Source organism: Octopus sinensis, linkage group LG8 (genome assembly GCF_006345805.1).
Source record: "Octopus sinensis linkage group LG8, ASM634580v1, whole genome shotgun sequence".
Classification (NCBI taxonomy): Eukaryota; Metazoa; Mollusca; class Cephalopoda; order Octopoda; family Octopodidae; genus Octopus; species Octopus sinensis.
The window spans coordinates 86,669,557-86,812,084 of record NC_043004.1 but is presented as its reverse complement, the minus strand read 5'-3'; the positions used below and the strand labels follow the sequence as shown (position 1 = coordinate 86,812,084).

General features: G+C 33.8%; 1 protein-coding gene across 5 annotated transcripts; it reads left to right on the top strand.

Annotated features, from left to right (window-relative positions):
- Positions 1 to 29,770: 29,770 nt before the first annotated feature.
- LOC115215089 (WW domain-containing adapter protein with coiled-coil) lies at positions 29,771 to 141,050 on the top strand. 5 transcript variants are annotated; one of them, XM_029784249.2, is made up of 13 exons: positions 29,771 to 29,912; positions 30,118 to 30,151; positions 69,333 to 69,492; positions 85,175 to 85,326; positions 101,009 to 101,136; positions 104,962 to 105,038; positions 110,446 to 110,784; positions 126,550 to 126,585; positions 130,106 to 130,174; positions 133,537 to 133,711; positions 133,859 to 134,036; positions 134,578 to 134,705; positions 137,946 to 141,050. In XM_029784249.2, exons 1-13 carry the CDS (start codon positions 29,872 to 29,874, stop codon positions 138,022 to 138,024), a joined length of 1,596 nt encoding a protein of 531 aa, XP_029640109.1. In that variant the 5' UTR covers positions 29,771 to 29,871; the 3' UTR covers positions 138,025 to 141,050. The 5 variants fall into 5 exon arrangements, with proteins under 5 accessions (XP_029640109.1, XP_029640110.1, XP_029640108.1 ...); XM_029784250.2 differs by having other exon boundaries at positions 133,534 to 133,711; positions 133,862 to 134,036; XM_029784248.2 differs by having other exon boundaries at positions 133,534 to 133,711.
- The last annotated feature ends 1,478 nt before the right edge of the window (positions 141,051 to 142,528 follow it).

The window sequence follows — 142,528 nt, the reverse complement described above, 5'->3', positions numbered from 1 at the left end:
AGTGAATACACACACTGATTCCATTTCACTTTTTATTATTATTTGTCAGTTGGTTGACCAATTAACCAATCAATCGTTTGATTAATCGTTCAGTCAATCAGCTATGCTCGTTGAAATGCTTTCGTCATCATTCCCAACCTCATCAATGACATGTCCTCTCTACTCCAGGTCTGTTTGACATTTACAAAAATTTTAATTATAATTTGCAATCAAAATTTAGCTTATTTTCAGCAACATGTAAAACTTACTGCATCAAATATCTCAATATTACATGTTCATATGTTTTTGTTTCTAATTATGCTTATTATAATGTTTTACATTTATCAAATGAGGGTGCATAACCTAGTGGTTTGGGTGTTACAATCACAAGATTGTGGGTTTGACTCCTGGACAGGGCAATGCATTGTGTTCTTGTGATAGAAACACTTCATCTTACATTGTTCAATGTCAGTTTGATTGAGTGAGTGAACTTATGTGCAACCAAAGATTTGATCACTATAAACAAATCACCTGTGCTGGTTATTTGGGAAGAACTTGCAGAACTGTCTTTCTTGGACTTAGAGAGACTCATCATCATCATCATCATTGTTTAATGTCCGCTTTCCATGCTAGCATAGGTTGGACGATTTGACTGAAGTCTGGAGAACCAGATGGCTGCACCAGTCTCCAATCTGTTCTGGCAGAGTTTCTTATTTCTTTATTGCTCACAAGGGGCAATTGAGGGGACAAACAAGGACAGACAAAGGGATTAAGTCGATTACATCAACCCAAGTGCATAACTGGTACTTAATTTATCGACCTCGAAAGGATGAAAGGCAAAGTCAACCTCGGCAGAATTTGAACTCAGAACATAACGGCAGACGAATACCGCTAAGCATTTCGCCTGGCATGCTAACGTTTCTACCAGCTCACCGCCTTTCTGGCAGAGTTTCTACAGCTGGATGCCCTTCCTAACACCAACCATTCCAAGAGTGTAGTGGGTCCTTATACGTGTCACTGACACGAGGGCCAGTCAGACAGTACTGGCAACAACCACACTCAAATGGTGCTTTTTATGAGCCACCTGCACAGGAGCCAGTCCAGCGGCACTGGCAACGACCCCACTTGAATGTTTTTTCACATGCCACCAGCACAAGTGCCAGTTAACGATTACGCTTGAATGGTGCTTTTTATGTGCCACCGGCACGGAGGCCAGTTTGTTGCTCTGGCAATGATCACGCTCGGATGGTGCTTTTAGCATTCCACTAGCACAGATACCAGTCATCTAACATGATTTTGATTTCGATTTCACTTACCTCAACAGACTACCATTAATATTTGTTACAGGCACAGACATGGCTGTGTGGTTAAGAAGTTCACTTTGCAATTCAATGGTTTTTAGTTCAGTACCACCTTTGGCAAGTTTCTTCAACTAAATATCTTACAAACTATAGAATTTTCTCTATAAAGCCAAGAGAAAAAGATGTTTTATAAACACATTCTACCAGTATACGAAGTTTTAAAATGTTTAGTTACCTAGAAATTATGTTAAAAACTGCCGTTCAAACCGAAAAGATCCCAGTTCTGCTATGTTTATTAGCCAATTCTCTGAAAGAACGAGCGATTCAATGATGTTTATTAAATTATTGTCTAAAAGGAAAATTCTACAACGTTTACAGGAAACAATATTATATATTCTGTTCTCGCTGATTTGTACAAATATCGTTTCGCAACCTAATTTAACTTAGAAGTGATTCTCTCCCCTTAATCGTAAACTCACTTGAAGCAAACAGCTTGCTCAAGCAACGATTTTGTTTGCCATAAAATTATATTGATTTTTGTTACGTGTAAAAGCTTGCGGGAGCTTCATTGCGTGTAAAAGCTTGCGTGAACTTTATTATGTGTAAAAGCTTGTGTGAACTTTATTATGTGTAAAAGCTTGTGTGAACTTTCATTATTAAGAAACTTAAGCCAATCAGATTTATTATGAATATTTTGCTTTGATTTCAATTTGAATTATATTGGGCACTCTACGCAATAATAAAGGAAAGAAAAGACTAGCAGGGCATGTCCCCTTTCTCTGTCTTAAATTGGTACCATCCAAAGTTGATATATGGGTGCCAATGAAGTAGTTAGTATTTTCTTCCCGCCAAATAATGTATAGCCATACCACCCACCCCAACTCCATGTTAGAATTTTTTAATTAGCTGGTGAAAATAAAAACTAATTAATAATTTATCTTCACTTGTAAATATCTCAAAATGATAAATTTTGGGCAAGAGTAGAGCTGATTAAATTATCCCCAATGCTTGAATGATTTTTTAAAAAAATAAATGCTGGAACAAAGAAAGGTGTATTTAATTCAGTGGAGTGGATTGGATTGCCTATGTTCAGTCCACTGCAGGACGAAGGCCTCGGTATGTTCTCTCCACCAACCATGGTCTAATGTGGAGACCATGAATTTGTGTTTCAGGTCATACTGGTTTGATGAGCCTACTGGCTTGGGTAAGGGGTGCAATTTTTTTCTACTCTTACCTAGCAGTAGTTAAGTCGATTACATCGACACCAGTGCTCAACTGGTACTTATTTTATCGATCTCGAAAGGATGAAAGGCAAAATCGATCCTGCCGGAACGTAGCGGCGGACGCAATACCTATTTCTTTACTACTCGCAAGGGTCTAAACACAGAGATGACAAACAAACGGATTAAGTAGACCCCAGTGCGTAAGTGGTACTTATTTAATAGACCCCGAAAGGATGAAAGGCAAAGTCGACCTCGGCGGAATTTGAACCCAGAACGTAGCGGCAGACGAAATACCTATTTCTTTACTACCCACAAGAGGCTAAACACAGAGAGGACAGACAAACGAATTAAGTCGATTATATCGACCCCAGTGCGTAACTGGTACTTATTTAATCGACCCCGAAAGGATGAAAGGCAAAGTCGACCTCGTCGGAATTTGAACTCAGAATGTAAAGACAGACGAAATACCGCTAAGCATTTCGCTAACAATTCTGCCAGCTCACCTCCTGTGAATTTTAGCAAATTTCTTAAATTACCCATAGCATGACTTAAATTGCAGAATATAACAGGATATAGCAATATATTTAGTTCCATATTCAATTTTTGCCACAAGGCCAACAATATTGGAAAAGAGAGGAAAATCGATTGTATTCGACCTTAGTACTAACTGGAATTTATTTTACTGACTTCTAAATGATGTAAGGCAAAGTCGACTCTGATGAAATTTGAACTCAAAACCTAAAGAAATACTGCTAAGCATTTTCTCTGACGCAATAACGTTTCTGCCAGCTTACTCTTTTACTTGTTTCAGTCATTTAACTGCGGCCATGCTGGAGCACCACCTTTAGTCGAGCAAATCGACCCCAGGACTTATTCTTTGGAAGCCTAGTACTTATTCTATCAGTCTCTTTTGTGCTGAACCGCTAAGTTACGGGGACGTAAGCACACCACCATCGGTTGTCAAGCGATGTTGTGGGGACAAACACAGACACACATACATATATACGGCAGGCTTCTGTCAGTTTCCGTCTACCAAATCCACTCACAAGGCTATAGTAGAAGACACTTGCCCAAGGTGCCACGTAGTGGGACTAAACCCGGAACCATGTGGTTGGTAAGCAAGCTACTTACCACACAGCCACTCCTACGCCTATGTTTACTCTGATATTTAATAGTGGTTTCAAATTTTGGTCGATTAGATCGACCCCGGTGTTCAACTGGTGCTTATTCCATCGATTCCGAAAGGATGGAAGGCAAAATCGACTCAGAACGTAAAGACGGACGAAATACCGCAATGATGATAATAATTAATTGATAATAGTTAAAATAAAGGCTAAGAGACTGATATGAAAAGTGTTGTGAACGAAACCAATAATTTATAATTTTCGCTTGAATGTTAAGATGAAAGAGTAGTTTCCCTTGAGTCGGTGACAGAATTTATGACTGCAACACCTCAAGATTGTGATTCATATAAAAATATAGTCTTGTTAATTTTGTTATATTTGCTTTCCTAATTGTATTGTTCCCGAGAAAAACAACAAGTATAAATTCAAGATATTGTATCACGAGTGAAATTTCTAATTTGGGGGCAACTCTCAAACTAACCCTTGAGAATAAAATTATAGACTCTTTGTACAAGAAACCAGTTTGGTGAACTTAAAAGTTTACGCGCGATTTAGATAAAATCATCTTTATGTGAATAATCTGCGCACTTCTACAAGTCAAAATTAATTAATTATACATTTAATTAAAAGAAAGTAGTAATTGTTCAGTAAGAACACCTTCTTTTTCTCCTGTTCATATATATTATGAATTCTATATAATATTCTAAATTATATTATAAATATATATTTCTGCCTTTCGGTTGTTAAATTGCGAATAAGCCACTCTTATTTTATTGTGTGTGTGTGTGTGTTAGTCTAAGAATAAACGTGTCAGAAAAAACGGGTAAGCACTTGTATATTTGTCAACAGAGTGTGTATATTAATATTTATACAATTATTGTATTATAGATCTATTTCAGCCAATTTTCCCATTCGGTTTTTTACATAAAATTTTGGGAAAAACCCAATCCTAGCTCTCGTCAGAAGGGTTGTTTCTTGTTATCTCTTCTGTGCATAGAAACAAATTAACTGATTAAATAATCTATTAGCAAAACTCAATTTATCAAAATCAGATGAATGGAAGGTGCTCAATATAGCAACTTCTAATAACGACGAACCCAACATAGTCCAAAACCAGATAAGTATATACAGATCACTCTTTTTGTAATGAAAATGTACTTGTAGACCACATACTCATAAGTATATATATCAACATGTGTGTATGTACGTGTGTGTGTGTGTATGTGTGTATATGTGCGCGTGTGTATGTGTATGGATATGAAGTAGTTAAGTTTGTGCATAGATGTATATTAGCTCAAATATATTACATACATGTGTGTATGTCAATGTGAGTGCACGTATGCATATATATGTGTATATATGCATATGTATATAGTCCCTAAGACTACTTCACAAAACTCTAAAATCAGAACAAATGATGCTTATATACATTGTTGCATATATATTTATATATACATACATAGAATATGTATGCATACATACATACATAAATATCTATGTAATATATACAAAGTATAATATATAATACATATATGTGTATCTCCCCCCCTCTCTCTCTCTCTATATATATATATATATATACATATATATATATATATATAATCACCCCATTTTGAATTATATGGATTATACTATACCAAATTCTGGTGCCTTTAACTTAAGTACCATATTCAACCGAATCTAAATTTTTATCGAACCTATATATATATATATATGAATAATATATAGTCTATTGACTAAATTTTTACACGCTAGGCCACTGGTAATGAAAATTTCAAATATTTCTGATTACCCTTTGACATTATTAATATATATATATATAATATATATATATATATATATATAGAGAGAGAGAGAGAGAGAGAGAGAGAGAGAGAGAGAGAGGGGGGGTAGATAGATAGATAGATAGATAGATAGATAGATAGATAGATAGATAGATAGATAGATGGATGGATAATTCTCAATATTATCAATACTAACATGTAAACAACGTAACGACACAATGAAAGAACATGGTCGCGCCCACATGGACAACACACTTATACATGTTGCACGTATTCAAACTGTAACCAGATCCTCTTTAACGGGGAATAATGTCGTCGTCACACCACAAACAATAAAATATGTCACCTAGCCCAACGTAGCTTTGACATCATGAATATAATAATACCATGACGAATAATACCAGGATAGAAACTAACTGAGGATCTTTCCATCATCAAACATAATAAGTCTAATGAAGTTGTCATAGTTTGTGTCCCGCGCGAAGAATATGCATTTATTTAGTTCGAATGGTTTAGCATTGTATATTTAAGCTATATATAGCTATGTAAGAAGATAAATATATAGGAGTATTATGTTCTGTCGTATTTTCTTTTTTGTAATACTAATACGCAGGCATGAGTTAAACGGACCGTATCTTTGGGTCGAATGTATGTGTGTAATGTGTTGTGTGTGTGTGACAGTGTGTGTGATTGTAGGGCATGTAACTGTGCTTGCGTGTTAGTGTTGTATGAGTTTGTGCGTGTGGGTACGTGTGGTATGTAACTGTAGAGGTGTGTGTGTGTGTGCCTATGTATTAAATATAACTTTATGTGCGTGTGTTATGTATGTGTACATGTATTAATGTAATTGTGTGCGTGTGCTAGTGTTGGGTGTGTGTGTGTATTAAATCTAACTGTTCGTGTGTTAGTATTGTGGGTGTAAACGGTGAAAGGGTGCTATGTGCATGTATGTACGTATGAAATGTAGCTGCTTTTATATGCATGTATGTATTAAATGTAACTGTGTGTGTGTATACATGTATTATGTTACTGTGTTTGTGTTGAATGTAACTGTGTGTGTGTGTGTATGTATAATATATATAGTTCTTTGTTTCAATATATATATATATATATATATATATATATATATATATATATATATATATATATATATATATATATTATATATATATATATATATATAGACCTCGGCGGAACTTGAACTCAGAACGTAACGGCTGACGAAATACTTATTTCTATTTCTTTACTACCCACAAGGAGCTAAACACAGAGAGGACAAACAAGAACAGACAAACGGATTAAGTCGATTATATCGACTCCAGTGCGTAACTGGTATTTAATTTATCGACCCGGAAAGGATGAAAGGCAAAGTCGACCTCGGCGGAATTTGAACTCAGAACGTAGCGGCTGACGAAATACTGCTAAGCATTTCGCCCGGTGCGTTAACGATTCTGCCAGCTCGCCGCCCTTATACCCATTCTATTGACAAATATACGAGTCCACCTTTTTCCTGACTTATGCACATATATATATATATACATATATATAAAGAGAAAGAGAGAGAGAGAGAGAGAAATGTGTATATATATATATATATATATATATATATATATATATCATCACAATCAAGGAACGGCCATAATAGGCCATTCACCCACTAGAAATAACAGCCAAAGCTTCAACCGCAAATAAACATCAATTCCGTAACCAAGAGAAAATTAAAAAACATTTACCCTGTAATTTTTAATTTTCTCCTGGTTTACGGAATTGATGTTTATTTGCGGTTGAAGCTTTGGCTGTTATTTCTAGTGGGTGAATGGCCTCTTATGGCCGTTCCTTGATTGTGATGTTGAACTTAAAAATGGTCTATGACTATTTAATTTTTTCCCACTAGGCCGCTGGTGGCAAAAAAATTCTACAAAATTTTTTGCCACCCTATATTGATTAATTATATATATATATATTATATATATATATATATAATATATATATATATATATATATATATTATAAATAATGTATATATGTACATGTGTGTGTGTGTATTTATATATATATAGCTGGCTGTGAGTATAAGCAGTGATTCAACCACTCCTTTGTCAATATAGTGTTTAAAACCAAGGTCAACTGAGCACGTTTCAACTTCGTAATGTACACCTCATCATCCCCTCTTCCTACCTCCTTCTCACCCTCTCTACTGCAATCATTAACCGACTCTACGGTTTTTCGATGACTGTCACAGCTCCGGGATTTCAGGGTAGCTAATATGCGTCCCTGTCATTCATACTGCCAGTTGTCCAGACTATCCAGAATTGAACAGTATTGCCATTATATTCTCACATTTTTAGACACAATGAAGATTCTCTCAATTTTTGATTGACATGTGTCAAATATCTGTCTATTTCTGTCTGTCTGCCAAGTTAGGCATCTCCCTCAACATATTTTTAAGAGGTTATGGGCCAGCAGGTTTTTGGGATCTGACGATACGCCATAAAGCTATAAACCCTTTATCGACGGGAAATCTAAGGCTTTCCCTATTTATACTGCTCTACATCTTCGAGTGTGGTTTTTCTTTCGGATTTGTTTTTTATACACACATATTAAAGCAATAAAGTTAATGACTGGTCATTGTGTGTGTGTGTGTGTATGTTACTTAATGTCGAACGAATGAAAAGAGTTCTCGATACATTATTTAAAATGACGCTGTCAGTTTGTCTCGCGGCTCGATTTGGAATTTTCAGCGAACTTCGGGCGAAAAGCTGAAAATCGCGGTAGCGTGAAACTTGATCCGCGAAACAAACTCCCAGAATCAGCTTTAATAATGCTTTTAGCTTTTAGCACATGGCCAGTAAGTTCGGAGGAGGGACTAGGTCAATTACATCGACCTCAGCCCTCATCCGGTACTTATTTTATCGACCCCGAAAGGAGATGAAAGCAAAGTCGACCTTGGTGGCATTTTAACTCAGAACGTAAAGACAGTCGAAACACCGCTAAGCATTATGCACGGCGTGCTAACGATTCTCCCAGCTCTCTGCCTTAATCAGCTTTGATAATTGAGTTCTATATATTCGTGACTCCAATAAAATATACTTTGTTTTGCCTGAAGACTTGTCAGACTTCTTGCTTTGAATTCTTAAGCAAAAATATTATTCATAGTGACTTCGAAGGTTTGTCCCGCTAAGCCATCATCAGACTGATAGCAGACGATAGTTTAGCAAGCCGAAACTTCGATGTTATTGTCAATAATATTCTTGCTTAAGAATGATAAATTTGTACTCTACAAAATTATTGAATAAGCAAACAGATTTAATGTAAAATTGTTTTTATTATAACTAAACATCGCTGGACGAAATGCTTAGCAGTATTTCACCCGTTGCTACGTTCCGAGTTCAAATTCCGCCGAGGTCGACAGCCTTCACCAGTAATAAATATTAACTACTCTACTTCTTCTCCGGATTTATGTTTTCCTAAAAAAAAAAAAAACGATACACACACACACACAGAGTAATCCCTCGCCATATCGCGGTTCGCCTATCGCAGTTTATTATTTAAGCCTACGTCGATTCGTCTGTGGTGTTGTTTTGCATTTATAATAAAATAGATATACACAAATTATAAAAATAATAATAAAAGGAAAGACTTCCGCCCGTCCCCCATCATTTCCTCCCAAATTTGTTTATTTAAGAATTTTTTTTTTGTTTTCGGATACAGAGGATCCGGAAAATTGCCAAAAACCGGCTTTGTTAAATTCCCCACCTTTCTCCCCATCCCCCCAAATTCTTCAATTTTGACTTTTTTCCCCAACACTAACCCTAACCGTAACTACAGAAATGTTTTGAAATTTTTGTCCGAATAATAATGTCCGTATTTTTCTGCATATTTAGAAACTTAAGTTCCGTATTTTTCCGCATATTTTGAAAAAAAAAAAAAAAAATTCTGAAAGAAGTAAAAATTGAAGGAAAAGGTTGGAGGGTAATTTTAAAATGCCGATTTTTGCCAATTTTTTTGCAAATTCGTATTCCCCGTAGCCAAAAAATTTTAAATGGGTGGTTTTTTTTGGTGGTGGGGGAGTCTTGCCCACCCGAGATAGTCGAGGGATTATTGTATATATATTATGTAGGAAGGGGTAAAAGATATTCACAGAAAAAGCAAATGTAGTATTTGAAATATGAAGTTTTAAAAATCAAATTGTAACTATATTTAAATGACAAAGAAACTTCACTTCTAATTCATCCTGTATGTTGCATGGATATATATATATATATATATATATATATATATATATATATATATATATATAGAGAGAGAGAGAGAGAGAGAGAGATAGATAGATAGATAGATAGATAGATAGATAGATAGATAGATAGATAGATAGATAGATAGACAGACACGTTGAAACACAGTAAACTCCGATGATAATCAGGTCGTGTATTTGTGTGCCAGTGTAGTATTTTTGTAGTTAAACCTATTTATAGGAAGTTAATAGGAAGTGTGAAAGTTGTGTGTGTGTGTGTATACCGGTCGCATTCACATATGGACGCATATATAGATATCGGTGTTGGTCTGAGTGCGTTAATATTAATATTACGTCCGTGTATGTAGATACATATGAGCGCATACATGTTGATATATGTTTATTCATGTCAGTAATATACATGGGAGTGAATTAGTCAATGAGAGAAAGAGAGAGGAATGCTATTTTTCTGGGCCTCCGATACTGGTGAGAGGAAATAAAATAGCCTCAAACTGGAGGTTTGATTTGTATGTCTGTGATAGAGTGGATTCTGCTTGAAGCATCCAGACTAGTTTTTGAAATGCCTTCTTTTCAGTTCTATACGAGGATATCATTAGTAGACAAGCTTAGAAATCTCTGTATGAAGAGATTTCGGTAACACAAGTAATACAAATTGAAGTTGTTCGACTATGTAATGAGAATACCATCCTTTAACTATAGAGCGTTGGCATTCCGCCAAGACGTCCGTCACCCCAGACTACGTGGGAGATCACCGAAGCAGTGGACCTCTCACATAGATCCTCGAAGACACAAATTTATCGCTTGCAACAGGGGAAAGGAGAACATCTGATCGTAAGGTCAAGGTGACGAAAGACGAGGCGTAGAGAATGGCTAAGAGGGTGGGCAGGAGGCTATCCACCCCGGGCGACATTTTTAAAGGGACAGAACAGTTGGGTCTGCTATAGAAGCCTGTAGAAGTAGTCGGGGACAAACTCAAGGATTGCTCCGGGCGGCACACACACAAACTACATCACTGATGAGGCGTGCTGCATTTCGGGTTGCCTCTGTGTATGTCTGTCTTGTAACGGGAAACTACAAATGAACACCCACAAAAACCATATATATTATTATTTGTTATCGCTTCACTTGATAACATTTAGTTCGATAACTAGCAACCAAATCTCCTTCAAGTCTTATACTTACTGTGAAATAAGAAAAACGTTAAATGTTACCAAAAGAATAGTAGAAACGCATAAAGTTGAGAAAGAGTGGTAGTATGAATTAACGAAGGATTCACAAATATGTTTATGTGATGTCATCCCCTATGTTTTCTCAGCCTTCAGTCTCTCTCTCTCTTTCTTTTTTTTTAATTTTTTATCTGGAATAGTGGAATGGGGAGAAAGACAAAGTTAGAAAGAGGGAGGCGAATGTTGGTTATTGTGCGCTGGTTTGAAAACTGAATAACACATTCAAATAGACAGATATTTGCAAGTTCTGTCTTGAGTGAACCCTGAAATCAAGCTAAATATCCAAGTATCAAAAGAAAAAAATCTTGTCCCCAAAAATAGAACCTCCTTCGATACAATAAAAATATATGTAAATAACAGCAACAAAGACAATTGCGTACACTGATAGCTTGAAAACATGAAAAACAGTGTCACTCTAATAATGTAACTCTAGGCTGTTCTTAGTATAGTTACGGACACCATCAGTCAGATAAAATAATCATTATATTAAACACAGACGTCACCTTAGAAAAAGTCAAAATTATCAAAATACTTGGTAACAGTGATTTCCCATTGTAATATGTATATATGTATGTGTGTATGTATGTATGTATGTATGTATGTATGTATGTATGTATGTATGTATGTATGTATGCATATGTATGTATGTACGTGTGCATATATAAATTGTAAAGACCCTCTTTGGTCATGAATGACCATGGGATTGCATCTAACTGGTAACCAGCCAAACAAAGATATTACAGTAAGTCTGGCTTCCCTCATCAAGACCGGATTGACAAATGCCGGATTTATTGTAATATCTTCATGTGACTGGTTAACGGTTACATACCCATACCTTTTTGTTCAATTCATCTGCAAATTATGATTACCACGTAATTCTAGACTTCTTGAAACAGCTGTTGAGAAATATGTTAAGAAACTGCATATTCAATTCTATATTTTTTGTGTCCCATGTAAATACATTTACATCAAGTCTATCTGTGTTTATCTCCATTACTATCTCAATACCTGCTCGATTTGGATTTTTCGTATAGCCATTCTTGACACTGCGGGCGTGGACAAATAATTCGGAGTTTAAGCTCATATCCTTTTGAGCACCACTATGTGTTTTCTAAACTGAGCAAACCCAGCTTTCAACTATTGTCTGCCTGTATATCTTTTATCTTTTACTTGTTTCAGTGATTAACGGAGGTCATGAAGAATTTTAGTTCAATGAATTGATCCCAATATTTACTTTTTTAAAGGCTGGTACTTATTCTATCGGTATCTTTTTACGAACTGCTAAGTTACAGAGACGTGAATAAACCAGCATTGGTTGACAAGCAGTGGTGGGGAAAAATAGACACACGCATTCCACACAGATACACACGAGCATACATACATGCACCCATACGCGTGCATGTGTGTGTGTATACGACGAGCTTCTTTTGGTCTCTGTCAACCAAATCCACTCACAAGGCTTTGGTCGGCACGAGGCTATGGTAGAAGACTGTTGCCGAAAGTGCCTCACGGTGTGACTGAATCCAGAACCGTGTGGGTGGGAAGCAAACTTTATATCTTTATATGTGTGTGTGTGTGTGTGGTATAATTTAGTTTTTTCGTTGTTGAATTGATAAAAGGTGTTTTTTTTTCTAATTAATATATATATATTATATTTTGTGAAATTTGATTTAGTATTTCTAAATTGAATTTTTCCCTGTAAGTTTGGAATAATATTCCCTAATATTATATATATGTGTATGTGTATGTGTGTATATATATCTCTATATATATATGACCAGTCGATCTGTATCAACATAATGTAGTAAAGTGTTCCCTTGAAGAACTGTTGGGGATCTGCATCCAACTACACTATGGACAGCCACTGCAGCGAATGCAAATAGCTAGAAGAGCGAAACGTACGTTAGTGATCGAATGGTATAAACTGCATCTTGTGCTTATCATACTTTTTCACGTACTCACATATTCTTCGTCTGAGCTATTTCATCTTCTTGGATTGTATCATTTTCCTGAGCTATAATATGATGTTATTTCGCTTGTGCACATGCGCTACAAAAAATGCACAGAAAGTTAATTATTTTGCACTCACCCATACTTACAAACACATATTTTTGCATCCTTATGCATTTGTGTCCCGTGTATAAACAAGGGCAGTATATGCAATAAAATTTCAATCATTTTTCTACATTCGTACAGTTGACCTTACAACCTAATGTGTTTACACTCCGGCTTGTAAATCACAGTCTTAATACACTACTCACACTTTTGTGTTAAAAAAAAAATGTGTGAACATAGCAATCGTTCGGAATGTAATAGAAGTTAACTGCATCTTATAAAGAAGTCACATAGCCAGTATGACACATTATATAACTAATGCCTGAACTTTCTCCCTCCCTCGTCTTCTGTATGTATCTCTCTCTCCCCCTCCCTTTCCACACATTCTCATACATGCACTAACGGATTAATCTCGTACATACACACTTATATGCATCATACATACCTGCTTACATACATAAATACATACATACATACATACATACATACATACATACATACATACATACATACATACATACATATGTACGTACGTACATACGTACATACATACATATGTGAATGTTGGCATGTATGTGCGTGCGCATGTTTCTATGTATCGTTTTCATTCTCAGCATTCTTATTCGCCCATTAGTCTACAAAAGTCACACACTCGCACATATGGAGAATATTATCCTGGCTTTAGGTTTCGGTTGTATATGTCAAAACAAGTAGAGTAGAAAGTCAAATGCAAAAGTTCATTTTACAGGTCATATCCAGCATAGCTGTACGATCGTGAATTCTTGTAATAACAGAAAAAGGGTCAACTGTATATTAAGGGAGATTACTCTGATTCGACACTAAACTTATTTCCAAACAATACTTTTTCAAATTGAAATGCAACTTGTAACTTTCTTTTGTTCAATACTTTTTCGATTTAGTTAAGTTTATGTTTAGTGCCATGTTGAATTATAGAAATAGGTTTTAATTTTATTCCTGTTTAGTTTAATCCTTGGATTAAAAGAGATTCAATATTTCTAGTTAGCATTTTAATGGTCTGAACATTACATATATTAACATTAACATAAGCATTGCTTTCTTTTTATGTGAATGGTATCTTCAGACTAGTAACTGCTTGAACAACTATCTTTTCTTTCACCAATTAAATGTACTATCGTGTACATTTAACAATTCTTTCAATACTTCTTCGGCATTCATGTTGAACGTCATGCTTCACTGAGGAGGTCGGAAATCCCTGAAACATGTCCGAAGATGTCTTCCTTACTTACAGGAAAAAATGAAAATAATACTCGTCACTGCTTAATTTTGTTTTCTTTGACTTTACTCTTCAGAAATTTATTTCTGGTTGACTCTTTTTTAAAAATAAATATGCATTAAATTATCTAAAACCTTCAATGAATAAAGAAGGGAAAATATTCACTAGAGATGTATTGAATAAATCATTATGGAAATATACGGGGAAGAAGTTGTTCTTTTCTTTCTTTCTTTTTTTTTTACAATTTGAATTATTAACTCGTGCTTAAATAATTAATATATTGTGAGAAAACATATGATCCGTGTAGTATTTATTGGTCGTCTGAAACAGTGTGATTTCGTTTCTGTACCTCTGCTGGATGCGCGCGCGCACTCACAGACGTGTCTGTTTATATGTATGTATGTGTGTGTGTGTGTTCTGTATTTAACCATTTAAATTCTTCCTCTGAAGAAGGAGCTGGTTTCTAATAAAGATACAAAGCTCAATCTTTGGAATGTGGACAACAAAAACAATGCTACGTATTAAACCTGAGAAACGTCTTGCATAGTTTTACTGTTCCGCTTACAGATTGTATTTGCAATGTGCGAATCAGTTGATCCCTTTTTTCTGGAAATCCAAGCTTATCCAGATTGACAGTAAAGCATTTACTTACAAAACCAAATGCACCAATTATTTATTGGCATAAATGTAAATTTGTAATCCGGATATAGAAGCTGTATGTATGTATGTATGTATGTGTGTGTGTGTGTGTGTGTGTATGATGTATGTATGTATGTATGTATGTATGTACGTATGTATGTACGTACGTATGTATGTATGTACGTACGTACGTATGTACGTATGTACGTACGTACGTGTGTGTGTGTATATGTATGAATGTATGTATATATATGTATATATATGTGTATATATATATATATATATATATATATATATATATATATATCGAAAGGGTTTTATAGTGACGTATTTTAATAAATGAATTATCAATTAAAAAAAAAGTGAACGAAATAACATTGGCAATGGACCAACTTCAACTGTTGCAATTTTATAATATGAGAAGCCATTCGGGTATCGAAATTTCTCTATGGGAGTTCAAAGAAGTAATGTAAACCATAAAATGAATGTAAAGGAGAATTTTTTTTAAATTGCCAAAGAAATTGTAAGACTATTATGAAAGAAAGATCATAACTTCTCGTGTGAATATGAACAAGAGCTTTTTAACAGAACTGGCAAGTTCGTCGGAGGAAAAAAAGCAACAGAATTCTTGTATCATTAACACACGACTGCATACGCACTTACACACACATACATACACACTTACACAGTCTCCCTCTCACTCTAATATATAATTCTATCTTTCTCTCTCATACACACACATACAGACACTTCCCCTCTGAAACTACCATACACACGCGTGCATGTACACTTACATTCACACTCACCCTCTCTTACGCTTTCTCTCTCTCTCTCACAAACACAGCTATCACTTATCCCCCCACTCTCTCACACACACTACTGCGCTCTCTCACACACTCCCTGTTCTCCCTTATTCTCATACCCTATCCTCATCTCTCTCTCTCTCCTTTCGCTGTCTGTCTCTCACCCTCTGTTTCCCACACTGACAAATGTCTACTAAAATGTGTGCTAAAAGTTAACTTCAGTGCGTTTATAAGAGATAAAAATGGACAAACTATTGTAATGAAACATAATTTCTGTTAGTTCTATGAATTGTGTGCCAGTTCAGTCTCTTAGTGAGTTGATATTAGTGTTTGCGTCTCTCATTTTTCTGGCCCAGTTCATTTGTCTCACACTCTATTTCTCCCTCACTTAGACTTGTTGTCGTTTTCTCTCTGTATCTCCCACCTCTCTCTCACTTTCCTTCTCTCTCTCTGTCTCATTCCCTTTCTCTCTTCCTCTTTACCATGTCACTTTGTCACTTTCTTGCCATTTTTTCATGCCTTCTCTTTCCCTCACTTTCTCTTTCTCTCTCTCTCTTACTTACTTTCACATCTGTTCCATTGTTTCATTCTCTTACTCTGATGTGATGACTCTTGTCACAAAATGGGAACATTTAGTTCTGTATGTGTTTACAGTCAATAAACAAAACAAAAATAACCGTCTGCAATCAGATTTGACAGAAAACATTCCGGGACAAATAGAAACTGAAAGGTGAAGAGAATGTTGGCATTGATGGTAATGATGATGATGATGATGATGAGGTGATGAGATGATGGTTATGCTGTTATTGGTGGTGTTCGTGGCGATGGTGACGAAGACGCTGACGACGATAATGATGATGATGACCACGACGACGGGGAGGCGATAGTGTTTGCTTTGCTCAGTTCGAATTTTTGAAAGGCTGTTGAAAGCGTAACTCTATAACATATTTCATTTAGTTATAGATTTCGATTGTGTCTCTAATTTCATTTTCTTGTTAAGGTTTTTTTAAATCTTAACACTTGAATGACTATCACAATAATAATAATTGAAACAGGCTTGCTATTAAATATTACACCCCCCCACGTCTGAGAGTAAAATATATACAGTCAAAATAGGTAATTGATGTATAACTTCAACCGGCATTTTATTTTCATCTGTAAGCCCAAAAATCTGATAGGAAAAATAATTGCAGCTTTAGACAATTTCTCAATTCAAATGTTGGGAACGCTGCTCCATTTGGTCGCACGAACTGTTAGAAATAATAACCAAATTGCTCTCAAATTATGTCCTAGAGAAAGGATACATTAGATAATGTGGAGCATGGTTTTAAAGAACTAGGTTATGGTTTGAACACCTTTGAACATAAGTGAGGAAATGAAGAATAGAAGAAAAATATATACCATCTTTTTATATATAATAATTAGCTTTGTGTATTCATCCACTGACATACTAAAGAGCTAGTGTGTAAGAAAGAGGCTGTCATAACAAATAGTCATAGAAGTAAAATGAATGTGAGTAGAAGGCGATCTTTTGGTACAAGTACCATAACAGCCAATTATAAACCCACGTAGGTTTATTTACATTTCTGAAGAAAAAAGAAACCCTTTTCCCCCCACCCCTAACCCTAACCTCACATATTAAAAAAAAAGAACTTTACGGAAACTTTACGATCTTCTTCAAATGTAAACAAACAGACTTGGCAGTTATGGTACTTGTACCGAAAGATTGCCCATCAATTTTCCTACAGCCTTCTTATCTGACTTGTTAACTGAAAGGAAAAGTTGCATTCCTGTATTTCAGAATTTAACTAAATACTACAAAGAAATTTATCAGTCACTACTTTGCTGCCACTCTTCAGAGAATATAAGTAGGAATAAACGTCAACCCCACGAGAAATTTATAATATATTGCAAAATACCAATAAATATGCGAGTAAATGTAGAAGAGGGTGAATAACTGCAAAAGCATCAAGCCATTAATCCACTTATATTTATTAGCTTTGTGTATTTTATCCACTGTTGAGCTAAAGAGATAATATGTGTAAGTAGGACACTGTTGGAGCACAAATAGAGAGTGAGCGATCAGAGAAGTAAAATGAGTATGAGTGGAAGGATGATGTGTTTATTATGCCAATACAGAAAGGCAAACAGGGAAACAATAAGTGAGAGAATTGAAATAAGAGTAAATTAGAATAAGATACGTAACAAGAAGGGGCAGCTAATTGACAACTGTACTTTCATTGCGAAAAAATTGCTGTCGTGTCATTTATAAGATTAAAATAGGATAGCAGGAGTTATCTCCCTTATATTTTGCATGTCATTCTTTGTTTCGTTTGTCCTTCTGAAAGTATACTAATAAAGAAATTTTGATTTTTCTATTGTAAAACACTTCCTATAATTAATCAGACTGCCATTCATATTTAATGATATAAGTACACTAGTAAATATATTTTCTATTCATTGAACTGTAAGCTAAACATAGTTTTTTTTATTAATACATCACTGAGGTTAGATATGGCCTTATGCTTGAAGACAACATGTTAACATATTTAATGCAGTGAGCATCAAAAATCTAGTTAGAATTACTGAAATACTTATGTATTGATAGAAGACAACAAAAGCCTTATATTCTTCAGTCTTTGAGCTAACGATTTTCCACACTGCTTATATAATTTTAATTAAGATATCTGTATATCTATGTATGTATACATACATATATATAAATGTATATAATATATATCAATTAAAGAAAAACCACTATTATGTAATTCAAACAATGCTAGACATAAACTATATCATATAGAAAAAATAAAATATATTATAAAACATATATCTAGATCACAAGAAAAGAACAAAAAAATTAATAAACATTATATAATATTATATGATATGATATGGTTTATGTCTATCAATGTTTGAATTACATAATAGTGGTTTTTCTCTAATTTATATATACATTATATATTTATATTGTGAAATTTGATTTAATACTAAATTGAATTTTTCCCTGTAAGTTTGGAGTTATACTCCCTATTATTATTATTATTATTATTATAAATGTATGTTTGTATATATGTATATTAGCACTAACCTAACTATTATCTTTAAAGACTAAAAAGTTTTAAGAAAAAGGTAAAGGGGAGAGGTAAGCAAAATTTCTTTCAAATCATGTTGTTACTATTTAGGGTTAGATCAGCACTGATAGAAAATATGGCAAAAACATTTCAGCCATTAGAACCCTTACTTGTATTGGATTTTGGGGAAACTCAACTGCTTTTCCAGGTCAAGTGAATATATAGAACATTTCTTGTTGGCTCATTTCAACTCAGTCTCTGGAATTTTTTTTTTTAACATAAATATAAGCAAAAATATAATTCATAAAGTGGAAAAAAACAAACAAATAAATGAAGTCATGAATACTGACTTCATTTCTTTCACCCCATTCACTGCTATATGTTTGACAGCACAAGGAAGAGCTTTGTTTCCAACCAGTCAACTGCAGGGAATATGGTTGTTAAAAGAATGTTCAGCACCTGTAACATGACAGCAGCTCATATTTATCAAGAGAAAATCTCCTTAAAACACATTTCCTTTTCTTTTTTGTTCTCTCTCTCTCCCCTCCTTCCTCTTGCTTTCACACACATGTGTTTGTGTGTGTGTGCACGCATGGACGTTAAATGATGATATATATATATACACACACACACACATATAAGATATACAGATATGCATAGTTACATATATTTATTGTTAGAGCATGAGGAATGGAAATTTGTACATGCATACAATTGTATGCATATGCTTATTTGTGTGCGCGTGTGCATGTGTATCTAAAATGGGGATGAACACCATTCCTCCATGTGATTGGTTTGAAAAATTGTTATGATATTAATATAGTTTTGTTTTTCTTGACATTGAAACCAATGGTAGCCTAAATTCACAAATAAAGGTATGTATGTATATACATGCCAGCATGAAAAACAACTATTAAATGCTGCTGATGATGATATATATACATATATATTATCACCAGTTTACCTCCGTTTCCCATGCTGGCATGCATTAGCTGGTTTGACAGGAGCTGGCCAGTTGAAGAGATATCTGGATTCCATCTGTTTTGGCATGATTTCTACAGCTGGATGTCCTTCCTAACACCAGCCGCTTCACAGAGTGTACTGGATGCCTTTATGCAACACCAGCATGGATGCTTTTTACATGGCACCAGCATCCATGAGTCCACAAGATTCGGATTGGTCAGCGGAAGAGGGATGCAGGGACCACGATTTTACTTAGCTTGACATGATATATGAATATATATACATGCCAGTGGCATGTAAAAAGCATCCAGTACACTGGCAGTTTGACATGGAGCGGGCATGGTTTCTACAGCTGGATGCCCTTCCTAGCACTAACCACTTAACAGTGTGCTGGATGCTTTTTACATGCCACTGCCTTGGATTGGACAGTTTAACAGGATCTGATGGTCTGAAAGACTGCATCATACTCCAAAGTCTGCTTTGGCCTGCTATCTACAGCTGGATACCCTTCCTAACATCCACTCCTTTACAAAGTGTACTGGGTGCTTTTATAGTGACACCAACATGTCAACCTGTAGCTTGCAAGATTAAGATCCCTTTCGACTTTAAATGAGTGGAGCTACAATAAAGTGGGAGGCAATTTTATGGCAGGTAATAATAGGTTAGAGGTAAAGGTAAGGGCTGGAGAGTAGCTGCATGGCTATTCACAAATTTACAAGAGTGGGTAGGAGCAATCGGGGGTGGGGGCGGGGCTGGAGAGATAAAGAGGGTAGTGAAAACATAGTTTTGGGTTTAGTGCCACTGTAACCACAACTGAATACACACGTTCATTTATATATATATATATATATATATTATATATATATATATATTATATATATATATATATATATATATATATATATATGTATATATATATATATACACATACATATATATAAATGTGACCGCGTATGTATAGTTGGCGATTTTTTTCTCCGTCTTCCCTTCCTTGGATCTTTCCTTTTCCTATGTTTCTGACAAAGAGCTCCGCTCGAAACGTTAAATTCTCCTTCTTTCTTTCCTTTCCTGAGCGTCCAATAACACTATACTTGTTCCACGTCCTCGCATTGTTGTGTTTTCTCTTTGTGTTTTCATGTTTGGATTAACTATTATATATATATATATATATATATATATATATATATATACATATGTGTGTGTGTATTTGCATACATACATATGTACATAGATATATGAATATACATATATGTAAAATATGTATACGTACATATCTACATGTATATATATGTATGTATGTGCGTGTTTATATAAAGACAGATAGATCTGCAGACTGGTGCCCTCACCTCACGGATCTTGTTTCCTTATAACTGTCTGTAAAATACATGATTTTTTAATATTTTGCAGTGATACGTTTTCCAGAGTGTGGATTACAATTATGCTGGTAAAATTTATTTAAAAAAAATTTCTTTGGAAGAATTTCTGTTCGTTCTTCCCTTCTCCTGCCCCAACTTTGTTACCCCTAATTTTCGTAACTCTAGTATTTTTATATATGGTTTAAATATCAATATGTAATCTACACTCACGAAAGCGTATTTCTGCAAAATGTAATTTGAAAATTGATTTTAAAGAAAGTTATTTTGAAACTAACTTGGGAGAGTGTCTCGAAACTCCTTCGAAGAATTTTTTTTGTCATTAGAACAATCGTAATCTACACCATCGAAAAAGTACCCCTGCTTAGTTTCGTTAAAAATATGCGTTTTTCAAAAAGTTATACAGAAACAAATTTGTGGGGCAGCAATCTGTAGTTATGCCTTATATACATGACAACTACATAACTGTATATATATATATATATATATATATATACAGTTATGTAGTTGTCATGTATATAAGGCAGATTGCTATATATATATATTATATATATGTACAAACACACACTCACACACATATATATATATATATATATTATATATATATATATATATATATATATAAAATCAAATTTGAAAGCCTGTCAGTGTACCATAAAAACACCTCGGGAGATAACTCTTCATTTTTTCTTCTTTTTTTTCTGAAAAGGAAGTGTTTTTTTTCACTTTTGTCTGTAATCTCAAATGAAATTACATTCGACCTATTCCCCGTAGTTTTAAAGGAAAGCAAATATAATAAATTGTATTTAAAATAAGCGTTAATTTTAAGGCATGGATTTACTTGTAAATATAATGATAGTTGACGATGCCTGTTTGTAAAACATGTAATTCATAGGAAGAAAATAATTGCCATAATTGTCATTAGAATTGTGTGTATATATACTTTTCTGTTGTTTAGTTACATTATAGTCAAACATACAGACACAGTACAACTATATACTAGGAAATTACTTAATTGTTTTAGCAAGCAAAGAAGTCGCCCAAGTTTTTTTTTTCTTTTAGTAACAAACGAGAAGTACACGTGAGTGTATATATGTAATTAAGAAAATAGAGGCGTATTACTTGTGTGAATATTAAGTGGTGTTTTTTTTTTGTATAATTGCTGTGGTGCGTACCTATGTGTTGAACTAATTTAAGTCGGCATGTCCGTCTTAATAATTGCTCATCCCGCTACTCTTTTTGGCGCTGACATTATAAGTGCTGCTCCTGAAGACTTTGTAAAGAACTAGCCAACAACACAGCCTCTATGTAGTCGCTGAAAATGCTAAACATAGCAGCTAAATCTAACTCAAATCACACCCTCCATGCCATCTTAAAAATAAAGGGACGCATAGAGTAATATAGTTGTTCCTGATATACAAAAACAGTACGGTCATGACTGGAATGTTTTTGAGTATAGATCTGCTCGATCCAGTTTGACCTGGAGCTAAATTCACGATGACTTTGTTAAGAAGTACTGAAATAAAAACGATCTTTGTTTTAAATCAGTACCTACAAGATGGAAGGTTTAATGAATGTTTGTATGATATACTAATAACACTGCTTTCTGCAATCATTGTTATCGCAATGTTTGTTTTTGCATATCATCACCCCACCCTCACTACGGCTACCGTCATCATGACGATTATCAAGAAATATATAACAAGAGTTGCTCCAAATGAACCCGGTTTGCAAATCGTTGTTAGACCTGTTTTACGTCAGTGCAAAGAAGTACAAGAAAAAAAAAAGAGAACATGGAAGGACTTGCAAAAGAAAGAGTTGATTAGTGAATATATATTGTGTATAACATTAAAACATGATCTTACTAAAAGAAATTAAAGAAAAATGCTTGTAATTCAAAGACACACACACACACACATATATATATATATATGCACACACGCGTGTGTGTGTGTGTGTGTATATATATACATCTGTTAAAGAGAAAGCGAGGAGAGATTGAGGTTGACGGATAGAAGCAGCGAAAGAACTGAGTGCAAGTAGACTTTCGGTGGTTCGCTTTTTGGTTCGTTTGACTTTATGGCCTTGACAAAGGCAAACGTCACAACTTTCCATTTCTTCCTCCACTCCTCTCCCCAGTAACTGAGTGATGGTTGTTTTATTAGTCCCAACCTAGGTCCGTTCTGATCTAACAGAAATATATGATCAAAGCACCCGGCCATGGTAATCCTATTTTATTTTCGGACAAAGTATCAAGGATTCCATTATCCAATGTATCCTTTCTCTTATAATATGGTTCAGTCTAGTTTCAGAATAACATGACTGTTATTTCTAGCAGGTCTTTTCTCACTTACTTTCTTTCTCTTTGTATGCATCCTTCATTTATAACATAAAGTGTAATTTCAGAGGAATGTGACTATTATTTCTAGCGGATCAGGCGACCACGTAGCGGCTCCTTTAGTGGGTTTTGAGGGTGTGGAGGAAAAACATATTTATTTTAGGTTACACATGTAATATTTTTCTGTAATTTTATTTTTAACTCTTTTGTCAAAAACTAACCAGATAACAGAGCAGTGGGAGAAAAAGAAAGATGTGGGGAAAGAGATGAGAGGGTATGAGTAACAGGAAGATAGGGTGAGAGAGGTTAGAAAGAAAGAGAGAGAATGAAGGGGAGAAAAAAAAAGCGTGTGAGTCGAAAATATTAAGAGAAAGAAAGGATGAGTGAATGAGAAAGAAAATGGGGAGGGAGTGAGAAAAGAGCATGTAAGTCAACACTATGGGAGAAAGAGTAAGAGGTAGACAGAGCAAGCGGTAAACGGAATAAGAGGTCAACCGTAAGACATACAAAGAGTGTGAGTGATAGTAAGAGTAACAATGCATGCACAGAGAAAAATATACGTATTAAAAAGTCAATAGAAAAAATTCATATCACACGTTCTACATAACACAGCGTAAAATAGTCACTAGCAAAAATATTGAGACACAATTATACATGAATAGAACAAATTCATTTGCAAACATGCTTGCCGCCTTCGTTGAGTGAAGAAAATATATAAAATAAGTTTATGACTGAATTAGGTACATGTTGCATAGTGTGATGAAAGTCAGGTCAAAAGACATTTTGTCCAGCAACCTTGTAATATACCATGGAACAGACAGGCATGTTTATATATATTTATATATATATATATGTATGTATATATGCGTGGCTCTTTGGGCAAGTGTCTTCAACTGTAGCCTTGGGCCGAACAAAGCTTTGTGAGTGGATTTAGTAGACGGAAACTGAAAGAAGTCCGTCGTGTGTGTGTGTGATGTGTTTGCGTCTTAGGATGTTCCCCACCACTGCTTGACAGCCGGTGTTGTATTTACATCCCAGTAACTTAGCTGTTCAGCACAAATGACTGATGCAATAAAAGTACCTTGCTTAAAAAAAATTAAGTACAGTGTTCGATTCATTCGACTAAAAATTCTGCAAGGCAGTGCCCCCAGCATGTCCTCAGTCTAATGACTGAAACAAATAATAGATTATATATATATATATATAATATATATATATATATATATATATATATATATATATATATATATATATACACACACATACGTATATATAAAAAGCAATGTGTGACTTGTTGGTCACGCTGGTGTAGGGAAACTAAAACAACAAACAATGGGAATGATTGTTTGTCAGAGACTCCTAATGCTAGCAAAGATTAGCAAGAAGTTTTGCTCTGAAGTAGTTGTGGAAATTTCTACCCTACATTATGTTTCCTTCAACAATTTAACGCACACACATACATTTAAATATATATGCAATGAAATATTACATGTTTTTTTTAATATTGCTCATGTAAATTTACATATATCATTATCATCATCGTTTAACGTCCGCTTTCCATGCTAGCATGGGTTGGACGATTTGACTGAGGACTGGCGAACCACATGGCTGCACCAGGCTCCGATCTGATCTGGCAGAGTTTCTACAGCTGGATGCCCTTCCTAACGCCAACCACTCCGAGAGTGAAGTGGATGCTTTTACGTGCCACCGGCACAAGGGCTAGTCAGTCGGTACTGACAATGGCCACGCTCAAGTGGTGTTTTATATATATATATATTATTTTATTTGTTTCAGTCATTGAACTGTGGCCATGCTGGAGCACTGCATTTTGTTGAATAAATCAACCCCAGGACTTATTCTTTGTAAGCTCAGTACTTACTCTATTGGTCTCTTTTGCCGAACCACTAAGTTATGGAGACGTATATACACCAAGATCGGTTGTCAAGCGATGGGGGGGGGGACAAACACACACAAGGCTATAGTAGAAGACACTTGCCCAAAATGCCACACAGTGAAACTGAACCTGGAACCATGTGGTTGGTAAGCAAGCTACTTACCACATAGCCACTCCTCGCCATGCTTAACGGCTAAATCTACAAGTTCTTTTTCATTCTCTCTCTCTTTATTTCATGTTATTCCTTTCTGTTGAAGAGCATAGGTTCGAAATGTAAAAGGCATTTTCATTTTCCTAAGCATCAAACTAATACACCTGTTTGTTGTTCATACACCTGTCTTCATTTGTTTTTCTATAAATTTCTACTATATATATATAGTAGAAATTTATTATTCACTCTATTCCCTAAATTTGGATTTTTATTTACTTTATACAGCAACCCCAGTTCCTAACTGTGAACTATAAAATAACTTTTTTCAGCTTATCAAACTTCGATATGAGAAAAATTTACAACCTTCTATGTCAATAAACCACTATTGTTCCTGAAAGTTGGTTTTTATACCTACTACGGACTGCTTGAAGCTTACTAACTTCCTACACCTTGATCCTAGGATCTTTCATATTATTATATATATATATATAAATGTGTATGTGTATGCATTATCATCTCATTTCTGAGGTTTAATAGCTTAAGGTCAGCTTTCCCTCCTTCTGCTCATATCTTCCTTAGTCTCCTTCTTCTACTTGTTCCTTCCAAATGGCTCTCCTTGCCAGCACATTCATCTCTCTTGCATCCTTTTATACCCAGTGTTTTCTCTCAGCCACTCTGTACCACATCATTCATACATACTCACAGTTCACATGCAACAGAGCATGCTTGGTTCTTTACTTTCCAACTTTTTATACATTCTCTACACACAGCCCCCATATCTCACTACCATGCAACATTGCACTTTATGCACAAACAATATAAAATTCATCCTTTGCTCAGAGAGAGAATCCTCTTGTTGTCAACAGTGGTAATAGTTCCCTGAACATTTTCCATCCTCTTTTTATTCAGTCTACCAGTATACTTTCAGAACACTTTTTATTGCTAAAGAGGTTTCCTAGGTTATAAAAGTTATCTACTACTTCCATACATTCTTGCAAATGTTATAGAGTTTTGTATTACAAACAACTCTTGTGCTTCTACAAAAATATTTTATTCACTGTCAACCTGTCATTGATTCCACTACAGCTCTTGTTCATCCACAGATCACATTCAGATCATTGTATGGAATTACTACCCAATCCTTTTTCTGCATCCTGAGCACAATAATTTCCCTGATGGCATCAGAGTTCTGCCTTCTTTCCCTATTTACAAAAATTTTAGTCTTTGCTATGTTTACATTGAGGCATCCTCTTTATTCAAGAGTTTGTCAAAAATTTCTCTCAATCTTTTAAATAATCTCTACTATGAGGACTGGGTTATCAGAATAAATGATTTCTGTTGCAGCAAGATTTGAAACTGAATCGACAAATAGCCAAGTAAAAATCATAGCCTTTTCATCTGATCAACCAAGTTATGGAACAATCAGCATTGAGACATGACGTGATGCATCTTTCTAGAAACTGCAAGAACGTCCTTTTGCAAAGCTTTTAAATGGGCATGTTTTGAGCACCAGAGTTCAGTTAGTGGCTGCCTGCAGCTAAGCTAACCACATGCTCATTTTGCTGCTTTTGACAGTCATTCTCATGAGTCTTTACTCAACCTAGACAGCAGCTTACCGTTTGTAGACATGAACACACATTGTGACACCATAAGCAACCAGTCTCAAATTCCTGTTACTGTTTGGTGATCTATAATAATTAAAGTAGGCTGAGATCTGAGTTTTGGGGTACACTTACACCCTAACTTTAATTTACCCATTGTCAATTTTTACTGTACGTGTCTTACACCACTCTCATAAGCTATTCATCTACTAGTTGCCTTAATGACCGAGCTGGCTGAATCGTTTGCCGCTACGTTCCGAGTTCAAATTCCGCCGAGGTCGACTTTGCCTTTCATCCTTTCGAGGTCGATTAATTAAGTACCAGTTACGCACTGGGGTCGATGTAATCGACTTAATCCCTTTGTCCTTGTTTGTCCCCTCTATGTTTAGCCTCTTCTGGGCAATAAAGAAATAAGTTTCCTTAATGACCAATAGACTACAGAATATTAAATGCTGGGATAGAAAGACTTAACTAAAAACTTGTCTAGTAGTTGTTTTACTATGAAGAGAGCATCGGTTGCACTCCAACCTGACACGAATCCAAACTGCATCTAGCTGGATTCTCTTGCAAATCAATTGTTTGAAGACAGTATTCCTTTAATTTCTTAGTCTATCAGTTTGATACTTCTTGTAGATGTTCTTTCTCAAGCATCTCTTTTGCATTTGTAATAGTTGATGATTAATCGGCCACGCTTGTCATTAATAACGACACCTCACTGTATTATTTGGTTCAGAACATGGAGATATATACACAGCAAACATACACAATAACGTATGTATTCGTATGTACACATAGATGTATTCGTATGTACACATGCGCACATATATACATATACACGCTTTTATTTATGCGCGCACAATATCTATCTGTCCATCCATATATATATACATGACTCGCATTTGTATAAAACCTTTACTGTCGATTAAACGCCAACGAAATTTAATATCGATTAAAACGCTTTTAGACGTGGTCTTTTATGTCAAAACTCCTCGCAACACAAAACGGAGAAGGACTCTATAATCAGTGTTGGGTCGTCTTATTTGGATTAATCGTAGAAAAAGAGAGAGAGAGAGAGAGGGGGAGGAGAATGAGAGAGAAAGTGAGAGGGAGGAGAGATATTGGTGTCAGTGAGAGATTAAGCCATATCAACTGTAATGTCCCACAGCACATTCCACAATATATATATATATATATATATATATACATATTTATGTGTGTGTGTGTTTGTTTATGTCAAGCTTATATATAAAAGCAGTTGAACATCAAAGCGAAGGATTGTTCAATACTTTTTAGTAGAGTATAATATAAATTTTTACTATAAAAATATTCCTAGGAAGCCGAAACTTCGAAATCACTTTCGACCTTTTTCCTTGAAAAAATTCACACACACACATACATGTACCATCACCATGTACGAACAGCAGATATGAAATGAGATGTCGAAATAATAATAACAATAATAATATGGGCATGTAATATATGTGTTACATGTAGACACATGAAAAGAATCTACACGTGTACACCTCACACACACACACTAGAGTGAGGGGGGAGTGTTAATAGCAAGATATTTAAAATATTCATGAAAAGAAGCAATGAAATTTATATATATATTTATTCAATGCATATGTAACTATACATGAATATTAAAGTAAGCACTCATGCATATGCATCAAAACGTGTGTATTTATATTTTTATAGTAATGCTAAACATGTATTTTAGCGTATCCATATCTATGTTCATTTATTTGTATGTATATTGAGTATTGTGGAAGTGTATTTGTAAGTAAAGCCCGTATATTTGTATCTTAACTAATATTAAATAATGATAAAGTGGAAACGTCTTGTGTACGTGTGTGCAAGATCACTGGCTGTTTTATAACATTATATATTCCCTTATTTAAATAATAAAATTACTACTTCCTGTTTTTGCCATTTCGAAATCAGCTGTACGTAGATTTCACTACTATGGCAATAGAGAGAGAGAGAGAGAGAGTGAGAGTGTGTGTGTGTGTGTTTAAGACTAAAATTTAAGAAACCGAGCGAAGTTCTGCAATATATTGTCTTAAACCAACTGTAAGAATACATGTAACATCAATACTAGCTCAATGTCTAACTTAGATAGGCATTGTTGTTGGAAATTACCTACTCTTATTAACAAGTTCAAATGTAGCTTATCTTGTTATGTTGTTGAGATTTAAAAAATCCTATTAAATTTAGAAATTATTCCTTAATGAATAAAAAAATTAATGAAATTATATAAGACTTGCACTGGGACACATCAGCTGCATAGCAATAATAATAGTAATAATGATATTATTGTTCTTGGTAAAATTGGAAAAAAATATTGTAATAAGCAAACTGTGTGTATATATATATATATACACATATATGTTGTATGTGTAAGTATTGAAGTATTAGGTTTGATATAAAAATTGGTTATAATAGGTTATAAAAATTGGTTATAAAAAAATTATCCGTCTATGGTAGCAAACCGATATTAGTGTGAATTAAATATACAGTAGCAGGAGAAGTCGGATTCTATGTCCGCCGACCATGTCGGCATCAACTCATTGCGTGATAGCGACCACGACGATGGTGCTTATGATGATGATGATAATGTTGATGATGAGAGAACGATATGGATCCGGAAGTGATCTGTCATATGATCCGTGACGTCATGACTAAACCATACACGAAATGCATTGTGGCCCGGATGTAAGATGGCGGCTGCTGTTTTCTATGTGAAATCTATGTAGATGACTGTGAATGAAGAAAGCGTCATAATTTAGCAACCTGTGCTGCCAGCTGCACTTACCTGACGCCAGTTTTAATGGTAATGCATGCAAGGAAACTTCCAAGACTCAATGATGGGTACAATATTGTTTATAATTTCCTCTCAATTCAATTGTTTCTTCTCTCCTAATCCGCCATCTTTGTTGTCAAAACGTTTTTTTCCCCCAAAAATGCGTCCATTTCCGCAGTCTGCTGTAAAAACAAAAAAAACAAAAACTTAGAAAAGACTTCTTTATAATAATTCTTTTAATAATATTTTTTCTTCTTATTTCTTTTCTTTTAGGTATGGTGATAAAAAGGAAACCCATCTGTATCAGGTAAATTAATGTCTGTCTCGTCTGTGTGTGTATATATATATATATTATATATATATATATATATATATGTATATATATAATATATATGTTATATATATGCTGTTACTGCCTTTATCCTTATTATACGCTTTTGTATTATAAGATATATATACTCGCACATTTATATGTACATATATGTGTGTGTGTATATATATACATACATACACGCACATATATATGTATCCTAAATTATACACGTATTTATGTGTATATATATATATGCATAAATATCTATCTATATACATGTATGTATATATATGCGTATATGTATGCATATCAGTATTTTACCTATGTGTACATACACGCACATATATATTTATTCATATATAAACATAACGTATAATATGTATATATATATTTATATATATATAGCTATACGCATTCATATCTATATATAATATGGACACAAACTGTCAAGCCTACACATGGGTTTGCTCCCTCGTCAGTTCCTGACAAAATACTTTGTGGTTTAGAACAGAGGGATCGACTATAATAATGTTCTGTAGATTACAGCTCACCGTCTTGCCTAGGTTTGGAGTTCATGAAATGATAACTCCAAGTTCGGTTTAGTTGTCAATGATATATATTTCAACTATTTAATAATATGAATAAGTAGTGGGGAAAAATGGCCGGTGCTGTGATCTTTTGTTGTCGTTTTTAGAAAGCTTTTTCTTAAAAGCTTTTTACTGAAGAATGCAGCAGACTGATCCCTCACTACGTGGCCGCTCTCTCATGATATATGTCTGTCTATAATAGTCATCATATCTCTTACTTTTTGCCAGCTTGCCTCGCCTCTTTTTTCTTTGCTCGCTTTTTTTTTTAAATCTCCCCTCCCATCAGTGTCCCGCTTTACTGTGTTCCCCCCCTTTTTTTTTTAGTTTGTTTAATCAGTCAATCTCTATTTTATTGCATTTGATTTTAATTTTTTAAAAAATGTAACAAATGTTCTTCCGTTTGATTGAATAAATCCTCCGTTTGTCTGTTTTAATTTATGATCATTTATATTTTGAGTAAAAATTGAAAAAAATATTTTATATATACCTAACTATAATGAAATTAGTAATAATTTGTTTTCTTTTCCTGAATTTTTAATTAATAAAATATGTATAATGATCAGACGGCATAAAAATCCATTTCGATTATTCTTAAAGTGTTTTAAATTTATACTATGCATGTTATTAAATAGTTTAAATAACGGCGAAAAAAATATCTGTATATACTTAATGCTTTATCCTGAAGTGAATCTATCAATATATATGTAATTTAAGTCCGGCTCCTGTTATCGCTGTATTACCGGTCTATGTAGACTACTGGGACATGCCGATATCTCATTTAAAAAAGCTATCAGAAGTAGTCGTCTTTATTGATGGAAGGTCTGGGACCCCTCCCCTTTATATCGTTACTACGTCTCTCTTTTATTCGATCGAGTATACTATATATAATATATATGTATAATCTCTGCATAGATTTTTTTAGTCATATTCTAATGCTATTCAAACCTTGTCTAATCTATTCAAATTATACACCATAATAATTCTGCAGATCCTATTCAGTAGGATGTATATATTCCCGGTTTTTGTCTCTATACAAACGCAATTAAAATCTAAGAATAACTTCGATACCCCAATTCTTATCATCCACTATGGATGGATGGGTACCATTTTAAACTGTATCTCTTTCTGTAGAAGCTCTCATAACAGCCATTTAAGCAGTTTTTTTTTACGTTCTTAAAATAAAAATTCATTTGGTTATATATAAAAAACCTGTTTGGAATGTATTTAAAAATAAATTTCTTAAATGTATCTTAATTTGAATTAACAAATATTCTACATACTTTGGTGTGGTGCCTTTGTGTTTTGACAGAAGAAAAATTTAAGCTTATTATATATGTAATTGCGTTAGTGTGTATGCATTCTGTATGTGTCAAATCATTTCATGCATGTATGTGCATTGATGTTTGAAATTTTGGTTTTTGTGGGGGAAGTAGTAAGGTGCAAAGCTTATATCTTTATTAAAGAGCTAACACCCGTTTATGTCACGTGTGTATTTATCGATGCTACCATCTATCTCAGGTGCATTTACATGCATACATGTCTGTCTGTGTTGCTAATATAGTCCCATGTGTGTATAAGCAAACACACACACCTCAGAAGCTATAGTGCAGAAATAGAGGTATTTACATGAAAATCATTCTCATATTCTAAATAACAGTGCATGTTTTTACTTGTGTTAGAATAAGTGTATGTTATGTACTCAAATAGCTGATGGATGATCTATACACATATATATAAAGATAAATATATGTGTATGTGTGTATGTATATATATATATATATACTCACATATCACTGCATAAGTTGGAAGAATAAGGATAAAACATACTAAATTTAGTATTTACTTAAAAAATACAAGGAATAACTAGATGGCATTTTAGTTACTGGGATAAGAATATGTAAATATCCTGTGAATTAATATAGGATTTATAGAGAACAGGCATGTGTGTGTATATTGTGATTTAATTGGTAAATATATTAATGTAGTTATGAAATAAACTTACATAGAATTTTATTGTAATGCAAATGATTATTATTACTGTTAGGTGTTATATTTATATGTGTATAATTGTAGTAATGCAACAGGATTAGAATTCATTTTAGTATTTTTCAAAAATTTATTTCAGTATATGTTAAAACAATATTTAAAAGTTGAATTTGTCAAACAGATTTTGCCTTATTTGAAAATTATAATGGGTGTGTCACATTTTCATGTTCTAGATTTAAATTGTCATGCCAATGAATTTGACATGTTGAATTTTTTGTAATTTATACATTGTATGTTGCTGACCATTTTAATTTAGAAGTACTTGGTAATATATAATACACCATAAATTTATATTTTTCTGAAGAATCATATGACGAAGTCAGTAATATCAGACCTCTGATAAAGGGGTGAATGGTTTGTATTGTCTTATTTTGTTGCCGCTTTTTGTCCTAAGAAATTTAACTCTCAAATGGCCCATGTCAACAAACTAGGTATCATGCCTCTATTTGTAAATAAGAGTCTTATTAATTGATGAATATTTGTTTAGTATACTGGTTTCACATCCTTGGAAAGTTATAAACATGGACTGAATTGTCACTCTGACTTATGTAGATTGATTCCATTATCATCATCGTTATACGTTGGTTTTCCAAACTAGTGTAGTCTAGATGGTCATCACAGTCCATTTTGGTCCTTATATGGATTTACTACCTTCATAAAGGGGGTCAGAGGGACAATGTCTTCCTTGTAAGTTTCAGTTTTTGGTTTTAGTTCTAGAACTAGATGTTCTTCTGTAACCGACTTCTTTACATTGTGTATTGGGTGTATTATATCAGAGAGGTTGTCATGTCCTTGACAAGCCAAAATGTCTTCTTGACCCTATGTTGTCTGCTCAGTTGCTAACATTGCCAAGTTTGCAATTTTTGGTGTTGAACCAATACTTTTTTTGACCACACCTGCTCATCTGTAGAATAGGATATAGTCGAGGGTGATAAATTACCACCCACCCATTAGTGCAGGACTATTTGGCCTATTAGCATGAAGAATACTACATTTAACTGTCTGGTGGGATGGTGGTGGTGGTGGGGGCAAAAGTGAGAGCTTTAACCACCGTTTATTCTGCAATCCTTTTGATTGCAGATGATATAAGGGATTGTATTTAAGAAATGCATTCAATTTTCTGTTTCCAGGAACAGATTATTGCTATGAAATATTCAAGGGTGATGCTTGCCATCAAAATATTTGGTTTACCATTTTCAGAAAAAATACTTGTAAGACATGTTTATTGTGAAACTCTTTCTATCAGGAACATGAGTAGCCTCTGGTAACTCTGAAAAAGAATACACTGTGATAAGCATTAATCTGATACCATTAACAAGAGAATAATACATAGGTATATGAGGTCAGGTTTCCATTATTTTGGGCCATAAATGAAACTTGTTCTTTAGAAAAGATTTTGTCTTTGTAAATTTTGGACATCTGTAGTCCTTGATATATGAAAGCCAAGCTACTATGCTCAGGTAATTGCATTTAATAGTGTTAACTGTGGACATTGTCATGAACACTTTGATTTGCTTCTTGGACCCTTGAGGCAGGACAAATTATTGTAAAGAATGCTATATTCTAGAGTTAATCTATGTTTGACATCTTATAAGGTCTTTCAGTATCAGAACAGTTACTTCTGATATTTTTAATTCTAAAAATGATTTTGCCTAATCAGATCATGCAGGCTATCACAGTGCAACACATTAATTCCTCTCCAGTGTCTGTAACTATTATTATCCAAGTTAGTATCCTACAATTGCACTCAAAAATGTAACTGAGAACATGTCGGTGTAGAGGAATTAAATTTTTCTCGCATGTAATATAAAAATCAAATGCTGTCAGCTGTATAGTACACCTCAGTATCTTTGAAAGTGTAACCTGTGAGTGGTCTTGCATTATTTAAGATAAGAGAGGTCCATGATTAATATGTAAGCAGAAATTTCCTACCAGTTAAAAATGAAGAGTAGTTTGTGGTCCACTCAATTGTTAAAGCCTTTTCTCTCAATATTTGAATAATTAGGTGCAGTAGTGATAACTTTGATAAAAAAAAAATATAACTGAGTAGTTATCCACAGACAAATTCCTGTTACAGACTACTCAGTAGCATTTGCTGTAAATGTGATGTCTTTATTAACATCAAACGTCCTCACATCAAGATCTCAGCAAGAGCCCTTTTTAAATTATTGAATAGCTTTTACTGAACATTTTGTCCAACCAAATTCAACTTGTTTGCACAATTTCACAAAAGGTTCGACCGTTTCAGAATATTTTATCGAATGTCATCCATAAAAAAATTAACTAATACAAAAACAGATTCAAATTCTTTCTTACTAGAAACTAGAGAAACCTAATAGCTTCTTGATCAACTGTCATTATGGAGAAACAGCTTCCTTTGAAATGTAATGTCCTACAAGTGATATCTTGTGAATGGCATATTCTTCTCATTTAATGATTGTGACTGTCTTTCATCCATCCACATCAGATTTCTTTCATGGTAGTTGTCTGAAAACTTTTCATAATAGAGTATTTATGTTGCCACTCAAGGTATTTTCTAGTATACATGGAAAAATAGACTTTGTATTTTTATGCATTAACATATTGCTGTCCATCTCTGGGTTGTATGCACCTTGGTGATGTAATTTTGCGAAAGATTCCATCCCAAGTAATGCCTGAGAGTTCATTGGATCTTGTGATTAACACTGCCTTGTAGTCACCACTAGAATAGGTAATACCTAGCTGCTATTTTCAAGTGAACCATCCTCTGATATACCTTGTTCAACCATTACAATTACTATTGGGAAAATATAAATTAGTTTACCAGTTACAAAATATAAAGGTTGTTCATTTTCTTTCAATTTAGTACTGGCTTCATAGCATGCAGCCATAAAACAGTCTTAGAAAACTTGTCCAACTTATGTCACCATATAAAAGTGGAGGGTGATGGTGATTAATATTGGCCCTTTTTTTTTTTTTCAGCATATCTGTATCTTTGTCAGGCTTGATGGTTAATTAATCTTCTGTCAATGTTTAGTATATTAGTTCTAACAAGACTAGTACTTTTATCACAGTCTCTGACTACTCGTTTAAATCGAATTTCTGTCTCTAGAGTACCTTAAAAAGGCTTCACTGTTCAGTTAAACTGGCAAAAGCATAAGTAACTTTTGACAAGTTAGAATTGTCCAATGAGTATCCAAAAGTTTTTGAAATTAGGGTAACCTCACTGCTGGGATTGATTTGCATACCCTAACTGACATTCAGTTTTAATTTTAGGTAAGGTAGTTCTTTTCTTGCCTTATAGTATACACTTATTTCTGTGTCAGGTCTTTCATCATTAATTTATGAAGTTCAGCATATTCTACATTTTTAAAAAAAGAATTAATAGTTGAAAGTGGTTCTTTTTGTCAAACAATTTCTCTAGCTTTCCAATTGTATGGCATTTATTTTTAATAAACATAACTGTAAAATTTTGAGAAAATATTTTCATCATATACATGCACATCAGCTATTTTAGGCTTTATTTCATGAGAAATGTCATTTCCTGCTCTGAAATTCATGTGTGCATCAAGTGATGTATTTACAAACTACATCTTTGATCTAAAGCAAGGAGTTTTCAAACCATGGTACACAAGAAAAAATATGGAGGTACATGAGATAGTACAATACTGGAATTCTCAAGTAATCACTACCAACTAAACACAAATTGTGTATCTAGAAAATGTGTAGTCTTTTGCTGTTCCCATCCACTTGTTATGAAAGGTTTTCAACATAGTTTATAACCAAAAACAAATTCCTTACAGGTTGTCAATTACAGAATATGTGAGGGTGTCTGCAATTTAATCATTAGAAAGTGTCAAGTGGATCCTTCTTAGTAAAAATATAAGATAAAATTAAATGAAATTGATTTCTTTCAGAAGTATAGGGTCAGAAATTTTGAGATTTTGATTATATTGATCTCAGTACTTGATTACTGCTTTTATTTATCCTGGAAGGAAGAAAGGCAAAGTTGACTATAGTGGAATTTGAACTTTTTATATCGTCTGTTCTGTGATATTGAACCATTTTACATTATATTTTTCGCATAGAGTACACCAACACTGCTGGACATGATGAAGGGGTATGTTGGAATAAAAATTCTGAGAACCACTGATCTAAAGAATATCAGATATATGCTTTCAATGAGTCGCATTTATATTAGTTAATCTTTGATACTCTAGTCACCTTGATCAACCTTATCAAGCTCACAATACTGAGACCCATTGCCAAGATGATGCAAGAATTTTGCTATAGGCTCAAACTACTTTTGATGTGATATAAAACAAAATTGGTTTGCCAATGACCAACATTTTATACTTTAAATTATCCATTATATATAGTCTCATTTACCTCATTGAAATATGTCTTCTAGTTGCTTTAAGTGAATCATTGTCATCTATAGTATAGTTTCACTGCTAGCCTTTTATAAAAATCATTCATGATCTCCTTTGGGCTATAACATTCATCATTATCTTTCAATATCTTTGTTCTTAATGTGGCAGCAAATTATGCTTCAACAATGTCAGTCTCAGTCAGCACTAATTTGGACCCTACTGGCAACACCATTTGTTAGGAAGAGAACAATTCACAAGGATATATCAATAGTTTTGACAAGGAATACCAAAAATCTCTCGACCGCTGCAGATTAAAGGGAACTTTGACAACTACCAACAGTCTTAATAGGGGAGAAGATTATTCATACCAGTTTCATGTTACTCAATGCTTTTTTTCTGCTAGAATTAATTTGTAATCATTTAGTTTGATGTACTTGCATAGCGAGTGACTTGATCTGAGATCGTGTCCTGGAACGAAAACAATTGCAGCGTGGAAGGTGTTTATAAGCCATTTAAGAAACACAAAACCGTTCGATTCACTTCAACATTTAAATTTAATTTGTTAAAATATTTTGTTGCTCTGAGACCGCGACCTGTTCACTGACAAAGCTTCGTGCTGCATCTCTTGTCTAAGCTTTGTCAGTGAACAGGTCGCGGTCTCAAAACGACGAAAATATTTTGACAAATTAAATTTAAATGTTGAAGTGAATCTAACGGTTTTGTGTGTTTCTTAAATGGCTTATAAACATCTTCCACGCTGCAATCATTTAGTTTGAGCAGTGAGGAATTAGATTGAAAGAAGTCATAAATTTAATGTATTAATTTGTTTGTACACATTGATTGGTTGAGATAGTTGACATTTCTCACTTGTAATTACCTTATTCTGATGTAACAAAGATGATGCTTAGCTCTTTAAAGCTTTGCACTTATTCTGACATTAAAAATAAATGCTCAATCCTTGAAAACTTTGCAGGGATTTTATTGATGTTACTTGTAGAAATGTGTGACTGAAAGAGAGTCAGAAAATTTGTCATCACCACCATCATTTAATATCCACTTTCCATGCTGGCATAGGTTGGGTGGTTTGACATGGAGTTGCCCACACTCCAATTGTTTGTTATGGCATGGTTTCTATAGCTGGATACCCTTCCTAATGCCAACCACTTAAATTTGTTGGGTGTCTTTTACATGCCACCAGCACATAAACTGTAATACAAGATAAGTTTTTGTTTAAATATAAATTTAAGACTTTATGTACCTCAAGATCAGTCAATACAGAGTCTATACATTTCCTCCTCAAACACAATGAGAATTAGCTGTAAATACAACTGTTTCTACAAATCAACTTTGTTTCCTTATTTAAAATGTAATTGTTATTCTATATCTCTGTGAACATGCTATATTCTGCACAATTTTCACCTTTCTCCTAGGTTCTTAATTTGTCGACCATGTGTCCAGCTTGGTTTTAATAATTTTTCTGTATATTTTGAGAATTTTTTTTAGAGAGATGCCTGTTAGGTAAGGTAATTTAGTCAGTTGGTGGTCTTAATTTTGTGTGGTTATTTATCAGTATTATTTCCAGATTTCCATGGTAAAATATAACTTAGATTTTATTTTTGTGTCTCTTATTAGAGTTTATTTTATGTGAATCCATTTATGCCAGTTTGATTATTATGTCTTGCAATAAAGTAATAATTGATATTAAAGTCTACACACACATATCAGTTGGTGTTAAAAAAATTATTTGGTTTGTGATTTTTAGACTAACTGATTGTATAGTTACTGTAATTTCATATTCTTCCATTATTTCATAATTTCATTTGTCAAATGAAGAATCCTTCACACAGTTCCATCTAATTTAACTTGAATTATTTATAAAATCATAACCAAAGTAGCTAGTGCTAAAATCTATATGAGATGCAATTAGTAACCCTACTGAAAAGTAATGGCTGTTACCACCTCAAAGTGGTTTTCCATAAAGAACAATATTACTATTTTTATTCCCTGGAGGACAGACACCTCCTGGGGTTAAAAAGAGTAGAAACATTGTTCTTTACGGAACAACCACATTGAGGTGGTAACAGCCATTACTTATAAAGTCATAGTTATTCATTAGTTGGAGTTATATTTAATGAGAAATTTATATTTTTAAAAACCTTGTTGGAAATGTACTTTAATAATGAGTGGTTATGGTATAATTACTTTTACTTTTGATTGAGAAATGGGTGCTACTATTTTGTAAATCTTTTATGGTATATCTGAATGAAAGTGCTTATTAGGTCAAGCAAAAAATAATTTTTTAATGAGTAGAGCTCTGATTTTTCTTATCGGTGTATCATTATGTAATTTCAAGGTTATTGGAAAAGAAATATATAATTTCAAGTCAGATTCTGATTGGAATTGTTTGTCTACAATTCCTTCAGTAAAAATTTCACTTGGTAATATTTAATTTTTCTTTTTATTTCATGTTGAAACTAAATTTAACTTTTTAATACCAACCTGGCCCAAACTGCCTGGCTCTGCAATATAATGTTCCTGTTTTAAAGTGATTTAAATTAAAATATTTAATGTTAATTTGTTCCAGGCTTCAGCTTAATAATGACAGTTATTTTACTAAATTCTTCATTATTTTCTATATTAATTGAAACAAAGACTATTTCCACAAAAATTTGGTAACAAAAGGGTTAAAATAAATACTTTATATTTAGTTTGCAACATTGTGATATTCTGAATCAGCACTTCAAAAAGTGGGTGGCACCATTCCCTGGAGGAAAGGCAGTGAAAAATTTTATAAAGTATCAAGTACAACGGGGACTGTAGAATAGTGAAGAGGAGGAGAATAGAGGCATCTGTAAAGTTTTTTATAGTCTTTGTCACCAATTTGAATATTGAAAGAAAATTTTAAATGTAATATCATAAACTGCTTATTAATCACAACAATAATAATACCATCATTAATGATGACAGACAAATAATTAGATAAACAAAATTGAATATATATATATATTTACCACTTCTACATGGAAATTATTAGTGATGAATTTAAAAGACATTGACAGAATTTACAGGTACTTCCATACCTGCATTAAAGATGGTCACTGTATCTGTAAGATTAGGTAACATTCTGATTGTGTGTGCTCGAGTATGCATAGATACCTGCTTGAGTGTATTTTAATCTTAATGTGCCTATGTATATATATATATATATATATATATATATATAATATACACACGCACACACAGATAGGTCTCTGCTCTCACATAAACAATCAACATGTGTGTATAAACAAAAAATATATAACTATAACTGGTAGCTTATATGGGTACATACTTGTGTATATACATAAATTAAGCACAAAGAATGCATACTTTAGCATGTGACCCCAGAGCCTTGTGCTAAAGGTTGTATCAATAACTAAGGTCGAAGAACTGATGCCTTAAAGCAAGAAGTATTTATAGTAAGGTGGTATTAAGTATTTAGCCATATCAAGATAGTACCTGGAACTCAACTACTAGTCTGATATAGTATGGTCATTAAAAAGGAGGATGGAGGACATTTAATTGTTGCAAGGGGACATTGAAAATGTGCTGGTAAAAGAAAATGATACAGATACAGAAAATACAATTGCACTGATACAGAAAATACAATTATAAATCTGAATGAACTGGTAGTTATGCATGGTATATAGGAGGCATAAAGAATAAGAGCCTGGGTTTGGCAAAAGTTACATGCTAAAGATTTGGTCAGTAACTAAGATTAAATGGTGATGCATCAAACATTTGTTTATAGATGAGAGGTGCTATGATAAGCAGTCACTTACATCAAGATACTACCTGGAAACATTTCTCTTGTATAAGGGGCAGTAGTTGAAAAGCTTGAGAAGTAGTTCTAAATGTATCTATATCTTACAATTTGATTGGAGTTTTGTTACTAAGATGTTAGAACATGGAAGATATAAAAATGAAGAAAAAATGCATATATTACTGGGGGAAGAGGAGACAGTTTAAGAAAGCTGAGATCCTCTATGCTCCAAGTGAGATGTCAGGGTTCATTTTCTTGGCCATAGTTGATATAAGATGCTGTTTCTCATAATCTTTTTGTAAGGGTTGGAGCAAGAGGGATAATTGGCTCATTGGGTAAAAGGGAGAAATACATGACTTGGTTCAATAAATATAATGTTCACTATTTTTTCGTTATTTAAAACAAGATGTTATCCTCAAGAGAAATATTTCATATTTGGAGAAATAAAAGTAGTTTTCTAGGGAGAATAACTAACCAGTGCAGCCAGGTAGGTATTTTAGAAAAAATACAACAAACAAAATTTTGTGAATGACATGTGCCTAAAAGCACTGATAATATTGTTTTGTAGTAATTATATTTGGAAAGTATAGGACTGAAATACAAAAAGAATTGAAAACAATTTAAAAAAAAATTTCTGTAATTAATTTTGGATAAGATTAGCACTGATTTGTAATCAGTTAGGTATTACTATAGATTTGTAAAATTCAATAATTAAAATTATCCTCACTTGAAGTTTAAAAACATGTACAGTTAAATTTATCTTAATGCACCTAAACTTATATTATCTTTTTTTTAACTTGAGAAATGTAGGTGAATGAAAACTAAATTTTGAAGTATCTGCAAATATGTTTGTGTATGTATCATCATCGTTTTAACATCTATTTATCAATGCATTGTATGGGTTTGATGAGAATATGTCAAGGTAGAGTTTTTTTATGGGTGGATGCCCTTTATGTTACCAACCTCCACTTGTTTCCAAGTGAGATAATCTGTTTTTTGAATAACAAACAACCTGGACATGTTTACAGGGAGATCATGCAATATGTCGAAAAGTCTGGACATGCTTTGGCAGTGGACTGCAAGTAAACAAGTGTAGTCAGTGGTGCCATTCTTTACAACTTTGTGTAAAGACACGAGAAATATGAACTCATGCACACACATATGCGTATCTATGTACATACATGTTGGGCTTTGAGTTTCCATCTGCCAAATCCATTCACAGGGCTTTGGCTGACCTGTGGTTACAGTTGAAGTTACATGCCAAAGATGCCATGCAGTAGGACTGAACTTGAAACCGCATGGTTAGGAAACAATCTTCACTACACAGCTATGTCCCTACCTGTGTGTGTGTAAAAAGAGTAAGTTTGAATTTATTTACATAACCTCCATCCATTGTAAAACTGGGTTATATTTCAAATCTGCTTTTTTTTTTAAGTGTTACATATATTTTATTAACACGTTTAATGTTTTAATAATTATGTCACCTTGCCTATGACCTTCATTATATTAAAAAAAAAATGTTCTCTGTGTTTAAAATATAAAAAATAATTTCTCTTCGGGTCAGTAGTTTTGTATGTATGTGTGTGTTTACTTTCATATAGAATAGCTTATGGTTGTAAGGTTATTACTGAATAATTTGATTTTGAAGGGAATTTTCCCCTTCTGTTATAGATAAATTTTAACTGAAATTTTGTAAGGTAATCAGGTTTAAAATTTCATAAAATATTTAGCATTTCATTACTTTCCTACACAAAAGCTTTGTAAATTTTATATTATAGCGACTATTTCATTGTATTTCTGATGCAAGATAAGGGAACATCTAGCTCAGTTGGAAAATAATACATTATGGGACCCTTTTCATAAATCATTATTTAAGTTTTCTTACTGATATATATGCTTTGCCAATATGTATTGGTGAAAAGACCGAGACCTCTGCAGATATACTGTGATTGAGAAGACCTGGCAAGTAAAGTGAGATCACAGCCGTAGCCTGCACCAGTGTCAACATAATCAGCCCATTTGGAAAGTACCTTTGAATTGTCAGACAACATTCCGTGTTTGAGGAGACCTATTGAGTCAAGTAAAATCAAATCATAATCAAATGGAAATTGTAGTTGTGGCCAATTACAGTGCCACCTGACTGACTCCCATGCTGGTGGCACGCAATAAGCACCATGCATATGTGGGTCGTTGCTAGTGTCACCTGACTGGCTCCTTGTATCAGTGGCACATAAAAAGCACCATCTGAATGTGGTAGATGCCAGCCTCCCCACCTCGACTGGCTCCTGTGCCAGTAGTATGTAAAAAACACCATCCAAAAGTGGCCGATGCCAGTGCCACCTGACTTGATCTCATGCCAGTGGCATGTAAAAAGCATCCACTACACTTTCGGTGTGGTTGGTGTTAGGAAGGGCATCTAACTGTAGAAACACAGCCAGATCAAATTGGAGCCTGGTGCAACCTCCTGGCTTGCCAGTCCCCAGTCAAACCATCCAACCCATGCCAGCATGGAAAACAGACGTTAAACAATGTTGGTTAAAGATATATGCATACATATGTGTGTGTGAATTATATAGGCATTAGCAAGGGCAACCAGCGAAGAAACTGTGCCAAAGCAGATGCTGCAGTGTGATGCAGTCCTTGGACCTATCAGATTATAAAAATGTTTAGCCCATGCTGACATGAAACATGGATGCTAGTTGATGATGATGATTATGTATGTATATACACATACAATTCAGACATGGTTGTATGGTTAAGAAGTTCACTTTGCAATCATGTGGTTTGAAGTTCAATCCCACTGCACAGCTCCTTGGGCAAGTGTTGCTACTCTAGCCCCTGGTGGACTAAAACCCTGTGAGTGGATTTGGTCAATGGAAGCTAAAAGGATCTTGTATGTATTTATATGTGTGTGGGCGTGAGTATATCTCCTTGTTTGGACAGTGTATGCTCACTAAACAAATGCCATCATCATACAAGTGGTAGTGTTTGTTTGCAGCCTTCCTTGAAAATCTATCTAGTTATTGAGCTGTTTATGTTTGAAGGATTAGAGGAATGGATAAGAGTTGGTGATAGGAAGAATATCTAGCTGTTGAAACTCTGCTTCAGTGAATTGCATCTAACTCATGCAAGTATGGAAAAGTGGACATTAGAATTATGATATATACACACAGGCACATACACATTTAAAAAAAAATTCTTTAGTTAGAGGACTCATTTTAGCTTTGTAGTGGTTGGTGACACTGTTTGGGTATGACACATTTACTATTAGGTTATTTGTATGAGTGATTAATGTATGTTCCAAATTGCTGACCATTTTCACTCCTAGTACCTATCCCTGATGATGCTTTAATTGCTATTACTACAATAGCTGGTCTCTCTGAGGCTAGCTATTGAATCCCTTTCTCTCATATGCAACTTCTCAACATTTCCAAGATTTTTTTGCATCAGTGAGGACAAGTGTGCCAGATTCATTCTTTATACACTGCTCTTGGATCTAACTTTCAACATGTTTCCATGCTCAACATACTTTATATTCAGCTTCTTCATTTGATGTGGTTCTTTTTTCTCTCCCCACTTATTAGGACTGTCTTTTTGTGTTTAGGATTAATCTACTCAACCATTCCATCACCATATCACCTGTCTGCATGATGCTTGTTCTATCCATTATCTGATCCGATGATTACAATTGGTTGTTTTGTAAAAACTTCCAATTATCTTGTATGTTCTAAGTCTTGCATATCAACCAGAACTTCTTTGGAGCAATATCTGGTTGAGGAATCTTTCAGCTTCCATATCTTGTCTACATCTGATCCTGAGTTTGTTGATCACTAGTTAATGTTGAGTTGTCTGTTTTTTGCAAGGGAAGTTTATAGTGTTCACTACTAGTTGCATATTCTGTTTCCTGGTTACTAAAGTTTATCTTGTGTGTTTGCCTAATTGGTAGGTAGGTGATCAGATGACTGACTTCTCTTTCCTGGTTAGGTCATTTACATTACAGAACTTATATATGATACATACTTGGAAAGATTAGAAGAAAGGATGTAATAGAGAGCGTTGACCAAGTAGCTAGAACAGAAGCTGGATACAAGGTATACTTAGAAGAGAAACAGAAAGTAAGGAATTAATTGTGAAGAGTGCAGGATTGAAAAATAGTGTCCTCGGGACATTGTAGGGAGAAATGTTTTTAAAATGATCGTAGCACATTTTTTCTCACTGATACTGAAAATAAAGAGGCCTAAAGGGGCCTAGAAGTTGGTGAATTTGTCACTCTTATATCACTTGTGATAAACCCACTTGCAGCATTTTCAAAACTAAACCAGATCTCTTTTTAGCACTAGAATATCAGCAGTGGACTGTTTAGCAATATTGTCAAAGGCCTTATATATATAAACATATGCTAGGTATAGGAGCATACTATAAGCTAAGTGCTTCAATCCTGAAATCCTCGTGTAGGGAACTCTTTACTTTCTTTTTTCTTTTAGCTAAGTATGTCTTGTATCTAGCTGTTTGGTAATGCTCTCTGCTATATTCTTTTGTCAAGTCTTTCTAAGTGTGTATCATACTTCTAATATAAGATACTGATAAATGAGGTAAAATTCACTGAGAGAGGGGCGTATTCTTAGTGGACCCAACAGAAGGATCAACTATCAGGTTGATTGCTGAATGGTAGATAGAATGATTAAGAATATGAGGTAGAGAAGGTAGCTGGACTTCCAGGTTTAGTTGCAGAAATGCAGAAAATATTGGGCAGGGTTAGTTCATGTACTCATCACATGCATAGTTAATCATCTTATAGTCACTAAGGTAACAGTGTCCTCATTAACTGTTACAAGAGTAAAAATGAATTAGGGAGAGGAAATTATGAAGGCATTAAGTTGATTGATCAGGTTATGAAAGTTTCTTTTAGTCATAGCACAACTGATTAGGAACAAAATTAGTTTAGAATAAATGCAGTTCAACTTTGTTCAGGAAAAGGTATTATTGGTACTGTCAGCAGGAGACAACTGTAGGTAAAGTACTTAACTTGTAGTATGCTCCAATACCCAGCATATGTTTACTTATGGAAGGCCTTTTGACAATCATCATCATCTAACGTCCAGTTTCCATACTGGCGTGGGTTGGATGATCTGATGGGAGCTGGCAAGCCAGAGGGCTGTATTAGGCTCCAGTTGTTTGTTTTGCTATGATTTCTACAGCTGTATGTACTTCCTAATGCCAGGGTTGTCACAAGTTGTAGAGGAGTTGTAAGTTGCTCCAACTTTGAGGTTTCAAGTATTTTGTTGTTTATGAAAGGGGAAGATGTACTTTCAGTGTTTGCATATGTATAGCAATTTGCTTGTTTTGAAATCAGTCAACTATTTGGCAATGTAACAATTTCATGGAACAATTTTTGACAATCATCATTTAATGTCCGTTGTCCATGCTGGCATGGGTTGGATGGCTGGAAGGCTGTGCCAGGCTCCACTCTGATTTGGCACAGTTTTCTACAGCTGGATGCCTTTCTTAACGCCAACCACTCTGAGAGTGTAATGGATGTTTCTACGTGCCACTGGCACGGGTGCAATTTGCATGACACCGATATCTGCGATTTTGCTTGGCTTGATGGGTCTTCTTCTCAAACACGATATAATGCCAAACGTCTTGGTCATTGTCTCCATAAGGCCCAAAACTCCACTTTGTCCCATGGGGCCAGATATTCTATAGAAATTATAGCCAGCACTGATTTTTATTATGTTTTGTATATGAAACGTCAGATATAAACAGTGAGATTGAAGTTAAAAAATGAGTTATGGGTGTACATACTATATTTCAGGGGTTTCCGCCCCTTCTTCAGCACCCATCTATCCCATTAATCATCCTCAAACACATTGCTTAAATAGCCTCAATATTATAGCCTTGTAAAGTCATTGAATAAGTGCACGTGTGGCAAGAAGCTTGCTTACTAGCCACATGATTCTGGGTTCAGTCTCACTGTGTGGAACCGTGGACAAGTGGATTTGGTAGATTGAAACTGGAAGAAGCCTGTTATATATATATATATATATATATATATATATATACACACACACATATACACACATATATATATACATATGACTATATATATATATATATATACATATGAAATATATATATGTGTGTGTGTGTGTGTTTATCCCCCCCGCCATCGCTTGACAACCGATGCTGTTGTGTTTATGTCCCCGTAACTTAGCTCAGCAAAAAACAGTGATAGAATAAGTATTAGGCTTACAAAGAATGTCCTGGGGTCAATTTCTTTGACTAACACTCTTTAAGGCAGTACTTCAGCATGGCCAATAGAATAAAAAGATACCAATTTACATATTAAACGCATTCCTAGGAGCTGGTATGTTTGATATACTTTATAGTATATTATGGTTGCATTATGATTACAGATCATGAGTATTTACATACCAGCTTCCAGGAATACATTTGATATGTAAGTTGGTATCGCCAATAAATTTACACTACTGTATACAGTGGCTATTTAAGCAATGTGTTTGAGGATGATTAATGGGTTAGATGGGTGCTGATGAAGGGCTGAAAACCCCCCGAAATATGACATATAAATGCATTAGCATTTTTCATCTTCGATCTCATTGCTTGTTTACATCTGATGTCTCGTATATGAAATGTAGTAGCAAAAATCAGTGCTAGCTATAATTTCTATAGCATTTCCATAGAAATAACCGTAACAAATAAAGTGCACTGCTAATGCAGTAGAATGTGTTATTATAAAAACATTTAATATACTTTATAGTATATCATAGTTCATAACGAAATACAATGTAACTACAAATCATTAATGTAAATAATAATTTGAGACAGAATGTAATTGTACTTCGATTAATTAGGGAAAAAAGAATTGGTTTTTGAAACTTGAAAATTAGAATCATCATCATCATTGTTTAACATCTGCTTTCCATGTTAGCATGGGTTGGATGGTTTGACTGAAGACTGGCTAACTGGGAGGCTGCACCAGGCTCCAATCTGATTTAGCAAGGTTTCTACTGCTGGATGCCCTTCCTAATGCCAACCATTCTGAGAGTGTAGTGTGTGCTTTTATGTGCCACCAGCACGAGAGCCAATAAGTATACGATATGGTCAAGAGATGTGTGATTTTAGGAAAACTTGGTTAAAAGTTTCAATATAGAAAAATAAAGAGTTCTTTAAATCTATGCATTAAAGGAAATATACATGTTGAAGCCTCAGAATGGTGTTCAGTATTATTGTCTAGATAATTTATTCAGATAAAGTCTTTATCAGAGAAATGAACTTGCAGACTATTATCACAGCAAAATAGGAGACAAAATTTTTATTATTTCTAGCAATTAGTAACATACTTTTGTTATTTTATGCCAAGTAATTTCAAATTAAAACAGTGATGAAAAGATTTTTTCTTTGTGTGTGTGTGTGTGTGTGTGTGTGTGTGTGTGTGTGTGTGTGTACACATACTAGAAAAAAAAATTCCCATATAAGGTTACTAACATTTTCATAAAAGATTTCATAACATTTTTTAATAAAATAATTTTTTTTAAAGATCACCTTTACGCTTCAAAAACTATTAAGTAATTCTCATATTTCAAATATATATATATATATATTTATTTATGTATTTGTCTCTCTAATTGTCTTTGCTTTTCATAACAACATTAAATCATCACAAATAAGATCTTGCTTTGTAAATGATATACAATAATCCCTCGCCATATCACAGTTCACCTATTGCAGTTTATTATTTAAGCTTACTTTGATTCCTCTGTGGTGTAGTTTTGCATTTATAATAAAATAAATGTATACAAATTATAAAAATAATAAAAAAATATACAGTACTGTTTCTATTTGGTGGATTTTCACCTATCATGGGGGGTGGTTTTGAGGGATTACTATAATTATTGATGATCAAAGGCACAAAATGTTCCAGATTACAAAGCTGTGTGCTAGTGCAGATGTCATGGGAAAAGTTTGTATGGAATGATAGTTGCACACTTGCCCTCACAGGTAGCTAAATGAAAGGGCCTGAAAATGTTATTACGAGAGGGTACTCTGAGGGGAATGCATGGAAGAGACTACCTCAAAGCAAACTGAATAGACATCAGCTATTGAAGTTGAGAACTATATGTTTGGTGGCATGATTAAAGATTTAAGGCAGGGAAAGTAGCTGAAGATACATAGTAAAATACAACACATGCTAGCAACATGCATAATTAATAATGTAGTATAACCAACAACTACAAAACAAAAGAATGAAGCCACCATAAAAGCATCAGATTGATGGACCAAGTTGTGAAAGTAAGAAAAATGGTTATTGTATAACTGATGAGGAATTAGCAAAGATGGGATGCAATTTAGGTTTGTACTGAGATGGATACTACTGGTATTCTTTCTCAATTTCTCTAAGAAGACTGCTCCATTGTCATTTGTGTTGTGGCCATACTTAGAATGCAGAAAAGAAGTAGGCATGCACTTCGTAACATAAACTATGGGTGCTTCAGCTGTGAAGTGGAATTACAAGCAGGCTGACAGAGAAGAAAGCTGTGTAGTTGCACGGGAATAGTTATCTGTGGGAGCATCTGTGAAATATATTCTTTGAAATGCTTGGAAGTTTCAGGAGGAATAATTTATAGCTTCTGTTACCCATGTGATCTAATTAGCAGTATTCCAAAATCATGGTAGCCAGAGTAAGAATGGAGTGGAAAAGGTTGAGAATTTATTGCATCTGCTAGTAACAAAGGAATTATCTCTCCGGGTGAAGGGCATATTGTATGATGCTTGTGTGATGTTGAATAGTAGCAAAACATGGACATTGAATGTGGAGGATGTATGAAGGCTGGAAAGAAATGATAAGAGCATACTCTACTGGACAATAGTATGTACAAATAAGTTGATAGAAAAGCTAAATATAAGAGGAATAAGATGCATTGTGCAAGAGAGAAGGCTGTGCTGTTATGCACATGAGGTATAAAGAAATGCCAAGTGATCCAAATGGAAAGAAGCTGCAGAAGAGAAGAAATGGTGAGTGCTGATCTCAAGAGGCTGGACTTCATGAAGGAAATGACAAAGGACAGCAACAAGTGACATAACACTACTGGAGAAAACCATTTGTCCCTTGCAAGCATGGAAAAATGGGTGTGATAATTGTAATTGTTTTTATAAGGGTGGTTGATTGGCAGAACTGTACTGAGTTCAAATCTCCATTGTGGTTGAAGTATTTTTTGACCATAAAAAGAAAATCCAACTTTTACAGTGTAATTTTGCTGAAGAGTAGCCACTATGAGGAGTTTGGATTACTAGTTCTTGCATTATGTGTAGAGATAAAGGGGTTGGGATCTTTTGTGTATTGCCTGTTATTTGGTGGTATTGAATAAACTATTTTCCACAATGTCTTTATTGCAACATATTTAGAAAGGGTTATTAATAGATGTTTATGTCCAATGATAGCTTTTGATGATTTGAAGGACTTTAGGGAGCATGTCAACATAAGAGTGTGTGGTTGTTGATTCAAGAGAACTCATTATGATGGCATGAGCTGTCTAATGGGCTTTTTGGAACCTATACTGTTGGTTATCAATCATGATCATTTTTGTAAGAGCAAAAGTAAATAGGGTTCAAAGAGCCATTCTCTTTGAAAATGAGGGTATGTGTGTATATTGTATAGAGAAGAGTATGAAAGAGCTTAGCAAGGATTGGCACTATTTTACGATGATGTTTGATGTATTCTGTATTAACTTGTGCTTAGTGTTGAACAAGGAACAATGAGACCTTTGTCTCCTTTGACATTTATAAACGTCTTGAAAAGAGCAGTTTGGCAATAGGATGCCCCATAAGATTTATAAGCATGAACATTAGAAACAAGTGTCTGAGTTAGCTTAGGAAATGATGGGGAAGCAGATGAAGCAAAGCTGGATGGAGGAACGGAGAAAATCTCCTTGATACAGCATGATATTTTGTACATTTTGCACTCTTGATAGTCCTTTCACTAGCTGGTAAGTGAAACTACTTTAATTATGTAATATTTATAAAAACTCAGTAATTCACTAACAGTAAACACTCCAGTACTTTAATCAATTGGTTTATGTGGCTTTCACTGTTAACATAAACAGATGTTTGACAATCTGCTTTAAGATAAATTTGGCGAAACTCCATTGACTTCATCATAACATATTTAGCAACAAATCAGTTTAGAGTTTTCATTTATTTAAAAATCTTAGTATTCATTTTGAGTATTAAAAATATTTTTTCGTTAAGGGAGAGTAGTATTAAAATATTGAAATTGTCAGCACTGACTTATTTGAAAATTAGTTGACAACCAATCAGGCTATAAATTTTTATCTTATCAACAAGGTTGAAGCCTCAGGACAGTCCCATTCGTATGAGAAGTCCTTAGACAAATTTCAAATTTTTTATTGGAAATTTTTGCTGCTACCCAGATTTAAATTTTTGAAAATTAGGTGTATTACCACTTAAATTTATTTCATGTGTAATAATTTTTGGCACTTCTATACAAAATAGTCCTTATTGATTTACTTGTATTGAATACTTGTTCTTTCAATATTTTCATTTCTCTTGTTTATAAATCATTGAAGAGAGTAGCATTCAAGTAAGACTGATATTGTGGTACTAGACATATCCCTGAGTTCCAGCTGGATGTGTTGCCAACTGTTCCATGTCTTTGCACTTGTTTGAGCCTTCTGTGCTGCAGCCAATTTAAAATGTTACATGCACATGTTCCTTGGTTATTTGCACTTTGTATCTTTTTATGTATTTTTTCTTAAGGCTATTTTAATCTAATATTGCTGTTGTATATAAAAGATTTTTTATTTGGCCAGGCAGCTAATTGTCACACCAGTGATTTTTCACTCATTGTTTTCCTATATCAGTGACAACAGATTTTGTCTATGCTGCTGGATAATTTTCATCTATTGATATATATGTTTTTAAATGCAGTATGTCCATAAGCGATATCATCTCTGGATGAATACCATAGTTAATTTGCCTTTTTGTGATGTAGTTGGTTTAAGTATGATATACAGATGTTTATTTTATTAGTCTAATACTGTTTCTGTTGTATATAATGAAACAATTTTGGGAATTCAAACCCATCCCGAGCACTTTCATTGTTTCATTTATAAGTAAATATAGAATTCATTCCAACAAATTAAAATAGGCTGCTCTGCTTTACATAAATCATATCACCCAGTTATAAAGGTGCTTTCTACACATTACTATTCCTTTAGCTGCGTTCAAGCTGTGACCAGTGTATTGTGGTTTGGTAAATGTTCTTATTTTGCTGCTGTAATTATAAATACCAATATTTTCTAAAGGATTTTTTCCAGCTTATTGCTTTCTTAGAAATATTACAGGTTTAAGATCATGGAGAGGGTCATAGCCCAACTAATTAGGGAGAGAGTCAGTTTGGATGAGATGCAGTTTGGTTTTGTGCAAGGGAAAAGCACCACTGATGCTATATTTCTGGTTAGACAGCTGCAGGAGAAATACCTAGCCAAAGATAAGCCCCTGTACCTGGCTTCTGTTGACATGGAGAAAGCCTTTGACAGAATCCTCCGATCCCTTATCTGGTGGTCAATGAGGAAACTAGGGATAGATGAATGGTTAGTGAGAGCCATGCAAGCCATGTACAGGGACGCTGTCAGGAAGGTGAGGGTTGGCAACGAGTACAGTGAAGAATTTCGGGTAGAGGTAGGGGTCCACCAAGGTTCAGTCCCTCATCCCCCTTCTATTTATCATAGTCCTCCAGGCAATAACAGAGGAATTCAAGACAGGATGCCCCTGGGAGCTCCTTTATGCTGATGACCTTGCTCTAATTGTTGAGTCACTAACAGAACTAGAGAAGTTTCAAGTGTGGAAACAAGGATTAGAGTCGAAGGGCCTTAGAATGAACTAGCTAAAACCAAAGTCCTAACGAGTAGGAAGGCAGGCAAACCACAAATCTCTTCAGGTAGATGGCCCTGCTCGATCTGTAGAAAAGGCGTAGGTAGAAACTCTATAAGATGTACCCAGTGTAAGTTATGGACACATAAGGTGCAGCAATATTGAAGGAAAGCTAACTGGGAGGATAGTTTTTGTATGTGGTAGATGCTTGGGAGCTATAAATAACACTGAAAATGTGCAGAGAACAACTTCCGCCACATTCCAGGGAGAAAAAGTAGTAGTAGCTGATAGCTTCCATTACCTAGGTGACCAAGTCAGTAGCGGGGGAGGGTGCGCTGAAAGTGTAGCTGCTAGAATAAGAATAGCCTGGGCTAAGTTCAGAGAGCTCTTACCTCTGCTGGTGACAAAGGGCCTCTCGCTCAGAGTAAAAGGTAGACTGTACGGTGCATGTGTACGAACAGCCATGCTACATGGCAGTGAAACATGGGCCATGACTGCTGAGGACATGCGTAAACTGGCAAGGAATGAAGCCAGCATGCTCTGATGGATGTATAATGTCAGTGTGTTAGTGCCCTGAGAGAATGGTTGGATCTAAGAAGCATCAGATGTGGTGTGCAAGAGAGACAACTGCGCTGGTATGGTCATGTGGCGAGAATGGATGTGGATAGCTGTGTGAAAAAGTGCCACACCCTAGCAGTTGAGGGAACCTGTTGAAGAGGTAGACCCATGAAGACCTGGGACGAGGTGGTGAAGCATGACCTTCAAACATTGGGCCTCACCGAGGCAATGACTAGTGACCGGGACCTCAGGAAATATGCTGTGCTTCAGAAGACTCGGCAAGTGTGACCATAACCTTGTGGCCTATGCTAGGGGTGTAACCAGTCCACTTATGCATGCTTTTTCTTCATTGGACACTAAACTCTGCTTGCAAAGACCAGTTGAGGCAAGTGAAATCAAAGTTGGTGACGGGCATCTGTTGCTAGTGGAGCACTAAGAGTACCATACGAATGAGATCGTTGCCAGAGCAACAAGCTGGCCTTCGTGCTGATGGTACGTTAAACACACCATTCGAGTGTGATCATTACCATGTCGCCTTACTAGCACTTGTGCTGGTGGCATGTGAAACATTCGATCGAGGTCGTCGCCAGTGCTGCTGGACTGGCTCCTGTGCAGGTGGCACATAAAAAGCACCATTTGGGCATGGTCGTTGCCAGTACCACCAAACTGGCCCTCGTGCCAGTGGCATGTAAAAGCACCCACTACACTCTCGGAGTGGTTGGCATTAGGAAGGGCATCCAGCTGTAGAAACTGCCAGATCAGATTGGAGTCTGGTTCGCCAGGCCTCAGTCAAATCATCCAACCCATGCTAGCATGGAAAGCAGACGTTAAATGATGATGATCTTCAAAAATTGTGAGTAGATGAATGAATCAGTAAGCTGTTGGACAAAACATCTTGTGGTAATTGGTTGTCTTGCCCAGGTCTGCATTGCTTTCCATCCTTCTAATGTCAATAAAATATGTACATCATTGTTTTAATGTTCACTTTTCTATGCTCGCATAGCTCAGATTGAATTTATTGAGTTAGATTTTCTTTAGCCAGATGCCCTTCTTGTCGCCAACCTTCACCTGTTTCCAAGCAAAAAATTTCCTTTCTATAGCCAGACATATTTACACAGAAGATTGGCAACAACACTGCTTATTTGATGATGGAACTTGTTTGCAACTATTGTGCTATGTCAAGATGTAGAAGCACACAATCGCACACACATACACATATGATGGGCTTCTTTCAGTTCCCATCTGCCAAATCCACTCAGGTCTTTGGTTGGTCCAAGGTAATTATAGAAGACACTTGCCCAAGGTACCATACAGTAGGGACTGAACTTGAAACCATATGGTCTGGAAGGAAACTTCTTAGCCACACAGCCATACTAGGCCAGTCCATAAAATATTTGATGGAGTCTTTAAAATTGACTATACCTTATTCCAGCATGAGCACTGTCCAGTGTCTGAAACTAGTATAGTTTTGTATTTTTCAATGTCATCATGAGTTAATAAGTGGTATATTTCTCGTGTCTAAGTTTGTGTTTAGTTGGCCTTGACAAGAAAAGCTGCCAGTTTTATTCTACATTCCCCTTAGCTGTGAATTGTTCAAATTATCTTCATTCTTGCACACAGGTTACCAAAATAATTGTCAGAATATAAGGATTTGATAATAGGTAGTACATGTTTACAAAAAGAATTTATTGATTATAGTTATATATTTTTTGAAGATTATAAAGTTCCTTATAAAATGTATTTTTGAAGGTGTTATTAATAGGGTTTTCTCAGTAATTTATTAAAGCCTCATCTACCTATAATTATCTTATACCATTTACTAATTCCACTCTTAGATCAAAGCAAGAGTAGTTTATCTAAATTTCTATAAATTTCATGTACGTTATCAATGATTTTCATTTTCTCCCTCTTTTTTCCTCAAAGTACATTAGTCTCAGTACTTACAAGAACTATTTCATATTTTTTAATCATTATCACAACAGCTGTTCTGAAAATTTTTCTGTTTGGCATTTGACTTGTCAGTCATACATTTCATATTTGTATCCATTTATCAGAAAAAAGAAATTTCATTAGATTAGTTTCATTTATCAGCTTCAAAATTTAAATATGTTGGTGTAGCTATATCTATTAAGATTTTAACTGTTCATTTTAACGGGTCTGATAACTAGTTCTTTTGATCTTTTAACACAAATTTAAAATGAACTATTTAACAAATACGCAAATTTGTTGGGTAACTTGTGATTGAAAGGACATATAAATATTGGTGTTTTTAAAAACAAAACCCAGGATAATACAAATAAAGAATATGTGATTAATTTGTGAGTCACCTCATTGATGCTTCAGCAGGAATAGATTATTTACATCATCATCCCTATACCAGTTATAGAATTTTGAGGCTAATTTAGATATTTGACCATAACATATTGTAAGTGGTTATTGTACTGTAGTTTTGGTAAAATGTCTTATGTTAGCATGTTTCACTTCAAATACATAAACACACAAATATTGTTGATTAGGACATTAGATCTTCATAAAAATTTTCCTTTCAATTATCAGAAATTTATACCTACTAATTGAGTAAAATCTAAATGTAAAAATGTGAATAATGGAGTAAATAATCTACAAAGCATTTCATAATTTAATTTGAAACGACAATTCTGATGAGTTAATTCACATTTAGATTATTATGAATGCCTTGAATAATAAAATACATAAGTATGTTATTGAAATGAAAAGAGGTTATTACTTTAGATCTGAGTACCATTCTCTGTTACGAATTTATGATTTAATATATGATCTATTAAATGAGAAAATGATATTTAATACAAGAGAATTGTTTTCTAATGCATTCCACCAAAGAAATAAATATTATATTGAATGGTAGGTAGGTTAACAAGTACTGATGAGAATGAAATGGTATGTTTGGTAAAGGTTGGCAACAATAGTAATTGTAAATTTGTGGTGTCAGCATGTCTGATGGTGATGAGTAGAGAAAAAAAGTGAAGCATCAAGCTAACAGACTCTTAACTACATTCCATCAAGCAGCCTATGAAATCCGAAATATCATTTTTTTTTGTTTACTTCTCATTTATTATTGTCAAATTTTTTTCTTACTCATTTGTTATTGTTAAAATATTTTTCCAACTTAATATGCATAGCAAATTATGTGGATTTACTATCAAAGACAAATTGTAAGGTTGCTTATTGTAAACATTTCTGATTTTGAAAATTATCTTGTATCAGTATTGCTCCCTAAATATGTTGTGTTTTATACTTAAACTATTGAAAATTGTCAGTTATGCTTGAATTTTTCATGTGTAACATTTGTTTATAACATAACAAATGGTTTTCATCATCATTATCTTTTTCCATATGGTTGTGGGTTGGACTGGTCTTCGCTACCTTATCATTTTGCCTCTTATTGCTTTTCTTTTTCTTTGTCAGGTTCAGCATCCTGAACTTTTTCTTCATTCACTACTTCTGCCCTTATCTTCCTTGACCTTTCTCTTCCACACCTTCCTTTCACTTGGATCACCTGGGACTCCTTTACTCAACTATGAAAAATCCATATGCATTACTAGACTGTACTAATACAATCTTCTCTTTTTTATCTTTTTATATTTTACTTGTTCATTGATTCTGGGGCACCATCTTGTAGAAGTTTAGTCAAACAAATGGACATCAGTATTTATTTTCAAGCTTGGTACTTATTCAATTGGTCTCTTTATGTTGCACTGCTAAGTTAAGGGGGCATAAACAAACCAACACCAATTGTCAAGTGGTGATGGAATGCAAACATGCACGCGCATACGGCAGGTTTCCGCACAGTTTCTATCTACCATATCCACTCTCATTACATAGCCAGTAGAGCATACTTCCTTTCTTTCCAGCCTTTGCTCATCTACACTCACTACTGCTGTCACAAAATTGCAACATTGCACTTATGTTCTTTGCTTGAAGAAACAATCCCTTTGGTAATAGCTCTCTGAATTTACCTCGCACCCTCTTAGTTTGGCTACTACTGTCTGTCAGCACATTTCTCTATGGCTGTTTAGGTCACAGAAACTATTAGTTACTTCTCTGGAGCCATTTTGAGGGCTGGAAAGTATTTATTTCATTGGTACTCTAACTGCTAGTAACTCCTATACATGTCACATGCAGAGCCTCTTTTATCTGGCAACCTGGTAGACCTGAATGTACACCCTTAGTAATATGTATGCAGTTCCTATCTGTTCTTTTTCTCCATATTTCTCAATTGGAGGTTTTGTTTCCACATCTGGGATTTCATCTAATTATTTCACAGATTCAGTTATAAGTACTGGATCATCTTTTATGGCCTGGAGAACTTTAGTAAACAAGAGCCTACTGAAAACTAATCCTTGGTGGACACCTAATCTCCCACTAAATTCTCAACTCATTGCCAACTCGCTTGATGTTGAAAGCATTTTTGTATATGACTTGCACTACTCTAACAAACTTTTTATATCAAGTTGTCTTAATGTCCACCAGATTATAGAGTATGGTCCTATGTCAAAGGTCTTCTTGAACTCAGTACATGCTAAGAAGAAAAGCTTATTCTTAAGAACTTCTCATCTTCATCAATAGTGCTCCAACCTGCATCTCATTAGTAGTTCTCTCCCTTATCATTTATTCTAAAACACTTTTTACTTTCATAACTTGATCTATCAGTTTGATATTTCTACAGTTGCTTCTTTCTTGAGATTGTAGATTCTAGAGATGCTAGAAGAAGGCAAGTAGATATATGCTGTGTACAAGAAGTAAGATGGAGGAGAACCTCAGCTAAACTCCTTGAGAGCAAATAACACCATTTGACTATGCAAGTGATCAACTTGAGTCCCTCACTGGAAATTTACTGCACCTTGGTGACTGTTCTTTGATGGACTAGCAGCCTTCCTCTCTTTCATGCCCTTTATAGCCATTTTGACCACCTAACTGTCAACTACAGGGAGTAGTCTCTCTTCCCCCCATGCAGTCTTCACATTATGTATAGCTCTTCATAATAACAATTTCCAAACCTCAGTGAAAGTAAGTTGGTGGTGTTATTTTGAACACACTTTTCCAATTTTGTTTTACACTGGCACATTGCTTTGCAATTTACAATACTTCATGCCTTTAACCCTCTTATTACAGAATATTAGCTTCTTTTATGCCATGCAAATATGACTTATAGCTTCTCTTCTAAATACTTAATATTGTTCTTTGCTATCCTCTTTCTTCTAGTTTTTCTATGGCTGTCTTGTAGTCTTTATAGTTCTAATAGCAGTATTATTCTAATACAATGGTACCTTTTGTCTGATTGGTACTTGCTCCAGTAACAGACCTTGTCCATAGCTGACATCAGGTTGTTTCATAGAACTCTCAGCAGTCTTCTTCTGTTACAGATCTATATCCTATACTGTCACACACACTCTCACACCCTCAATAATTTGCTCAGTTTCCTTACCTACCATATACCTACTCCACCTATCTCAGCATTGTTACTTACCCAGATGGATTTGTACTGGTATTCTTTGCTCACAAGGAGTTTAGCTGAGGTTCTCCATCTTCTTGTACACAGCATACATGTATTTGCCTTGTTCTGGCATCTCTAAAATCTACAATCTCTTCAGACTTGTCTTTCATGGAACCAACATCACTAATGACAGCCATGAAATTTTATTACTTATAATAGGAGGATACACAATGGTGGTGATGGTTAGGTTGTTGTTCAAAGTCTATTTTCTGCACCTTGAAATGTGTGATTACTTAATGATGATTATCAAGGATTCTTGCACTTTTCTACTGCTTTGCATGGTAGTAATGTGGAGTTAGTCCTGTCTATACAGATAAGATTTCTCATTGTATTGGTGCCTGTCATAATTTTGGCATGGTTTTACTGGTTCGATACCCTTCCTATCACCAACAATTTTACATCAGAGACTGGCTATATTTTATTAGGTCACAATACTAACTATAATCATTTTTATGGTTTTGTTGAAATTTTTCTTTTTGTTATGCTTTTTTTCTATGGAATTAAATTTCAAACTAATTACTGATTTGTAAGAACAGAAACATCAAATCATTAACCTGGTCAATCATATTTCAATTAAGCTTATGCAGCTATTAGATAGCCATGAAAAAGGATATGTCAATTGTAATTGGAACAGCTCCCTTCATTACCATTTTCAATTAACTACCACATTGAAAAATTAAATATGTTTAGAAACTGCAGTTTACTTAAATTTCAAGCTATTTCTTTTTAATGTGTAAACGTGAGCTACCAGTAAAGCTCTTGATGATTGATAGCATTGATGAGCTCAAATGAAATGAAGCAATCACATAAGCCCAATTAACTAAATGCATGGAAGTAATTAAAAACGAATGTGTTACTGATATTTATTGATTCTGGTGTATTTTAAAGGCTAAATTAATTCTAATTAGATTAAAACCCAGAACTAACCATGTATTAATTACACATTTCTTATTTCTTTATTGCCCACAAGGGGCTAAATGTAGAGGAGACAAACAAGGACTTCTGATGCCATTGAACCAAAGATTTTTCTTTTATATTTGGCAAATGTTTTGTTACCACCCTAGCTTTATGTACCATATTTTCTGGCAGTGTGGATGCTATTTTTTACCTCTGAAGTAAGTCTTCAAAATATACCATGAATTTTTAGAAGATGGTTATATTTTTCATAATATATTTTAACCCTAGAGGAAGATTTGTGTCAGTATGTGACCTCTGAGTGAAGTGTGTAAATTATACTAAAAAATAATCAATTTCACTTACATCTATGAACCCTGACTTTAAGTGGGGTAATATCAGGTGACAAAAAAGAATTGTACTGTGTTAAAGTTATTTAGTAAATCTTATTAAGGCCATAATAACCAAGCACTCATCTTAGTATTTTATTATTCTGTAATGAAACATGTCAGCAGTGCTTAGCAGATGGTTTGTAGAAGTTTTAAATATAGAACTTTATATTAAAGAAACAGCTTAGATCATGAAACAAAAACTTGTGATTTGTATTTTAAAAAGTTTCAACTTGAAAGGATACATGGAGTGCACTTGTGGAATACTGTAAAACTGTATTTAGTTGTTTAAAAATGCTTTGCATCTTTCTGGAAAAGTTTGATTTATTTCTTGTATCTCTGTATATGTAACAATACTATTGCACTATTTCATTGTGCATGTGGTGTTGCTGACTTGTCATACCATAACAGCCAGTCTCAGGGCAGACTCACTCAAGCTATGAGAATCTTGAATTTAGCAAACAACTGCAATTGTAGATTAATGTATGTTAAAAACTACTTGTAAATGTTTCTCAATCTATATATGTTCAGTTGTTAGCTGTGCATGCTGCACTAGGATTAATATGTAGATAATTCTTTTAAAAATTTATCAATATGGGCTTTCTCTCTTGAATGTCTAAAAAGTATTGCCTTTGATTAGTTTAAATTCAAATGTGTTCTGGTTAGGTTTGTTCTACAGCTTCAAAAACCTTTTGACTTGAAATTTTTAACACTTATATTATAGCATCTGGAATTAAAAGGCACTCATACACCATTGGCTATAAGCTGCAAAAAATTTAAATATGCCAAACAGCATGGCGACTGAGCTGAAAAGGTATTTTGGACCACCTCCAACTGAGAAAATGATATGCTACTGGAGGAAGTAAAAGAATCTGTTGAAGCCAGCATGAAGAAATATACATAACTTGCATAAGCCTGTAGCTAAATTGCAAGAATTGGAGGCAAAGATGGATTGGATAGTTTGGGAGAAAATTCAGCATCAACAAAAACTATTAATCTAAATTGAAACAGTAGCATGAGGACTGAATGATTTTCATGTCATGCCAAGTTAATGCTAGAGTTTTATGAAAAGACATGGTTAGTATTGAGAATAGTACAACAAATACCATAGTGTTATAAGAGCAAAGTAATTTAATTTCACAGCTTTATAATTAGTGCAAGAAAGAAGACTATGAACTGGGTCAGATCGAATCATGGCTGATGTGCCATTAATGTTTGATTTGATATCAAATTGGACATGGATCTTGAAGGGACCAAAACTGCTAAGACATCTGGATTTGGGGGAAACCCCATTATATACTGTGGTTCTGTCATGTGCCAATGGAACAAAATTGCTACCACTGCTGATATTTAAGAGAATGATAACTTTACCAAAGGACAAAATTCCATGTGGAATTTGTTTACATCCATCTAAAGGAGCGAATGGATAAAAAGGGGATTAAGCTCTGGATAAAATCTGACCTGCGTTTTCTAGTGTCCTCCTTAAAAAGTATCCTTTTGCCTCAGTTTTGTTTTTAATAAAACAAGAGTATCAAAGAAAGGGTGCACAGTTGAGATGAAAATGGCAACAGTCCATGGTGCAGTAACAAGTTAATTATGACTGATGTGGCCATTTACTAACTTTTTAAGACATTTAAGAAGAGTGGAATCACTAGATGAGCACCATAAATTGTAACTGATACTGATACCAACAGATTGCCTGAAAAGGCCAACAGTTAATCACTCAAGTGTGTGAGTAGGTCCTAAAATCATGGCATGCTGTAAAAACCAAGATAGTTGCAAAATTGCTTAAAAATTGTGGCTTTGGATGGTAGGCAGCATTGATAACCTTGATAGTATTAGTGATATAGATAACATCAGTGAATTTTTTTTTTTAAAGATATTTTTATTTAAGGATATTGATAACAAGAGACAATTTTCAGAATTTGAAGGTTAAAATCGTTCCTTATAATGTACAGGTAATATTTGTATTGTTTTTATTCTTTATTCTTTTGTAATTTAATTTTAATAGTTGCTTTTTATGTTCATGTATTTTTACTAAGTGTACAGTAAAATATTCCATATTTTTTGTTTCTCAGTGTAGTGTTTTGGTTTTCTTTATGTCAGGGGTAAAAATTACTGTACAAACCTATACTTAATCACGTGAAATTCCCAACATACTACATTTTATTCCTGTCTGTTTTCATGCACTGATTTGTTGTTGCTCAAGTAACTTAATGCTGAATCACAGACATTGTGTACCGTGTACATTACTTGGTGATGTGTTAGGGATTTTCTGTTCACTGACACATTGACTTCAAGAAATCTTAATAAATATTAAAATTCAGTGAACTTGAAAAGGATGAAAGTATTTTAAAGCCAGTGAATTGAAAAATAACAACAATAATCAATATGTTATATCAGCAGAAATTGCATAATGTCAATGCATTGAATCAGTGAATGTATGTTAAAATAAAGCCACCAGTTCATGGAATGGTATCACAACATGAAGAATTTGTGTAAATCCTCAAACATTGATAGCCTTATTAGTCATTATGCAGAGGCTAACACCTCCCTTGAGATACTTTTCCTTATCTCTCAGTGCAGGCAAGGCTGTATGGTTAGAAGTTTGCTTTCCAACCATATGGTAAAGTCCCACTGCATGGCACCTTAGGCAAGTGCCTTTTTCTATAGCCCTAGACTGACCAATGCCTTGTGAGTGAATTTGGTAGACAGAATCTGAAAGAAGCCAATTTTATGTGTGTGGGTAGTGGGGATGATTTGTTTGACTAGTCACAGTTCAATGATTGCAACTAGATAAACAAACAAGCAAAAAAAAAAAAGAAACTCTCTCTACTTGCTCTGAAGTCTAGCCAGCTAAGAATTTTTGTTGAGGTCTAATATGACTGAAGCATTTCTATTGCTTTCACTTTTTGGTTTTAGAGACAGGGTCCACACTCTCTTCATTGTCTTTCATTTACAAAACTTTTGGTTGGTCAGTTTTTGTTTTTTTTTAATCTCACTATCTACACAAAATACTCAAGGTCACCTACAGGGACAATCTCAAATTCTGAAGTCTTGAGAAGAGACAGTCTGCACAGTTAGCTTGAGATTGTGGTGGAAAGGGGGTTGAGACCTGCTGGTCATTTTTTCTGACTGCTGGAAGAACAAATACCCAAGACACTTTTATAGTGGGTACCACCAAAGGGATGAGGGAAGAGAGAAGGACACAAGAAGACATGCCGCACCATCTTCGATTTGAAGCAACTTAGTATCAACTGGGAAAATGCAGACAACTATGCTCAAAACAGATGATTGTGGATGTCTTGCTGCTTGATATACTGGCCAACTGTATGAGAGGAACCAAGACTAAGACCTAGATGTTAGATTTTGACCACTCCTAGAGGAAGCTTTTTCTGTTAATTACATGGATAATCTCAACTCATATTACATACTCAAAACTTTGCTGTTGGTATGTTTAGTATGCACCATGCTCCCCTGTGGTATTTTGCTTAGCTCTATTACTGTGTAAGTGAAAGAAACCAAATATAGACTATTTGATTAACAGGATCTGTTTGTCACTAAGCCATTAAAGTATGTGAAGAGGTGCTGAGACCTTCACCCCTCCACCCCCAATTAAAATTTTCAAGTCAGAATTTGGCTGCTGAGATCAGAACATCTTTTATGCTTGGAAATAGTATGTTGTTGGTAATTAGTACTTTTGACAGCAAAGATCCCCACCTCCAATATACTTGGTGGTTTCTTCATTGTTTTATGTCTGTTTTTTTCTATTCTTGCATGGACTGGACAACATGTCTCACTGCTTATTGTGATCCTTCATCATCTTCATGTGTGTTTATTATTAAGGAAGTCTAGTTTGTCTTCTACTTTTGCAGACTTATAAAGTAGCTGACTGAACATTTGAATGACCCACATAGATCAGACAGTGTTTATGCTGATTACTGCTGTGGGGCATGTTCCATCCAGTTTGGTATCCAGTACTTCAGAATGTCTGGAGGTTTCAGTGGTGGCAGATGAATTTCCTCCGTGTATAGCTGACTTTTGGTTTGTGTTTACAATAGCATACTGGAATTTTGGATGATGTTATATTGTCCCATGATCCATCTGTGACTACCTTGACCCCCACCCTCCACATCATGCATGTAGGGTCACTTTTATCTAATGTTTCCTTCCTATTTTAAGTTACTATGATGTGATCTGGGTGAGATACTGCTGCTATTTTTATAGGTCAAGTGGTCTTGTACATGCATCTTTGTTAGCTTATGTTCTAGTATCTAGATCTTTGAAAATAGTTTAGTTCCAAGTCAGCCCTGATCAGTCAGGTCTATGGGTCAGAAGTGTTCCAGTCATTGCTATCCCACCTTATTTTTACATATTGTGTATCTAGGACTACATCATACAATATGTCTTCAATATTTTAAGACGGTAGGGTATGATTTGAGGAACTTCTGGTCATTATTTTTAGTTGTTTGTGCTTCATATAGAGACTCTCTTCATTGATCTTGGACATATAGCTGCAAGTGTTCTTTGAGTCTGGGCAGGTTGCAAAGTTGACATGACCCTTTGTGTTTGAAGTGACCTTTTCATTTCTGGTATCCTGGCTTGTTATTGCAGGATTTTTATTATCAATTGTTTGAATACCTTATGAGTTGTTGATTAAGGATAATCTAGGCACTATCTATGAGGCTGTCTACCTTGATATGCAAATGTTAACTTTGTTATAGATGGAATCAATTTCAATAACTGACATTCTTTGTTATTGAAAACTCTTGAAGGATAGTGTCCCAGTATGGTAGCAGTCTGACAAATCATGAAAAAAGAAGAAATATTTCTTGCGTATAATTTGTGTAGTAGTTATTGTTTTAATATTCCCTCCCCCTTATAGTTGTATGGGTTTGATGTAAGGCATAATTAACAAGCATTTTGGGTTTTCATAATTTTTGTGAGGTCTGACCTTATTCTTACATCTTGCCTTTTCCATTGGTTCTTTCCATTGATAGCACATTTTTTCCCCTCTCTTTTACACTTTTTATGTTAGTTAACTGTTCACATCCAACAGATCATTTTTTTCAGTGCATGTGTTTCATTGTAGTACCCATATCTTACTATGCTGTATCACTTATGCATACTTTTTACAGTCTACATGAGGCGAGAAACCATTTTTTGCCAACATATGCATTAAAGCTCCAAATTTTGCTGCAACTACCACTAGATTATTGTAGCAACAAGTCTGTCAGCAATTTATGAAATTCAACTGTTGGATGCTTCTTATTCTTAGTACTGTTTGTATCACATGTAAAGTCTTGTATCTTGTTAATGTGCCAGAAATCCCGCGGCACCCCTTTTGTACCCATTACCTGCACTAAATATGCAATATCAAGTTCCTACCAACTTCCTTCCTGCATATCAATAGACTTCCCATTTGACAGCCGGATTTTATGTACACTATTTAATGTTAGTGTTTAATATCATGTTGACTTTTAAACTCGATGCCATGCTTCTAATTTTAGAACTTTTCCTGCAATTCTTTGAGATGGATTCCTCTGAGAACTTAATAAATGCTTGCAAGGACAGTTAGGCTGAAACTCTAATAGCTTCAGTGTCTATAATGAATATAAAGGGGTTTATGATAGTCTGGTCAACATTTACTTGTATACCAAGTTCTTATTGGGCTTATTGCTAATCCTGAACTTGTTAACAGTAGCATTTAGTACAGCTTTCACAAGCCATTTGTCTACATCTGTCTCTTTTTTTTTCTTTTATAATCTTCAAACTGCAAAGTGTGAATCCTGTCAAAGACATCAATAAATGCAAAGTAACTTGGTTTGTTTTTGACTAAAAAATTAAATTATGTCAATAGAAACAACTTTACACTCAAATTGTATCTTATGCATGATAATTCTATCATGGATCAGCTTTGCTAAAAATACTTTTGAATAACAAATGTAATGAAAATAATATGAAGGGGAATTTATATTAAGGAAATGTAGTTTTGAAACAGAGGAAGTCATAGCAAATATAGAAAGAAATTACTCCGGGAGTATTTTATATAGAGTATAACTAATTCAAAAGCAACTGAAAAGTTAGACTTGTCTGAACAACCCATGGTATCTATTTTGTAATAGAAATATAGAGTTCATATTTAAAAAAAATGGAGAAAATGTCAAAGAAAAAAAATTACAAGAATTTATGATTTCAAAGAACCACTTTAAGGCAGGAATAAATGGTTAACAATACAAACTGTGCTACTGATAGCACTGGAAAGTTGTAATTTTTTCCCTTAGTGTAAATAATTATTGAAATCTAATATTTTATAATTTCTTGCTTCTTGTTTGTACAAATTTTGTATACTTATTGGTAAAAGTGACCTCCAAAAAATCAGCATTATTTGTATAATTTTCAGATTAAAAGAGTTATATGCACTGTTATTATACTCAAATGCAGCAAAATTTTAAATTGCCATAATAAATTATTTTTGTGACTCTTAAAGTTTATGGAGCTTAGTTTACTAAAATAACACTCTGTATAAGCCACAACATATAATGTTATTTGTATTCAATTTCATATCACATCTAAATGGCAATTCTTTATTATTAAAATTATTTTTTGTTTTGACACGAATTTTATTTAATGTACATTGATTTAATTTGATTATTTTCATCTTTTTACTTCAGCTATTTCAATAAATCATTAATAATTAATTAAAATGCCACTTTTTATAATTTATGTTTGTATTTTTTTTTTTGTAAGAAATCTAAATTTACAATTTTTCATATATAACCATCAGTTTTTAAAGATTTCTTTATCATTTACAGATACCTATTAAGCTTTATTTTGGTACAGTGGGTGATCTATTTATAACTAATCAGTATTGTTTGAAGGACACTGTCAAAGAAATTGTAAAGAATTTGAATTCAAAAAAGATCCATACTAAATTCAGTCTTTGCAGGTGCAAAACGTGTCTGTAAGGAAAAAGGGCCTGAAATTTGTGGAGTACTAATAGTTAAATAAATAAAAAAATAAAAAATTAAAAGCAAAAATAAAACTGTATTATGCATAGAGATAAAAAGAAAAGAAAAAATATATCAAAGCTTAAAAATGATATTTACTTTTTAGTGTTGGAAAAATTAAAATTTTCTAATAAATGTTTGACTTCATTTGTGAGTATATTTGAAATTTAAATCAATCTTGGCAGAATAAATCTTTTGGAAAATAGTTCTTTTATTTACAGGTTTCATTGGGTTACTCGTGTTCAGAGTTTTAGTTGATAGTGTATGTTACAAATTTATCAACCTTGTAAGCTGGAACCAGGCAAATCAGCCTGAGTGTAACCCAAATATGATAAATATTTGAAGGTATTTTTGTGAAGCCCTGATTGTCATTTAGAACAAACACATCCACCTAATTGATTTTCATGCAGTTTCTGTCTACAATATTTCACTTAGTAGACTTCAGTTGATCTAAACATATGGGACAAGATACTTTGCTTCAGTGTTATGTAGCCAGGGGGTCCAAGGAGTCTGCTTGTTGACCTGGGGTGTTTGTAATGTGTTGGTGAATGAATCTTTGCAAATCAGCCTGACTTTATTTAATTTCATTTGAGTTTGAGTCCATGCTCAGGCCAAGTCGAAGACTCCACCCTCAGAGTCTGGTGTGGTTGCCAGGTTGTATTCTCTGTTTAATTTTGACTTGTGTAGGAGCGAGTTTGAGTCAGTTTGTGCTCGTTGTGTATATCCTGGGAGATGTGGTTCATCTCTAATGGTGCTTAAGTATTTATCCAGCTGCAATTTGAATGATTCCACACTGCATCCTGATAGATTTCTGACATGTACCGGAATGGAGTTGAATAGTTGTGCTCCTTGAACCAACAGACTTGACTCTCGCAGGGTTTTTGCTGCCTGGCCAGCCTTTTTGTTGATTGGTGGTAGCTGGCAGCGTCTTCCGTGGCGCAGTGAGTGGTAGGTTTTGATACCAAAGTTTGGCACCTTTTGCTCTATCATTTTCCAAATGTATATAATTCGGTATCGCTCAAATCTTCTTTCTATTGAGTACATCTTCAAGGTTTTGAGTCTTTTGCTAATAGTCCAGGTCCCTCGTTTCTGAGAAGTATGAGGTAAAATTTCTTTGGAGCGATTCCATCTTAGATAGTTGGCCCTTTGTTGTTGGTGACCACAACTGAGAACAGTAGTCAATCCTCGGAAGTATCATACTGTTCCAGAGGGTTTTCATTGTTGAGGTATCTCTTGATTTGAAGGTGCACAAGATCCACCCGCTGTACTTTCTTGCAGTAAGACAGACTGAGTCAAGGTGTTCTCTGAATTTTAGGCTGGTTCCCATGTGGATGCCTAAATCTTTCACATACTGTTTTTCCATTATTTGTTGTCCTGATGGGTTTCTGTAGTTTGTTGTATTTTTCAGATCTTGATCTGTTCCGTAGCGAATTAGTTCAAACTTCTTATCATTGAACAACATGTTGTTTGTTTCCTGCCATTTATATATGGTGGTCAGGTCCTTTTGTAAGGCCTCTGTATCCACCTCGTCTTTGATTTGTCTCATGACCCTGGTGTCATCAGCAAAGGATGAGACGTTGCTGGTTGTATCTTCATCTATGTCAGAGATGAGGATGAGAAACAGGATTGGGCCGAGTATTTAAAATTTTTTTATTCAGTTTGGGATGTGCATGTATATTGCTGCAATTGTTAGAGAAAGCTTCCGTTGTGGGCTTTGAACTTTGTGAAGAATCAATAGATCAGTTGAAATATTTTCTAACTTTTATAATAATAAATTTTTTATTATGTTAAGAATATGAGATTGCCACTGGCGTGATGTGGAAATCATCAGCATTTGTAGTGTATTTGACGGGTTCAGTTTTTTTTTTTTATTAAAATTAGAAAGGAACAAAATTTTCCATTTACCTTTTAATATACAATATTTAAAAAAACTAAATAATTAGATTCTGTTGTAAAATTGATCATTCTTATTTCAGTTTTGGTAATTAAGTACATGACATGTCAAATTTAATATATGCTTATATATCTTCTTTCCTTTAATATAATCCCATTTCTGGATTTTTGCTATTTTTTTTTTTTTTTAAATTTTAGGGCATGCAGTACCCATATACAATCACCAGTCGCTGTGAAAAGCTGCGAAGCTCCCCCGATGACGACAGGACAAGAGATGACAGCCCCAGAAGTCGTCATAGTCCCCGATATCAGAACAAGACCACTTATATTGAAAGAACTAAGGAAAAACTGGAAAGAGGTGCGCTATTTCATATTACTATTACTTGTGTGTGGCAGGTCAGAATTGGTCACCTATAGGATTGTTTATTGTATTCACTTTATATACATTGGATTAATACATGGATTATTATTATGTAGAAATTAGTACAGGCAGGTAAGTGTGATCTCTTTATTCTAATGACTGGGCCCCCCCTGGAGTACAATAGCCACTGATTACCAAAAACAAGTGAGAAATTTTAGTATTGCAAAGCTGCTGTTTACATTATTTTTGTTAAATTTTGTTTCTACATTTTTTAAATTAAAATTTTTTTTTTAGATTCTTCTGACTTCACATTTTCTTAAATCTTATTTCATTGTATAACTCCTGTTGAAAATATACAGCAGCTGTTTTGATTTACTTCTGGTTGCTTCATATATTAAATCAACATAATTATCTAACTCTTCTTTTATACTTTTACTGATTTTAGTCATCGAACTGTGGCCATGCTGGGGCACTGCCTTCAAGGGTTTAGTCAGTCATATTGATTCCAGTATTTATTTCAGTCCAGGGACATGACATAAACACCACCATCAGAACACATACATATACACATATGATGGACCATTTCTGCCAAATTCCATTCAAAGATACTATTGTAGGTGCTGTTCTGTGGGATTGAACCTAAAAAGCTATTACATTTGCAAAATCAACTTATAAAGCACACAACAAATCCTGTACCATAATGTTCCATCACAAATTGCTGAATAATTGTTCATGTTATGCTAGTTGATACAATAATTTTTTTAATGTTTATTATTCAAACTAGCCAATCTGTTTTGGTGAATTTTTAAAGCTTATTTATCATGTATAAAGAAGGCGATTTTAACCAAACTTATGTTTAGACTAAAGTTGCATATATTAACTGAAGTTGGCAAATAATGATATTAGTGAGTTAGAGGTGATATTGCCTTTGAATATATTAAAGGCTGGCTACATTATTAATTACCATGAAATTTGTGGTTAAGCTAATTGCTTATACAGTTTTTTGGCTTTGCATAATCATGGCATAAAGATTTGGCTCAGTAATTCATAGTTTGAAAACTAAATCTTTGAGACAAAATCATAGAATTAGTATTTTGAAATAAGTTACTTTTATTAATGAGTTATCATTTTTCGTATGGTATAGAAAAATGATTTTAATTCTTGACAAGTTTTTGTTGTTGAGGTTTATATTTTTCTATGGTTATTGCTGGAATAAAACTCAACATTCAAATTCAAGAAATGAGTTTATAAATTTGAGATCGAATTCAAAATCGAACCAAATTCGACGACTGGCACCCATGCCAACCTCCCTTCATTGGACACTAAACTCTGCTTGCAAAGACCTGTTGAGGCAAATGAAATCAAAATTGAGCCAAATTCGATGACTGGCACTCATGCCAGTGGAGCGCTAACAGCTCCATCTGAGTGGGATCACTGCCAGAGCAGCTGCTTGGCTTCTGTGCCGGTGGCACGTAAAAAGCACCATTTGAGCGTGATTGTTACCAGCGTCACCTTACTGGCAGGTGAACAAAACATTTGAGCGAGGTCGTTGCCAGTGCCGCTGGACTAACTCCTGTGCAGGTGGCATGTAAAAAAACACCATTTGAGTGTGGCTGTTGCCAGTACTACAAGACTGGCCCCTGTGCCGGTGGCACATAAAAGTACCCACTACACTCTTGGAGTGGTTGTCGTTAGGAAGAGCATCCAACTGTAGAAACTCTGCCAGATCAGATTGGAGCCTGTTGCAGCCATCTGGTTCGCAAGTCCTCAGTCAAATCGTCCAACCCATGCTTGTATGGAAAGCGGATGTTAAATGATGATGATGATCCATGCATAAATTTAAGAACTCGTAAGATATTTTATCTCCATTTATATTAGTTACATTGTCCATATATTTGAAGTAAGAATTGGGATTGTGGGAAATGAGTTCTGTTCTTCATCTTAAGTGTTGACTTAATATTGGATTCTTCTATTAATTCACTTGTGTTTATACATATTAATTACTTTTTGAACATGAATCATTTTAAAATTTCAAATATGTATAATATTCAGCTGTAGAAACACTGCCAGATCAGACTGGGCCTGGTGCAGCCTCCTGGCTTCCCAGACCCCGGTCGAACCGTCCAACCCATGCTAGCATGGAAAGTGGACGTTAAACGATGATGATGATGATGGTGAATTTTTACAATTCTTTGGGTTTATTCTTTCTCATCATTATAACAATTTTTTTCTTCAAATCTTTGCATTCTTGTGTATCCAACATTTTCAGATATAATTTGCATCTATGTATATTACTGAATATAAATTTGGTGGAATTAGAAATGGAGATCAAAGTGTCCTGTTAGATTATTATGAGTTTTCTGGCTGATACTATCATTTCTTTCACTTGAATAGTGCTCTTTTCTTAAAACAAAATTTTCATATTTTCTTAATTTTTCACAAATAAATTACAAAGTCTCTTTTTTCAATAGCAATGTCTTGTCAAGTTTTTAATATAAATTACTTTGTACAATTATCATTGCAGATTATTATATCCTATATTGTCCATGAAAAATTGTTTAAAAGATGAATTTTTAAATCATGAATATTGTTGCCTATATTCTGTGGTGCATGTATGTACATGTGTGTGTGTGTGTGTGTGTATATATATATATATATATATATATATATATATATATATATATGTATGTATGTAGGAGCGGGTTTCTTGCCCGGATTGGCCTCACCAGCCACCTCCGGTCTCATAGCAGCAATTCCACCAAATGATGTCAATGGTCATCTTCGAACCCGAAGGACGAACATTATTATTATACATTATGTATGTGTGTGTGCACCTCTCTCTCTCTATCTCTCTCTCTCTCTCTCTCTCTCTATATATATATATATATATATACACACACACACACACATCTTAATCATTTTATAATTTATTTATCAAATCTGCTATTTTAATTATTATTCTTAGGTTACTTAATTAGTATTGACTTGAATTTTATTTAATTTTTGGTTAATTTTATTCCACCACGATTTTTATAAGAATTTTGTTCATACATTTTATATACTCTCATTGTGATGACATTTAAATTCACTATTACAGGGTTTTTCCCCGCAAATTTTCCTTTTTTGACCTTAGTCTTGTCAATGTCAACATATCATCATTAGTATCATTTCATTATTAGTTTTGATTACATTGTCATTATCAACTTTAATGTTGTCATCATCTTAAATGTTTTCTCTGAGGGATGGACCATTTATTTTCATGTACAAACATTGATATCAGTGATTTCTTATCGCATAATTGTAATGTAAACATTAAAAAGTTTTATGATGGATTACAAGGTTTGTGTAATAAAAATTACCACACCTTATATTATCAAAAATATGCAATACAGTTAGTACATTAGATGTATGTAAAACTACATAGTATATACATATATGCAATACAACAAAGACAAAAATAAATAACTGTTTATGTGTTATTCCCATTTAACTCTCATAAATCCAGCACAATCATCTTTGGTAATCAAGGTCAGCCTTGTGCTAGTCAGTATAATTTATATACATAGATATATTGACTCTAAGCTGAGACCAAAGTTGTGGTTGATGTAATAGTTAAGAAATGGGAATAATGAATATAAGGTTAATTCATTTTGGTCTTTTGTGTTGTGTGTATGTATGTATATTACATATCATTATCATCATTTAACGTCTGCTTTCCATGCTGGCATGGTTTGGACAGTTTGACAGAAGCTGGCCAGGCAGGAGCCTGCACCAAACTTCTGTGTCTGTTTTGGGAGGGTTTTTTATGGCTTGTTGCCCTTCTTAACAGAGTGGACTAACTGCTTTTTATGTGGCACAAGCACAGGCAAGGTCAGTTTTGGCAAGGTTTTTACAGCTGGATGCCCTCCCAAACACCAACCATTTTACAATGTGGACTGGATGTTTTTTATGTAGCATCAGCTCATTTGTATTGAACATATGTATATTTACAGTAATGTAAGCTGTGGCAATTTTTATGATGCAAACCTTGTAATCCTTCAAAAAACATTTTTAATGTTTATATGTTTTTTGTAATTCTGTGACAATGTTGGTACATATAAAAAAAAAAAGAATACTTACCTCCCTCCTACCTAAAGTGATGACATTTAAGCTGATGATAAAATCAAAACAGACAATGTAATGAAAATTGAGGTTGATGATGATGATGAATTTGAGATTGACATTGTAGAGATTGAGGATGATGATGACAGATTTGAGTGAGGGAAATCCTGTAAAATTATGTTTAAAAATCCATACGTTTCTAATATTTTTCAGAAATTTAAAGCTGTTTTACTAACGAACTTCACTTTCCTATCTCAAATGAACCTATAACACATTGGTACTAAACTTAATGTTAATATTTTTTCTCACAAAGCATTTCTGACCTTCTGCCTATGTAAGGAACAGTTATAAAAACACAGCAGTTTTTATTAGTTTAAAGTGTAATCAGTTGTTTCTGTTTAAGACTGATTGGCTGTTCTTTTTATGAGTTAATGATTTATCAAGACTAGCATGGTAGTTCAAAAGCTGTCAAATATGTGTGTATAAGTGACTGAAATTTGTATTGAAATATGCCCAAGAAACTTATTTTTGTTTCTTATTTTCACCCCCCCCCCTCTATATTGTTATTTCTATATTGATAAAGTGATTTCTTGAAATATTGAATTTCATTGAATTTGCTGTGTAGCTCCAGGTTAGTTTTGAGAGTGTAAATCTATAGTGTGTAATTAGTCAGCCAAAAGACTAGGCCTAGAATTAGGTTTGACTGCTATGGCGAGCTGGTTGAAAGATTGCATAGAGGCTCCAGCATTGGCTTGATTTTATTGAAGTTGGTGTTAGGTGCATTCGTCATTATAAAGCTTGTTCAGAAAGTATATAAATTTCATCTTTGATAACAAGACAGCTCATTAACAAATCCACTGCTGATTGTTAGTTTATTTGTAAAATTTGAAATTATGATAGTTATAATGTCCCAAGAAAGGTTTCACCAGTATTTATGGAAAGCACAAACTTTAATATATTTGACAATAATAATTTCATGATATTCTGTTAAAAAGTACTGTTAGAGTGATTACATAAAATAATCTGCAAAACAATATTTTTCCTATGTCTGAATTGAATAAAATTCATTCTGCAGAGTTTTCTGATTGTTAGATTGTGTAAAAAAGAAGTTTGGATTCCTTTAGCAGTGTCTGCACTTTTGAGGGCATTTGGGTCAGATATTTGGTAATAGTTTGGTTAAAGATTGTGATAATTATCTCTAAGCTTTTTCTTATGTAGTATATTGTCTGTCTGCTATTTTCTGCTGACTTAAAGTATCAATTTCTACATTAAGAATTTTTAAATAATTAAAATCTTTTACAGTTTGTAATTTTGAATTCTTTTTAGATAGCCTATTTTGTAAACTTGGTTGTATTTGTAGATTTCATTCACTTCAATGTGTATAATTATTTTTGTGGTCACCAGATAATAAATTGCTTGTATTATCTTATCAAAGATTGGGCAGAGGCTAAAGTTTATACTTTAGGCATGGCTGTGAGATTAGGAATTTTACCTTGCAATTATGTGATTCTGTGATTGATTCCAGTATACAGCAATATTGGCAAATGACTTCTATAGCCTTGGGTCAAAGTTTTTTCAAGTGAAATTTGGCAGCTGGAAACTGGAAGAGTGTCAGAAAGACTGTTCTTATTTTTTGAGGTGAGAGACTCAATCTATTGATTGGTTTAACACTACCAAGTGATCTTCGGATGCTTTTAGCAGAGTCCACTCCTTTGCAAACATACGGGTCAGATATTTAGTCTAACTTAACTTAAGTCATCTTAGCCCTGAAAAATGTAATGAGTACGTATTATCTTCCTGCCTAAGCTTTTAAAAAATACATTTCTTATTGTTGTGGTTATATAATGTGTTAGATATGACAATAGCAAATTTTTTTTCAAACTTTATTATAAGAATTTAGTTTAAAGTATGAAAATATAATTACATATTCTAAGTAACATTCATATGTTGGTGAAATTTATTGATAAAGTTTTAAAAACTTATATCTTTGTGAAGGCTGAACGTGGTGGAGATTTAATAAAGGAATTTAAATTAAATGCAGTTTACAAAAGTAATTGGTACCAAGAATATCTGACTAAAATGCTTTGTTTTGACTGAACCCAAAACTCCCTTTAATTTAATATTAGCATATTGATGAACCAGTCCTTTCAGTCTTACCTTAGCTTGCTTTAAACACTAATGCTGTCCCATATAGTTTCTTTACATAGAATAATACATATTTTGTGTTAATGTTAGCACAAAATGATTGGTAGATATCTCTACATGTTATTTTAATTTTTTTGTTTTAATATATTTTTTTCAAACTTGTATCAATTTTATATGATTTGATAAAGTTTATTCTTGAAAATTTGTTAAACAGCTGATAAAGGTTAAATATAAATCCTTTTTTACTTTCTTTTTTTTGTTTTTGTATATAAACAGCTTCATTTACTTAGTGAAGTAGAAAATGTTGTTAATGTGTTGTAGCTTACAAACATAAAATCTAACCAAATTATTTTCTTAAAACATGCATGTGACTTCAGGTTTAATAATGTTAACAGATTAAATAGAATCTACAAATGTATTCTTTTGATTTTTTTTTTTTTTGTTTTTTGTTTTAGTGCATATTACCATTTGAAAAAAAGCTAATCCATTTTTAAAATTAGTCCAAAGGATACCAGTATACAAGACTTAAAACATTAAAAAAAAACCCCTGCTTAGTTAAAAAAACAAACAAACAGACAATGAAATGTAATTGTCATTTAATGTCCATGTTCTATGCTGGCATGAGTTGGATGTTTTGACAAGATCTGATCAGTCCAAGGACTGTATCATGCTTCACTGTCTCTTTTGGCAGTTCTTGTTGCTTGATGACCTTCCTAACTTTACATGTACATAATTGTTATATTTGATCAGTTCTTTAGTCTGCAAAATACACATTCGTCATTAAGTTCATTAACTGGAATTATCAAAGTTGCATATTAAATTGAACTCTAAACTTCATGCTATAATATTTTCAATAATAGGCAACTATAGAGAGGGGGAGAAAATAGTTTTAATTTATTGGTATATGTGTATCAATTTCTGTATTGGATAAGTGTTTCAGAATTGTGATAAAATGTGTATGCTAAACTATCCAAATTGAAAGTATGGGTTTGCTGTTTTGTAGTACTTTCCTGCTATTTCATCTTTGCAATAAGTTAATTACTTAATTAGTCCTTGTATCCATTGATTTGTTCTTCAAATACCAATCATTAAATAGACTCCTTTCAACATCTAAAACAAAATGTTAAGTGCTCATTAGAAAATAGACATATATGAACACTCAAACTTGAAAATGTGTTATTATTTTAAATTAAAATAATTTGACTAGTTATCTATTGTATCAAAATAGTTGAGTATTTACTCTAGAGTTTAACTTCATGTGTTAGTTACAAATCTCAGTTGTCAAATGAAATTTGGCCCTGTTAGTAAAAAGTTATATTAATACTGGTTAGTAACAATTTTTATTAACTAACACTAGTTTTTTTCTGTAGAGTTAATCATGTAAACCTTAGAAGCTTTTTTCAGTGTTACCACCGTGACATATATAAAAATCTGTTTTGAGAATTAAGCGATAATTGACACAAGCAACACATGTGAACAACATCCCACTACTTCCTTTAGCTGTGGGTCCTGATTCTGGTGTCAGAAATCTAAGATGGTTAATTGCAAAATAATGAGCTGAACACTTCAAACTAAATAGTGATAGTTGAAAAAATTCTACAGCAGTGGCAAGAAAATGAGTTTATTACATTCATGTATTAACCCAAATTATTGGTGAACTAAAGCAGTTGTTACCAATCAAAGCAAGTTTGTCACTTATATAATTGGAAGTTACTATTGTAGTATCATGTTTATATTTTGTATATGAGAATAAAATTCAAGATAATTTGGTATCAATCGAATGGTTGGATGATATGATGTAACTTTAGCTATGATGACAAAATATTATGAATAAGTATCAAAATTGAAGTCAGATTTGTCAATCAAACAGAAGTTAAACATTTAGAAATCTAAAAAAGAAAGAAAAAAAAGGTAGAAGCAAGAGTTCTATTCTGTGGCTAGCATAGGAATAAATCAAAATGCATGTGTAAGCATGAGTGATCTCACTCACACACACACACTGGAAGCTGTATATTATAATCATGGATAATGTTATCAAAATTAGTGGGCACCAAACATGTGCATATCCTCTGCTTAATGGTATTATTGATTTATTATCTAAGTGGCTCCATGCCAGAGTAGTCACAGGGTATGTGTGTGTGTGTGTGTGTGTGTGTGTGTGTATATATATATATATATACACGCACGCACGCACACGTCTGATATATCTACCTGACCTTCAGTATGATGATGATGAGCTTACACAGCTCATCAACTGAATGGTGCACAACAGGACTTCTTAACATCCATTGTAGATGCTGTTTCTAAGATTGGCCTGTTTCTCAATGTACATATCATCAAGGAGGACAAAAGTTCCTTGACAATTTATTGTAACAGTGGCACATAGCGCAAGAAGGTTAGTGACTTCAAGTACCTTGGGTCCTGTGTTGGTGGCTAGCAGAAAGACTTTCTGAAATGAAAGAGGCAAGCCAGGAGTGCTAGTAACAAGCTTCACATTTAGCAGTCTTGTTTCAAAGTAAACAAGGCTGGCTTCCTTTAGGATGTGTGTAGATAATATTCTGTATAGAGCTAAAACCTAGACTATGGAGAACCCTTGATGTCTCAAAATATCTCATGGTGTAAGTATAAAATGAAAGAGGAGATATTTAAGTTTATATTCCATCTCAATGCGGAGTATATCTTGTTAGCTACTGCTATTGTGCTGAATACCAGACCATATTGGATGTTACATCTTGGCAACTTCTTGCATACAAGTAGAGGTCAAGGTTTGCTCAACCACATTAATGATATCGGCAGAGAAACATATGAAATTGAGGCTTGTCAAAGTTGATGGGAAACAGATTTCTGGTCCAGCTTGGTGAAACCTGTTGTGGTTGTATCTGTTTGAAGATTATAGGCTTGTATATATGGCATTCATGTTTGTTTACATACTTGAGGACTATTTGAGTTTACAGGTTCATTAGGACAGTTTAACTTGGTTTTGTGCTATTTAAGTAACTGAGAATACAAGATTTCTCACTGGACAGTATGCTAGTCCATCACAGAGTTAACTCCTACTCAGCTGAAAGCTGAAAACATGCACCAGCAGAGTAGATTAGAGCTAAGTGAAATGAAGTTCCTTGCTCAATGAAGTTCCTTACTCAAGGCCACAATGTATCATCTGATCAGGGAATCAAAACCACAACCTAATCATCTTATGTCGAACACTTAATTCTAATCACAAATTATTAAGTCCCCACCCCCAGCCATGCATGCACTTGCGCAATTTTATGTTTGTTCACTTTACATCCATTTTTCCATACTGGTATAGGTTAGACAGACTTGTTTGAGGAAGTATTTTTGGACTGGCTGCCTCTCCTGCCACAAAATCTCAAGCTGTTTTTCAAGTAATATTTTTTTAGTCTACTGGCTTTTAAAAGTACAGACTAACAAAGTTATGGGATGTATTAGTTACAGGAACTAGACGTCCTTGTCCTTTTCTCAGCTAGTGTCATGTGAAGTTGGAGAATATCAACATCCGCACATGCACACACACATGATGAGCTTTCATACCGTTTTTGTCTACCATTTCAACAAATCATTGGTTGGCCAAAGCTGTAGGAAAGGACACTTGTCCAAGGTACTATGTGGTGAGATAGAATTCAAAGCCATGCAGTCACGAAGCAACCTCTGTATCCATACAATCATACCTGCATTGGTATATGGGTATATTTGTGTCCATCTTCCTCTGTGTGTGTGTGTGTATTGTATGATTATATTGATGTATGTTGGTGTGGTTAAGAATTTTGCTTCACATCATTTATAATTTCATGTTTTTTCACACTGTCTGGCACTGGGCAACTAGCTTCTATTATAGCTTTAGGGATCCCTTAGTGTATGTGTGTTCTGTAAGTAATGTCACTGTGTAGACAGTATCATTGTTTACACCTGCTGCAAAAATATCCCTAGCTGTGTATTCATTGTAGTAATTTTACCATTTAGGCAGTGTCTTTGTTGATATCTTCCTAGCTGTCAAATGGGTTGTTCAAAAGACTTAGGGGAAAAAGTACTTTTTGTGGAAACAGTTGACAAGAAGGGCCTCCTGATGTAGGAAATCTGTCTTAAGTTCCTATGCCAGCATGGGAAAAGTAGACATTAAAACGATACACACCTACCTGGGCAGTTTTAACTGAACATAGTATGTGCTATATTATTTATGCAAAGTTGATATTACTTTTCTTAATCAGGTGATGCGTTATAACAGTACAGTTGCTATGAAAGAATGTATTCACAAAGTTGTATGAGTATAAAGCATCACTGAGTTAATAAAATATTCATAATTTTATGTATACTTTCCTTGCTAAGTACAGGTTGGATGGATCATTCTGATCAGAATAATTATTTGGAGTTGCCTTTCTAAAAAACATTGGCTAATGATTCAATCAAAACCTTCCAGTTTTTGCATGGTTTCTACATTGTCCCTTTCATTTGTCCATCCCCTCTTCTGTCATCAAATTCTCTTTTATTCGTCTTTGTCTGGGCCATTGAGGACACGATCACACAGAATAGTGATAAATCTTCAGTTTTTAGACAGCCTTGTGAGCACTTAAGTCTTAATAAAATAATGCTCACTACACTCTGTAAAGTAGCAGGCAAATGAGCAGACAATGTGGAGTTGAGATGACTCTTCAGTCTTATCGAGGACATGGCAACAGTGTACTGAAATGCAGCCAGTACATTCTGTAAAGTGGTTGGTGATAGGAATGGTGTACAGCTATAGAAAACAAGCTAAATATGAAATGTTTGGCTGAGACATGGTCTTACAAACTATCTAAATGAGTAGTAACTTCTAAAAAGAATAAATATGATGACCCATCTAACTCATGCTAGCATGGAAAAAATGGTTAGAATTAATCATGCATTAGACTGGCATCCCAAAGAGAGATTTGGAGATATTCTTGTCCTCTGAGCTGCTTATACATCTCAGCTGGTGTAAGATCTGAGTCTGCATGATATTTTTTATGTATCAGCATGGAAAGCGGATGTTAAATGATGATATATACATACATGTCTGTGCATATGTGTGTGTGTACAGATGTATGTGCATTTATGTGTATACAGTCTTTTCATGTCAAGTACATAGCAACCTCTTTATTGCTTGTACCACAATAAATGCATCCTGTACATTCTGATTAGTGATACAATCAAAAGTGAAGCATATGACCTATGAAAGTACTTACTCTCTGTAGATACTGAGAGCAAGCAGAGAAAACAGATAAGATTGAGATGTGTATGCACATGTATGTATCTGGGGATGTTTGTGAATGTATATATGTATATACGTTTATATGTATATCAGCATATGTATGTGTATATACTTATATTGTATGTCAGCATATGTATGTGTGTATATAGAGAAGTAGGAGAGATCAGTCAGATGAATGGGATATGGAAAACCACAAACAAGGATACTAATATTCTCTCATCAACTGTTGAATGAACTAATGTGGTTTTAGCACATTAACAACAGGACCACACTAGCTTCAGAGAGAGAGAGAAATTGAGAGAAGGAAAGAAAGAAAAAGAAAATAAGAGCGGACAAAGAAAGCAAGAGAGTGCATATAAGCTACAATGTTAAGTAATGAAATCTGCATTGCATTAGAAAGAAATAAAGCATGGAGAATGTAAAATGAGTAGAACTTAGAAAAATCAAATGAGGATACAGCTTTCCCCTTATCAGCTGTTGAATGAAATTCTGTGGTTTCAACATATTAACAATGATACTGTTAACTACAGTGTGCCAATAGATTTAGAAAAGTTTAGTAAATGTACGTATGTGTATGTATGCATATGTGTATATGTATGTTTGTGTATTTGCAGAATATGTGATTCTGTTTTTCAGAGAAGGTATCCTGTGTGCCTGCATTCAACTTTAAAATGCTGTCTCAATAAGTTCAATCAAACCTATACCATGCTATGTAGACAACAGATGTACAAGTGATGGTGATGTGTATGAAAGAAATAAGCTGTAGTGTGAAAGAGGGGAAACTGTTGGAATAGATATATGATCTATATAAAATGTGACCGCTGTGTAAAGGGGTGTGAATTGATGCAAGAAGAGGGAACTTGCAGAATAGGAAGACATTTGAAATGGTAGAGGCTAATCTTGGGATTTTGAACCTCACAAAGTAGGTGACAAAGGATTGCATCATGTGACATTATCAAATTCCCATCTGACTTATGTATGGGAAAATGGATGTAAAACAATAGTGATTCTTTTGTGCATGCATGTGCACCCACATGCATATAGGGACCACAATAACAGTCTGTTCTGAATCATGTTAGTAAAATTAGTGTATACCCAGATATATCCATAATGCATAGTAACTGACAACCTACAGCAAAACCAAAGTAAGGAAGGGAAGCAAATGAACTTATGTCACTCAAATTGTTTGATTTTTGTGTTTTCTCCATTATTTTGATATTAAATCTTTAGTGACTGTTCTGTTACATTTTGAAATTGCTCCAACATTTGAAGTGACTTTAATTAGAATTGAGATGTGTCTCATAGTAATGGTATAATTGTCTTTGATGTATATTGAATAGTTCTGAAAAAGTGTGTAATGAATGAACCTAAAGACCCAGACCTTGGCTTTGGTTTAGATTTAGTCTATTTTTCAGTTTAATACTGTCATCCTGCCCTTGCGTGCCTTTAACAATCCACTCTGTTGCAAATATTCAGACCATAGATTTCCATTTTCAAGATAGCTTATGGATTCCGGTTTATTCTATGTCCTTCAATCACTTTTGAAAATGTAGTAATGCCACAGATACTGATAAAGCCTCAATAAAATATAAAATGTCAGTTAATTCTGAAAATTTTTTATTTCAAAATAACTTCTGAAGGAACATGTTCAAAACTTTTCATTAAAAAAAATAATGAAGGAACTCTTTTGAAATTTTCAAATAAATAAATATTAAAAGAAAATGCTCTGTAGAACTTTACTCCTAGTTCTTAAGAATAGATTTGGTTAGCTGTAATGAGGTTGCAAACATCAAAAGTTTTGTTTAGATTTGTACATAGATGAGCATTGTTGATCTTTATTCAATTCTTGGAAATAGTTTCCCACCACCTCCTTACTACATTACCCCTTATCTAAATGAAAATGCATGAGTATCTTTACACCTAAATGCTTTTTACATTAGTAAATTCCAAGTAATTGTAAATTTATAAATTAAATCAGTTTTCATATTAAATGTGCATTTTTATTGGGCACAGTTTGTTTCAGCATGTTATGTGTTTATTGTTTACTATTTTTTTTTTTTAGTTATTTCATTGCATTAATTCTGTAAGGTTATCAATAGGAACCTTTTAATTTAGCCCCTTATCATTATCGTCATCGTTTAACGTCCACCTTATTTGTGTAATGGATTACTGATAGTTTGGAATAAATTCAGTTCTTTATGTTAGATCTTATTGAGACAGTTTATTATTTAATTCACCGGTCAAAATTCTTGTCCAGATTTTTTAAAAGGTTATTTGATATTTTGAAATTGATAATGAATAGTTATTAAAGTGGTTTTGATGACTGGAGGGAAAAAATTTCTCAACATCTAAATTGTAGCCAATTAGAATATCTTTCTTTACTCAATGAAGAAGGGGAAAATAGATTTTATTCCTTTTCCCCTTTTTTTATCATACTTCAAATATTTACTGACATAAAAGTATTACTGATAAGTTTGATAAACATCTATAATAGAGGATATTAAATATGAGGTTTATTTTCTACTTTAGGATAAGTAATTTTAAATGCTTCAGTGAGTTGAGATTGTACAATTAATCCCTTGTCATACTTTATATGTAAAGTGTTTTCATTCTCATTAGTGGATTACTTCTGTACATGGTCCTTGACTGAGTTTGAATTTGGAACTTTTTTTTCCTGAACTAATTTTTTTTTTAATTAAAGAAATGTCTTTAGTTTAGAATTAAGTCACTAGTTCAAATCAAGTCTGGTACTATACTGGAGACCAAAACCGGATGAAATACTGTGTAGATTAATGTCCATAAAATTCTAAACTTAAATGATTTTTTTGTTTTTGTAATTATTTGAAATGAAATTGGATGATAATTTAAATCTCACTTTTAAAGTGAATATTATTGTAATTCATAAATTTTGAAATGTGTCTAGAGAATTGACTTCATCAACATTAATGCTAGTTGGTAAAATCCAAGTCATCCTCTTCATTATCATTAGTGTCATTTTATAATAATTTTTCTTTGTATGGATTAGATGAGTATCCTATCATCTTGCTCCTGGTTGTGGCCCTTCGTCATCTCATATCAGCCATCTATGTTATTGTTTGTCATGTTTTAAATAGTAATTAATGTTTTGGTGATAATTATGCTGTTTGTGTTAATGTCTTTAGCACAGCTGTGGGTGAAAAGTAAATTATTCAAAAACTTTACCAATATTTTGACTAGATTTTAAAATATTTATGTGAAGATGGCTACAAACACATTTTAAATTTTATATATCACTCATTAAAATGAGAAATATATAAATTTGAACTCAATAAGTTTATTGAAATCTGATTTTCTTATTTGATGTGAAATTAAAAACTTAAATTTGAATAAATAGCCAGTATTAAATACACACACAAACAAAATGTTACTAATCTTTTTGAGAATTTTCTTATATCATATTTCTAATAAATACTGTGTTGCATTTATTTACTAAACTAACTAGAATTTGGAAGGATTTAGTAAGATAAGCTGTTGGTTGAAGCATAACAAAAAATTCTTAAATAAAATTATGATGATTAGTTTAAAGTTGAATACTTAAAAGTGTTGGTATATAAAAAAAAAAGGTTAAATTGTATTTTATTTTATAATTGGGTGAACTTTTTTTCATTTGAATAAGAATTCATTATTCTATTTTATTTTAGAAACTCCAGCATGGCCTTAGGCACAGTGGCTAAAATGAATTGAAGAGCTATGTAAATTCAGTTATGTTTTATGTTTATCTTCAAGTTTGAAATGCATATGATATCTTGTTAATGTAAACATGAGATCTTGGGAAATGTTGGTTTCAATTAATGGGAAGATTTAATTTTTAATTTTCAGTTTTCATTTTTCATTTCTAAATTCTAAAATCCCATTTTCTTTTAAGCATTTAGTAATTTCACCTCCTTAATTAACATTTGATTTTCAGGTATTTAAACTTAATAATAATTAAAAAATGAATGTTAATGTTTCCATCTCTTTCTCACTTTTCGATTCATTCACTAATTTTTCATTATTTTTCTGTTTTTTAAATCTCTCCCACAAGAAACATTTATTGTCATTGAATATAAATATAACCTAATATGTCTAATCTTTCTTTGCAGTTATATCTTGAATTCTATTTAGTTTACACAATGTAATGTAATCTTCATGTATTTTCTCTTCTATTAGGCTCCACTGACTCACCTACATCAGATAGGAGACTCAACCATTATTCATATACCAGTAACAATAAAAATAGCAGTAATCACCAAAATCATGATAAAAATCATAAAAATGATAAGGATATTAAAGAACAGAAAGAAAAAGACCATAAAGCAGAGGTAAATATATGAATCTGTCTTCTGTCTGTGTTACTATTTCTGCTTTTAATGCTTTTGGTAATATATAAAAAAATAATCCCTCCTCAATTATTTTTGTTACATCTGAAATAGTATATTTAGCATATAACTTACCATATATAATAATAACTCTTCAGTTGCCTAAGTTTATCTTGTTTCAGTCATTTGAGAGCAACAATGCTAGGGTTCTACCTTGAAGGGTTTAGCCAAGTAAATTGACCCCAGTACTTATTTAATTTTTTTTTTAAAGTTCGGTACTATTGGTCTCCTTTGCCAGACTGCAAAGTCATGGGAATGTAAACAAGCCAACACTGGTTGTCAGAAAGTGAATAAACATGCTGGGCTTTCATGCAATTTTTGTCTATGAAATTCACTCCCAAGATATTGGTCAACTTGGTGGTTATAGTTGAAGATACTTGCCCAAGGCCTCACACAGTGACATGGTTGCAAAGCAAGTGTCTTAACCACACAGCCATACTTGTGCCTATAATGGATAGATAGATCACATGCTTAAATGACCCCGCCCCCAATTTACATTTGCTCAGTATATAATTTTTATTATCAAGAAAACCTGATGTTTCTGGTGTCTAGAATTATAGTAGTGTTTTTATGGACATTTTAAATTTATTTAAGAGTATTTGCTTGACATGCTTAATAGGAATTAGTAAACTCCACATACTGTTGTGTAGTAGTGTGGTTTTGCATGTCAGTACATGCATGTGAAGTTGTCTGTGTACTGTTTGACTGTGTGCATCCTGGTTTTAAAACAGGTCAGTGTCCCTGTATGTCATAGGAAATAACTAAAAGGTTTGGCTACAGGAAAGGCATCCAGCTGTAAAACACAGCCTCAGAAAATTTGTCCAATCTATTCCACATGGAAGGTGAATGTTAAACGATGATGATATGGATATATCGTTGTTGTTTTAACTTCCACTTATTCATGCTTACTTGGGTCAGATGGAATTTGTTGAGACAGCTTTTCAACAGCTGGATGCCTTTCCTATTGTCACTTGGTTCCAAGTAAGGTAATATTTCTCCATCGCTGGACATGTTTTTCACAGAAGACTGGAAACAAACAACCTGGCTTGTATGATTCTGCTTGTTTACAACCACCATGTTATATCAAAATAAGAGTACAGACATGAACGTAACAACCTCCCCGGTTTCTTCCAGTTTCAGTCTACCTAGTCCACACAGACTTTGACTGGCTTGGGGTTTTAGCAGAAGATATTTGCCTAAGTGCTGTGCAGTGGAACTGAACTGGAGACTGCATGGTTGGGAGGCATGATTCTCAACTACACAGCCATACCTGCACCTATTGGTCTAATTAAATTGCTTCATAAAATAGCTAAACATACAAACCATGACTCACTATAGCCCCTTATGTTTCTTTATATCTCTTTCTCCACTGCTTCTACCCCTTGCACAACATTCTACTACATTCTGTTTCCTATATCCCCCACCTTACCCTTTTACATACTGATATTTCCCATAATCTGCATCCCCACCCTGTTCATCACTTACATTATCCTCCACTTATGCTTGTATGAAGCATCCACTTGCTCATCTTCCTCACATGATCCACCGTCTGTGTCTTCTCTTATGCTCACCTTCTTGTTTCTTCCTCTTCTCTATTGCAAGATACCTGTATCTTTCTATAGTACTCTAGCCTTTCAACACCTGGCATACAGCCACCCACCTCCACCTACCTCTCCCAAATACTTTCTCTTAGTTGTAGGTGCCTTTTCTGTCTCCTTTTCTCTGTTCTTTTTTGTCATGCAAGTTACATAGCAACCTCACTATGTCAGTGGCACTCTGTAAACTGGTTGGCAGAAAAGGCATCCAGCCATAGAAACCTAGAAACTTTACCAAAGATGACATTGGAACTTAACACAGACCTGCAACTCACCAGTTCCCTGTCAAACAGTCCTACCTGTGCCAGCATAGAAACCATTCATTAAATAATGATGGTTATATTAATACATCCTTTAGTTTTAATTATTTTACTTCTAACACTTTAAAACCACTCAAATCAACATTTTATAGAATCTTCTGCTTCAAAATCCTTTCGTGCGTGTGTGTGTGTGTGGTGTGTGTGTGTGTGTGTGTGTTTGTATTCACTGATGTACTGACATATTCAGTTTAACAAACTAGGCATATTTCTGAAAATAATCCTTGGCTGTGTGATTAAGAAGTTTGCTTCAAAACTGTGTAGTTTTGGGTTCAATCGCAGTGTATGACACCTTAGGCAAGAGTTATCTTCTGGTGGATAACATTCTGGGTAGAATTTGATAGGCATAAACTACAAAGGCCTGTTTTGTGTGTGTCTGCGTTTATGTCTACCGGCTAAAAATTGTTGTTGTTTTATGTCCCTTAACTTAGTGTTTAGACAATTAGAAATCAATGAAAAAGAATTCTCGTGTTAATATGACAAACTAAACCTTCAATGATAGTATCCTAGCTTAGTCAAAAAAAAAAAAAAAAAGCAGGAGTATTAAATTTTCAAATATGTATGTGAGTAGGATTTTTAAAAGAAATCATTTGGTATGCAAAGAATTCTAATATATGTATTTGTGGATGTATTTTCACAATTGGGCAGTAGATGATGTGAAATTACATCATATATTCAGTGTAGGTGTGTTTGTACACATGTTATTTCTCTTGTTTTTCTCACCTGAAGTTGTCACATAGATAATGACTGCTTTCATCATTTTATTACAAATATCCTATCATTATCACCATTTAATGTTCTCTTTGCACGTTGGTGTGGATTGGACAGTTTGATATGAGTTGGCAAGCCAGAGGATTGTGCCATGCTCTATTATCTGATATGGCATGGTTTCTATGGCTGGATACCCTTCTTATCATCAACCACTTTACAGAGTGTATTTAGTTCTCTTTATATGGCACTAGCACTGGTGAGATCACCAAGTAACTTGCAAGACAAAAACCTCTTATCTGGGGGGGGGGGGGGTAATATAAGGGGAGGTGGTTTTGTGCAAGTTGATCAGAGGTTAAAAACTAATGGCTGTGTGGTTAAGACACTTGCTTTGCAACCATGTCACTCTGTGTGAGACCTTGGCCAAGTATCTTCAACTATAACCCCAAGTTAATATCTTGTGAGTGAATTTCGTAGACAAAAATTGTATGAAAGCCCAGCATGCTTATTCACTTTCTGACAACCAATGTTGGCTTGTTTACATCCCCATGACTTAGCAGTTTGGCAAAGGAGACCAATAGAGTAAGTACCAGACTTTAAAAAAAATGCAGTAGAGAAGAAAAATGGTTACCCCATCTGGGAGAGAGAAGATGGTGGTGAAAGTTTGTTAGGTTGTACCCTCATGGTACCCTTTCGATAATTTTCATGACCGGGTTCAGTAATTTGACACCTATTAAATTACTTCTGCCTAAGGCATTTCGTTTACTCTTATAACAGTTGACTATAATGCTGCCACTCTAGTCACTGGGTATGATATCTTCCTGTTCAACCTGATTAACTACACAGGTAACTAGGCACTATCCCATCTACCATATATTTTAAGCATCTCGCTTGTACTTCCTGATAGATCGGGAGCTTTCTCTGTCTTCATATTCTTAATCGTTTTATCTGTTATATTGCTGTTAAAGGATACCTGGTCCCTCTCTCTTTCTCTGTTGCATTCTCCTCTGTTAGCTTTTTGTAGTAGTCTATTTTCTTTCAAAATCATGAAGTGCAAGTGTTCCATCATCCATCCATATATACATCTTTCCCATATCACAATTTTTCTCTAATACACTTTCAAGCTATCCAGAAACCCTCATGCTTCTGATCTTTACACTGTAGAACATTGGCAAACTTCTTCCTTTCTGTTTCTCACCTTGCGAGATAAATCTGCTGTTTATCTTCTCTTGTAGCCACCTATTATATTTCTCTGCTATCCCCATTCTTCCAATCTTTCCATGCCTGTCTCTTTTATGGTTTTGTCAATTTCACAAAACCATTATTCCATCACTTACGCACGAAAATATTAATTTTTAAACACACACAGAGTACAGTATGTATATACATAAAATATTTGAAGAGAAATGCATTTGGGAATATCTCAGAATATGTTGTACAGTACATACTTGCCACAAATAACATTGACTGCTATTTGATAAACAGTAGTGTTTATCAAAGGGGGATTCTGGCAGGAAGAGAAGCACTATCTATTTCAGTCTAGTTCATCAGTATATGCTGCAGAAATGAAGAACTTGTCCAAAGTTATTTCATAATTACAGAACATCATCTTGTACAGTTCACAATAGGAAATTGTTTCATTATCAATACCTCTTGGGATTTTTATTTACATTCACAATTAAGATCATTAACAGCAGAGATCTATGGAACTTCTACTGTAAATGCCAGTGATTTAGCCATATTCTTTGCAATCAACTGAGGTGGAATAAGTGGTGCTTCTATATCCTCTTCTTACCATGCACCTTTCTTTTTTCTTATATGATTAGCTCCTCGTTACACCAATGTTTTTCAAGTAATCATCATCATCATCATCGTTTAACGTCCGCTTTCCGTGCTAGCATGGGTTGGACAGTTCGACCGGGGTCTGGGAAGCCAGGGGCTGCACCAGTCTCCAGTCTGATCTGGCAGAGTTTCTACAGCTTGATGCCCTTCCTAATGCCAACCACTCCGCGAGTGTAGTGGGTGCTTTTTACGTACCACCTGCACAGGTGCCAGGGGTGTCCGGCATTGGCCACGATCAGTTGGAGCTTTTAACGTGCCACCGGCACGGGAGCCAGCCAAGGCAGCGCTGGCAACTTTTAACCGCACCGTGTTCTATGAATTGTAGTATCTTGCTAAACTTTCAGATAGTCTGATCGTATGTTTGCCAAAAGCCATTTCATCTTATGGCTTGATTATTGTTGTTCACTACATTCACAATGTTGGGTTTTTTACCAAAAGTCTCTAATTGTAAGTTTCTCTTCTCTGTCATAGTTTTTATGAGTTCTTTCAAAGTTCTTTATGTTTGAAATTAGCTATCACACCTTGATCCATTGGCTGACACAAAGAAGATATATCTTGAAGATGTGTTTTTAGTCTTACATTATCAGAAATATTTACGCTTGCTAGTTCACTTTGTAAGTCATGCAAGCCTAATTTGAATACTAAATTGCAAGTAGATTAAATTTAGCATACCCTTGAAAGTTCTTGGAATTGGAGAATGATACATAACTAGGGGCTTTGATTTCATATTACTAGCAACATTTCATCCCACAAGAGGTATCAGATGATATTTGGAAGCTTTAAAGTGTTAGGTTGATCTTTTTTTTCTCTAGAAATAAAAGTTGTAATCAGCATGTACTTCCAGAAAAGTCCACTTTTGTCAACATTGTACATGTGTTCTGGTTTTTAACCTTCTTAGAGTAATAATTTCCTTCGGCTCCTCAGAATTAGTAGCAGCTTCTGTCTTAGCACTGGAAGTTTCACAGGTCATTTCAATGTTTTGCTAATTAAGACTCTTCTTAAACCTTTCTAACAACAGAAGGTATTATGCTAGAAAATGCACTTCCACTTTTAACACCTTGTTATACAAACTTATAGCTTTCACTTAAATGACCAACAGTCCCTTAGACTCTTTTGCACCACTGTCCTTCACTTCCATTTGTTAGTCTTTTTCCATTTTGAATGACTAATGTATTCATACTTACTCATTAGTAGCTAAATTCAATAGTTGTGGTGACAAACACGAAATTCTCTCCAAATTGTAAAACAGTAGAATCCAAGAAAAGTAGTGATGTTTTGCGTTGGCAAAAAGTAGTTGTCTCATTGCTTAGGATGTAAGGGGAATGTAATGGAGTGAGCTGATAGATGCTGGTAAAATATTGAGATCAAAACGAAACAAGGTCATTTGAATTGATACCCACAAAAATAAGGTAGAGGTGGAAGGGGGAAGACATGCTGATGAGATTTGAGGAAAAAAAATATTAAAATAATTTCAGTTTTGAAAATAAAAGTTTTCTCAAGTTTACATAAAGGCAGAATTACAGGAGTTCCCAAATTTGTGGTCATACTTTACAATATCTGTAAGCATGGAATTCCACAACCAGTGTTTTCTGTTATATGAAGGATACCTGTAATTAAAATTTCTCAGTTTACTACATCAAGTATAACATCTACTTTCTCTTTTATTCACTGTATTTATTTTGTTGAAAGTGCTGGTTTGATTTTTGTCCTCTAATATAGTGCCATTTTGATAGTGTTCTGAGTTGAGTATTTTGAGGTAATGTTATTGCTCTGCTAAATGCACTCAAGAGCCAGATGGTGGTAATGCACAAGGCAATGGCTCAAATGTGCCACCCAAATAAAAGGAACGGTCTCTCCAAAAGGTTTCTACAGTTTCTGTTTATGAGATATCATCCACAAGATTTTGGTCAACCTGACTATTGTAGAAAACACTTACCCAAGGTGTTGCGCAGTGGGATCCAATCTTGAACCATCTATCTGTGAAATAAACTTGTTAATTACCAAGCCATGCATACAATATTCTTGCTTTTTAGAACAGCATATTGTTCTATTCCATACAACTGTTTGCAGCTATTTAAATGAGTCAGGATTAGGTATTTTGGCAATAGATGGACTGCCATGGTGGAAAAGAACACTTTTACAACTTGTTCTCCTGTTTCTCTCAAAATTACTATTAATAAATTGCTTTTGATTTTTGACCACATGTTTGGACTGCTTTTATATAATTAATTAAAAAAAACAACTTTATTCTCTTTTGCTCTATTTGTATTCATTCAACTACTTGCCCTTGAAAATTAAACCAAGGATTGGCATGTAATTTGTATAGAGCACCTATTTATAGAAAGGAATCATTGTTAGATTTATAAATATCACAATCAAAATGGATTAGAAGTCTTTGCTTTTATTAGTTAATATAACTTTGATGGCAAATAGAAAGATAGTCTCATGTTTAAGTTTGATTTGTTTCAGCTAGCTCTCATTTATACTCAGTTCTTGTTATGGTTGGTTTTGACCCCTCTCCACACACATTACTCTCTCTCTCTCTCAGTTTATCTCAACTCAGAAGATTCTAAAATTAGATAAGCTAAATTCCTGGTCAGTAGTTAAACTACAGCAACTTAAGTAAATTTATTACATAAGTCACCTTCAATATCAAGAACATAAATAGAAAAAAAGGTCACTTCACTAAAATATATCAATACTAAATTAAACTTTTATATATATATATATGCTGATTAAAATCCAGTCAGAACTGGCTTTCTGTATATTTTGTTCTATTTAAAAAGTGTGTGTGTGTGTGTGTGTATATATTCTTTTAAGAACTTGAAATATATTTTAACTTGGTATATGTTTTGTGTGTTTGTGTATGTCTAATCTACTTGAAAGTAAATCATCATACTTCATTTTATTGCTATTATATGTCAACCAATGAATCTCTTCAGCTACTGTGTTCTGCATTTCGTGGGTTATTGTTAATACTTTGGCCTTCTGACCGACATTGTGTTGACCTTGACTAGCTTGGAATTCTACAGTTTTTAGTGATATATATATCTAGGAAATTTCAAGATGTATAAATTCTTCTCAGTTTCGTTCATATTTTTAGAAATCATTTTTGTGTCTTTTCCCTGCTGGCATGCATCGATGAATCTTCTCTGGCACAGCATCTTGTTACTTGTGAATCTTTATCATTTCCTTCATAGGTCCAGCCTCTTAACATTCATCTTTGCCACTTGTTTCCCTGTCTTTCTTGGTGTCTTCCTTTTTACAAGTTCCTGTATTTGGAATGTTTGGCACTCCTTTTTTTCAACTGCCCTTCATGTATAATGCTCATACCAGCATACTTTTTTTTTCTGCACACTGATTCCAAATTTTCTCTCTACTCATTTGTGCCTTGTCATTTATACACACTAGCATTACACATCCAGCAGAAAAATGTTCATTTATTTCCTGCCTTTACATACATCTTCTGCATTTCATGCCCTTGACCTTGTTTCACTACCATGCAACTTTACACTTCATACTCAAGCATCACACTATCTATTCTTCTCTATGTTACTTTCAAAATTAATAGCTTCCTGAACTTTTTCCAACCCATTCTTACTCTTATTATGCTTTGGAAATACCATCTCCACTGCTAATTAAGTCACCTAGATAACAGAATCTATTAACTACTAGGACAGCTTACTATCAGCTCAAGGGAGTCTTTTATGCATTCAGAGAATTTAACATGTGCTCTGACTGCTAACTACTCTTGTGCATCTGCATATATGAATTTCTCTGTCAGTTTCTTATGATCCCACTACATCTCTTCTGCACACATTATTTACATTAAGTACAATGTATGGAATTCTGTTTGCATTCTTCTAATTCAGCAACCTCTTGTAATATTTCTTTGCCTCTTTCTTCTTGGCATCAGTAAGTGCAAGTGCACTGCTATCATTACTTACATACTGTTTTTCAATATCATGATTTGCTGTGACAGTGCTTTGCAATCTGGAACTCTATATACTTCTGACCCTCTTATTGCAGAGCATTGCTAAATCCCTTTCAGATTTTCTCCTAGCTACATATATCTGATATTTAACTTCTTTTAGCAACATGATAGTGTCTCCACCTTCCCTCAACTCTACCTGTTTTTCCAAGCTTGTCTTTTTTGCTTTTATGGCTCTAGTTACTGTACTATTCTGCTACCATGTTACCTTCTGTCTTGGGGGCACCTTGCTCTATTCTCAGATCTTGTCTGTGGCTTGAAGCTGGTTGTTTCATAGACACTTCCAGCTGGCTGTATTTCCTCCTCCTCCTCCTCATACATGTCAACTAGACTTATTGGCACCTTCTTCTGGCCAAAAGATTCTTCTGTTTCAGTGCTTTCTTTCTCCAGATTGTTCAGCTCTTAATCTTTAGGTCACTAATTAGTAGTCTATGTTGAGTGGTACATTTTTGGCTGTTGCCTATTTTGTTTCCTGTTTTGTGCCCATCTGATTGGTAAGTAATCTGCTGGCTTGCTGGAATTAGTGTTGGAAATCAAGTGGTATTAGTTTCTATTATCCAACACAGCTATTTCTTCTCTATAGCTAAAGTGTTACATTTTCAATAATTATTATCTCATATTGAGCTCCTATAACTTATGGACAAATAAGAATAGACTGTATCTTTACTAAAAGTAATTTATTCACAAATGTAATTTGTGAATGACCTCACAGTATGTGATCTCCTTGTTACTATTGAATAATCATTATTTTACTTTCTTTTCCTCTGGTGCTAATTGTTTTTTTTCCTCTCTTTTTGATAGTTCATTCTTGTTTTAATTACTAAATCAACTATGTTTGATACTATCTCAAATCACCTGTGGTCATGTTTTACTTATTCATCTTTACATCAAACTCATGATATAAATCCTGTGTCCAACATGGTTAAAGTATGAATTTTGTATCCTTGGAATGTTTATGCTATTTCTTCCAATTTTTTTTTTTTTGTAATAAAAAAAAATATATATATAAAATCACAAATGCTTCAGATTTAGTGATAACTTGGCTTAAATGTAGCAAATAGATTAAATAATACAAACAAAAGACATCATCATCATCATTGAGACATAGTAAATAGAAATGATTGTTAAAAGATTATAAAAAATGTTATTAAATATTGGGACAAGGTCAGCAGTTTGGGGATGGGGGTAGTTGATTACATGCTCAACTGGTACTTATTTTATCAAACCCTGAAAGGCAAAGTCAACCTTGGTAGAATTTGAGCTCTGAACATAGTGTTGGGAGAAATGCCCTTAAGCATTTATTACCTAACTTGCTAACAATTTTATCGGCTTGCTGCTTTAAGAAGTAAAATTAATAAACAAGTGGGAAGTGGACATTGCAAATCTAGGTGGTCAACCTGTCTTGGTGAATATTAACTCTAAATGGAAAGTGTTATAGGATACAATGGTTGTTTTTATCTTGTTGTGGACCTCCTCTGATGTTTGGCACAATAAAATGCACTCATTCTACATTTTAAAGTAGTTGGTGATATGAATGCCAACACCCCCAAAACATGATATATATATAGTTGACTAAAACTGTTTACTCTTGGGTTTTACACACACTGGAAATCATGAAGTTAGCACATACCTTTGGTGGTGGTGGTGAATTTTCAAGTTTTGCAAACTAAATGCCAACTTGTAAAAAAAAAAAAAATAAAAAAAAAAACCCCATTGAATTTTGAACATTTTAGTGTTCACAAAGTTGTCTATAGATTTGAGTTTTGCTAAGAAACTAGAAATGGATTGAGCTTGTATTTCTCATAGTTCTTCCATATTTTCATTAATATGCATAATGAGCTTAGGAGTTTGTTTTTTTTATTCGGAGTTTAAAGTTTTAGGGGTGTGAAAATGTTCTTTCAACTATAAACTGACATCGAATATTGTGTGTAAACATACATGTTGTTGTTCAGCTCTAGATCAGACCTAACCAAGCAGACTTTAGTTTAAGTTCTAGTCATGACAATATTGTACTTAATTCATATATTGTGCCCCTTGGGCTACATTGTTCCATGTAGGATGATATGGTGAGATTTGAGAGGGATTTCATTACTATCTCTCTCTACATCACTATAAAATTTGTAAAATTTCATCTTGAAATGCTAGGGCTATATATAACCCTTTAATATATTATGAATTAGCATCTAATGTTTCCCTAAAACTTTAGCTTTTAAACATTGCTTAAATAATACAATTAACTATTTCAGGCATATAAAAACTATGTCTGAAATCATTTTCCAGAATTTAATTTATTGTTATTTTGCTAGTTATTTACTGATGTTAATTCTTTACAAAACTACAGTGTCAAACAGATCAGACAAAACTCTTGAACTGGATACTCACATGTAACTTTCTCAGTGTGTTTTGATAGTTGTACATCAGCTGGGTAATAACTGAAATATCTACTTGCTTATATTGCTACCTGTAATCCCTTTCCAAACAGCTTTTCTTAAACACTTCCCTACATATTTCTATTTTAGAAACCTCTTGTTACTTACTCTTCTCCACTCAGTCTATAGGTATACAGTAATTGACTTGTGCATAAATGTGGTTTTTATCTCGTTGCATATCTCTTCTCCTCTTAGAAGTTTGTGTGATTCTAGGAGCAACTGTTGGTATACTTGAACAAGAAATGTTAATGAGAAGAAATCTTATAAAATATGGCTATTATTTAGGCAAATTATCAAGTCAAAAGCTCTGTGAATGTTTCCTAAATTCTTTCCTTTTTTTTCTTTTTTGACTACATGGGTAGTGGTATATGAGTTCATGATTGTCTCTGGTATTCAGAATCCTGGCAACTAGCTTCCATCTTACTGTGGTCATAGTGTTAAGTATGGTATGATAAAATTGAAAATAGTAATTGTCATGATAATCATCTTGATCAGATTTCAAAATTTAAGCATGGCTAGTTAGATTATATAAATAACTTATTTAAATAACACGTAACTCCTAACTGTAAAACAAATTGCCTTGGAATATGTTGCCATTGTTACTCCAGACTACAGAAGCATTCAACTGTGAGACTCAACCATAAGAGGGCCAACTTCTTTGATTGACCAGTCTTATCTTAGATGCAGCCAAGGCTTTGGAAACCATCATAAATGTATATGTTCATCACTTTGCCTTTTTCTCCTTAGTGGTATAGTCAGTTCCACTGGTGACTTATGTTACGCTGTGTGTAGGGCATATTTAGTTGTCTTGTTTTGATAACCTTTTATACTGTTCACTTTTTAGCAAATATACTCTCTCTCTTACTTAATATGCAGTTCTCTACTTCCCTGATGTGTATCAACTTTTTAACTACTTAAACATGTCTCAACACACTTCAGACAAGTAATCTTAGTAACTTAAGAACAAATATCACTCAGAATTGTCCCATTAAATTCTTAGTTGTGATGACAACTTCATTAAAATGATGGGACCTATTTTTGATTTTTTAACTTTATTATCTGTTGGAAAATACACATCAGCAATATTGTACAAATTTCACTGTCAAAAAATACTTCAGTTGTGAATATTTACTGGCTCAGATATTCTCCACCACAGTGGGGTTTTACTTCCTCATTTCATTGAACTACAAGATCTTTTTTCCAGGAAATGCCATTTGCAAGAATAAACCTATCCTTACAAGTCTCTGGCTCTACATTCACCCCTTTGTTCTCTACCTTGTATGTAGTCTGTTGGGTTTTTGTCATGCCCATCTTGTTGCTACCCTATTCCTCTGGTCTTCATTCAGCATTCTGTTGAATCTTATATCCTTAAAACTGTTCTTCTCAGAATGTATTAATCCACAATTTAAACTAGACATTCACTAACTAATCCTGCCTGCTATATACACCCTTGAGCTTTGGTCTTGTTCCTCATACAAACAGTTAATGATAATGATTTCTTTTATTTGCATGAGGCCACAAATTGTGAATAGGAGGTTACACTAATTTCTCTGAAGTCAGAACATAAAACTAAATTTAAGTATTTAGTCTAACTAATATTTCCAATTAAAAAAGAAATTTCTTCATTAAATCTGTTTTAATATCATTTAAGAATGTAATGAGAAAAATGGAGTTGGTTTTGAAAATATGATTTCATATACTGACTCCATTCTCATAATATCAACTGGTGCTGGAATTCCAGCCTCCCTGACCATATCAATTACTTTCATATGATCATTAGGTCAGTCACATCTTTTTGGTAATGTCTTAATAGTTCTTGCTATAGTTTTTGTGTTTGTGCATAATGTGTGTGACTATGGGATCTGCAGTATGAGAGGCTTGTATATGTGTGATTGGCAAGCCAGCTTTGATAGGTGTATTTTTGATAATTGAGCAATATTTTGATTCTGGTACTAGATTGTTTATATACTATTTTTCTATGATTGCTAGTTTGTATGTTGATAAATATTTGTTGGAATAAGTTTTGAGTGTCATGTTTATTCAGTGACCTTTTTTCTTTTATTTCTTTCGGTCATTGGACTGTGACCATGCTGGGGCACCACCTCAATGGGTTTTAGTCAAACTAATTAACCCCAGTACTTATCAGTCTCTTTCATCGAACCACTAAGTTATGGGGATAGAAAGAAACCAACAACGATTGTCAAGTGTGTTTGTGATGGGTATCTTTCAGTTTCCATCTCTAAAATCCACTCAAGGCTTGTCAACCTGGGGCAATAAAAGACACTCGCCCAAGTTGCCACACTGTAGGATTAAACCTAGAACCATGTGGTTGGGAAGCAAATGTCTCACCACACAACCATGTTGTGATTTAGCAGGTTATTTACCATACTTTTTTTTATTGTCTTAGTATTAATGTACAAAGATTTGTGTTGATTTGCAGCTAGTTTGTTTGTGTTTTATGTAGTGGAGAAACAAAATTACATTTTCCTTCTCTAATATCGATTGCCTGTTTCTTGTCCCAAATTGGTTGTACAGTTTTAAATCCCCAGCTGTATTTTAGAATATTTAATATATATATATATATATATCTATATATATATAGATAGATAGATAGATAGATAGAGAGTTAGTTTTGAGTCAAATGCGAATTCTAGTTGTTTTAAATATTTGCCTGTAAATTTTGTTCCTTCTCTGTGAAATGTGTATTTAATCTTTGTAGAAAATATTTTTGTTGCTTTTTCTATATTAATGTGCAAATTAAGTATATCATTCCTAAATTTTTTGTGGATATGATTAAAAGTGTAATTGTGCTCTTGATTTGATTTTTGTGTGAATTTAATGCCAGTTGGGCAATCAACTTTGTAAACCCAAGCTTCAGTTGTTTGGATGATATTTTGCATCCTGGGGTGGGCATCACTGAAACTAAAAGTGACCATATAGTTTAATAGTTTTAGTTTTGCGGTTATATTAGGGAATAATTTTTAGCATTTTCTCTTATATGACAATTACTGCTATGAGTCATTAAATTTGATGTTGTACTGGGGAATTTCCAATGTATATAAAATAATTGGTGTTTAGCACAATGTTCTAAATGTATGAGATAGTTATTGGTCCAAAGTTTTTCAGATGTTTTTGGTTAATGTTGAAGATATTTTTCTTGTTATTACTTTCATTACTGTCACTTTCACCAATATAATTAGTTCATCATTGTTTTCACATCTATAACGCTATTAAAACTGTATCATGAAAACTAAAATCTTTTCTTTGAACAAACACTTCAAATCTGATCAGTTGTTGATTCTCGATAAAACTCAATGTGGGAACTTATCTTTAAAACCCCACATTAGATAACTGTTCAGATTTTGGGGATACTGCTGCGACACATACAGATTTAGATTGCATCCAAAGGGTCATGTGTCTGATTTACAAAGATTCAGTTAACAAAATATTTTGACTATAGGTTTACAAACATGTTTAACCTCTCTAGCCCTTCTGTTATTACAATAGCTTCAACTACTTTGAGTTATCTATAACTAGCTACCCCCAGAGCCACCCCATCTCTCAGCTTCCTATTTAATATATGGAAAGTGTTTCACTTTCTACATATAAATCCTTTCATTCTATATATTTATTTTAATCAAATTCTAGAATAGAGAATTTAGGCTTTCATAAAAGATCTACATCTTTGCTTTTTGATATAATATGGTAGTGTTTGCAACATAATGAAATATTCTTACATAAAACTACTTTAAGATTTTTATCTCAAAACTTCTTTAATTATAAACAAGCGCATTTAATGAAATATAAAATTAGTTATTAATCTACATTCATTTTGGATAAATAATAAAACTGTAGTATAGATTTGTGCATATTATTGGATTTTCAGTTTAACCTATGTACATCTAAAATGAGTACACGTGAAATGCTGAGATATACCAAAGTAATGAAATACATCTCAAATATGAAGTGTTCCACCAATTTACAACTAGGTATATTGAGCTTTTGAGTGTTGTCTTTGTCAAGACAGTACACAGTGTCGTTGAAATAATCAAATCATCGTTACAGCTATTATAAGCTTTTTGCTTTCAAATTAAATATTGATTAATCATAATTTGAAATTCTTACACCTTTAAAGGGACATACCTATCTCCTCATTTCACTGAAGAGTATGATATTTCTAGTATCTCTATGCTACCCTATAAAGTATCTTATTTTTTTGAGATCGCAAATATATTTCTTTTAGTTATCCAATGACTGCTTGCTAAGTTGAATTCTCAATATCAGTCCTGGGGATTAGTATAGCACAAATAAGATTTGCATTATATTCCTCTGTACATAGAACGAGGTGTTTTATTTATGTCCTGAATATTCTTGAGAGAAGTATGAACATGAATAATAACCCTGCATCCTACTTAAAAATCCTGTACTTGTTGAGAGTTGTTAATTTTGTTATAATTTTTTTTTTATATAAATATTCAAATGGTGTAAAGCAGTTATTTTTAGATAGCTAAGTAATTATTTCAGTACTGATGTACTACTATTTACATTCCAATGGATTTCATAACTAGTTCCTTCTAGCTGATAGTTTACATGTGAACCAAGGTAAATCAAATGAATGCAGCAGCAATAATCAGACATGCTTTATTTATTCTTTAATGGAAACACTAATATTGTCTTTTCAGCAAAGCCTTTTATCTTTATTGTAACTTATAATGTTTATTTAATATTTATCTTTTTTAATAGGTACAAAAGTCCGCAGTGCGGGTGTTTGGTGATTGGTCAGAACACATTAGCTCTTCGGGTAAAAAGTACTATTATAATTGTAAGACAGAAGTATCACAGTGGGAAAAACCTAAAGAATGGCATGATATGTAAGTATAAATTTGGTTTTATGTTCCCCCTGTATTATTTGTAGATATAGATCTGTTTTAAATGCTTACTATAACTGCATATATTTTCAACAATTGATCCTCCATATCACATTTTCCAAATTTAGTAGTTGACCTCATCAGAGAAACGAATTGAAACTTAAGTATTATCCTCACTCATTAACTTCATAATAGATCTTTAAAAATAAGGATGTAAATTAAAAGGTCTGTTCTTTGGCATATATATCTTCCTTTCAATTACTTAAACTTTCTATGCATTATAAGTTGTTTCCCCCTTGTAACATTAGAAATCCAACATAATATTCTCTTGCCTTATACTAAAATTATCTTATATGGAGCATGTCATAAATATTCAAATATTTTTCTCAACTCTGATTTATTTCTTACAAGTATTCAGCATTAACTAAGAAAGTAATTCTGCAAATGTAATTATCTTGCTAATGAACATTTGATAATATATATATGACAAACTTACCCTCATAGATGAAATTTATTTTAATAATTTCATCTGCACTTCTCGATTGGTTTGATCTCCAGTCATCATCATCATCAAATGTTCTGTTCTTGGATATAACCTAAAGTTAAAATAACACTGTTATCCATGAGACCACTGATGATAATTGCCTGCAGAGTGTTTCACTTGGAGATCAGAGAGTCTCTCTAAGTTGAGCTGCTACTTCTCTGCATTGAGAAATAACAGCTCTAGAACTACAGGCACGTGATTAGAATGTGGCAGAAAAAGATTCTAAGAGTAATTCATCACGCCAAACCAACTGGCAGGAGATGTAGACCAAGAGTGAGATGGGTGGATAACATCTATAGTCTCAGTTGGTCATGTTCAAGAATCCATCAGGAAAGTGTAGTGATAATTATTTTTGACAGCACTCTTTGGAGGAGGTGCCTGAGAGCTCTAGGGTGGTAAAAACCTACCGCATCATCATTATTTAAGGAATGTCATATAAAAGTGTCTCATGAAGTAGGTTTTAAATTGAAGTGAAAAACATAAAAGTACTTTGGGTGAAAGAGAAAATTAAAATGAAAACAAAAGAAAACATCTCTAAATCTTTGGAAATGTGGTTTGTTTTGAAATAATTTAAGCATAATGCTGTCACTAATATTGAAAGCATTACTAGTGTTTATATTCAAAATTTTCCTTACAACTGATCATAACTTTTATCACTAGAAATGATAAATAGTACTTTTAAAATGGTAACGTTTCTACATAAAATAGTTGTTGCTGTTCAAACCTACATCAGCCCTGGTTAAGTTAATCTCTTAAGACATTCTGATCATGACTATCCTTGTCCTTTTACTTGGCATAAGGCATCTAGGACCCTATTATCAATGTCTTTTCTCAAATGATAGGTTGCAAAGTTAAAAGTTTGTCTTCTGTTTGTAGTAGGTCGAGCAACTGTGTAGAAACTCTATATTGTAAATATATTGTTAAATGTTTAAATCTCACTGGGGAATTGAATTCTCAAACATGAGTCCTGAAGGTATCTTATGTCTAGTATAAATAAAACTATTATTAGCTTTGTTTAATGTGGTGAGCTGGCAGAAATGTTAGCATGCTGAACGAAATGCTTAGCAGTATTTCATCTGTCTTTATGTTCTGAGTTCAAATTCTGCTGAGGTCAGCTTTGCCTTTCATCCTTTCAGGGTTGATAAATTAAGTACCAGTTGCATACTGAGGTCGATCTAATTGACTGGCCCCCTCCCCCCAAATTTCAGGCCTTGTGCCTATAGTAGAAAGAATTATTAGCTTTAAGTCAATGAGCAAGCAGAATTGTTAGCATGTCAGGCAAAATTCTTTGCAACATTTCATCAGTCTTCTCATTCTGCATTCAAATTCTGCCAGGGTCAACTTTACCTGCTGTCCTTTTGAGGTTGATAAAATAAGTACCAGTAAAGGACTGGGGTCGGTGTAATTAACTTAGGTCCTTCCCTGAAATTGCTGGCTTTGCACCAAAATTCGAAACCATTATTAGCTTTGTTTCACTCTGCAATATAGGATGTTCTTTATTTTTGCTTTCATTTATAAGGCTTTATGTTCACAGTTTGTTTTATCATCTTAATTATCAGTGTTAACAATAATAATATTTTTTATGTATTTATGAAAATAGAAAAATAAAAATGAGGAGAAATAAGGAAAAGTGGAAAATAAGACTGGCAGAAAGGGTGGGGTGAGAATTGTCCTTTTGATTAGAGTTTTGTACACTGAGGCACTCACTATTTTACAACTGGATGCCTTTCCTGTTTGGGATTTCTTACTCCACACATCTTTGAATGAACAAAGCCAGTGGATGATTTGTTGACAGGAAATGTCGTCACCATTTGTAACTCAGCAGTTTTAGATAAGTGCAAATGTAAACAAGCACATGCACAACAGGCTTCTTTCAGTTTCCATCTATGAAAGACATTCAAAAGTTTTAATAGTCCAGGGCTGTAGTTGAAGACTTACACAAAGGGCAACATAATGGGACTGAACCTAACTTCTGTTGTTGAACATTTTCAAGTCTTTTTCAAGAAGGATGCCAGTAATCATTATAGCATGTTCATGTTATCAGGGTTGGAGGCATTGGCAGTGCAGCATATTGTCATTATTATTGCACTTTCTTTATCTGCGAGGCCTAACCTCTTGGATTTCATTACAACACTTCTTCCTATATATACCTTAGTCTTTCTCTACTGGTATTCTGTATCATTTTGGTCGTCTCTTCTGAATATAGGTTCACACCACTAATACTTAGTTACTCTTTTGATTAACTTTTTCGGTTTTCCATTTTACATGTAATTTAATATTGCCCATCAGTCATTATATTGTGTCAATATTAAAGCTTTCTGCTATTTTGTAAATCATCCAAACCACAGGTTTGAGAATCTGGAATTGTTGTTTGGGTGACTAGAAAAAAATGTTGACGATTGAAAATATTGTAGATTTTGCTAATTTCTGATGGTCATGACAAGAATGACTGTACTGTGATTGTTGCATGTTCAATAAGTCATAATAAATCATCTTTCTCTGGCCTCTTCAGATAATAAGGGTTGAGGAGAGATCTCTACTGAACAGCTACTTGTACAATGTAATTACTGCTAACCATTTTTAAGACTCTTTTTTTTAAACATCATTCTTTGCACTGCTCTCTTATACCATTTACACAAGATTATGGGGAGATTGGGTCGTTCTTTGCTTAGAACTTTCTTTGCAGCTGTTTCACGAGAAATATGGCACTTGTGGTTCCATGTTCTGATACAACTCCAAATGTCATCTCAAAAATAACCTTATTCTGTGCTTACATTGCTAAGGTTTTAACTGGATTCAAGACTTAACCTGTCAGTTTGAGACTCTGTTATTGTTCCTTTGTGTTAGTTTATGTTGAAGCCAATACATTAACTGTTGGAGATAACACTGTCTTGCACAATGCGCTTAACTAAGAAATAAGCGCAATACCAACTTGGCTTGATGATCTTAACATCTGAGCGAGTATTAGTGATAGTCCTGCTGTTTTTTCTACCTCAATCTCAATTGTACTAACTGTATTAAAACTAATCTGTATAGAAAGCACTACTATCAGTTTCACTTTGGGGGTGGGTTCTCACTATTGCACTTTCATGTGTTTATGTTGCTTTCTTTCCCCAACAGTAGGAGCAAGTGCACCAATGTTCAGATATATTTCTCTCTATATGTTTTGAGATATTTGAATGACTTTTGTTTTGTTTGCTTAATCTTCCTATTTCTCTTCATTCATTCATCAAAATCAGATTAAAAATAAATGTTGTATTCAAACATGTTCTTGTATCTTCCAGGCCGAACAAGGGAACAGATAACAAGTTACAAGAAAATAAAGCTCCAAGCAAGCACAATGCCAATTTACATAGTAAATGTAAGTAATGCTTTGGGTATAAATTTCTTTTGGAAATGTATATTATGTGAATTGTACTTAGCTTCTATTCTAAAATAGCATTTGTCTATTTCTTAGCACCTCTCACTCTGCCTAAAAAAAAATGGAGAGGTTTTAGAGATAGTATTTCAAATTGAGCCTGCTAATATTTAGCTTATAAAATACTGGTATTTTTTTTATAAGTGTCATAATTTCTTCAAGTTCTTTCTCTAATGCAGTCATGTTGGGAGCTGTTAGACTGCAAAATAATATTCACTTATTTTGAAACTAGAAATTATCCTTGAAAAGTTCTGTAAGAAAATTAAGTTGAAATGATCCAGATTATGCTAGATGACTAGTGGCGCAGCTATATCCCCTATAAAGTTTGCATAAATAGCTAGTGTTTGCCTAAGCATCAATCTTTATAAAACATGTATGTATATTCCATTATGATATTCATATAGAAAATACAGTTCTATCTAAACTATAAAATCTTGAATACAAATTACAATTTAAAATGCTTTTCTGAAATAGAATTTTACAGTAAGTTTTTCAAGCAGTTATATTTGACATGTTATGTTGCTCCTGTGTATTCCATTGTATCAAATATTTCACTAAATACTGAACCAGTAGCTTATTGGTTTCTTACACAATAAATCTGTTAGATTTTTGAGTCAATTGATTTTCATGTTTTCATGATTGGAAGGTTGAAGGCTGGAAAGATAATTAAACTCATAGCCATTTACTATTTACACATTACCTATACATTTAAGATTGTGTTTGCTCAAGAGCAACAACTTTGTCTGCACTGAATTTATCAAAAGCTAGAGAAGATTGGTGTGTGAAAGTAAAATCAGTATCCAACAGTGCTGGTTTACAGCAAAGATACTCATGATAGTGATTGCCAGGTCATAGGTGAATGTTGTCATGAGAAGTGCAATTATGTGTGTATATTATGGCACTTAAAGAGAAGTTTGGACCTGCTTGGGGATATTCTGTTTCAGGGTAATAAGCTGCTTTAACTTTAGACTTTGTTACCTTAATGGCTGAAAGTATCTCACTTGATGGGCAGCAGTTGGTTGATCCTATTAGTGATGTGTTCTTAGTTGTACAATGAGCTGCTCAGCATTTGGTAAACAGATGTTTATCTAAGGATTTTGGTAGTACAAGATGTTTAAAACTAAACCGTTAGGGCAAAGAATTAGCAGAGTTAAAAGTGTTAGAATATCTTGCAATGTTAGTTACAGTTCTATGCTGAGATCAAATTCCACAATAGACTTTCATAATTTAAAAATTTTTTTAAGTGTAAAATTAAAAAACTGATCTGTGTGTTTCTCTCAGATTTTGTTGCAGTTATAAAAATTGCATTCTTTCTCAAACCAGCAAGGAATCCACTCAGTCCAAAGGATAGGAAGTCAGTATTAAACTAGCTGGTAATTAAGGAGATACGTAGTTCACTAACTAATCGATTATTTTGTTCATATACTGAGGAAGGTACATAACTCTGCATAAACCAATGAGAGAGCCTTACACGGTTGCTTTACTATTATCTCAAATTAAGGCACTTTGAGTAATGTAAACTGGGATGCACTTTTGTAGTATAGTAATGACTTGAATGCCTTTGATCAGTGCTGAGTAAGAAACTAAACAATGTAACTGCTGGTTTTCATTTTTACTTTACTGACAAATGGATGCTAGTAGTGTGGTAAATCAACTGTAAAAGCAATGCAGAAAAATATCCTAATTTGCAGAACGTGTGTGTACAAGGGGTGTTCATTAAAGATTTCCTCTGATCCACTTCTCAAGGACTCAAATAAACGAAACTTGGCATAATTATTAGTCCTTCTCTATGTAGCCACCACCAATGGTGACACACTCCTCCCATCGCTTAATGCAGCTGTGAAGACCTTGTCTATAGAAGTTGGTAGGCTGCACCTGGAGCCAAGATTCTACCTTAGAAATAAGTCCATCGTCATCCAAAAAGTGCTTCCTCTTGAAACGAAACTTCATGTGTTGGAAAAGAGGTGGGAGTCAGATGATGCAAGGTCGGGTGAGGAAGGGTTTCATAGCCACAGGAGTGTGCTTTCATTTGGGCAACATGTGCATTGTGAACTGGGGTATTGTCTCGGAGGAGGCAAACTCCTTTGGTCAGCATGCCACACCTCTCTGCTTTGATGGTGTTCTGCAATTTCTGTCAGCAGGGAAGCATAATATGCCCCATTAATTGTGGTGCCCTTTGCCAGAAAATTCATCATCACTACTCTGCACTAGTCCCAAAAGACTGAGCATCACCTTGTCTGCTGATGTTTGGACACGAGCAATCTTTGTATATCGTGAGTTCTGCTTCCATTGCTTCAACTGCTCAGTCTCAAGATGGTAGTAGTGATAGATCCATGTTTCATCCTGTGTGATAAGTCTGCCGAAAAGTCACCTCATTTTCTTGGCATATTGCCAAAAGAGCCTGGGAGCAATTGACTTATTCCTGCTTCTGTAAAGGTATGAGCATCTGGGGAATCCATCATGCAGACAACTTCAGCATGTGCAAATGGTCATGAATGAGTTTTTTTCTTCACTTCTTGGGCTGGTTGTTGAACAGTTATGCTTCAATCTTCCAAAATGGTGGCTTCCACTTTATGGATGGTGTCATCATCAATGGTGGAATGTGGTCGTCCAGGAATAGGAGCAGTTTCCACCAATGTCTGATAACATTTGAACTGGCAGTGCCAGTGCTTCACTATGTCATATGATGGTGCATTGTCACCATAAACTTCTTTCATCTCATTGAAAGTCTCTTTTGGTATATGACCTTTCAAGTGTAAGAACCTGATCACTGATTTGCATTCAACTGCTTCCATTAATAACATCCTAGTCCACTTCAGCCATAAAGGACAAACGAATACCAGTGGAAGGCTGCAGTTTACAATGTAACATGTATGGTTATACCTGTACAAGTTCTATTTCCTGCAATAACCAGAAGTGGGTTTGGGGAAATCTTCAATAAACACCCTCTGTGTGTGTGCGTGCGTGCGTGCACAGCTTTGTCAAATAAATGAAAAAAGAATGCTCAGTGCGTGTTAGGATTTAAAAAATTTTTTAAATTGAAACTCAAGTTGAGAGACAAATTCTTAACTTCAGTTTCAGTAAAAACATCATCATCATCGTTTAATGTCTGTTTCCCATGCTAGCATGGGTTGAATGGTTTGTGTGAAAACTGATAAGCCAGGGGGTTGTACCAAGTTCCAATCTGATTTGGCAAGGTTTCTACTGTCGGATGCCCTTCTTAATGCCAACCACTCCAAGAGTGTAGTGGGTGCTTTTTACGTGCCACTAACCATCAGCCACGACTATGGTCTCACTTAGCTTGACAGGTCAATACAAGCTTGGTATATCGCCAAGTGTCTTGGTCACCTGTCACTGCCACCACGAGGCCCAATGCTCGAATGGTGCTTTTTATGTACCAAGCAGATAGCACTGGCATTGGCCACAACTACGATTTCACTTTGTTGGCTAAGATTTATAATGTAAGCACTGTCATACGCAGTTCCTTTGAAAACACCACTGTCAGACACAAATGCAACAACAGATCCACTGTTTGGATTTCAATCACTGTGTTGTTTGTCAAGTGACCATGTTAACAATTGCTTACTTGTTGGCTTTTCTCAAATTAGGCATCTGCTTTTAACCTTATCCCCACCACCATGCCTTAACCTATTTCATATGTAATTTCTCAGGTTTTTAATTCATGCTGTTTGAAGTTTGGAGATTAATTCACTTGAAGCACTAAATGATATGATACCTTGCTTTATTAAATGTTAAGAGTGAAATAAATGCAAATAAATATTTATACCGGATTTGAAAAACAAGTGGACAATATGTAGCATAACTGGTATCACAGCCATCCAGCGTGAGATAGATACATGATTTAAGTGTGACACTGGGCTTGTTTTTTTTTTAAATTTATTTTTTATTTCAAGTATTTTGATGAACACTTCAGATTGTACCTTCCTTCATGTAGTTTACATATTTGTTAGACAGACAAGATGAAAAGGTTTCCCCATGGAGAACCATCATCAGTTTGGACTGGATCTTGACTCTGTGATTAATGATTGAAGAAACTGCCCTATCAGCTGGCACACCTTTTCATTCATTGCATGACTGGTATTCCAGCAAGCAGAGGATTTTAGAGACTCAATCAAGATAGTTTAATTCCAGTTAAGTTAGTCTAACCCATGCTTGCATGGAATACTGACGTTAGGTGGTAATGATATTCAAACTTGTCATAATTTACCCCTTTCCTCAGTAAAAAGTATAAATGTGAGAGTTAAAAATCTGGTATTTACAGAAGTGAGTGAGAGAGAGAGAGAGATTTGCATGCACATACATGTTTAGTGTTTGTTTTGAGCCTTTTGAAATATTTAGTACATATAGATGCAACCATGGCTGTGTGGTAAGATGTTTGCTCTCCAACTATGTGGTTTGGGGTTTGGTCCCAGTGTGTGGCACCTTGGGTATCTTTTACTATAGCTTTAGGCCAACCAAATCCTTGTGAATGGATTTGGTAGATGGAAACTAGAAGAAGCTCATTGTATATATGTGTGTGTGTGTCTTTGTGTTTGTCCCTTTTCACCATTTGACAACCGGTGTTGGTTTATTTATATTCCTACAACCTAGCAGTTTGACATAAGAGATTGATAAAGTGCCAAGCTGAAGAAATAAGTACTGAAGTTGATTCATTCAACTAAAATGCTTCAAGGCTGTTCCCCATCATGGCTGCAGTCCAATGATAAACAAGATAAAATTTAGGCTTAATTTAGATAGCTTTGTCAAGCAGTGCCAGCTGATAGGACAATCATCAAATTGACAATTTTGGACGTAATCTTCAAACATATTGATTTTTGTGTTGATTTTATCTTTTCTGTATTCCATTGATGCATTTTTTGTTTCATTTCAGATTTGTATGTTTTCTAACTTTAATCAGTTAATCAATTGGTTTTTAGGATTCATAATCTTAATTTTACTTTTCCAGTGTGTATTTTACTTATAGCTCATGTTTTGTGAGAGAAGATGTGATCTTATTCTGCCCTTCTCTAGCTAGGCCCTCGTGTAAATAAATTTCTTATAAAGACATGTCTACAGAAATTGTCACATTCCAAGTTGTATTAACTCTAGAACTCCATTCCTGTCCATGTATTTCTACACACTAACTGCTAACGTTTAACACTCCTTAACATTGATCACACTCTAAGAAGGCATTTGCAGACTGCCAGTGCTAAGCTGGCCCCTCTTTATTTTATGTTAATCTATTTATAAAATAACTGGAGTGCATAATTATAAGACCTTTAAATATAATGATAAATTAACTTTTGTTTTCTTCTTTATTAAAGTTATTTATTTGTTCTGCCCCATGCAGCATTTCCAGCCTCAGATGACAGAATCAAACATTCCAGTGTTGGAGAAAAATTTGATAAACACCATAAGGTCAGTTTACATCAATCATCAAAATCATCAGACAGATCATTATCTGAGAAAATTAAAACTGGACCGCCTAAAGATTTGCAAGATGTTGTTGCACAGAGGACTAGCCAGTGGGTTCAAAAAGGCGGACAGTTGCAAGAGACATCAATCAAGGATAATTTTCGCAAGGATAATACTCATGTTCATAATTTCGATAATACAGGAGTTAAGAGACAACGACGGGACAGTGAAGGTAGTAGATCTCTTGGACCTAGCACACCAAGGAAACTGGAAGGTAAATATTCAAAAATATATTCTTTCTATATTGCACACAGACAACACAGAATTTAATGTATCCACTATGTTTATTGTGAAACACAAACACATGCATGCTCATATACACCCATATATATTTAAAAATTTGAATTTTTCTACATTCATTTGTAAATAACTGTTTAAACATGCAAAAATAGATACTTTGATCAATAAAAGGTGATGAATAATGATTGAAGAAAGGATGGTGGATGTTAGAATATTGTTGAATATTAGTTTTAAAATGCTACGTAGTCATTAAAATAAAACCAAAAGATACTCTGGGATACTAATTCTATTCTCAGTACATTGCTGCTTTGGTCATATTTGAAAATGCAAATATCAGTAGAAAAACTGTAGCTAGGTGAAACTATGTCTTGCACCTGATTTGAACAGAATCCTAATCTTACAAGTGCATTTGGTGGTGATGATTTTTTTTCTTTTGCAATGATTTGCTTAGTAAAGTTTGAGTAAAAGACCGTACTTATTTGTACAAACTCCTTTTTTATTTCTATCTGTTAAATCCAATCGCTACACTAGATTTAATCAACTCTGCGCACTTGTCTGTTTTCTTTGTCTCAGTACACTGTTATCCCTATCTACAAAGTACTATGTTGTTTGGAGAGTGTATTTCTATTGCAGGTTTTATCTTTGAGGATTTAAGCTTAGTTCACCAATTTAATAAAAATGGTTGTCATGCATTTACTTCATTCTTTATATTAGTGAAGCCTATTCAGCCCTTTTTTTGTGTGTGGTGAAGGAAGAATCAAGTGTAAAGGTTCTCTAAATTTTGATTTTTGTCATTGATGTCATAAAAGTTTGTGACAGACTTTTTGTCAGCAGTGTTTTTGTGTGTGATCACTGATTCTGGGTGGCTTAAAATAAAAGTGTACAATTACTTCAATGGAGAAATCCTGGCTTTTGTTTTACTCTGCTACTAATGATTTGCTATAAACAATTGCTTTGATTAGGTATTCTCTCAATTACTAAAAGCCACTTTGTAATAAGAATTGACTTACCTTGGGGAAAATGTTCAACTGTGACTATTGTGGATAGAGTAGGTTTTAACCCTTTCACACACATCCAAAATATGATGTGCAAACTAATGTCTGTAGACAGTATGTAAAAATAGGTGTCAATCTTACTCACCTGGGAGAAAAATTGCTTTCCAGTAGATACAGCTATATAGTAAAAAATATATAACTTCATCATTAAACAGCATTTTAATTTTAGCATTTTTGATTTTATTCTGAATGCATTTGTTTCCAAGTTCAGTGCATTTTCTTTCCTTCAAATTGAAATTGTATGTTTGTAAAATTAACTAATTCCATTAAAATAACTACCTTAGTAAAAGTTGACCATTTTATTTGTCAATGAATGCATTCTAAGTGAAATTTAATTTTGAAAAGATGATGGCAGATAAAATTATACAGCTGTTAATTACAGGCAGTATAGTATTTAATATTTTATAATTTGAATTTTGTTCTAAAATGAAAGAATATGCTGAACTATTTTCTGCTGTTTGCTTATATGCTGTCCAGTTTATTTAGCAGCAGTGATTTTTGTAGAGTAAACATTAGCCCTTTCTTGATTCTGTTCATAAACAATGGATAGAATCATTTAATTTTCAAAATAATCATGAATTTGGAAAGGGTTTAGTAAAATAATTTTGGTAGATAGGCATATAGTATATAGCAGTTTATTGCTTATTTTGAAATAAAATTTAACAAGATCTTACATTAACTTTCAAATGATAATGAGACTGTAACTGAAATTTTAATATAAATATACAGCAAGTTGGTGAGCTGTCTGAATCATGAGTGTACCAGGTAAAATGCTTAGCATTTCATCCACCAAATTCTGCCTAGGTTGACTTTGCCTTTCATCCTTCGGGATTGATAAAATAAGTACCAGTTGAGCAGTGGGGTCAATGTAATTAACTTACCCGTTTTCTGAAATTGCTGGCCTTATGCCAAAATTTGAAACCAGTATAAATATACAAGTTTATAAATATACAGTGCAAGTTTTAGGCTTGTTGGTAATATGGGATCATAGGTGATTGGGACCAAGTTGGTTTTGAAAGAATTAAACTGATGCTTCATTCCTCCAGGCCAAAAAAAAAAAAAAAAAAAATCTTCATGTACCTTCACCTCATTGAGCCTTATTTTACTGTGAAATAAAACATACATATTTCGAGATAAAATTGTTTGCATTTTGTTATGTGCTTTGGATGACGCTAGCATATCAATCTGCAGAAAGTCCTCATTCTTTCTTAAAACAGGCTACTGTTCAAAACCCTGTGACTTATTTTTCCATATCTTTATTAGCTCCAACCTAAAAACTAAATGCCTACACATTTGCTATTTAAAATAGCTTATAAATGGTTTTTACAGCATCAATTTCAATGAAAAAACAAACATCATTTAACATGCTGAAATAATTTTCTTAAAAATATTATTTCTGAAAAAAAGTAGAACAATGGCATTTTACATAACAAATGAGGATTGCATATAATTCAGCATATTACTCCCCTTACTTTGGTCAGCTTAACTAAAAATCGGTTCCAATATCGTATGTTTGGGGTTTGTGAAAAGGTACTCAGTTGTGAATACTTTTTACAATTGCTTTGTAGAAAAACAAAATTTCTTAGAAATGTGTTTTATGCAGTGAGTAAGAGTTATTTTAAAAATAAAATTTCTTATGAATGAATTCTCATATTTCCTTATGAATTATTGAAATATTTTCTGATGCCATTTTCATTTTGCATTGTTAATCCTAAGCAAGATACCCACATCAGATGTTTATATATTTAGCATTCATTTGCCTTGATGTACACGGCAAATAATAAAGGCATCTTCAGATGTTTATTTCTAAACAGTGTAGTAATGCTCTTATCTGCTGGGTCACTGATGCCTGTACAATTAATACTACATTTCTAGGTTATTTAAATTCATTTTTCAGTAAAGACAGTCATATCAAGCTGATATCAGTGAGTGCTGTATGTACTGCTCCTTGAATTTTTTAAAGTTTCTATTGTGGTTCTCCGTGAGTTATTAAAATAGTATTCCACATTTGGTATGTGATTTCATTTTCCATATTCAGCCATTCCTGAGTTAGGTGCTTTCCCCTCTGATTAAAGAAGCTTTTGTATGTTCTTCTGTTATGGTGTTTAGAGGTCTATCAATTTCTCTTTTATAAGACTTTCTGCTAATGTATGGAATGTTATAGATGCAGTTCTAATGTTCTAGCCATTTCTGGGCAGGTTAAACTTTGTGTGAAATCTGCAAGCTGAATAAAGGGGCTTTTGAATACAATTCTGATTCTTTGAATTATCTCTTACAATCTCTTGTAGTAAGATGGACTTGTTGAAATTTGGTTTATTCCCCTACTTTGTGAGTGACTGTGAGTCTTATATGATGAGTTTGTTTTGGATGAGTCATAATCAAATGGTTAAGAAGTTCACTGCGCAATCATAAGATCCGGAGTTGATCCCATTGCATAGCATTTTGTATAAATTGGCCCAAGCATTGTGAGTGAAATTGAAGTGGAAACTATGCAGAGGCCCACCAGATGGATTATATCTGTAATTCAAAGATCCAGTCTTGTGTATTGTCACTAATTTGGCCTGAGAATTACATTAAGATACATATCTATGGTATACTCAACCACTTACATGGTAATTTCAGTAGGTAGTTCCAATGACTGAGCAATTAAATGCTAATTATCAACACTAATAGAAGATCTGTCATATCCTTCATATTTGTATCTGTTATTCAAGAATGTAGTTTTGAGATAATTTCTTTTGTATGAGCTGCTACATTATTTCAGGTAGTTTTAATCTGATATTGTAACAATTTCCTTTCTTAACACTGTTTGGATGGATAGACTCATAATTTATGTAATCTACTGGCAGTAGACTTTTGCTGTGCAGATATTCTAACATCTGTTATTTGTAGTTGTTCCTTTTTTTTTTATAATCATAACTATGTGGTGCCAACTGTTGATAACCTGCATTAGTTATTTGACCTCTGTTTCATAATTAAATCATGCATGAAGATCAGTAATATACTGGACAATTTTAATTTACTTCACACCTATTCTTATAAAATTGAGAATTGTATAAATAATCAAAATTATACAGTCAAATGAAAAAAGAAACAAAGAAAAACTCAACTTATTAGATAGATATCTAGTCATAAGGTGTATTACCACAGTTGGATTAATTTTTATATCTTATATAAGAAAACAGTGATACAATTTGTTGAAGGATGCAGTCAAACACTTTTGATAATTGATACACTGCCTTAGTCTTTCAAACCATAACTATTTCATTAAATCCTGGTAAACCCTGCAAATGAACATGGAAAATGAGAACAAGTATTTTTTTTTTATAGCTAGTTCTCTATCCTTTTACTACTAACCAGTTAACCCTGAAGTAGCAGTGGTGGTGGCAGTAGTAGTATGCATGTTAAATAAAGTGACTTAGTTCGGGATAGAAAATAGTGAAGCCAGCTGAACTTGTGGTCATTGGTTTAGCACAGAAATACCACAACTCTACATTTTTATATTTCCAAAATCTATTTTATGATGTATTCAGAAGAGGGTTTTTGTATTATTGCAGTACTTACTCAGACTTTACTCTGTGCAAATGTTAGTTTCTTTTTGACCAACCACATGAGCTCATTACTTTAGCAGAGAAGATGCATGTTCTGACAATAATGCTTTCTCAAAGAGTATTAGTAGCAAGAGTAAAAGGATGAACTTGCATCTTCATAGGAAGTGAATAACTCACTATCAAGTGAGAACCAGCTTTCTGGGAGCTTACTTCTTGATTTATAGGGATTTAGACTAACTGTGAATATAAACACTAATACAGATTAGAGAAGACACTTTAGTCCTGCTTCAAACAACTGCTTTCTGAAATTTACCAAGTCTGTACTGTAAATTGCTAGAATGGTATCTAAGCCAAAAAAAACTGTCATACACAACAAAGATGGCCAGATTTCTTTGTTGCTGATTATGCCAGATGAAAGATTGCACTGAGTGGTAAGACAACCCATTCCAGCATGAAAAAAATAGATGTTAAATGATGATTATCACCATAGCCTTGTTATCATTAAGTTAGTTAGGAACATAAATTGTGACTAAGGTTTGGTGGAAGATTTTAATTTAAAACTTATAAAAACAAGACATTTGTACTACAGAGCTGGTTTCAGCCAGGTTGGTATCAAAAGGGTTAAGGTATTCACAACAAACGCATCAGAACTTGTTCCACATTTGTACAATTTTATTGAAGAAATTGTCATGATCAAACATTTTACAAGATAGATTAAAGCAAGTTCTCATGAGAACTTTGTTGCATTCTTCCATTTCCAGGTTAATCTAATAGCAGATCTGTTATTGTCCATTGTAATAGTACGCAGGCAATTTATGGACACTGGGCATAATACTAATTCAAGGGCCATTCACATATATTTTTGGGACTTTCATAATTGTCTGCTAAACAGAGATAAGGCATAATGCAAAACGCTTTTAACTTTTTCAAATGGACTCAGTTAAACTATTGACAAGCGACAACTATAAATGGATAAAGACTATTGATGCTATACAAGAAATTGAAGGGTAATAATGTCACAATCAGAAATATTGTAGAGATTTCTTGAAACATTACCAGTTTGTTGTTCCTGTTCCTTAAACTATCTGGAAAATCCCATTTTCTACTATGGAATCTCTCTCTCTATCTCATGGATTATTTAATGATACTTGGAGACTGATACCACTCAATTATGCACATCTTATTGTGTACAGTCCCTCCCCCCATTCAATGAGTGCATGCATTATTTTACATCCATGGAACAATGGATGTCAAATATAATTGGTTAGAATCTATTACATGCAGGTGGATGCTAAAATACTTTTTGGCATTTGGTTGTGTCCCTTTATATTTTAAATTAAAATCCTTTCCTGGCCCACTGTTCTTTCCGTCGTCCTTTTTTGTTGTTGTTCCCTTCACTGTCTTGATAAACGTGCACTGGGAGGTAGGAGTTGATGCAATTGACCAACCTGTAGAATGTGGTGGCCGGCATAGCTACTGTTCAATGATTGACAGTTGTATGAAAGTTTGAAGAAGTAAAATGCAATTTTAATTAGTTATCAGGAGTGAAAATGATGAAAGATGGAGTAAGAAGGTTTGTCACTACTAATAACTGATAGGGAGGGTAAAAATACAAGAATGACTAAGTGTTGTTTCATAAATCTGTTATGGTTCTAAGACACAAGTGTGTTCTGATTTTTTTTTTTTTTTTTATGGAGTAGAGTATTAAGTAATTTACATAGTTTGAAGCTGGAACAGACCGAAACATCACTTACATTCATGTCTGCAAACAAAGGTTTTTTTTATTTCTGTGGTAAACTATATAAAGTTAAATTCATTTAGTAAATGTAGACAGGTGCTTGTTTTGTTCAGCTATATCAGTATGACAGCAAGACAACTTCCTGATACCAGATTTTTCTGTCAGTGTTCTTATTTCCTTATTCTTTTCATTTAATGTCTAATATGGCACCTGAAGACCAGTCAGAAAATTGATATAATCCAAAACTTGTTCAAATAAAAACAGTTATGGTTATAATTATAAAATGAAGGCAACACCCCAAATTATTTTTTGTTTAGGTCTTACTTGTTTTAGAATTATTGAAAATACAGTTGAGTCCTAAAATATTTCTATTCTTTATTCATTCAAAGTACTCAAAAAAAAAAAAAACTGTTAAGATTATAATTTACGTCATAATAGAAATTAATTTTTTTTCTTACAATATTGGTGTTAGGAGGTACATCCAGCTGTAGAAACCTGGTGTAGCTCTCTGGCTTACCCAGTTCCAGTTAAACTGTAAAATCCATGCTACCATGGAAAAGAGACATTAAATGATAATGATGATTCTGCATATGGTTTCAGTTGCTTTGGTTTCCTATTGTTCATTCCTGGGTGTGTACATGATATCAGGCACATTAATTGAAAGTATAAACTTCAGTTTGTGGTATTTTCATCATTAGTCAAGCCATTAACTGCCTGGTCTCTCAAACACTATGCTAGAATTATTTCAATTGATTTGTATCATAGCTTTTAATTAATAAACACGTAAAAAAAATTTTTTTTAAGTCATCGTCAAAAAAATCACCTGGTATATATTTTCCCATGAATTATTACTTGTGCTGTTGCTGCTAAAGTGTTTTATCATTAAATGTTTCTTAATTTCATAAGATTGAAACTATGAAATGACTGCAATTTATTATTTTTTAATGGTTTGGAGACTAGAGAAACAAAACAAATGAATTTTTGTTAGTGCATTAAAAGTATTATCTCGAGTGTAATATAACTGGTTATACTGCTTCTTTGCAAGCAATTGATGTATGGTCTGTGTCCTGTTAATGATCCTCTTTCTCTTTTCTGGTTGATTGTAATAATTTAATATCACTTAGATTTTATTTACAGGACCTTTATTAAGATAGTTAGGTTCAAATACTTTTCAATTTTAATCAGTGCTAGATCTTTACATCTTTCATAGCAAAAATATCAAGACTTAGGTTTAAAAAAAAAAATTGTTTTAAAGAGAAATCTCAAATCTTTTGTTTTTATTTCTTTAAATTTGTAGGTAACAGTGAATTCAAATAGCTATATTAAAGCTACTGCTGGTAGCTGATCCAATCCTTTAAATAGTTCAATAAATACCACATTTATTTAGATATAATGCAGACTCGTATATGATGTGCATCACTAATATATGAACCATAAAATGGTGGGAAATCAGAAAATATGCACTAACTTTTGTGTGTGTGTGTGTGTGTGTGTGTACCTTTTATCTTTGGGGAAAGTGGTAAAAATGAAACTATTAATAATATTGACTCTAAAATAACTTGGTTTTCCTAAATTACCAAAACATTACCAAAATAATCTATGTATCATACTTAACACACATGCATCATTGATAAGCAAGATGTGGTTTTCATCTGAGATAAAAATCTCTTCGTGGATGTGATGTACTAAAACCAGGGTATATATATCAGAGGGAGAGGGGGGTCATTTTGGCAGTGACTAGCGAGAATGCCAGATGCATTTTGGCCTTCTTGGGCCTAGTAACTGCTTTAAGATATGTGAATCATGTACCACCCTCTGTGATTTCTATTCTTTTCAAAATACAGAAATTCTATGTTATATGTCATTACATTTTGTAATGTATCTTGATTTGTTTTGATTTGTCTTGTCATGAGACAGTCATCTCCTTTTATAGTCCTTGAGCCAGACCTCAAAATTTCTGTATCTGTACCACATAGGGTGAATAATTCTTTTGGTAATTTTTGACTAGTTTCTATTTACATGATAGCCTTGTCAGAATGGTGGCTTAGTAGTTATCACTTCATAAATAGACATACCTTCCATAAGAAACTGCAAATAAAAATTTCATGTGTTTTTATACTTAATATAAAATTGAATTGCTTATTTCATATGCATGATATGTCTTGAACATAGAACCAAACATGACGCATCAAAACTGTTCAGTTTTCTTATGTGCACACAAGTCATGCCACTGGGAAAGTTTGTGTCAATTGTTTTCAAGTCAACAAAGATTTTCTGGTAGTATAACAGCTGCAGGTTAGCCAGTTTCTGGATCTGCCATGGATACACAGCATACCATAAAGCTAATCATTGTGGTCTTCCTCAAAATCCATCAGTTCTAATTCTGGCTCTCTGTTGCTGAATTCAGGAGCTTGGTTGTCGCATGTTCGTAGCTTGCACCTGTATGTGCACCTCAGGCCATTGCTGAGGCAGCTGCATGCTGGTGGTTTGCAGGAACGCATACATTTGCAAGACAAAAGCTGAAAATAGCATTCAGTGCAGGTGGGTTGTGCATCCAAGCAACGGCAAGATCACTCTCCTTGTCTGTCCAACCACAGTTGATGGGGCTTGGAATGAAGGGTTGAGCCTATAGACATCTCCAGATGGCTGCTTGGTAGTTTGCATGAAAAGCATGCATGAACTACTATGGAGGTAGTTGACTCGACTCAATTTCTCCACATCTAGTGCAAAAGAGCTGGTATCAAAGATAATTTACTTCAGTTATTGAAGCAGAAGACATGTACATTTGGCATATTATCATCTGTAGTTTTTGAAATAATTCAGGAGATACATCCCAAGGCCACCCTAGTTCACTGAAGGCTTCTTTGAAGGTCTTGCTGGATTTCATCTGTTTGAACGTTGTCAGCTTTCCACAGCCAGCAAAGGCACTGACCGTATCACAGCCTGTGAAGGCATGCATGCCAATCTAAGCATCAGATTCCACCTCCCAGTGCATGACTCATTCATGAAGTGTGCATAGACTTCAAGACGTTCAATGTGGAGTTGAGATATCATTGCATAATAGTAGGTCTGGAATCGAGCATAGTTCACCTTGTCATAGACAAAACACCATGAGATCATCTTTCAGATGGATGCAAGATGGAGGATCCAGTCACGTTCTCTGGAAGCTCATATTAGCCCAAGTATGATCTCCACCATGTCTATGATAGGGCATCCAGAAAGCTGACAGACTGTAATGCATCTAAGGGATTCAAGGTGAGTTTGAAACAGCTCCAAGATCCTTGTGCAGGACTCATTTCCAAGAACCTCTTGGAGGGACATCTGGCTGACACTGCTTTGAAAGTTACCTATGACCTCAATGTTTCTGCTAGGTGAGGCACATCTTCTCCATGATTGTCCTCTATCCATGGGAGAAACCCTTTCCAGTCAAACCTCATTAATGCTTCATACATAAGTTTGTGTACCCTGACTGCACAGTTGTATTTGTGACCTTTTATGATCCCAGCCACTGATCCATCTGCTGTGACACCTGATTCAACACATATCCCTGAGCTCTGCATCTTGAAATCACTTAGTGATGATAGAAAAGAGGTTGCTAAGGTGTGGAAAACTCCCATTCTGATGATTATGTTTCTATACTTGACTCTTTTTCACACTGTTTCAGCCGCCTTGGCATACAGTGCTTGGTCAAACACACAAACTATCTTGCTGAGCTGCAAGGAATCCATGATTCGAGTAGTTTGTTTCAGTACTTTATTCACAGTGACCATGTCTGTTGCAGGAGCATTGATAGCTGGCAGGTAGCTCTGGACAATTGTGACATCATTGCAGGTGTGGATGTTGAATCTTGCTCAGCTGCTTGTTGTCTGGTTCCCTGGGTCAGATATTCGTGTCAAAAGCCAAACATGGTTCTTTTTGCATTTTTGACCTGTTGGTCACTGTCAATTTCTGATGTCTCAGTCAAGGTCAGTCCAGCTCGCTGCCCAACATTATAGATTGGTAACAACTATGGAGGAGGACTAATGCTTCTTTTCTTGAATTTGGCAACTACTGACACAAAATTCTGTGGCATGGGCCCTGAAACTTTGGGCTGGACAGTGATGCTGCTGACCCTGTGGGAGATGCCTCCACCACTAAGAGTCTCTTCAAGGCAGTCAGTATTGTCCCAAGCCACAGTTGTGAATACACCTGAGTAGATATTTCCAGGCAGTGGTATGCCATTTTCCGAAACTTCCAACTTCTGGTTGCAAAGGGTTGTGTCTATCTCTTCAATCTGTAAGAACGACTGTATCCAAAATGATTCAGTGTCTGTATCAGTTTGGTGTTTCCTGTAAGTGACTTCACAGCATATGATGTAGCTCAATGGCTTTGTTTTGCCACAGGTAATGACAAACACCAGGTCACTTCCAAAAGAAGTAGCAAGACGCTTGACCCTTTCTGAGGGGTTTGTCCACTTGTTTTCCCCAGTCAACAAGAAATAGAGAAATTTGGTAAGAGTTGGGTATGACATTTTGCTCGGTGCTTAGTAGCCATGTTTGACTGAGATCTTGTTTCTTTTCCTGCTGTCTCAGCTGCACTGCTGCTTTGGCCAGAGAATCCTCAGAATTGTCTTTAATTCTCACAGTTCCTGATCCAGTCTGTGGTGTTTTTTGATAAGATCATCCATGGAAAGACTGTCTGGGTATACAAGGAGCTTGCTCTGGTCATTGGAAACAAAATGGAGTTCTAATCCCTGCTAGATGTATGAACAATGTCATATGTGTTGTAGTCATGAACAGAAGTACTTCAGTATTGGTGAAATTTTATAAATGGGGGCGGGGGATCTACTGAGCTGAAAGAGTTACATTTTTTTACACTCATAGTGACCCTATAAACATTCTAATACCACTTAGGTGTATTCACCTCAGATGGTACTACTAACTGACATGGCTCATGGACTATTGTGAATTTCATTTTTATAAAACTTTAAAATTAATAATTTTTGTTAACTTTTTGGATAAAAAAATTACCATTGAACTTTTACTAGACTTGATTGTAAAAGTACACCTATTGTTTAATGATTAACAGAATAGCTTTTAACTAGAAAACTATTTTGATAATTCACTTTACTTTGTGTTGTCACAGAACAAATGCTTAGCAAGATTTTTCTATTACACATTTTAAAAAACAATCTCTGGATTTTTACATTTTAAATGTCAGGTGTTTATGATCTGGCAATTTTTTTAAATTATAAAAAATACAATATATATTACTTGATATTAAAATTATTTAATAGTATAGAAAGAAACATTTAAATTGTATGTGTGTGAATTCTGGTTGAAACACATTTGTGCTCTAATGTGTTATTGAATTTACAAACGAAATTTTAAAAGGGTTATGCTCTTATAGCTGTGTACATACAGTCTTAGGAAAAGTATGGGCATCATATTAACAGAAACTAAGTACATATTGTCATTTTGCTCTTTCCATTATGGTTTTATATTTTATTTTTGAATCGTTTGTTTGGAAAATAGTAAGCAGCCTTTAGCAATACAATTTTATGAGCATACTTATGAAATCTAAAGAACATTTAATGTATTATCACTATTATAGAAGAAGATAGCATTATAGTCATTTAAACTCATTACACATCATCTAGCTTGAACAGCAGTTATAACTTATACCTTCCTGAGTACGACGGCCTTGCTCATACAGCTAGAAAATGGGTAACATTTCTCACATGTACGGCACATCTATAATTTTTAGGTTAAGAATGTGGAGAAAAATGTGTATTCTTCATCATTATCATAGCTTTCACTTCTCCATGCTTGCTTGGGTTAGACATAACTCATGGAGGAAGATGTTCTTTGGTCAGGTGCCTTTCTTGTCACCAACCGTTGCCTGTTTTCAAGCAAGGTAATACTCTGCCAGGGCTAGATATGTTCCCACAGAAAAGCAGAAACAAATGACTGCTAAATGGTGACACTTGTTTACAACTTTGACGTGCAGTATCAAGTAAGGAACATGCATCTGTGTGCAGGTACATGACATGCATCATTCAGATTCTGTCTAGCAAATTCATTTATAAGGCTTTTGTTGTCCTAGAAAACATGAATTTTAAGGATTCAGCTTTCCCTTTCCTTATTTCATGTATTTAACATCAGACATTTTATGAACAATAGTGTCATTAGTTAGGTTTTGTATGGCATGTTACTACTTCACTGCGTTTCTGATGATGTGAATAACAAGTGAGTGCTTCTTGCAGAATATGAGTATTTTTGTTTGATACACTATTATTGATTTCTTTGTCAGCATATATCTTTTGTTCTCTTGTGCGTACATGCACTCACACAGAGTTTACTCTTACAGTGAGAGAAGTAAAACTGAAGACAAAAGAAGAGAAAAAAAAGTATATTCTATATTAGCTGAGAAGCTACAGTGATCTAAAGCTCTACAGTTTCAATGCACTTAATCAAACTTGCTGAATTGAGAACATTGAATCTTTATATAATTTCAAAAAAAATTTAAATAACGGGTGAGGCATGGGAGAAGTGTTTGTGCTGTTCATGTCCCTATATGAATTTTCTGTTTTAAAATTACCTGAACTTTTTATCAAAATTAATTGAAATAAAGGCATTGTATTTTGATAGAAATACAATATCAAAACGGTTCAGATAGATTTTGCAGGTTTTTTTTTTTTTTTGCATGACACTGTAATGGGTTAAAAAAAATTTGGGGATGGTTTCGTCAGTGTTTCTTTTACATGCACATATGCACACATACAAACTTTGACAGAAAAAGATTTTTTCTCTTTTTTTGAATGAATACAATGTTGGTAAATAAGCTATTTGCATCCTTTACTGTTTAAATGTAAAGAACAATGTATCATTCATTAAATATTGATAATTATTCATTTAATCTTGAAAATATTGTATCCTAAATACTTCCTGTTGTTTTTCACATGTATTTGTAACCTAAAAGTTCTACATTGCACATCACACCATGTTTGTAGATATTGCTGTAATTCTTTGATAAATAGCAACTTTCAGTTCATTTGGTGTATCATGTGACAAACAATTTCCTTCCAAAGGAGATAATAAAAAATCAAGTAGGCTCTAGGAAACGACATGTTCAGTAAATATTTCTTTAATATCCACATATACCCTGGCCATTTCTAGGAAAAGGAAGTTGTGCAACTTGTTCACATAATGATCACAATTCATTTTTACTACATGTCAGCCTTCTTCAAAGAAAAACGGTTTTGTTATACCAAAATTGTCTTCATAGCATTACACTTATGTTCTCAGTGAAGGTTATGTACTTTGTTGACTGACCAATAGTGGAAGCATTGTTCATTTATGGAAATATGTTTCATCACTCATGAGAAGTTTGTTGCAATCACAAGATGAGGATGAACCAATATTCTTGCATACTTTGGTCTGAAATACCTTGTGCAGTGTCATACTTTAATATCGAATAATGAAAACTGGTTCTTACAGAATGTCTAGCAATAGTGTTCTGAAAGTTTGTATATCTACTGATGGTCTTTTGTTTTCAATAATGAATTTCCCAGTCTGAAGTTTTCTATCCATGGTACTGTAGTCCAACAAGATGCTTCTCCATAATGGCCTACATTAAAATACAAGTAAAAATTTTATGCATGTAACCCTTTAGCATTCAGAGTAGTTTTGAATTAATCATGCATTATCACAGGGCTTTAAGATTTCAATGATGTGTTGAAGCTTTTGGGCATCATGGTATGAATTCATTAACATTGGAACGTGTGACCTATTTTTCGTAATTGAGTTATTGATGACTCAATTACTCAAATGCCTAAAATATTTGTATATTAGTGTGAACCATCATAGAAAAGTGTATTATTGGGATAAAACATCATGAGTAGGAAATTACAGGTTGAGCAGCTCAGCATCATTAAAAAAAAAAAAAACCCATCAATGGGTATGCAAAGTATCAGAATACCATTGTTATATGAACAGTCTTTGATGTTCTGCATTGAAGCATGGTACTGCACAAGGTATTTCAGATCATAATGTGTAAAGGATATTGTAGTTTGATTCAAATCATTTTCATCCTTGTAAGATTATAGGAAACCAAAAAACCATTTATAGAAAACATTCTCAGTGTGGACAGATGACCTGCATCTTCTTTCTCATGAGTAGTGGAGCCATGTCAAAGCATTATCAAAATGCTTCAGTTTGAAGCTTTTTCTTTTCTTTTTTCCCCTCAATCCTATTTCTCTTGTAAGAAATAAATGTGATGTTCTTTACAAGAAAGACAGGTGCAAAATATGGTGTTGTATTTTGGTAAGCGACTGGAACTGATTCCCTAAGGTTGCTAATGTCTCTGAAATAGGTGAAAAAATATTACAGTTTTAACTTTTTGTCTCACTTGTAATAAGATTGAAACTGTGTAAGTATGTGTAAAAAAGAATCATACGACAACAATATTCTTGCTTCTGTGAACTGGGCAAAAATCCTCCAATTATTTAATCATATTTTGAGTTGATATTTGGGATTTGAATTCAGAACCAACATACTTGGCACTTTTCTATTTTGGACAACTCTGCTTGTTAAATAATTAGTAATTAATAATTACGACTCTATGTACTGGAGAAAAGAAATTGCAAAAGTCGCCAGAGATAAGAATTCAGTTTGAAATGCATTTAGCCATTCTACATCATCTTGGTAACATGGCAAAGAGTAAGTGCACAATTTAGACAGCTTTTATTTGAAGAACGTTATTCTTCAAACATTTTAATTCAGAAAATTATTTCTTTTTTATGGTAGTGAACAGTACTTAAAGTGCAGCTATCAATTTAAAATATTGTTATATAAGGAGAGAGGCATACATTCATTCATAGTATTGCTCACACATACACATAACTACAATCAGTCTTTGAAAAATTGAGTTATTGCATGATGCTTAAAATCTAAGGAAGTTATAAATGAGTGCAAAGTTACAAGTTTAAATATCTATTGAGTGAGGGCAATGTGCATTCTTCAAAACTACGTATAAAGTATTCGCTGCTGTAATATGTAAATAATATCCAAATTTCCAAAATTGTTCTGATAGCAATAGAGAAAAATGGATGTAAAACTTTAATTTTCTTTTTCTTTTTTCTTTTCTTTTTTTTTAAGTAAGAAATTTTCATTCAAATAATAAGCCATGAATTAAATTGTCAGTTCCTGTACAAACTATTTTTCTTAAATTTTTTAAATATTTACTTGTCTTTTTTTAAAACTTATATTTAAATCAAAATGTTAACTTCATTATTACATTAGTGATAACATGAGATTTCACTTAATAAACAGTTGTTGGACACTGTTCAACATTGTGTATTTTGTGTTCTCCAAAGTTTTGGCTATTTTTAAACGGTTTATTAAATTTAATTGTAGAACTTAACAGAGAAACCTCAATAACAAAAGTAAAAGGTAAAGTCATATCTTCAAATATCTTAATACAGTGTTCACTTTAGCACTTATAAATCACACATGCATGTGTAAGATTTCTCATATGCCCTGTAATCAATGAACCTTTTGGCTACTACCTCAACTAAACATTCACAGTGCATCTTTCTTTGCTGCTCTAAAGCACCATACTTTTATTATATATATTACTCCTTGAACTTATTTTTTACTACTACTTAAGACATCTGCTAATTATTTACCATTGGTACCCACTAGAAAGCACAAATTTGAATTTATCTATTATTGGTCTGTCACTAATACCCTGCGTTCATCCTAAAAAAAAGCCCAATCAGATAATCCATCTGATAATTTAACAGGAGTCATATAATACAGTAATACATTAAATTGCACTTTTGTGTCTAAACATTAATCTGTTGAGCCAGCAAGGGATATATATGGCCATTTAACTTTCTAGAAATTGCAGCTAGACCTTCAAATCACACAATGCCGTTTTCAAAAACGAATGGGCAATCTGGGTAATGTGATCCTGGATATAGTTTGGTGAGAGAAGGGAAAACTGGATGGTCATGACTGGAATGCTTTTGAAACAAAGTTCTCATGAAGTAATTAGCTAGGAAGAAATGAAACAAACATTCAATGTGAAGTAAATGATTGAGATACAGATTGATAATGAACTGTTGCTGGTAATCTTATGGGTAGATGGTTACACTAGTATTGATATATACCTTCAGAAAATATAAACAAAATAAACTGGAATTGGATTAAAGTTAAGCTACCAACAATTGTAGTAAATGCATGCTACATATATTCCATCTCTGGCTGCACCATAAAAGTTTGTTGATATTGGAAATTGCAAATGTATTTTAATTCTTTCTAGACTAACAAAAGTACTAAACCACTAGTTTTTCAAAAATCATTAATGTTTTGCTCACTTCCAATTAATATTAATAAAAGAAAAAAGAAAAAGTTGTGCACTTCGCCTGCCTGTCTGCCAGATTACATATCTTTCTATGTATCTTCTCCTCCTTCTGACTAGCTGACTATTGCAATTTTAACTTAATAAGCTGCACTCTCTATTATATCCTTATCTATTTCTTAGGCATTCAAACCTTTTGCCTATTTTGCATTTTCAAAGCAAAGCCATTCGAAAAATATTTCTTGAAACTGTTTTTATAGTTCTATTTACATGTAAAGTTTATTATCAATGCAAATATGTTTTGCCAGTACTTCTTGTTCAATTTTATCATTTGCAACCCACTGAGTTCTGTCACTGGCCAGGTGATATTGTAAATATTTGAGCCGTAACTGCTGTTGTATCAGTCTGCATCTTCACTGCATTGCTCACAAACTTAATGTTTAAATACTTATTACACCTACCACTTATTTCGTAGGTATAAAAAGATGAATTGCATTTTGCAAAAGCTAGGTTCTACTATTGGCATAGTTTTGCACATTTTTTAACAGCTTAATAGTGTGCTTTTAATATTCATGGTATAATCAACTCTTAAAAAGTAAGAATACCCAATGACTATTAGTTTGCCCAATTAGTGCAGAGATTGCCAAACCATAATATGAGGTAGTGTCAAAAGGTTCCCTGACTAGTTATGGTTAATAAAAACATATTTACGTAAGTTTTAACATCATCTTCAAAATAGTCACCTTGTGCAGCAATACACTGGTCCCAGCATTCTCACCACTTTTGGAATCCGGCCTGAAAGTTATTTTCCATAAGCAAGTTGAAGACCTGTGATTCACTCTGGATCTTGACAACAATTTTTAGAATGGTGACTTTTGAGCTGCATTTTCATCTTTAGCAGGTGCTAAATTTGGCAAATAGGATGGGTGTGGAAGTGATACCATGTTATTTTAGGTGAGAAACTCATGAATGAGGAGAGCTTGATGACAGGGTGCATTGTCATGAAGAATGCAATTCTTCAGGCTCCATAGATTGTCACTTTCGCCGAATGTCCTCCCTCAAATACTTCAAAATGTCTTTAAAAAACAACAACTCTAAATTGACAGTCTGGTCCCGAGGGACAAATTCTTGATGCACATTATCACATTTCCAGGGGTGACGCTCATGGCAGATCTTCCAGATTGCTTGTGGTCTTCCAGGGATGTTCTTGTGCTTTTGAAGTGCCCGTGCCACTTGAAACATTGCGTACGACCCATTGCCTCATTGCCATAAGCTTACCTAAGCATGCTCAATGTCTCTGTAGCAGACTTCCTAAGTTTAACACAAAAAGTTTCATGTTGACTCTTTGTTCCAATATCCTGTTCATGACGAAATCACAGCCTACAGCATACTTGGGATCACAAAAATACAAATTTCACAACTTGTGAAGTAAACGTAGCAATGTCACTCAGCACACAGCCTGGTGAAGGTCACTTCTAGCTCTCACTTTGCATGCACTTGTCTTGCAGAACTAGTCTGGGAACTTTTTGATACCACTTCATACTGTTGAATGTGCTGCCAACAGCAGATTCGACCAATGTTGCATTCATGGTTTCATTCAGTTGTCTAATCACCAACAACTATTGATAATTTGTGTGTGTTGTGGAACTTCAAGTGTTTTGAGTTGAAGAGCTTGGTGGCTGTCTTCTACAACCTATTCCACATAGTTTGTTAGGCTAGTCAATCTAGCCTTCAAGTTGTATTTGACAACCAGGGCCTGGTGGAATTACTGAGCAGATGAAAGGCAGTGTTGTTGACTGTTGTTTCACAACTACTTAGTTAATAACAGACACAAGTTTCCTATATGCAACAGGTATTGCTGAACAAAGAGAGAGTTTGCAAACGTGGTTACAAGCATGAAGCATCAATAGGACAAACATTACAAATTAGTTTGCAGTCATGGTCCATTGAAATGGACATTGGAACAACATGGCATATCAAAAACTATATATGTGCATACTAAATACAAATGCCAGCACACAACCTTTTTTTTATTATAAATACTTTAATTTTAATATTGTTTATTAGACAAGCTTACTGCCAGATTTTTAGTGCAATTAATTTTGTTGCAATCTTCTACGTAGAACAATTTTAGTTTTGCATCCAAATACTAAAATATCAATTCATTAACAGTAAATCTTTTCTCAAGCCAGCGGACTTTATTAACCCTGTATCATTTAAGTGGGCAGTAGTAGGATGCATTTGTCCAATATAGAAAATTGTGGGGAGGGGAATGGATGCCAATGGTTTGATGAGAGTGCTATGGCCTTGATTTTGGGACGGAATAATGTGGAGATATTTATCATTGGCATTGTAATATTGGCAGATGGTTGTAGGCCTTAAGTAACCAACAGTAGTCTACAAGTTAAAGGAGGAAATTTAATTGATAATAACCAGTTTATGTTCCTGCTGTAAGCTGTTAAGTGTGTTATTTGCAAAGCTTTGCTGCACCCCCGTCTCTCTCTCCTTCCCTGCTGCTTTAATAACTTTTCTTTATTTCAGGCACCTCTTTTCCCTGTATTTTCGGATATTTTATTTCATATTTATTTTTTATTTTTCCCGTTATAGCATTACAAACTTTACAGAAATTACAAGAGGCCATATCTAGGCAGCTGTCCATGAGTACACAGCATACCAGTAAGTATATTTTTTCTCTGGTAATCTTAAAAATCAGTTTTCGGAATTGGGAACGTATGAGATGTTATTCTAAGGGAAATAACTCTTAAAATTTGCAAAACATTTGAATACTTTTTATATCCATATTATATTTATAAATATATTCAAGTTATACACGGAAAAAAGGGTTTCGCTAAATTTGTTATAATGCATTATAATAGATCCTGAGCAAAGCTAAAAGCTATCTTGAAAGTCATCTTTGAACTTTACTTGTGTAAAATCCAATCTGGTGTATAAAATGTTAAGATTGTGAGGAGGTTTTCATGTTTTGAACGTCAAACATTTAGGAGCGGGTAAATTTTTTTAACTTGTAAAAAAAGTGACGAGTTTTGCAAAATATTACTAAGATAAAATGAAAGACATAGAGAAAGATTGGCAGTGGCCAATGCATGCATACTTCTCCCCTCTATGTCATTGATGTCCAAGGGAAAAACAAGGCAAATAGAGCTTGGTGCCAGTGTTGTCACAGGCATTGTTGCAAGAAGGTAAACTAGAGAAATCAACTCTGGAGAGATGAAAGGCACAATCCTTTTGTGCTGAAAGAAAGGTGAACCAAAAATGATAATATGCTAATGAATAGGCAGAGGTGTAGATGTATGGTTAGGATTTTGCATCCCAATCACATGGTTTTAGGTTCTGTCCCAATTTGTTGGCTAGATGTATATGTGGCCATTTTATACAACTCTGAGATTTGTCAACTGAATTTATATGCAGCTGTGTATAAATATACACATCAATGATGATTAAAAAGGGATTAGAAAGGTATAAATAGATATTTCTTAATAAATAACTCTGTTTGGAAATTATCAGTTGTTTCAGGTATTGGTGTAATAGTATGAAAACACATATAAAAGCAGTTATAAAGTTTCAGTTGAAATATTGGGTTGTCTGGAAAGTTTGTGCTGATTTTTAAAAGAAAGAAAAAGGTCAATAGATACTTGCCATTACATTTTTAACCAACCAAATATGAACCATTTTGTTGCTCCAATGAGTCTCCATCTTTCCTTTAACTTGAAAATGCCCTCTTCCCAGAATTGAGGTGGTTTCATGGCAAAGAATTCATTAAGTATCTTTTTACATCATCCAAGGAATTGAAATTTTTACTATTAAGACTATTCTGCAGAGACCTGAATAAGTGGAAATCCAAAGGAGCAATATCTGGTGAATATGGAGGGTGGGGTAACACATCCCAGCCAAGCTGCAGCAATTTTTGTCTGGTTCCCAAAGCATCAAGTGCCGAATATGAACTTTCTTATCTTCCATTTTAAAAGGTTACAGAATTGACACTGGTTATAGGAACATAATCCTTCTTCCACGAAAAGATAGCTTAAACTGTGCTCTAAATGGAGGTGTAGTCAAATCCTATTTTATGGATTCAACCATGTTCTAAAATAAGTCGAAAGGTAGCTACTATAAATCGGTACAAACTCTCCGGACAACCCAATATTTTGACATAACACTATCTGCAAACCAATATTGATATGATTTCATTTTGGAATTCTTAGCACCAGCATTACCTCAGCCCTGTGCTGAAACCAGTAAAAGAATATTTGATAAAATAAAAAAATAATGCAGAAGAAAGAATTGAAATTATATAAATAATAGTTTGGCAAATGTTTACATTTAATTTTCACCCCATGAAAAGACATCCCTAATCAATGCTTACTATTTGATTTCATATGAGGGAGAGTACTTGTGATACTCCACATTTTTATCATTTCATATTGTCCAAAGGTTATAACTAGGTAGCTATTTAATTTCATTTATAAGCATATCTCCTGTATGTATGGTGTGGACATGGCTATAGAGATACAGAGTTTACTTTGTCATTGTGTTCTTATTTGTGGTACTTCAGGCCAGCCATTCCTTGTAAGTGAAATTGGTATGTAGAAATTGTGTAGAGGTCCATTGTATGTGAATGCTTGTTTGTGTTCTGTGCTTTGCATAAGAAGCATTCAGCTAAGAATGGTGACATTTGTTGAAATTCCTTGCCAATTCCTTCTTCTCTGCATGTTTGAAAGCAAGTAGAAATAAAGGTCCCTTAACCAGAAAAGCAAGTGAGAGTTAGTGACAGGAAGGACATCTGGTGGTAAAATAATGGCTCAGTAATATGTATTTGTCCAACCTACGATAGCTTGGAAAAACAAGTGTGGAATGAACTATAGCTATATATATCTATATCAACACACACACAAATTTTACATGTCATATGACCAGTAACTTAGGAAGTATACTTTTATCATCATGAGAAATATTTGGAAGTATGGTAGATGTACAATAATAAGTTAAACTTGCATCAATTGTCTTGGTGCTTATACAAAATAATGAAATGAATGCAAATTTTCAAAAGAAAAATATTAGTGTCATTTACTTTTCCTTCTTTATGATTTTTTTTCTCCTTCACTTTGGGTGTGTGTGGGCTTCCTTTATTCATTGCCTACCACCAAGCTTAGTATGGACACTCACTCTGGACTTCTTATGTTAATTCGCCTACTATTTCTTTTTTACTCTCTCTCCTGCCTCTTTCCTTACTATGTAAAGCATGACTGGAGAAACTAATCAACAAACATATCAGCTCTTAGTAATCAAAAAGATATGGAATGAAATGGTCAAATGTTTGTCAAAAAAATTTTGAAAATAAAATATTTATAAAAACTAATGGAATGATTAACTGCTAAGGTGTTTTAAAGTCATAACAGAAATTTATTATATATTATTAGAGTATATATACTCTACACAATTATTAGAATATATATATACTCTATGCAGTTTGTTGTTGAGAAACAGTTTAAATCAATTTGTCTATAGGCCAATATACTTCCAATGAATGTATCTAATCTCTCTCTCACACACATACTTGTATGTATACCTGTGAGTAGGAGAGGGAAGTAAGTAGATAGGTCCAGCTGTCCAGAGTATAAATAATATTGTGGAAATTAATATTGATGATTTAAGAAACAATAACTTTAAAATCAAATTTGAAAGACGTATTTCTTTCAAGTTTTGGTACAAGGCCAGGAGTGGGTAAGTCAATTATATTGACTCCAGTACTACACTGGTATGTATTTTATTGACCCAGAAAGAGTGAAAGGTAAAGTCGACCACAGTAGAGTTTGAACTCAGGATGTAATGACACAAAATTTGAAGAACATATTGTAAAGTTTGGTACAAATGATGCTCTGGATATTGTGAATATTGTATGAAGCACGTTATCAGTTTAGATAGTCTTTGTTGTAAAAAAGTTCCTGAAAATAATGTGTTTTTTTTGATAATATAACTGAAGCAGTGTTATTGATATGTATTTTTCCAATTTTCTTCAGCAGTTTTATCTCCCAAAATAGTAATTCCTCATGCTGATACCTCACCTCAACAGTCTCTGAAATCACCAACACTGAGTACAGATAGCTCACATCTCCCTCCAGTGAATGTGAATCCACCACCACATGAAGAAGAATCGGGGAAGGAAAGTCCACATTCAGAAAGAAGTGAGAAAACTGAGTCAGTATTCCACCACTTTTATCATCCAAGAATTTTGTAATTTTTTTAATAAGTGTGCAATTTATAATGTGTAAATATAGTACTTTTAAGACTCTAATTGTGAACTATGCCTGGAAGTTCTTACTTTTATTGTATTTATTTTAACAGAAGTCCTACTCCAAGTACCAGCAGTTCAAAAGAGCTACCTGTAGGACCAAGTGCACTCTCAGCTGTTTCTGAAAAGAAAGACTTGTCAGTAGAACTCCCACCTTCACTTAGCAATTACTGTAATGACAAATTAATTGGTCATGTACAAGGCTGGCAGACAGAACATGCAGAGAGACAGGTATGTTATCTAGAGCAATTCTGCTTAATATTTTATGTAATTCAAATACTGATTGCTGCTTAAATATCATGTTAGTTGACCCTTTAGCATTCAGATTACTCTGTCAAACATAATGCTTATTTAATCATTGTTTTAAATTAATGATGCTTTATTTCAAAGCTTTGAGATTTTAATGATAGGCTTGCTTACTTTTAGAACGGCATGGTAGGGTGGGTGCGAGAGGCCAGATATGGCTAGTTTAAATGCTAAGAGGTTAAATCTGCATTGATTTTACTTCTTTTTTTGATACTTCAACTGTACATATCCTTTATCCATTGTTGTAGTGACTAGAATAAATGGAAATTGTGATAAGATGTCTTGTAATAATTGCAGTAAAATGTCTATCAATAATTTAGAGTAACAAAGTGGTCTAGTGCTTGACTCACAAAGAAAGAAATGGCTTCAATTTAAGTTGCTAATATATTGTATAGATAGTTTTATATTTGCTGTGTGTATGCATGAACAAGTAAGACCATTTAATAATGATCATATTTTGTTGCAGGCCAAACGCTATTGGGAAGAAGGTCTAACGGTTGGCAGCCTGGAATGTAGCCAAGTGTCAGTTGAATTAAAACGAGCTAGATCATTAGTTAGGATAGCTGAAATACAGTCCACTCTACATGAACAAAGGTAAATTGTTTATAATTTAACTAATATCTTTTGCTGCATAACTGATTCACTAACCTTGAAATATGGGAAATATTTAGAAATACTTCTCAGTGTTTCTAAATTGTATCTTTAAAAAATTTTTTTTTTCTTTAAATGCATTTTAAGAGCATGAATTGTTGGGTGATATATTTGGTTGTTAAAATGAACTCTTATATATTAATGATTACCTGTCTTGATATTTTATGGAAAGGAAGTTTGTGCTTGTACATTTAACACTTTACCTATTTACATCATTTGCAAGCTATATTCTTTACAACGCTAAAATTTGCAAAATACCTTAAAATTTTAATGATTCGTAAGTTGGTTATCTATTTGTGTATTAAATTCCTCGCTAAACTTGTCAGCTCTTTCTTTGCTAAGAGCATCTCTGTACATGGGATGTACAGCTGCAACAATCCATTCATTTAGCTAAACCTAGTTTTCTTAGCAACCATAAGAAAATAAAAAGCATGAAAGTCTATCCAAGATATTCTTTATAGCTTGCCCTCTACTGAAAAGCTTTCCCATAGAGAGAGAGAGAGTATTAGTCTTTGCATAAACCTAAACTTCTTTTCATCTCACATTCTTTCTGGCAAGTGTCCTTATAGTTGATAATCACATTGCTACAACAATCATTGGATCTGATCACTTTCTCTACTATGTTTAACTCTGAGTGACTAGTGCATTTCTTACTTCACTGGATATTTTTAGTGTCTCATTGACTATTATTGATGGTCTTGCTGCTTTCTCTGTTTTCATATCCTTAATAACTATTCCAACCATATAGTGATTATTTTCAAAGGCTGCTCCTTTTGTTGAATCTTCTTGGTGTAATCTCTCTCACCCAAGCTTTTTGCCTCCTTCTTAGCATCACTGAAGACAAGCACACTGTTATTATGTACACACTTTTCACCAATGACATTCTGATTCCGTTGCAAACTTCAGACTCCTGGCCTTCATGCTGCACACAACATTAGAAAACCTCTTGATATTTATCTTATATTGTTCTTTGCTTTCTTTTTCTTCCATGAGTCGGGGAAGGAGAGAGGGAAGCAGGTGGGAGTTTGTAGGATAGTAATGATACAGTTGACAGGAGGGTGGCGAGAGATGACAAGGTGATGTTGGCTGTAGGAGCATAGTGAGAGGTTGTTTGGTTCATTGGTGGCAGGGTGAATCAATGTAACATGAGTGGAGAGCACAGTGTACACAGTGCTTCCAGGACTCAGTTTTGCTGAGGTGGGTGGGTCTTCTGAAGAACTTCAAAATTTCAGACATCCAGGTCTTTTTTTCATCTTCTTGAGATCAGCTCTCAACACTTCATCCACATCTTCCTGGGTCACCCTCTTCCACAAGTTCTATCTACTTTAAGTAAATGGCATTTCTTTATACCTCATCCATATCACATGACCAAACCATTGCAGTTACAGGAAGGTTAAGAGAAAGTAGTCTTTGTATGGGGCTGATTTGTAGGTACAATAATCACTAAGAACACACAGGAATTATATGCTCAAATGTCCAGGTGATTCTCTGGGGGTTCTAGTTTTGGTTACCTAGGCGACCTAATTAGCAGTAGAGGAGGATGTTATAGAAGTTTAGTTGCTAGAATAAGAATAGGATAGAAAGTTTAGAGAGCTACTACTACTATCAGGAACAAATAGTCTGTGGCTCTCTCTTTCTCTGTCTCTCCGAAAGGCAGATTGTTTGATGCTAGTGTACAAACAGCTTTGTTACATGAGCCTTGAATGCGGTGGGGGTGTCATATGAAGAAATGAAGCTCACATGCACCAATGTACAACATCAGTGTGTTTGTGCAACAAAGTGCAAATGTGTTGAAGAATAATTAGGTATAAGAGGAGGCAAATGTACTGTGCATTTAATGTACATAATTTGGTATACACCTTATTGGGAAATACATTTTAACTTCATAGTTTATATTTAGAAAGTAAAAAGAAATTGAAAACAAAATCATCCCGTGTTCATTTTATATTGGAATTCTCTCTTTCTCTCCCCTCTTTCTCTCTCTCTCCCCCCTATCTCTCTCTCTCACACACACATGAGACATTGATGGTTGTTTTAGAAAATATACAGTGATGTTTTTTAGCTTTGAGAACATATAACTAAAGGATTGAAAAAGAAACAATGAAGACACAAATGTACAAAAATAGACCGTATTTCCTGAGTAAGTGAAATGACTATGTAAATGCTTAAATGTTGGTTGTTAAACCTCATTATAGGTTTCTGTTTCCATTTCTCAACAGCATTGTGTAATGTAGCATTGTAGAAAATAAGACATTTGTTATAAATAAGAAAGATACATGTAAAATTTGTTGCAAATTGGCAATTCGTTTCAAATTACCCTTTCCTAAACTTTCAAATATTTTTCTTTACATTTAGAAATGAGTTGTCAATTTGCAAAGTGTGTGTGTATGTATGTATAAGGGGGTGCTAAAGAATTCCTGGCTTTAAGGGTATTGTGAAAAACCTAGTTGGAGGCCCAACCTTTCAAGCCCCTTTTACAAGGCTTAAAAAAACTGAAGGACAAGTGCAATAAGTGTGTGAATCTGAGAAAGGTACATGTTCAATAAAATCATAATTAAACAATCCTCCTGTATTTTCTTTTACCCAAAGTCAGGAACTTTTCAGCACCATATCATATGTATGAGTATATATAGGTGAGAGAGAGACTCATAACTTCAGTTGGGTACCTCCCCAACTATTTCAATTCTTAAAACTTCCTGAAATTTTTCAAAGATAGGTTTTCAATGGAGTAGAATAGCAAATAATACAAATGAGAAGCTTGTTTTATTGAATTTTATTTTCAGGTAATATTTTTCTTTTGAGAATTAGTATACATTTCATCGTTTTCTATAAGCACCAAGAAATGTTGTAAAAGTCCAATTATAATAAGTGCATGTATTCCATCTTTCTTGATATTACACATGGTGGCAAAAATATACTTCCAAACTTACTGGTCATATTATGTGTAAAACTCCAGAATAACCATTATGGTGTTGTCCAACATGTCCATTAAAACTAGTCTTGATAACAAGCAAGTTTGAATTGGTAAAACAGAACATAATACTGGTAGTGAAATCTCTCTCGGATTCTAGGTCGATAGCATTGATGTCTTAATAGCTAAGTTTTTAAATTTCAATATAAGCTTTATATGTTCCTTGGAATTTGACATGTGTTATTTATCGTTTTTGTTTTCTTTCATTTCAGGATTTTGTTTTTAGCACAACAGATAAAAGAATTAGAGAACTTAAAAAGTCAGCCTCCCTCCTATTTGTCCTCAGATTAGCCAAGTGGGAACAGGCTTTTGGTTGTACTTGTCTTTCATTGTGTGCCTGTATTTCATGAGCATTCAATTTCTCATCAAATCAAAAACTACACGAGTTTGACTTTGTCTTCTGAAATCTGTCAGTTATTGGAAGTGAGACTCTTGCAAGATGCATTCTGGCTGTAAGCTTACTTTGTACACTTCATCATCATCATCACCATCATCATCGTCATCATCATCATTCTTATCAACATTGTAACCAGTGGCCCTTAGAAGCCACTGTTAGTGAAACTGGAATCATTTTCCTACCTTCCAAATGTCCATTTATCTTGAATAATTTCTATTTCTCAACCAACCTCCTCCCTAACACCACCACCTCCTATTTTTACCCAAATATTCCTCCCATTCCCCTCTCAGTAGTAGCTAAATCTATCTCTCCCCCCAAACCATTTTACTTACTTTTAAAATATTTCTGTAACACTTCTTATAGAAGTGTTACAGTAGGGTAAATGTAAAGGAAAAAAAGAACTAGCTTGTATGTTTCTTTGCATTTAAAACCATATATACATACATGTATGTATCTATATAAATGTGTGTGTATATATATATATGTTAATATGTATGTATGTATGTATGTGTATATATATATGCTTGTGTGTATGTATATATATGTGTGTGTGTGTGTGTATATATATATATATATATATATATATGTATATATATAGTAAGCAATACCATTATTACAGTTTTATGTGCATGATGATAATGAGTGTATGTGCATGTATTACTATAGTGTGAAGGCCTAAAATGTCGGCTGGCAGGATAACAATGTAGTAAGTCAACTGTTGGGGAATAATAGAGAAGGTGAAAGAAGTTCTTGTCTGTGTTTATTTCTAATTGCCCTTCTTTTCCTTTAGGCTGACACCTATCTGCTATAAATTATTTTATAACATAATAATGAATGGAGACTGCACCACTGTCTTCGGTGGTCTCAAGTACAGGGCTCAGATAGACAGATGACAGAGACTGCTGTTAATGTGTTCTGTTAGGTTTCTGGAGGTTCTTGCTTACAACCGTAATGTTTTAATTTGGTAGATGATCTTTATTTAAGTTCTTTATAGAAATTCATTTAAGAATTTTATTTATTTTAAAATTTTTTACTGTAGGATTATTTTTTTAGGTAAACTGTGTAATTCCATATTCATTTCATATCTTCTATTGCTGAAGATTACTCAGAATATCTTTCATTGAAATCCTTGTTCTTGTAATTCTTGAGGTTTTCTTCTTTTGATCTGTTTTTGTTAAAGTTTGTCTTTTTTATGCTAGTTTCACTTGTATATCATTAGAATTGTATGTATATATATATATATATATATACATACTAGTAATGTTTAGAGAGCTTTTGACTAAATAATTTAAGTTGTAGTTAATGGTAATGGCTCTTATTCTAGAATTAAAGGTTAAAGCTACTTCTGTTTGGCAAGATTGGTTCATTTGTAAATTTTGGTTTGATTAATTTACTAAGAAAGATACTTATGTTGCTCTTGTCCTTGAAAGATGTCAGATTGTGAGGCTTGAGAAACTTCTGTTCAGCTTTTACAATCTATTATTATTATCATCAAGGGCGGTGAGCTGGCTGAATCGTTAGCACACTGGGTGAAATGCTTCGTGGTATTTCGTCTGTCGCTACATTCTGAAATCAACTTTGCCTTTCATCCTTTCAGAGTTGATAAATTAAGTACCAGTGAAATACTGGGGGTTGACATATTCGACTATTTCCCTCCTCCTAAATTTCAGGCCTTGTGCCAATAGTAGAAAGGATTATTATCATTACCACCACCACCCTCTTCCATCACCATCTTCATCTAAGTATTTCAAAGAATTTGGCATCAGATTTCTTTAAATTACATCAAAATGTTTTATTTTGTTGATGCAATACACAGTGAGTTAGAGTAATGGTTTCTTTTAACGCTATAATTAAACTTGTTTTTCATGGTGTTGCTTGTGGCCAAATTCTCAGTTACGTATTTATATATTTCTTTAAAAAGTATTTGTTACATGAAACAAACACTAAATTATTAATGAGTAAAGCTTTGTGTTTTCTGTTATCAGTCAGTTAAGATTTGAGATATTTATGTTGACTCTTCACAAGTCTACATCAAAAGCTGCCATTTCAGTAAAACTATATTGTTGACATTCTTTTATGTTTAGTTGATAATGCATGGCAAAAGTGGCCTTCTTACCAAATCTCCAAAAATGAATAAAAAAATAATAAATGGCCAGGAAAATTCCAGTTGCTAATTAATATACAGGTTGTGGTCAACAAATTAGTTATTTTATGAATGGATTTTAATAAAGAACACATATATATACTTAAAATGCTGAAATCTTTCAAAATCTTTTTTTTTTTTCAGTTTACAACTATTTAAAAAATTTAGTAGGTATCCTTTGTAACTTTTCTTATCAAATTTGTTTGAGGTTGTAAGATGTGGTGATCTATTTCAAGTATCTTAAAGAGAAATTGATTTATTTTGTGTATGGTTTTTCTCTTGATTACCTTAAACCTCTTTGAAACTAAAGCCTAAATTTAGCAGATTTAATCAAAGCTAAATAAGGCTTTATTGATTACATTTACAAAATTAAAAATAATTAGGGAAGAGTATGCAACAGTGTAGGTTAATATTTTGTTTAAATTACTAAAGATGTTCCTCTGTTCATGGTTATTTGGTCCTGTTCAGGGTTAGTTTCAGTTTTCTAATACAGTTCTGCCATCCTCTTCCATTTTCCATTGCAAACTATTGTATGCTCAAACCCCTCTAGACTATCTTCTCCTCTCTATGACCGCTATAAAACTTCGAGAAATGAAGTACAGGAATTGTGTTATTCTGTTCATGGTTATTTGGTCCTGTTCAGAGATAGTTTCAGTTTTCTAATGCAATTCTGCCTTTCTCTTTCATTTTCTATTGAAAAACTATTGTATGCTCAAATCTCTCTTAACTCTCTTCTCGTTTCTTTCTATGACATCAATAAAATTTTAAAATGAAGCACAAGAATTGTGTTGTTGTTCTAGATTTTTCTTTTGTTATATCTTCTTCCAAGTGGAATATGAGTTCAAATATATAAATTGACATGTATTTTCCCCCAAAAAAACGCCATCATCAAAATCTTGCTTAATGATTTGGTTGCTAATCTAAAATTTGATTCTGTACCAATTCAATGTTAATCATTTAAAATGTTATGCACAAGCTTGCTATTTCCCAATATATAAATATTGACTAATATTACTACTGAAAGTGAATAAGCAGAAATTAATTCTTTTGTCTCAGTGTTTTTGCTATGGAAGCAGCTGTTCATGTTGAAATGTTGTGATTACTTCCCTTGCTAATTTAGTTGAGCTATTTTTAAGTTGTTTTAAATGGGAAATATATTTTCTTTTTTCAGAATTATGTATGTCAAATTAAACTGCAAATTGTACTATTCTAATTTGCTTTTCAAATCTATCATCAATTTTGTTCTAAAGCCCTACTACAAACAGCATGGATTGTTACTGTCTTGTGTTGATTGTACCAAAGGCAGTAAGAGCTATGTCCAACCCCACTAATTACCTGATAGAAACGTTTAGTGGCAACAGATTGTGAATGCCCTACTCCTAAATACTTAAAATGAGTTATATTAACTCCACTACTCAGGTCTTCATCATCATCCTTTAACATCTGTTTTCAGATAAACATGATGATGAAGACCTGTGGGTAGTAATTATTAAATTTAAATCCTGAAGTTGGATTTCTACATTTTCTGTAGCTTGCAGTAAAGTTCTCCTTGAATGTTAATATTTAAGTCACTGTTGTCTGCAAGCTTACTGCTTAAATGGATGATAGTTTTGACAAATTAGTTATATCTGTAAATACATTTTGATAATCTTGCTTAATGTATTTTCTAATTTCTGCATTTATGCCTATTTCAGCTAATATTAAGGAAATCGAAGTCAATGTAATCAGTTTGGTCAGTGATAGGTTCCTTAAAAATATATTACATACACTTGAGAAATATCAAATGAAATTTTCAAAAATTTAGTGAATTTCTTATCAGTCTTAGTAGTAGAACAGTGTTTCTTGTCATAAGATAGCTCAACTCTTTTTGATATCAATCCACCTGAGACTGCTTCTGGTTCTATGATGCAGAATCTCAAGCGTTCATATTTATATCAAAACATCTGATAATAGATTTATGTAAGGATTTTTAAAGTTCTTCGGATACAAGTTTAATAAAACCAAAATTGTTTTATTAAACTATTTCAAACTCTTGATGATTTTCAAAATAAATTGAAACTCAAAAGTTAAATATATTTGAGTATGATTAGCAGTGAATGCACTCTGAAGTCAGTTTAGTTCAATATGAGTTGACTTTGTCTAAAATTTGTTTGCGTGTAACGATCAACTCATCAAGGTCTTTAATACAAAAACCTATCTTGTTCTTCACAGCAAGTCCATCACTAGTTTTAGTCTAACATCACTATTTAATAGGA

Bases quoted from the DNA above. Each gene is read 5' to 3' on its own strand.
- LOC115215089 (XM_029784248.2), top strand. From the start codon at position 29,872: ATGGTAATGCATGCAAGGAAACTTCCAAGACTCAATGATGG. The intron at 85,327-101,008 runs GTAAATATATGA...CTTTTTTAATAG, and splicing joins AAAAAGACCATAAAGCAGAG to GTACAAAAGTCCGCAGTGCG. The intron at 110,785-126,549 runs GTAAATATTCAA...ATTTAATTGTAG, and splicing joins CACACCAAGGAAACTGGAAG to AACTTAACAGAGAAACCTCA.